The sequence below is a fragment of the Euleptes europaea genome, chromosome 7 (assembly GCF_029931775.1).
Source record: "Euleptes europaea isolate rEulEur1 chromosome 7, rEulEur1.hap1, whole genome shotgun sequence".
NCBI classification, from domain to species: Eukaryota; Metazoa; Chordata; class Lepidosauria; order Squamata; family Sphaerodactylidae; genus Euleptes; species Euleptes europaea.
Window position 1 is genome coordinate 83,371,356 of NC_079318.1, and position 142,361 is coordinate 83,513,716.

The window sequence follows — 142,361 nt, forward strand, 5'->3', positions numbered from 1 at the left end:
GCCAACCTCCAGGTGGTGGCTGGAGATCTCCCGCTATTACAACTGATCTCCAGCCGATAGAGATCAGATCCCCTGGAGAACTGCTTTGGCAATTGGACTCTATGGCATTGAAGTCTCTCCCCTCCCCGAACCCCGCCCTCCTCAGGCTCAACCCCAAAAACCTCCTGCCGGTGGCAAAGAGGGACCTGGCAACCCTATCCTCTGGTTCCTGGATGGGGAAGGTTTGGGACAAGGATGAAATGGTAGCTAAGGAGAAGGTGGGCCCTGCTCCCCCATCTGCTCCCTGAGCTTGTCTAATTATCAAGCCTATGTACACAGATGGGAATTCTGTGCCTCCAAACGCCACCCATATCTTCAGGGGCATTCTCTACTGTGGCACATGCTGCCAACAGCCATGATTCATAGCAAACACCCATGCCCTTTTCCAGAGACAACATCCATCTTCTAGAAGCCGAGTACCGGTTTTGGCAGGAGCAGCGAGCTGTCAACGTCACTATTGCAGGCAAGGAGTACCTCTTGAATCGCTACAACGTCCGAGTAGGGGAGCCCAGGTGAGGTGTGTGTGGGGGAAATTGCTCTCGCGGCCGTTTGACAACCCTGTGCCGTTCTCCAAGCCGGTGCTGATCCCAGCTGCTGGTTCCACGTCCTTGCTGATAAGAACCACGTTCTTCTGTATTTTCTCATTCCTCAGACCAGAATCCTACAGCACAGATGTGGAACTGGCAGAAGGACTGGATGAAGGTAGCTGATGGTATAGATGGTATAAAGACCTGCCACCTAGAACTGAGAATAGAGAGGTTACTACCACTTTGGCACACAGATTGGCCCACCTTTTCTATTTTTTGTGTTTTTAAGTGTCTTTTGCTGGTATAGTATTCCCCCCCCCCCACCCAGTTTTTGAGTTCTGGAACAATCGGTCAGTGAGCAATGAATGTCTTGTTGCAATATTTTGAGTGATGATCCTATATTGTTTCTGACTTTAAAGTTTGTAAGCCGCTTTGAGTCATGCCTTCTAGGAGAAAAGCGGCATATAAATAAGATAAATAAAATACGTGTATGTTAAGTGCCGTCAAGGCGTTTCCAACTCATGGCAACCCTATGAATCAATGTCCTCCAAAGTGTCCTATCCTTAACAGCCTTGCTCAGATCTTGCAAATTGAGGGCTGTGGCTTCCTTTATAGAGTCAATCCATCTCTTGTTCTTGCTGTCCCCACCAGGCATAATTTCATAAATCCTTTCTGTGCCAATCCCTAAGTTTAAACTTAGACGCACCCAATTCCTCGTAGGGAAGTTGCTGCAACCCCCTCGATTATGCCCTTCTCCCTGCCAACAAGCGCCAAGTGATTTACTATGTATTTACCATACCCTGGCATGGGCGGGCACTGCTTACATTTGTTTGCCGGGGAAGGGACGAGCTAAAATCTGGGCTCTGTTTGGGGATGCTGAAGGGTTTCCTCATCCTACCCTCCTTCAACTCTTCCCCTCCCTTCCTGATTTTTCATGTAGAAGCCCAGCAGAATCTTTGGGCAGAGCTGAAGAGTGCAGCTGAGTCTGGCTGGGATTTCTCATCACGCTGGTTCCTCCCAGGGCCGCCTCCCCTGCCAGCCACCCGGAAAGACACCCACACCACTGTGGTGGTACCTGTTGATTTGAACGCCATCCTTTGCAGAGTCGAGCAGGTGCTGGCCTCCTTTTACAAGGCTCTAGGTGAGGAGTCTGTGTGTGGTGGGAAGGGCCATAAAGTCACAGCCGACTTGTGGCGACTCCACAGGGTTTTCAAGGCAAGAGACAAATGGAGGTGGCTTGCCATTGCTTGCCTCTGCTTAGCAACCCTGGACTTCCTTGGTGGTCTCCCATCCAAGTACTAACCAGGGCTGGCCTTGCTTAGCTTCCAAGATTTTAGGACATTGGGCTAGCCTGGGCTAACCGGGTCAGGGCCGGAGTCTGTGTGCTCTGCCTAGAATCATAGAGTTGAAGGGACCACCAGGGTCATCTAGTCCAACCCCCTGCACGATGCAGGAAATTCACAACTACCTTCCCTCCACACCCCCACTGACCCATACTTCATCCCCAGAAGATGGCCTAAAAGCAAGTGAGCTGTTGGTGCCTCTTTCTGATTACTAGCAACCCGTTTCTCTGATCAAAGCTACCCAGAGATGAACTCTGGTGAATGGGATGGAGTTGACAGGCCTATCTGAGGGGGTTACCGCACTTGTATTCCCAGTGATGTATTAAGAGTTTGAAAATGTTATAAAAAATACTGTTCGCACTTTCTGTGTATTACCACTGATGTATTAAGAGTTTGAAAACGTTATAAAAAAATACTGTTCGCACTTTGTTTAGCCCCTTTAGCTGTGAAGACGTCTTCCAACCATTTATAAGCCGTGGTATCCAAAAACCCTTTTAAAGCGATGAAGGTTACTGCACTTTGTATTCCCAGCGATGTATTAAGAGTTTGAAAATCTTATAAAAAACATCGCTTTAAAAGGGTTTTTGGATACCACGGCTTATAAATGGTTGGAAGACGTCTTCACAGTTAAAGGGGCCAAACAAAGTGTGAACAGTATTTTTTATAACGTTTTCAAACTCTTAATACATTGGTGGGAATACACAGAAAGTGCGAACAGTATTTTTTATAACATTTTCAAACTTTTAATACATCGCTGTGAATACAAGTGCGGTAACCCCCTGAATCTGGGGTAGCAAACTAAACTAAAGAACCATCACATCTAGAGCATCATCTGTCTAAATGGTCATTGGGAACCTACAGACAGGACCTGTTCTATTTTTCCCCCCAACAATGCCTCGAGCTGGGGGTCTTCAAAAGGTAGTTTTTGAGCTACTGGTAGCTTGTCAGCTGCTGTAGAGTAGCTCGTGCATTCCCCTAGAAGACCCAGAAAAAGATTACCAAAAAAAATCTTCTCTCAGCTTTTATTTTTCCCCACTGGGCTCCTTAGCTGATACAGCATCTGCTTGGCATGCAGAAGGTCCCAGGTTCAATCCCCAGCATCTCCAGCTAAAGGGTCAGGTGGCAGATGATATGAAAGACCTCTGCCTGAAACCCTGGAGAGTCGTTGCCAGTCTGAGTAGACAATACTGACTTTGATGGACTGATGGTCTGACTCAGCGTAACAACCAAACAAAAAGAACTGAACTCCACTAACTTGCATTAGACACTGACTTTTGTCTCATTATTAAGCTGTAGCCATACTTGCTGTGGTATGTATTTCTTTCTGACTCAGCATAAGGCAGCTTCATGTATTAATGTGATAGGTCCATTTCAGGAGCTCTTCCTCATCCACATTCTGTTTCCAAGACAGACTTGATAACATGTCCATCCCCTGCCCCCCGAGGGGAAGAAGTATCTTAGAATCATAGAGTTGGAAGGGACCACCAGGGTCATCTAGTCCAACCCCCTGCACAATGCAGGAAATTCACAACTACCTCTCCCACACACACCCAATGACTCCTAGTCCATGCCCAGAAGATGGTCAAGATACCCTCCCTCTCATGAACTGCCTACGGTCACGAGACCTTAGTAACTCAGTATATTTTTCATTACTCAGATGTACCTTTCAAAAAGGGGAAATGTTAGTAACCCCTGGCGTTAGAGGTCTTAGGAGCTTCATAAAATAATCATGTCTCCTCTCAAGGGAACAGCGAGAAAGCCAACTGGTTCCAGGCAGCTCATGAGTACCGAGCGGCTGCAGTCCAGGCTGTCCTCTGGGACGATAATGCTGGGGTCTGGTTGGACTACAACCTCGCCCGGCAAAGGCACAACCGGGCCTTTTACCCATCCAACCTCATCCCTCTTTGGGCAGAGTGTAGCGTGGAACCAGCTACTGCCGAAAGGGCCCTTCGCTACCTGGAGGTAAGCAACCCTTGCCCCCGACAGAAGCTTTTCTCCCTCTCTCATAATATCAGAACGCGGGGTCATCTGCTGAAGCTGGAGGGTGATTCAAAAGTGATAAAAGGAAATATTTCTTCACACAACGCCTACTTAAATTGTGGAACTCCCTGCCCCAGGATGTGGTGATGGCTGCCAACTTGGAAGGCTTTAAGAGGGGAGTGGACATGTTCATGGAAGAGAGGAGTATTCATGGCTACTATAAAAATTGATACTAGTCATGATGCATCCCTATTCTCTCCAGGATCAGAGGAACATGCCGAATATATTAGGTGCTGCCTGTGAAACACAGGCAGGATGGTGCTACTGCAGTTGAGTTGTTTCGGGGCTTCCAAGAGGCACCTGGTTGGCCCCTGTGTGAACAGACTGCTGGACTTGATGGGCCTTGGTCTGATCCAGCAGGGCTTTTCTTATGTTCTTATGACACCTGGCCTTTTTCGCTGACTGCTTTCGCTGACTCCCCCAACCTGCAGAGGGTCCACAGGGTGGGTGTCTCTTGGGATGCTGATCACACTTACGTCAGCTTCCCCTTTAGACGGGTGAGTGATTCCTCTCCTTACCCCCTTTTTGGCTGTACTGCTAGAATTCTTAATGGTCTCTTCGCATTTCACACCACTCTGTGTGCCCACAGGAGAGCTCTGCGCTGTCTTATACCAACGGGATACCCACGTCGCTGGCTCGTACGGGGGAACAGTGGGACCTCCCGAACGCTTGGGCTCCCCTCCAGTACATGGTGATTGCAGGTGAGGACTTGCTGCAAAATGGCCCGATGGTGCTACCCCGTCTGTGGCAACCTTAACTTGACCTGTATCAGTTCTGAAGGAAGTACTCCTTAAGTGGAGGAGACGTCCCCCGGCAAATAGAGCCCGGAGAGGGGGATTTCCCTTCCTGCACACCTTCCTTCCTTGCCCCCAACTGCTGAGCTGTAGCTTTTTCTTATACTTATAGAGGCTCCTCACATGGATAGGGTTGCTAGCCTACAGGTATTCAGGGATAAGCTACTAATAATTAAGGTTGCCAACCTCCAGGTATTAGCTGGCGATCTCCTGCTATTACAACTGATCTCCAGCCGATAGAGATCAGTTCACCTGCAGAAAATGGCCGCTTTGGCAATTGGACTATATGGCATTGAAGTTTCTCCCCTCCCCAACCCCCACCCTCCTTAGACTCTACCCCAAAAATCTCAAGCAATTTCCCAACCTGGAGCTGCCAGCCCTACACATGGAAAGGATGGGTGTTCCCTTCCTATGTATGGCTGGAATTCTCACTGACACTCCTTCTTCACACTCACTAGGTCTAGCCAAGTCCTCATCTCCTCAGGCCCGTGACCTGGCTTTTACCTTAGCACAGAACTGGGTGAGAACCAACCTGGCTGTCTATGAGAAGTACCACACCATGTTTGAAAAGGTAATGCCCGCACTGCTGAACTTCTTCCTACCCCTTGAAACCCGCACTGTGTGTGTGTGTGTGTATGTGAGTGTGTGTGTGTCCCAGAGATTTGTCTGTGAGTCCCAGGGTTCAATATGCACAAGGGTAAACTTGACATAGTTGTATGACATACAAGACATAGAATAGTTACTGACCACAGTACTTCTCCATTCATGGATATGGATAAATACCCCCACAATATTGGATGGCTGTGCAGGCAGAAGAGAGATTTTGACCTTTCTCCATCAGTTCAAGGCAAGGCTTCCTAGCTGGCTCAGGAAAACTGTTGGAACACACAGGATACATTCACTCTTGGTTAACTCTCAAGATGAAGTCTTGTCTTCTCCAGACACATGTTGCCACATGTACTGGACATCTCTTGCTTAACTTTGTTTTCCAAAGACTAAATAAATGAAGCCAAATAAGGATGCTTGGCTCCTGAGAAAGCTTTGGGGAATGGGGGAGGAGAGGGATAAAAAAATAAGGCCAAGATAAAAATTCCTTATGTGTTTCTCCCAAGAGGCTTTTTCAGGGGAATCTGTTAGTCTTGCAGTGGTTTTTCAAAGAAGAGTATAAGTTCAGTAGCCAGTAGGGAAGAAAAGTTGCCTCCTTCTTAGGATGTCTGTTGTAGTTCTTGTGCCACACTCCCATGTTTTGTCTGGGCAAAAGCCCCCTTCGTGGGGGCCCTTGATCTGTTGTTGAACAACCCCTCCTCATTAACTCTTTCTCTCTTCCTCCAGTATGATGTAGAAGGAGATGGGAAACCAGGCTCTGGGGGCGAGTATGAAGTACAGGTGAGGCCATTTTCTCTGTCCCCCAAAAAACATCATGGAGGCTTTCCACTCCCACCCCCATGCTGGGTTGAGAGGTGGGTAGGGAGTTATGGGCCTCAAAGCTTGTTTCAGGTAGCGTTCCTTCCTCTGAAGCTGGGGTAAAATTGCAAGATCCAGGTTGGGAAACTCCTGGAGATTTGGGGGTGGAGCCTAGGGAGGATAAGGACCTCAGTGGGGTGCATTGCCATAGACTACACCCTACAAAACAGCCATTTTCTCCAGGGGAACAGATCTCTATAGTCTGGAGATAAGCTGTAATTCCAGGGGATCCCCAGGTCCCACCTGGAGGCTGGCATCCCTAAGGGGAGGTGAGTCCGGTTGCTTGGCCTGATGTTTCTGATGTTTCCTTTACAGGAGGGCTTTGGGTGGACCAACGGTGTGATCTTTCAGCTCCTGGATTTCTTCGGTGACCAACTTAATGTAACAGACTTGTCAGTGTACAGCTCTGGGGTCTGAATCAGGGCCTTCCTCTGATGGTTTGTTGCATAGCATCCATTTTTGGTTTGGGAGGTGGTGGTGGGGTTATCCTGACATCCCTTCCCCGGAACCTTCTCCAAGAAAAAACAACAAAACAGATTTCTCTTTGGCCTCATCTTATGGGTTGAGACATTCTTGAACTCTGGCTTAATGTGAGGGCAGGGACAACAAATAAAGCTTGGTTGCTTCCTTCCTTCTTCAGTGCATTTTATAACCCAGTAAGATAACCAGATAAGAAAAGCACTACTGGATTACAATAAGTGTCCAATCCTGCATCTTTTCCCAAGAGCAGAAGCCCCCCAAGCAAGGCATAAAAGCCTTTTCTGGCTTGTTACTCTTCCAGCAACTTGTATTCAAAGGTATGCTACCTCCGTACATGGAAGTTCTATTGTAGTGGCAGCCACTATTGATTGACCCATCCACACTGAATTTTACATAAACTTCCACAAGAACTGATTTGCTGGAGCAGACTGAAGGCCCCTTGAGTCCAGGATGCCTTCACTAACCTTGGTGGGCCAGATACTTCAAGAAAGTTCACAAGCAGAACATTGAAGGCAACCCTTCCTCACACATAGGATCACAGAGTTGGAAAGGCCCATACAGGCCATCTAGTCCAACCCCCTGCTCAATGCAGGATCAGCCTAGAGCACCTCTGACAAGTGTTCATCCAGCTGCTGCTTGAAGACTTCCGGGGGGGGGGGGGCTCACCACCTCCCTAGGCAGCCAATTCCACTGCTGAACTATTCTTGTGTGTGTGTTAAGTGCCGTCAAGTCGTTTGTGACTCATGGCGACCCTATGAATCAATGTCCTCCAAAGGGTCCTATCCTTAACAGCCTTGCTCGGATCTTGCAAACCGAGGGCCATGGCTTCCTTTATAGAGTCAATCCATCTCTTGTTGGGTCTTCCTCTTTTCCTGCTGCCTTCAACTTTTCCTAGCATGATTGTCTTTTCCAGTGACTCTTGTCTTCTCATAATATGTCCAAAGTACGACAGCCTCAGTCAAGTCATTTTAGCTTCTAGGGTCAGTTCAGGCTTGATTTGTTCTACAACCCACTGATTTGTTTTTTGGCGGTCCAAGGTATCCGTAACACTCTCCTCCAACACCACATTTCAAAGGAATCTACTTTCTTCCTATCAGCTTTCTTCATTGTCCAGCTCTCACACCCATACCTAGTAATAGGGAATACGATGGCATAAATTAACCCAACAAGAGATGGACTGACTCAATATAGGAAGCCACAGCCTTCAATTTGCAAGATCTGAGCAAGGCAGGTAGGACATTTTGGAGGACTTTCATTCATAGGGTCGCCGTGAGTCGGAAGCGACGGCATTTAACACAATACATCTCTATATACAAGCACCGGCCCGCTTGAACACGGAAGGAACCAATAAGGGACTTGTTAGGAGCGCTCCCGTAGAGAGATGGAAAAGTGGACACGGAATAAACTTTGGGAAATATTAAACGCACGGTCGCTTGAGCCTCCTTTCTTCCCTGTTCCAGCCAGGATTCAGCCAGGATCGAACGCACGAACGTTCGAAGAACGTTCAGCCAGGATCGAACGCACGAACGTTCTTCCCTGTTCCAGCCAGGATTCAGCCAGGATTGAACACACGAACGTTCGAAGAACGTTCAGCCAGGATCGAACGCACGAACGTTCTTCCCTGTTCCAGCCAGGATTCAGCCAGGATCGAACACACGAACGTTCGAAGAACGTTCAGCCAGGATCGAACGCACGAACGTTCTTCCCTGTTCCAGCCAGGATTCAGCCAGGATCGAAGAAAGGAGGCTCAAGCGACCGTGCGTTTTCGCCCATTGAGAGCCGAGGGGCGAGTGGTGTCGCTCTATCCCTGGACATCTCTATGGTAAACCCTCTGTCTACGCCGGCGTGTGAGTCTAGTCTTGCTCTCCCTCTATGGTGGTTGTACCACTCGGAAAGAGTGGTGGGCAGGAAGGAAGGCCCTTCCCAACATGGCGGAAACCCCGCCTCTTCCGGGCTCCCCTTCTTCCCAGAAGGCCGTCTGTTCTTTCTCGTCTCCGGCCGCTCCTTCTGCTCCTACTGCGCAGGCGCAGCGTTTCCCGTCGTGCCTCGGGGCTCCGGCTGGTCGTGCTGCGCGGGCCTCTCGTGCTCCCTCCTCGGTCGGGTGGACGTTTTCCGGGCCAACATGGCGGACGTGCTGGACCTCCATGAGGCGGGCGGGGAGGACTTCGCGATGGACGAGGACGGGGATGGTATGCGGCAGGGCTTGTTTGGGGAGGGGGAGGGTTGCCAACTCTGGGCCCAGGCGTTCTTGGAGATATGGGGTGGGGCCTAGGAAGGGCAGGGTTTGGGGAGTGGGGGGACCTCCGCGGGGCCTAATGCCACGGAGTCCAACCTCCAAACCTTCCATTTTCTCCAGGGGAACATGTCGTCTGGCATCAGTTGTGATTATGGGGGAACTCCCTCCCGTCTTAATGTTGGCAACCTGGATTGATAAAGCTTACGAATACATAACAATGGCACAGTTAACTGAAACATTACAAAAGGATATTCAAAAACAAAATAGAGAGATGGAAATCTTTCTATGAATATATTAAAACAGAAAAATAACAATTAAACTCTTATGAGCTACAGCAGGATTAAATTGGAGATCAAATCCACTCTGCTAGTAAGCTAATGTATTACTATATTCTACAGTGGGGTAGTACTAGGCATATCAACGTTGAATAATATTTATGTAATGTTTTCTCCCTTTTCCTTTTTTTCCTTCTGTACCCCTATTTTTTTTATTGAAAATCAATACAAATATTTATTTATTTAAAAAAATGTTGGCAACCATGGGGGTGTTCATGACCCTTGATCTCGCCGCCCCTCTTCTTCGCAGTAATCCTCCACCTATTTTGATTACTATTTTGGCTGAGTTCTCCTCACAGAGGCATGCGGGTGCTTCTGTTTTCCACCACGAGGACTCCCTGCTGTGTCTCTGAAATCTCACGTTATCCTCCCAACAACCCTGTGAGGTAGATAACAGCTGGTGTTTTGCTTAGAGTGTTACACTAGTCTTTTGGAGAGCTGGCTTCAGATGCCCACTCTGCCATCAAGCTTATTGGGTGATCAAGGGCCAGCGATTCTCTCTCAGGCGGTTACCGCACTTGTATTCCCAGTGATGTATTAAGATGCCTGCCACAGCTGCTGGCGAAACATCAGGAAAGGAAATACCAAGACCACGGTCACACAGCCTGGATAACCTACAAGAACCAATGAACTCTGACCGTGAAAGCCTTCGACAATATGATGTATTAAGAGTTTGAAAACGTTATAAAACATAGTGTTCACACTTTGTTTGGCCCCTTTAGCTGTCTTCCAACCATTTATAAGCTGTGGTATCCAAAAACCATTTTAAAGCAATGTTTTTTTTATAACATTTTCAAACTCTTAATACATTGCTGAGAATACAAAGTGCGGTAACTCCCTCAGTCCAACCTGCCTCCCAGGGTGGCAGTGAGAACAAAATTGAGAACCAGCTATACTGCTGTAAGGCCTTTTATGCATGGCTGTTTCCCTCACGGTCACCCCTCTGACGACTTCAGGTCTTTGTTTTGATTGTGCATGCCGTTTCCGACCATCAGAGGTCACCTTGCTGTCCCTCCTGCGTTTCCCTGCATTTTGCCCGTTTCTTCAAGTTCGAGATAAAACAGGTTCCTGAAAACTAGGTATCTGAAATGCAGAGGGAGAGGGAGCAGTCTCTGACGGTCAGAAACACATGCATAATCAAAACGAAGACAAAGTCATCGGAGGGGTGACCGCAAGGGAAACAGCCATGCATAAAAGACCTATGTTTCTTGGAGGAATTGTGAGGTGAAGTGGATTGGTTGACAGTGGGCCAGCCAAATGAGTTATGTAGCTTCATACTGAGTCAGGTCATTGGTCTGGTTCTGAACCAGTTGCAGTTTCCAGACCATTTTTGTAGACAGTCACATGTAAAATATTTTACATGTGATTCCCTCAGTTCGGTGGGCCTTTTCCAGTCCACTGAGCTGAACTTCTGCCTTAACTGGTTGTAATAGTAGTAGTAATAAAATGGTGTAGTAACTCCAGGTATGCCATCCTGAACTTCTTTAGAGATGGTGAGAATGCTGATACAAAACTTCAGACCTCTATATTTCATAGGACCGGATGGTTATCCTCGTCTGTGAACAGAGAAGTTCTGTGGCACTTTAGCATCACGTTTTTGGGGGCTGGATGCCACCCTGTCAGACACAAGTTTTTAAGAAGCTGTTCCTTTAGCCCCCCTTTCAGATTTTTCTTTATTGTCTCTCTTTCCCATTCCTCTAAATACATCATTGTGCTCTGCTTCCATGATTTTGGTTTGGTTCTCCTGGAGGTGGTAAAACTTGCATTTTGACTGTGGTGCTTCATTACATTTAAACTAAAACTTACCTGCATGTATAAAACTAAAATATCAAGGTGAAAACTCGACTAGAAGCTATTTCCTTAACATGCCAGTTTTCTATATCTAGAGATTTTTTTCTTCTTGTGTTGTGTAAACCTCTACTGCATTCTGAAGTGGTAGAGCCCAGATTAGGTTTATCACCTCTGTGAAGAACTCAGCCACTGCTCAGTCTCCTTTCTATTTCCCCCCTTCCTCTTCTTTCCTACCTGTTTCCTATTTTTGTAGTTACCTGAAAGACAAATGACCATGTATGCAAATTTGGGGATTTGGCTACAAAGTTCCCCATGCTTTTCTTCCTGCCCCTGGTCCACCTATCAATTTATAAATCTTTGGTGGCCAGCTGAAATTAGTGGTTGCCAGAATCCTTCCTTGCTTGTGAGTTTGGGCTTTGAAGCACTTTGTGATCCCTCCTTCCTTAGTTCCAGCTTCAGGAGGAAGCTGGGAGGCTTGTGGTGCTAGCAGCCAGTGCCGGGTCAATTCATATTCATTGCTTGTGAGCAAACTTGCTTCTCTTGTGTAATTTGTGTTGATTGGTTGACTAAGCTGAGTTTGTTCTCCTCGCTTTTCTTCTAGAAAGCATTCACAAGCTGAAGGAAAAAGCCAAGAAGAGGAAAGGCAGAGGCTTTGGTTCTGGTAAGGTACTTGCCTTGTCTGCACTGGATTGAGTTAATTTCAGGGGTATTCCGCCCACTGGGATGAATTTGTCCTGTTAAAATATCGGTTTTTTCCTTAACTACCACATGGACTTAGGGAAGTTGAATTTCATATTCAGTTAGTGATACATACTTACTTTAAATATCTACATTTTGCTTTTGGGGCATATTCTGTCTTGTGGCAAGTCAGCTTTCCAGTCTACTTCCACTGCCCTGCTTGTGTGGTGGGAAAGGGATGCATAAGTTTTAGCTGGCCAGAATTCATGCAAGCTGCCGACTCTGCCCCTCCCTAAGGTGGAGAGATAGGCTTTGTCATGCTGAACCTCACATATTTGGAGCAGCTCCCAACTCCAGCACAGTTGTGGGAAGGAGCTCCCTGCCTTCTCTGCCAGTTCCAGCCTAGGGAAGGGGGCTTGTCCTTCTTGCACTCACCAGGAACAGGAAGGACGTTTGCTGTGGTGAGCAAAGAGGGATAGTTAACCTTATCCAAGCTTTGCACAGAAGCCTAATAGACATAACCACTCCCACTCTGTCTATGCGCTACACCACATCTGTGGAACGTTTCTTTTCCTCACGTGTTTTGCCCCTAAAAAAGTAGCTTAGATTTTCCTCAGCTTTTCTCCAGCTTTTACCTTGGGGTAAAAGTGCTCGTAAAAAAGCTGGAGAACAGCTGAGGAAAATCTAATACCAAGGTTTTTTTTTCTTAAGCCAATTCTGAGTTTATTTCACTCAACGTGCAGAAATGCTTAATTCGGGGGGGGGGGTTCCCACCCATTTATGCCCACCCACGCCCATATCCAGCATCCCCAGTTGACTCCACACACCCCTCCTGCAGGGTCGGGAGCCATTTTGTTGAGTGCTCTCTTCTCCGACCATTCCTCATGTGTGCTGATTGTCCTGTCAGTAAACATAAGAGAATTGCCAGTGACTACAGTTTTGATAGAAGAGGAAATGTCTCCGGCGTTCCTGCACAGTAGTGCTAGACTTCATTTGCAAAAAATAAAAAAGGGGGGTTGGTGCTGTGATGCCATCGGAGATGTCATCTATGACACCCAGAACCCTTGTTGGATAATCCTGTTTATTTGGCCATGTGCGAAAGAAATACACCGACTCCACAGCAGAAGGGATTCAGAGGAAAGTGCATGAGTGTGGAATGATTTTCCCAAGCCAATTTAAATGCTTGCGATCGACTGCTGAGAAAATCAGGAGGAAGTTGTGCGTGTGGAATACCCCTTCGTTTCCTGGGCAGGCGGCTAGCTACAAGGCTGAGTAGTTTTTAAAGCTCCTCCCAGTGTATGTAGTTGGGAGAAGATAACTTCTCTGTAGTACCCCTTGCTTAGCCTTCTGTTTGGGGAGTGGAGGAAGTAGGCTCGGAGTAGTTGAGAGAAGAGACGAGCCATAGAGGAAGTTTGAACTGCTGTTTATATGCAGTGAGCCCCCCATCTGAAGACTGTGTCTGTTCATCTACTTGTTCTTTGTGTGTGTGTGTGTGATCAGAGGAGGGCTCCAGAGCCCGAGTTCGGGAGGACTACGACAGCGTGGAGCAGGATGGGGATGAGCCAGGCCCACAGAGATGTGAGTATCCCCAAAGTGCGCATCTGTCTCCCCTCACCCCTTGGCGATTGTCACCTCTCTTTCCAGGGCTTTGTGGAGGGGGGTGGAAGTGGGTCATTTGGCATGGCCACCATTGGGCTGTTTTGTTTGAGCTGACGGCTTCCCGTGCCTTGCATTCCATTGCTATAGCTGTGGAAGGCTGGATTCTCTTTGTTACTGGTGTTCACGAGGAGGCCACGGAAGAGGATATTCATGACAAGTTTGCGGAATTTGGTGAAATCAAGAACCTGCACTTGAACCTTGACCGGCGGACGGGCTACCTGAAGGTAAAGAAGTGTGTTTGGTAATCTTTGCAAGGATCCTCGGAGGCGGGTGTATGAAGGGACTAGAAGATCGCTGATACATACCTCCATTGCCCCAAAACTGTGGGTTAATTCTGCGTGTAATATTGGGTAAACAGCAATAATGGTAATAGCTTCAAGAAGAGGGAGGGTTCATCAGCTGCAGCTGGTGCCCTTCTCTAGCCCCCGCAGAGGCTGGGCTTTGCACCTAAAGCAAAATAGAAAGGCAGCTCAGAGCTGTCATCTTAAGAGGTGTATTACGCAGAAGGAAATGTAGAAGAGGGGAGTCGTTTGTAATTATGCAGAAGTAAGACGGTGAGGTTTTGAATGGTGTTTGAATCCAGTTGTGGCCAGCCTCCTCTCTCCTTTGGTTGCGTTTGTGAGAGAGGAGGTCTAACCTGCCCACAGCCCCTGGCCATTGGCTATGGCTCGATTGCCCATTCCTCCTAACTTCTGCAATCACAAGGCAGCTATATGCCAAGAGGGCACAGAAGGCGACTTCGTACCTGGCTGGGGAGGAGGAAAGCGAGGAGAGTAAACAACTGATTTCTGAAAATGCCTGGTGTTGAGATGAGATCTGGGGAAGTGTTCTTGGGAGACTGGTCCTCCCCCCACATGTCACTTCTCTCCCTCTTCCCTCACAGGGTTATACGTTAGTGGAATACGAGACGTACAAAGAAGCCCAGGCGGCGATGGAGGGTCTCAACGGGCAGGACCTCATGGGGCAGCCGATCAGTGTTGATTGGTGCTTTGTCCGAGGGCCTCCGAAAGGAAAACGAAGGTGAGGTTTTCCCAGAGGTGGGGGTGACGGTGCCCTTCTCTTTGTTTGTTCTCCTGATAGTGAACTAGAAGCTAGTGCTTACAATGAACTGGCACTGCATGACTCAGTTCAGACATGCAAAACTACAGTTGAATTAAACTAACTGTGGTCAGCGTGAGGGACACTCCAGTAGCCATAGGGTACATAGAACCAGAGTGGCATAGTGGTTAAGAGTGCCGGACTCTCATCTGGAGAACTGGGTTTGATTCCCCATTCCTTCACACGAAGCCTCCTGAGTGACCTTGGACCGGTCACAGTTCTCTCTGAACTCTCTCAGCCTGCACAGAGGCAGGCAACAGCAAACCACCTCTGTTCGCCTCTTGCCTAGAAAAATCCCTATGGGGTCGGCATAAGTCAGCTGTGACTTGATGGCACTTTACACACACCCAGTTAGGGTACGTCAAACTAGGATCAGAAACAATGATTTGAATTTTGGTTTGTTTGTTGCAGTCTCAATTATGGCTTTACAGGGTGTGCAGACGGTAATATCATAGCTTGTTCCTGGGGCTGTCCTCGCCACAGTGCAAGCAAAGGATAACAACCAGGTCTTTGCAGAGGAAGTAGGGGAAGAACGAGGACAATGAAGCCAGCATTCGTCAGAGCAGACCAGAATTCGTGCAAGCTGCATTCTGGTCTTGCAAACTAACCATAGTTAAAACAAGCCACGCCTTTCTGTCACAAGTGGGTTGTAACATGGTATTTTGATCGGCCCTCTCCCAAATGATAGGGAATATTTTGTGAGGGAGGAGGAAAAAGCTGTCGGCTGTCTCGCCAAGACATTGAAGAGGTGCAGGTGAAGAGGTGTTATCTTTTAAGATAACAGATTTTGCAAAAACACATAATGAGCCGACCAGGGGAAAAAAGTTCTAACTTTTCTGTTGGTTATACACAGTGTTTGTCTCTAGAGCAACTGCCCTATGAGGAGCGGTTAAAATACTTAAAATACCTATTATATTAGGTGCTTTCAACCACAGGCAGGATAATGCTGCTGCAGTCGTCTTATTTGTGGGCTTCCTAGAGGCACCAGGTCGGCCACTGTGTGAACAGACTTGGACTTTATGGGCCTCGGTGTGATCCAGCTTGGCCTTTCTTATGTGCTTATTTGTTTACTTCCTTTATACCCCACGGCTTACATTGTTCGCCCCCCCCTCCATTTTATCCTCACAACAACCCTGTGAGGTAGGTTAGGCTGAGAGTATGTGACTGGTCCATGGTCATCCGGCGAGCTTCCGTGGCATGAGCGAGGATTCAAACCTGAGTTTCCCGGGTCCAACATGTTTGTCCAACACGCTAACCACGGCACCACACTGGCTCCCCAGCGTGTGAGGCTTGCCAATTGGTTATCTCCACAGGTCGGAAGAGGTACCGAAGCCCAGAATATGGCTTGCTCAAGGCCTCTCAACAAACTGATTCTCAGGCAGTGTGTCACACATCGGAATTACTGTTCAGAGAAACTCAGCAGTGCTTTCTAATCATCTCTGTTTCGTTTCAGGGGCGGCCGTAGGAGGAGTCGAAGTCCTGACAGGAGAAGGCGCTGAGGAGAAACCACCACAGCCACCCCTTTCGTCACCGGTTCATAGTATAAGTTCTTGGTGAACCTGAGGGAGGCACTGGTGTGTACTGGCAGAACTGAGTGCCGGAATTTGTCTCTTGCCTCTATCTCTCCCCAGGGTTTATTTTTTAATTATGCTGTATTTGCCCTACTGAATGGTTTTTTTAATTTGTATTTCAAAGTACATGACACTTCCCTTATTCCTCAGAAACAACCTTGTCCCCGCTTTTCAGTTTGAGAAAGGACTCTGTAAAGCCAACATTCAGAATAAAAAGGCTGGTTTTTTTTTTTTTTAAAGAAAACTCCCAAACTCTGTCTTAAGCCTGTTTCTACGTTACAAAATGGTTGGAGTGTTTAAAACGTGACCCATGGTAATTGACTACCATAACTGTAGTCCAGCAACCTTCCTGTGCTAATTCCATTTTCACTGCCCAGAATGGACAATTGGGGGCAGAGTCTCTGCTTTAACCACAAGGGCCCCTGAACTTGATCTTGCTAGATCTCTCACATATATGAACCATTGATGGGGTAGCAGAAGTCGGTTTCAGGTAGGTGGCTCAAGGTTGACTCAGCCTTCCATCCTTCCGAGGTCGGTAAAATGAGCACCCAGCTTGCTGGGGGTAAAGTGTAGATGATTGGGGAAGGCAATGGCAAACCACCCTGTAAACATAGTCTGCCTAGTAAACGTCGGGATGTGAAGTCACCCCATGGGTCAGGAATGACCCGGTTCTTGCACAGGGGACTACCTTTAGTAGCCTTTGAAGAAAAGAGAAAGTGCGGTTCCTTTCCAGTCCAGATTTTTTTTAGTTAATGTGATCACCTGGAGGTGCTCTTTCCTCACCACCAGCAACCAGGCACGTGACTGTTCCGAAGTCTGCCCTAAGCTAGAGTTGCGTTTTATTTTTCGTGTCTCTGATCGCACCACATGGATTTGTGGCTGGTGTTATATTCCACAGGCAGTAAAAAATGAGCGGGGGGAGGGGGCATCCACTGACATGCAAAAGAAAATACTAACAGCAAAGTTGGCCCACCGCAGTTCAGTATCCTCTCTCTCACCGGAGGGAAGGAGTCTTGGAATGGGCAACTCCTCCCACCCACTCCTGCAGGCAGGGCAGACTGCCAAGATGCCTTCCCTTCGTCCCCGTGGATAGCTTGGAGGAGCCTCCTGCGTCGTGCAAAATCTGCCACGCGAGAGAGCAGAGTGCGCCAGCTCACACACGAAGCTGCTTACTGAACCAGACCATCGGTCCATCAAAGTCAGTATTGTCTACTCAGGCTGGCAGTGGCTTTCCAGGGTCAGAGGTCTTTCACATCACCAACTTCCCCGTCCTTTTAGCTGCAGACACCTGAGATTGGACGTGTAAATTCTGCACCCCAAGCGGGGGCTGTGCCACTTGGCTGCTGCCCATCTCCACTGGGCTGTGGACTGAAGGTCGTCTGGGATGGCTGGGAGCGAACTTCCAGCCCTTAGGCGTGCCCCTCCCCGTTCTTTCCTTCTCTCTCCCCTCCTCACAGCCAGAGTTGAATGAAACTTTGACCAGGCTTGCGAGATGGGGCATGGCGTATCTGGGGCCTAGAGAGCCACAGCCCACGTGAAGCTGCTTTTGCCAGAACCCCCTCCCCAGATGCTGCTCGGCCAGCCCAACCGTGCCCTGGAAACACGCAGCAGGGAAGGAACTTTCCTCTTTGGCCAGAGCCAAGAGCTTGTGCACTGCAGCTCCTCATTCCAGCAGGTTTTTCACACCTTCGCAGGTGTCTGTGCGCCCCTGCTCATGGCTGCCTCTGAGTCTGGAGCCAGTCAGGGTGCGGATGCATGCTTTTCCAGTTATCCCTCTCCAGGCATCACAAGAGGCCAGGAGTATTTTAATGGGGCATTCCCAATGTGTTTTGTAGGGTCATCTTCAGGGAACCTCAAAGAGACCTATACACAGCGGAGCAGATCCCACCAATCTGTTCTGCTCATGGCAGTGCTTCCCCCCAGCACAGGGACCCTTTCTGTGATGTGGGAGGCTCTTCCAAGCCACCCACTTGGACTTTAGACCAGCGGTTCCCAAACTGCTCCATAGAGCACTTGGTGCTCAGCGAAACATCTAGTGCTCCGTGAACAGATTGGAAAGAAAAATACGACTGTTGTTCGGTTTTAGTATATAGGTGCTAGGTGAAAATTAGTGCTCTGATGAATTTCTCTCCTGAAAAGTGCTCCATGACTCAAAAAGTTTGGGAATCGCTGACTCTAGCCTATGAAAGCTGCTGGAATGAAAACTGGTCAGCCTGAGCGACTTAAGGGAAGGGGTTGACGTAAAGTGGTGCGAGGAGTAGCGCTGTCCACTGGGGGGTGCTGTTACTTCACAATGTGGACTGTTCTCTTCCTGTCCAAGATTTCCCACCCACTATTGGCGTTTTTCTCATGTGGGTAGAAGGTTTCAGTTTGAACTGTACAGCAGGCAAGGGATGGCCTGTCTAGACCAGTATTTCTCAGATAGTTGAGCTCAGGCTCTTCCATTTCTAACCTTATTCTCTCCCTCCAGCCCTGCCCTTAAACATCCCTTCCACAGCAGAAATCATAGAGTTGGAAGGGACCACCTGGGTCATCTAGTCCAACCCCCTGCACAATGCAGGAAATTCACAACTACCTCCCCCACACACACACCCAGCGATCCCCTACTCCATGCCCAGAAGATGGCCAAGATACCCTCCCTCTCATCATCCTTGCAACATAGCTGTGAGTATACACAGGATGCTGTTATACGCTGGGACCTCTAGGTTGGAGCACTTATTTAATGCTACTGATAGAAAAGGAGTGGGGGAACATCCCATCTTTAATGCTACTTTACACATCCCAGAACTTCAGCAGGCTTAAAATTCTAACTCTCCATAAAATGCAGTTGATCTGCCCTAGTGAGAACAATTGACTTAGCCCCACCCCCTCCAACTGGCCTCATGAATCCTGAACCCTGCATGACAGTATTACAGAGTACATAGGTGAAGGTGGCTTAGGCCAGTGAGCCCAGCTGCCCAACATGGGAGGCCTAAAACAAGCAGTTGAGGGACAGGGTGGAGGAGACATTTTGGTGGTGGTTCTTGAAGCTGTAGGAACCATCAGCTGCTGGAGGATTCTTAGCATGGGGGCACGTTCTTAACCTCCCCCCTCCAAGTTGGAACGTTATGACTCGTGTTAGATAGTGGTGCCTATAGTTACTCTTTCATCAGCACTCCCCAGTTCATTGGATTAATCTTTCTCATGTAGAGTAACAGTATATGTGAGTAAGTTGTCCGTTTTTACATCAGTGATAACCAACAAAGGGACAATAGGAGCCTCACTGAGAAAATATTCTGTATTTATTGGTTGATGGCATTGATGGTTAGAGTGATTGATGTAGGAACTTTCTGGGTGTACAGCTGGGCAGACTAGAGCCTCCCAGTTACCTGTGCCCAGAAGCAAAGGCAAGATACTCAGGGGTGAGAACGGAGCAGAGGTTCATCTCCTTCCGTCTTTTCAGATGAAGCTCTCTGCCATCTTTCTCCTGTACAATGACAGCTTTGCCCCCGGAGTACCTTCCGCCACCATAAATTCCGCTCTGTACTTTCCCCGGATCTTCTCCGGCCGCCTCAATGGCAGTGCGGTGGCAGCACGGAAGGAGCCGGTCAGCACGGAAGCTGCCCCCGGCTCCTTTTTCCTCTTGCTGCAGCAGCAGCTCCGCTTGCTTTCTGCCTGGAAGTGCATGGCGAAGAGGCCGTAGATGAGGGGGTCAAGGCACGCGTTGAAGAGGCCGAAGAGGAAGAGGATGTGGCTGAGGGAAGGCGGCACCTGCTGTCGGGTCAGCATCTCCGGGGAGAACCAGTACCAGAGGCCGAGCAGGTAGTAAGGTGTCCAGCAGACGACGAAAGTCAAGACGATGATGACGGACATCTTCAGGGAGCGCATGCGCGCCCGGGGAATGTTGTTGTAGGAGCGGCGGAGGTGGAACTCTCTGGACTTGGGGGCCGCTGCAGAAGGAAGTAGGAGATGAATGAGAGAGGAAAGGGGTGGAGGTTCCTAGGAAGAAGGGGAAGAACTGCTGCAGTTGTCTTGTTTGTGGGCTTCCTAGAGGCACCTGGTTGGCCACTGTGTGAACAGACTGCTGGACCTGATGGGCCTTGGTCTGATCCAGCATGGCCCTTTCTTATGTTCTTAAATTGGCTGCCATCTGAACTGCAATGAGTAAATTTTCTAGGTAGCCCACGAGATTCAGTGGAATGTGGAAGTTCCATTTAATCATCCTTTTCCAATAGCTGCTGACATCCCTCTTTCTCTATGAATCTGTTTAATTCCCATGTAAGGACATCTTAGCTATTGATCATCACTGCATCCTAAGGTGACAAACTCCCAGTGTTTTTCTAGCGTGCAAAGTGGTTTTTAAGAACATAAGAAAGGCCCTGTTGCATCAGACCAAGGCCCATCAAGCCCGGCAGTCTGTTCACACAGTGGCCAACCAGGTGCCTCTAGGAAGCCCCCAAACAAGACAAATGCAGCAGCATTGTCCTGCCTGTGTTCCACAGCACCTAATATATTTGGCATGCTCCTCTGATCCTGGAGAGAATAGGTTTGGATCCAGACTAAATTTTTCCACGAATTGAAGGCATTTCTGCCAGTGGAACAGAAATCTCGTTCCTCCTGACCTTCCTCTGCAGTCCACGAATCTCCCTGAAACGCTAATCCTGGGTGATAAGGCACCCTCGGGAATGGCATGAGAGGTAAATGGGGGAGGTCTGCAGCAGGAAGGGAGAACTGGTGGAAGTTATGCAGCCCCTTCCATTAGCGGAAAACTGAGTCTGCATCCGACCTGGTATTTCCTTCTGTTCTGAATTTGCTGCCCATTGATGTCATTAAGTGACTCCTACGTTTGACTATTATCTTCTCTCCCCATTTTGTTTGCGGTTTGTAATTCTACAAGCCTCAAGTGCCCTGCTTCACTGGTTTCTCTGTAAATTAAAAAGCTCTGTTACTCTGGGAAGAGCGCAGAGCATTCTGCATGTGTTCAGAGACATCCCATCTTCAGTGGTACCTCATGCATCCCAGAGTTCAGTTGCTGTGTTGCAAACAGGCCCAGGCCCAGAGAGAACAATTTAGTAATCTCTATCCAACCCTCTTTCTGTATTTTCCCCCATACATGTTTCCATTATTCCCTTACTTGAACTAAGACTGAAGCAGATGTAGTTTTCCCCTTGCCCCAACTCAACTGCCTCCCAAAAGTTTCCTCTGGTTGTCTGGCTGGCCTCTGTCTACCTATTTCCACTCCTTGACTTGTTCTTGTGCCCAAAAGAGTATCTTCTCTCCCGCCCAACTCCATCTTTGGTCATTTATGCATGGGAGTTTTACCTGAGGTTCGTTGCTCGCTGGACCCACACTTTCCTGGTAGGAACCTATGCACCAGCAGTCTCCAAGCTCAAATCAAGTCCTGCCCCTTTAAATGCTGCTTTGTAATTGGCTTAATTTGTAGAGCTTACCGTGAGAGAAAATCCCCCCCAAATCTAATTGCTGCATAAAAAAGCATTTTAAGAACAAAAAAATTAAAAATCTGAAAGGGGAGAGGGAGATAAATCCAAGCCTCAGTTTTAAAAAGCCTTCTGCTCAGAAAGAGCGCCCAGGAAACAGGCAGTATTTGAATCCCTGCCTCTTTACAAACTGCTTTGTAATTGGCTGTGAGATAAACCAAGCTTGCGAGTCCCACGCTTTGCCTTATTCATGGGGATTTCACCTGGGCTGAGCTCGGGGGAGGGAAGAATTGGGTTAACAGAGGGACAGGAAGTCCCGGGGTTTGTGAGGGCTGCCAGCGAGGTCATCTCTAACGGAGGGAAAACTCATGCATAACTCCAAGAAAAAACCGAGACGGACCGGGGGCAAATGTGAGTGAAAGTACCCATGCATGAACGACCTTCGTTAGATTTTTATCCCATTCTTCCAGAGCAGTAGGCGAAGGCTCTCTGCTTTCTCGTGCCCAGCCCACTGCTCTGAAGGGAATCTCCACGTGGCCGTCACCTTCCACATTGACCTCACCGCGAGCTTTCTTCATCTTTCCCGATATCTCGATGAAGATGCGGGAGTAGCAGACAACCATGATCAGCAAGGGCAGCAGGAAGAGGAAACAGAAGGTGAACATGTTGTAGAGGACTTCTTGCCAGTGGGCACGGAAGCTTCCCACGGTGGCACACTGGGTGAAGTAGACGGGCTGGGAGCGGCTGACGGTGTGGAAGACGAACATCTGGAAAGGGCCAAGCGGTGCCCCCAACAAAGAGACAAGTAAGAGCTCAAGATTCTCAAAGAGGCTAGCTTGTTGGAGAAAAAGGTCTTGCTTTTACCCCATAGCAAGCTATTTGGGATTTGGTTTGGACTAATTATTTTAAGTGTTTGGCACGGTACTCTCAAAGTGATCTCGAGAAGTTGCCATAGTGATTGTTTGGTAATTGCAAGGAATCCTAGTTGGCATAAAGCCATGGTTCTGTGAACATGTTTCGAACCAGGGTTTTGAGTTCTGGTTTGCAAGCTGCTTGCCAGCAGTTGCAGTTTCCAGAAATCATGGCAAACTGTAGTTTGTGCAGTAAACCCCAGGGCTGGGTTCTGCAGATGTGCTAATGATAATGCCATGCATCGGTGCAAGATGCCACCATTACTAGAGCAGATCTGTGGGATCCAGCCCGCTCTTTGCAAAGCTGTTTCAAAAGGTGGCTTCTGATTCTTGTATGCTAGCTGGCTGCAAACCGTGGCTTGTCCATTTCAGGCAACACACCAAACCCTAGTTAAGCTGCCTTTATCATGGGTTGGCATGGTGTCTGAACTGAGCATTTAGCTGATGTAAGTTTGGGACTAAATGTAGAGGTACAGCCCACTTAATGACACAGCGTAGAGGTACAGCCCACTTAATGTGCAAGTATTCCACAAAAGTTACCCACCCATATCTAACTACGCCAAGCACATCTGGCCCATTTGAATCCCCACACCACCCTGGAAGCCTGCTGTCACACATTCGCAGCCTAACCTACCTCACAGGTTTCTTGGGGAGAAAGGTGCGGGTTAAAGGAGGTAAATGAATAATAAAAGAGCCCAGGAAGGGAGACTCGGTTTTGGAAAACTTCCTAATCACCAGCTGGCATTCTTTACTACAGCTGGCTAGATGGACCTATTTATAAGGCTGGTGTGGATACAGTTGGTCTTGAAGTAGAACGGAGTTCAAATGTTTCCTTAGACATATTAATCACACACCAGCTCAAAGGCAAGGATACAGTTGGATAACCCTATGTATGTTGCCCTGAGTTATTTGAAAGTCAGGGGAGATGGAAAGCTCATAATAATAATTATATATAAAGTGTACGAAGCGCTAGGCACTATAGAAAAACACACTGCCATTCCTATTAAAAGCCCAGGCAAACCTCGAAGGGCTTTGAACTTTGAAATGGTACAGCCTAGTACATGTGTGTAGTACTTCAAGATTAGGGTTGCCAGCTCCAGGTTGGGAAATACCTGGAGATTTTGGGGGCGGAGCCTGAGGAGGGCAGGGTTTGGGGAGGGGAGGGACTTCATTGCCATAGAGTCCAGTTGCTAAAGTGGCCATTTTCTCTGTCACCTGGAGATCAGTTGTAATAGTGGGAGATCTCCAGCTATTAACCTGGAGGTTGGCAAGTCTATTCAAGATGCAGTCTTGTATTTTCATTAGGTGCTTGTTTTAATAAAGGAGTCACATCCGACAGCCAATCTGAAGGAAAGGAATTTGCTGGCATCCACATCAGTGAAGCCTGGAAGTCAATAGTTGTATGTCTATGTCAAGTGATCAAATTTCAATGCCTTTTAAGGTGGAGGGATGTGGGGAGTATCTCCTTTGCTGCCTCCCCCAATTCAATCCTTCCATTTTGATCACGTATTTGGCCTTTTTTCTCCCATCAAGAATGGAAGAGGAAAGAAGTCAGGATGTGGGAGTGAACCAAAGACACCTTTTTATTTAAAATTTAGAAGGAGAGTTGGCTTTTATACCCCAATTTTCTCTACCTTTTAAGGAGTCTCAAACTGGCTTACAGCCTCCTTCCCTTCCTCTCCCCGCAACAGACACCTTGTGAGGTAGGTGGGGCCGAGAGAGTTCTGAGGGAACTGTGACTTGCCCCAGGCCACCCAGCAGGATTCATGTGGAGGAGTGAGGAAACTAATCTGGTGAGGCCACTGCTCACGTGGAGGAGTGGGGAATCAAACCTGGTTCTCCAGATTAGAGTCCACCACTCTTAACCACTACACCACACTGGCTTAGGGTTGCGAGGTCCCCCCTCTCCTCCAGTGGGAGATTTTGGGAGCGGGGATTGCACGCACGCGGCTGCAAGCGACTATCCTGTCACTTCCGGAAGTGCTGCAGAAGGACAAATTACCACGCGAAACCCCTATTTGAGCGGTAAATCGTCCCGTCGTGCTGCGGCGCTTCCGGAAGTAAACCAGAAGTGATGGGATCATGTTGCTCGCGGCAGCACGCTCGCAATCCTTGTTGTGAGCCCGACGATGGCTTGCTGGGCAATTGCCCGCCATTCCAAGCCACCTGGCCACTCTACGCTGGCTCTCTAGTTTACAGTCTGCTTTTCTCCCCTCTGGAGACCCAAAGTAGCTTACGTTGTTCTCCTGTCTTCCCTTTTATCCTCACAACAACAACCTTGTGAGGTAAGTTAGGCTGAGAGACAGTGACTGGCCCAAGATCACCCAGTGAGCTTCCGTGACAGAATTAGGGATTCAAACCTGGTTCTCCCGGTCCTAGTCCAATACTCTCACGGCTGCACCTCACTTGCTTCAGTCCTAACTTCCTACCAGTTCATCCTCCGTCCCAAACCTATCACTGTTCAGCAACAGGTTTTCCTGGAGGTCCACTTTGAAAATGAAACTGATTGTTTATGAGTCAGTGGCTCAACACTCATGTCGTAAAATGGCAACTACAGGTGCCATTTTGCTTGCATCTTCTTTGTCTTTAGTTATGGCAATTCAGTGGGCCAGAATTAGCCCAAAGACCTCCAGTGGCTGATCCTTGGCACCCACAACATGACTAGAAACCTAATTCACCCCCAGCATTTTTGCAGCCACCTACCTGAGGTAACGCCAGAAGCAAGCTCAAGGCCCAGGCCACGCACAGCATGACTTTGTTCTTCCTCTTGGCCTCACCAACGCTTAGAGGATTCAAGATGGCCGCCCGGCGGTCTAGGCTGATCACCACAGTGACAAAAGCCGAGGCGTACATAGCCACCAGCTTCAGGAACATGAGAAGCCGGCAGGCTAGGTCGCCAGCATACCATTGTACAGTGATGTTCCACACCGCATCCAAAGGCATCACCACAAAGGTTACCAGAAGGTCTGCAGCTGCCAGGTTCATGAGGAGGATTCGAAGGTGGGGTCTCTTCTGGTACTTCTGGGTGATGGTCCAGAGCACAGTAATGTTGAAGAAGGCAGAGGAGAGGAAGAGGGCTATGGTTATAGCCACTCGGACTTTGGCAGCCGTAGAGAAAGTGGGCAACTGGAAGAGCTCCTCTACTGGCAAACTACCATTGGTTGCACTGCCGGCCAAGATCTCCTCTACGCTGTTGAGTTTCCCATGACTTTGGTTGCCTACGATGGCCAGCCCTGATTCCACCATCCTGTGGGCCTTCATTGGAAAGGTGGTGTTCATCCGGCCGGCGTCAAGCCTTCCCCAGACAAAGATAGTGTCCTGCTCCAGACCGGCACAGAGATTCTGCCAAAATTAGGGTTTTCCAATCTGGCTGGTCCCTCGCCAGTCCTTTGGGAAGCCCCACTCTTTCAAAACCCTGGCAGAGCTGACAGATTTTTGGCATGGTTTTTTGCTCAGATAGAGCCACTGCTACACTGGAGCCACCCAGATCCTACTGTGAACTGAGCAGATGACGCCTTTTGCCAGATCAGTGGATTTTGTTCCTTTTTCTGATATAGATGTTAATACCTGCCAAGAAACACTCCTTCCACGTGTGATAAATAGCCCTAAAATGCTTACTTTGCCTCACTTGTAAATATTCTGTTAAAGAGGCTCTCTACCTGGAAAAGGTGATGATATTCAACTTTCTATTCAATTTTGTGGCAGGAGTTAGACAATTCAGTCCAATGCAAGGTTTGCGTCTTCCAAGACCTGAATACACTATTGAGTCTCCAGCACAATCCCTTCCTGGGCAAAAGTTCCACAGTTTCGCCTTCTCTCTGCGGGCTCTGTCTTGCCCGTCAGTGCATTTGTAGCAGGTCCCTCACAACCAGGGCACCAACTCCATTCCAGGAACCTGCAGGAGGAAGAAAATTCAGCTTTGCTTTAAGTTGACTTGCCCCGTTTTCAGGATCCTGCAGTTACGGAAGAGGTGGCAGAGAAGTATGGAAGAAGCAGGGATGTAGCATGCCAGCAGGGGGTACTCTGTTTACGTGTGTGTTTGCAGGCAGGCCATTATGAGCATTCAAAATACATGCTAAACTTTATTTTTTCAAAAAAGTTATTCAACTTCTACCCTGCCCTTTCCCCATAAGGTTGCCAACCTCCAGGTACTAGCTGGAGATCTCCTGCTATTACAACTGATCTCCGGTTGATAAAGATCAGGTCACCTGGAGAAAATGGCCACTTTGGCAATTGGACTCTATGGCATTGAAGTCCCTCCCCTCCCCAAACCCCGCCCTCCTCAGGCTCCATCCCAAAAACCTCCCACTGGTGGCGAAGAGGGACCTGGCAACCCTATTTCCCCAATGTAAACTCAACTAACCAACCAGCTTCAGGTAATTTAGGAATTGCATTATGGGGCATGCATGAAGGCATAAGATTTTTAGTAGGGCTGTCATCCAGTTAAAGATATTTTAGTTAATACTATGAGTTTTAGTGAATTGATTAAATCAGAAGAGGAAGAAGAGTTGGCTTTTATACCCCACTTTTCTCCACCTTAAGGAATCTCAAAGCGGCTTACAATCACAATCCCTTCTCATCCCCACAACAGGCACCTTGTGAGGTAGGTGGTAGCTGAGAGATTTCTGAGAGAGCTGTGAATGGCCCAAGGTCACTCAGCAGGCTTCATATAAAGGAATGGTGAAACAAACCCAGTTCTCCAGATTAGAGTCCGCTGCTCTTAACCACTACACCACACTGGCTCTATCAATTCAATCTGCATACATATGGATGGTGTATGAATATAAATTACTAAATTACTGGAAAACATATTTTACATGATGCCTATACTTAAATGAAATATTTACTATTAACGTCCTATGATGCCTATACGTGTTCTCCCAGAACTCTCTCAGCGCACACAGAGGCAGGTAATGGCAAACTACCTCTGAAAGTCTCTTGCCTTGAAAACCCTCCAGGGTCGCCATAAGTCAGCTGGGACGTGACAGCAGAATGACACACACAGACATGTCGCAGCATCTTAGAGGTATTTCTTCCTCTTTCTGAGTGCGAGAAGGTGGACTGACTCTTCCAAGGTGACATTTGCCATCTAATTATTTTGTGTTAAAAATTTACAGATTTTTTGGGGGGTGGGGGGAGAGAAACTTACCCAGTTTATTAGGGATACCAAAAGTATTTTTAATTGATTACACAGTTGGGTTAGTTAAACGTTGTAGTCCTCTTTTTAAATCCTTAAAATGGGGTAGGCGTGGAAATATTTTTTTAATTGTATTTAAAAATCAAGCTCCTCCACTTGTTTTTTTTTCTTTTCTAATTTAGTTTTTCAGATAAATGCAATCCCTCTCTCCTTGCAGCTAGCTCTGCTGCAGCCGCTTCCCCGGCCTGCCACCCTTTTCACGTTTATTTTTAGCTTGGCTGCTGTTCGGCTCTGCCGGTTAGCTGATTTATTCAGGTGCTACCAGGGGAAGAATGGAAAAGGAATCGGAGATAAGAGGAACAAGAAGGTACAGAGCGATTTCCAGCCGCGGAGACAGCCAGCAGGTAGCCAAGCATACCGAAAGAATGGCAACCCCGAGGTCTATTTTTCTTTGCTTCCTTTCCTCACCAGGGATGTTCCTGGAAAGGATGCCGAGCATGGAAATCCCTCCTCAAACAAAAAACTGAGACCAGCATGAAAAGGGCAGTTGAGGTGGGGGGATTGCATTTAAATAAAAAAACTAAGTCAGGACTCAGGAGCCTTTCCGTCTCCACTGAGTAACCTCCACAAAGGTTTCAACAAATGCAGACAGCGTCTCCTCATTTCACAGCTGAAAACAGGGATGTGCATAGGGTTGCCAACCTCCAGGTAATGAGAGAACAAAGTAGACACCACTGTACAAGTATCAAGGGATTTGGAAATCAGTACAGGAGCGAAGCCAGTTTAAACAAAGTGCAAAATTCTTTATAAGCTACCACAAATAGTTCAAGACAATACAAGACAAAATGTACAACAAAACCCACAAAATTCCATATATACATATGTATAGAAGTTGTTTGACATAGTTGTCTCAATTGTGAGTACAAAATCTTCTTATTGAAGACAAATATCAGGTGATAAGCCAGAGATCATCAATTTGTGGAGGATACGGCCGTTTCAGATTCTTAGCTTATAAGGCAATTCTTCCTCAGTCCTTCACCAATCTCCTGCATACCTTTCTACATATTCCATAGATATAATGTAGGTAACTTTTAATTGTCCCTCAAAGGGTACAAGGCAGACCTCCTCCCACTCAGGGTAAGGATCCAAAGTGTGGCTGTATCCTCCACAAATTGATGATCTCTGGCTTATCACCTGATATTTGTCTTCAATAAGAAGATTTTGTACTCACAATTGAGAACAACTATGTCAAACAAATTCTGTACATAAGTATATATGGAATTTTGTGGGTTTTGTTGTACATTTTGTCTTGTATTGTCTTGAACTATAGGTGGTAGCTTATAAAGAATTTTGCACTTTGTTTAAACTGGCTTCGCTCCTGTACTGATTTCCAAATCTCCAGGTAATAGCAGAAGATATCCTGCTATTACAACTGATCTCCTGCTGATAGAGATCAGCTAGTATCTGGAGGTTGGCAACCCTACTGACAAAGTACAGCCCAAGACAAGCTTTATCTGTTAATTATGTTGCTAGAAGCTAAAATGACTAAACTGAAGCTACTGTAGTCACTGGCAAAGACAATAATGCTAGGAAACGTTGGACATATGGTTGCCAGGTCCCTTTTCACCACCGGCGGGAGGTTTTTGGGGCGGAGCCTAAGAAGAGAGGTTTGAGGAGGGGAGGGACTCCAATGCCATAGAGTCCAATTGCCAAAGCAGCCATTTTCTCCAGATGAACTGATCACTATCGGCTGGAGATCAGTTGTAATAGCAGTAGATCTTCTGCCGCTACCTGGAGGTTTACAGAAATTAGTATAGGATACAACAAAATCACTTATGACATAATGTCGATTATTCAAATTTTTTCAAGTAATATACTATATTTCTAACTATACCAAATGTAACTCAGAAAGGATCCAAGCCAAACTACACAAAAAAGTAAACCTTTCAGTATTATCTATAACATTTAAGCAAGTCCATAAATACTCTTCATTCTTGTATCACAGCTCCTCCTGATAGGTAGCTGACATTCACAGCCTGGTTTGCTGAAACGTGATAATGCAGTCCTTGTAAATTTCATTAATAGACTTAGGCCATTTATGCACGGGAGGTTTTGCCTTGGATTTGCCGCTCTGTAGATGCGCATTTTCCCCATCCGAATTCTCAAAACTCTGCATGGGGGCTTATTGTTGAGTTCTGAGAACTCAGATGGGGAGAAGTTGCATCTACAGAGCGGCAAATCCAAGGCAAAACCTCCCATGCATAAATGGCCTTATAGTCTCTCTTATGCATAGCTGAAATTGCGTTCCACCTTGTAACGAAGCAAAGTAGGCAGCTAACCTATAAGTCTATGTTGCACACTGAAGAAGAGGAGAAATGATACACTACCCGGGATGACCGTTTGTGCATTACTCCGACTACCTTCTTTGTGAAGCTTCACTGTGAAATTTACAAGGACCGCATTATCACGTTTCAGCAAACCAGGCCGTGAATGTCTGCTACCTATCAGGAGGAGCTGTAATACAAGAATGAAGACTGGTTCTTGTAGGTTATCCGGGCTGTGTAACCGTGGTCTTGGTATTTTCTTTCCTGACGTTTCGCCAGCAGCTGTGGTAGGCATCTTCAGAGGAGACAACAAAACGCAGCATACAAACAAGGATAAAAGAACATGAAAGATACTGCAGACTGGGCCAACCTGAGAAATCAGCAGTGGCTGAACATGGACTGACCCAAACAGGACACAGGGTCTTATTCCAAGACACTGAAAGACTGGACAATTCTACCAACTATTTTGTCAGATTGCACAGAGAAGCCATTGAAATTCATAAACATCAGCACAACTTTAACAGAAAAGAAGAGAGTTTAAGAATGAATAAGGCTTCCTGTCCTGAAAACCTCCAGACTAACAAAGACTACAGTCAACAATAGCCACGCAGATTATCTTTGGATTTCACACATTAACAGATCACTTCAGGATACAATGGTTCCATATTAACATACCACACCCTCATTAGCACATTATCTTGATACATACAGGACAATGATTAGCACATTACCTTTGATACTTTTTGCAGGACAATGATTCAGCTCAAACCCAATCCCTTTCTGACTATATATTACTCTTCCTACCATGGTTACACAGCCCGGATAACCTACAAGAACCAATGAACTCTGACCGTGAAAGCCTTCGACAATATTAAGAATGAAGACTATTTATGGACTTGCTTAAATGTTATAGAGAATATTGAAAGGTTTACTTTTTTGTGTAATTTGGTTTGGATCCTTTCTGAGTTACATTTGGTATAGTTAGAAATATATTGTTTTAGACATTACTTGAAAAAATTGTACTAAAAATTTGAATAATCAACATTATGTCAAAAGTGATTTTGTTGTATCCTATACTAATTTCTGTAAACTTGTTAAGGTATAGAGGTATTTTTTTTCTGAATAGCTACCTGGAGGTTGGCAACCCTAGTTGGACAGTAGGAAAAGAGATCAGGAGATCGATTGACTCAATAAAGGAAGCCATGAGCAAGGCTGTTAACGAGGGGATGTTTTGGAGGTCATTGATTCATAAGTCAGAAGAGACTAGATGGCACATAATGCTTGGGAGCAGGCCCTCCGTTCTTGTCCCCCCCACCCCCGCCATTCCCAAGGTATAAAATCAGGCACTTTGGGGAAGGCCAAGCAAGCCTATCAGATGAGGGGGCAGGTCTACTCGTGGCCTTTGGCAAAGCCAAGCATAACACAGCTCCTAGTTTTAAAGCAATGGGGAGGGGGGAGAGAAGAGCCTGTCCTCTTCCCCTCCGCTCCATTGGACTCCAGGCTGCTCCAGGGCTTGCAGCAGAGCACAAGGGGGGCAGGAAAGAGGGGCCCATCAGGCATTCAAAATGGTTAAAAGTCACCAGCCCCCCAAACTCTTCTCCCCTATGTTTAGAATCCAGCTACCACTTGGAGGTTGGCAGCCCTAACTAGTAGTAGGGATGCCAGCTTCGGGTTGAGAAATACTTGGATATTTTGGGGGCGGAGCCTGAGGAGAGCGGGGTTTGGGGAGGGGGAGACTTTATTGGCATAGAGTCCAGTTGCCAAAGCGGCCGTTTTCTCCAGGTGAATGGATCTCTGTCGGCTGGAGTTCAGTTGTAATAGCAGGAGATCTCCAGCCACCACCTGGAGGTTTGGCAAACAACCAGTATAAGGCTCAATAATTCATATCCAAATGCTAATTGGAAAGTCTCAATGTAATTTCAAAATAGTGACAAAGACAATGTGCATCACAAACAATCTAATATACAATACTATATACAAATTATATACAAAAAACCTAATGCTAACTGAGTGTAATCCTTACAGTATTGGTGATTCCTTGACTATACCACCTGGAGGTTGGCATCCCTAACTAGTAGCCACTGATCGATAGGGTTGCCAAGCTCCAGGTAATAGCTGGAGATCTTATGCTATTACAACCGATCTCCAGCCGATAGAGATCAGTTCCCCTGGAGAAAATGGCCGCTTTGGCCATTGGACTCTATGGCATTGAAATCCCTCCTCTCCCCAAACCCCACCCTCCTCATGCTTCACCCCAAAAACCTCCCGCCGGTGGCGAAGAGGGACCTAGCAACCCTAGATGGACCTCTGACATGAATCTATCTAAACCCCTTTTAAAGCTATCTATGTTTATGGCTATCACTATATCCACTGACTGTGAATTGCACAATTTCACTATTTGTTGAAGAAGTATTTCCTGTTGTCTGAGTAGCATGGGTAGCCATCTCTCATGATCCAACTCCCATCTTTATGGCTTGAGATGTTAAAGCTCTGAGTGGAGAATTGTCTCCATCTAGGGTTGCCAACCTCCAGGTAATAGCTGGAGATCCTTCTATTACAACTGATCTCCAGCCAGAGATCAGTTCCCCTGGAGAAAATGGCTGCTTTGGAAATTGGACTCTAAGTCATTGAAGACCCTCTCCTCCCCAAACCCTGCCCCCCTCAGGCTCCACCCCAAAAATCTCCCACCGGTGGCAAAGAGGGACCTGGCAACCCTATCTCCAGCGCACATCAACATTAACAGCCATTGTGGTATAATGGTTAGTGCTTCGGGCTAGGAGGCTTGGGTTCAAATCCTGTCATTCTCTCTCAGCCTAACCTAACTGAGAGGGTTGTGGTCAGGATCGAAGGGAGGCAGGAGAACCAAGGGTGCAGTCTGCTTTTTGCACGCTGGCGGACAGACTCGTTTGACAACAGTAGGACACGTATGGTTTTCTAGCACATTTTAAAAACGTCTTTATGGCTGTCCTGATAGAGCAGGCCCGGCAACTGCTGAGCAATGAAAGAGTCCTAGCTGACAGACCGGCACCCTAAAGCCCTCAGGCTCATCTACAAAGCAGGGCCTCGAAGGCAAAACAAGATGAGATGAGAAATGGACACAACCCCTGAATTGTGCGGGAGAGACAAATTGCAAAACGCCGGGCTGTGCAGACGTGACAGATGACCAGGCTGTCTGGAGAACGACTTCTGCTGAGGCAACAGCAGCCGCACAAGTGGGCCTGGGAGAGTTAAGCAATTGAATAAGTTGCCTTTGCCACATTTGACCTATGCTCCAGCTTCTTAGGTTTGCTGCCCTGTATACCGGCTCTGATGGACAGCGGGGATTCAGAGTCACAGGCATAATGGAAAGAAGGTTGAAATGTTCTTTCTTTATTTGCTTGGTTTATAACCTGCCTTTCTCCCCAATGGGGGACCCAAAGCAGTTTACATAATTCTCCTCCATTTTATTCACACAACAACCTTTATGTGTAGGGTTGCCAGGTCCCTCTTCGCAAGAGGTTTTGGGGGCGGAGCCTGAAGAGGGTGGGGTTTGGGGAGGGGAGGGGCTTCAATGCTATAGAGTTCAGTTGCCAAAGCGGCCATTTTTCTCCAGGTGATATGATCTCTATCGGCTGGAGATCAGTTGAATTAGCAGGAGATCTCCTGCTACTACCTGGCAGTTGGCAACCCTATTTATGTGAGATAGGGTAGGCTGAGAGTAGGGCTGCCAACCTCCAGGTAGTTGACAACAACGACCAGTTTAGTATGGTTCTGTGTGATATTAACACAATTTACTTTACATTTGAATATAGCATAAAACACAATGCACGTTTTGTGAAATTTGTGAATTCATCTGAAAGGATAGCCTACGTGCTGGTCGTTGTTGTTAACTTAGTTAATTCAGCATAGGTAATTGTGTAACCTCCAGGTAGTAGCTGGAGATCTCCTGCTATTACAACTGATCTCCAGCCGATAGAGATCAGTTCACCTGGAGAAAATGGCCGCTTTGGCCATTGGACCCTATGGCGTTGAAGCCCCTCCCCAAACCTGCCCTCTTCAGGCTCCGCCCCAAAAACCTTCTGCAGGTTGTGAAGCGGGACCTGGCAACCCTAGCTGAGAGAGTGAGTGACTGTCCCAAGGTCACCCTGCAAATTTCCATGGCAGAGTGGGGATTCGAACCTGGGTCTCCCAGATCCTTGTGCCACACTCTACCCACTACATCACATTAGCTCTCAAACACTGATATCAAACAGGCCGCTATCATGTGATTGGTGGTCGCTGGGAGGAGAAAGGAGGACGGGTCTCCTCATCTCATGGTAAAATGGTGAAGGAAAATTACTGATTTGGAGGGGGACATGAGTTTTGAAGTATAAAATCTCTAGGGTTACCAACCTGCAGGGAGGGCCTGGAAATCTTTCAGTATTATAACTCCAGGCTAGAGGTCAGTTTTCCTGGAGGAAAATAGCAGCTTTGGAGGATGGGCTCTATGGCATAATACTCCGCTGAGGTCTCTTTCCTCCCCAAATCCCACCCTCCTCAGGCTTCACGCCCCCCCCCCCAAACCTCCAGTTATTTCCCAGCCCACAGCTGGAAACCCTAAACCTTAAAAGGAGACCTTGCAGAACAAGACAAGAAATAGCCAGATTGTGTCCATCACATCCTGTGTGTGTGTGTAAAGTGCCATCAAGTCGCAGCCGACTTATGGCGACCCCTTTTTTGGGGGGGTTTCATGGCAAGAGACTAACAGAGGTGGTTTGCCAGTGCCTTCCTCTGCACAGCAACCCTGGTATTCCTTGGTGGTCTCCCATCCAAATACTAACCAGGGCTGACCCTGATAGCTTCTGAGAACTGACAAGATCAGGCTAGCCTGGGCCATCCAGGTCAGGGCGCCATCACTTCCTGCATACCACCAAATACACCAGGTTGGACATCTCAATGAGTCAGACCCACTCTGCTAACAGCAGGGCTTTCCTCCTGTGCGTAGAGCCCTCTTCTGACGCAAGAGCCATCAGAAGGCTCTGTGAGCTGGAACAAAGCCTGGTAGTCACAGGAACAAGCTTGCATGACCCAACTCAGTATCACTGGTCACATAAAAGGAGATTGCAACCAACCTGTCTTTGTTGAGCTACCTTAGCTTACCTTCTGTTGTGTGGGTTAAGTGCTGTCAAGTCGCTTCTGACTCATGGCGGCCCTATGAATCAATGTCCTCTAAAACATATCCTGAACAGCCTTGCTCAGATCTTGCAAACTGAGGGCTGTGGCTTCCTTTATAGAGCCAACCCATCTCTTGTTGGGTCTTCCTCTTTTCCTGCTGCCTTCTACTTTTCCTAGCATGATTGTCTTTTCCAGTGACTCTAATCTTCTCATAATGTGACCAAAGTACGACAGCCTCAGATTAGTCATTTTAGCTTCTAGGGTCAGTTCAGGCTTGATTTGATCTATAACCCAGTGATTTGGTTTTTTTGGCAGCCCACAGTATCCGTAACACTCTCCTCCAACAACACATTTCGAAGGAATTTACTTTCATCCTATCAGCTTTCTTCATTGTCCATCTTTTGTTAGCAATAGAAATTTTTAAGCCTGCCTTGAATACTGATGCATTCTCTTCCATAGAGAACCCACAGCCTCTTACCAGGACAGCATGTAGAAGTAAATGAAAATAGAATGCAGCCAACAGAGAACCTTCTTGCGTTGTGTGCAGAAGTGATGGTTGATGGTGTGAGAATGGGGGCTGTTAAAGCGTGTAGTTATTTTAATTTGTGAAACATTGGAGGTTAAACCCGAACTCTACTTACAAGCTCAAATGACTAAACTGAGGCGATCGTACTTTGGGGTCACATTATGAGAAGACAAGAGTCACTAGAAAAGATAAGAATGCTAGGAAAAACCGAAGGCAGCAGGAAAAAAAGGAAGATGCGACATGAGATGGATTGACTCCATCAAGGAGGCCACAGCCCTCCGTTCACAAGACCTGAGCAAGGCTGTTAACGATACGATGTTTTGGAGGTTATTAATTCATAAAGGTAAAGGTAGTCCCCTGTGCAAGCACCGGGTGACGTCACATCCCGATGTTTACTAGGCAGACTATGTACGGGGTGGTTTGCTATTGCCTTCCCCACTCGTCTACACTTCTACCCCCAGCAAGCTGGGTGCTCATTTTACTGATTTCAGAAGGATGGAAGGCTGAGTCAACCTTGAGCTGGCTACCTGAACTAGGGTTGCCAACTGCCAGGTAATAGCAGGAGATCTCCTGCTAATTCAACTGATCTCCAGCCGATAGAGATCAGATCACCTGGAGAAAAATGGCCGCTTTAGCAATTGAACTCTATGGCATTGAAGTCCCTCCCCTCTCCAAATCCCACCCTCTTCAGGCTCTGCCTCCAAAATCTCCCACCGGTGGGACCTGGCAACCCTAACCTGAACCCAACTTCCATTGGGATTAAACTCAGGTCGTGAGCAAAGCTTGGACTGCAGTACTGCAGTTTGGTTGCCATAAATCGGAAGCAACTTGACAGCACTTAACACATGGACATGCATTGATTCCAGATTAAGGAGGCTCACTGAGTTTGCCTCGTCTAAGAACCCTGATCTTTTGGAGTCAGCACTGCCAGCTTTTGAGCGTCACAGAACTCTTCCACATGCTGGATGTTTAAAAATGAGCAGAACAGGGAAAGTTTCAGGGTTGGGCCCAGCACAAAACTTGCACTTCCACTGAAGCTCTTGCACAGGAGGAAATGCAAGGGAAAAGCTGTTGTAGCCACATGTACTAAGTTTAGGGTCTCCAACCTCCAGGTGGTGGCTGGAGATCTCCCGCTATTACAACTGATCTCCAGGCGATAGAAATTAGTTACCCTGGAGAAAGTGGTCGCTGTGGCAATTGGTCTCTATGGCATGGAAGTCCCTCCACTCCCCAAATCCCACTGTCCTCTGACTACAACCCCAAAATCTCCAGGTATTTCCCAACCCAGAGCTGGCAACCCTAACTAAGTTGGACTTATTGTATCCCCACTTGCCTTTCCACTTGTGCAACATTTTGCACAACCAGTTTCTGGGTTCTGTATAAGCTAGGCATCACACAAGGTCTTGCGCATACAAAAGTGCACTGTGTCTGCTTTTGTTTCCACTTGTGCACTGATGGATCCAAGCCCTAGTTAGCACCGGATATAGTGAAAGCCCCATCTGCAAACTGGGACAGTCTTAAAATGGAGACTAAGGAAACTCTTTGCAAAAGGTCAACGTTTGTGACCAGGGCTTTCAGAGTGCATCAAAATGCCCGAGGACCAAGAAGCAAAGGCAGGTTGAGATCTTTCGCAATAGGTACAAGTGAGCTTGACCTGCAAATAATTTCTTGCCTCAACATCATAATATGGTCAGGTATTGTAGCTTCTTTATTATTATTATTATTAATATTATTATTATTATTATTATTATTATTGTAGGAGCCCCGTGGAGCAGAGTGGTAAGCTGCAGTATTGCAGTCAAAAGCTCTGCTCCCTGAGTTCCATCTGAGTTCAATCCCGACAGAAGTCGGTTTCAGGTAGCCGGCTCAAGGTTGACTCAGCCTTCCATCCTTCTGAGGTTGGTAAAATGAGGATCCAGCTTGCTGGGGGTAAAAGGAAGGCGACTGCGGAAGGCACTGGCAAACCACCCTGTAAACAAAGTGACATTACCCCATGGGTCAGGAATGACCCGGTGCTTGTACATGGGACCTTTACTTTTACCTTTTTACCAGTGGGTGAGGGAGGGACCAATGCCATAGAGTCTAATTGCCAAAGCAGCCATTTTCTCCAGGTGAACTGATCTCTATTGGCTGGAGATCAGTTGTAATAGCAGGAGATCTCCAGCTAGTACCTGGAGGTTGGCAACCTAGAGATTGTAACCTGGAGATCAGTTCACCTGGAGAAAGTGGCCACTTTGGCAATTGGACTCTATGGCATTGAAGTCCTTCCCCTCCACAAACCCGCCCTCCTCAGGCTCCGCCTCAAAAACCTTCCGCCGGTGGCAAAGAGGAACATGGAAACCCTATCCCTCACATATTTATGAGAGAGAAGATCAGGCATAGCAGCACCTCTCTGTTCTTTCATCAGCTGGCTGCCCTGAACAATGAAAAAGTGGAATCTTCTACTAGGGTTGCCAGCTTGAGGTGAGTTCTGAGCATGTGCAGAATGCCTTCCCTGCCAGGGGGAAGCAAGTTTATTTTCCCAGGCAGAAAAAAAGTGACCTACAGGTGGGGTCTCTGGGCAAATACAGAGTGCTTTCCCTTTTATGATGAAGAGGCACCCAGCTTTTTGGAGTCACCCTCTTCGGAGGTTCGCTGTTGGATATTTCCTGTAAACACCTTGCAGAGTTTCCATTTCAGTTAAGTAGATTCTAAAACTATTTCCCAAGCACTCCAAGGGCGTCTCAGGCTTGGCTTCAGCCACGGGTGCTTCTTTGGCCTAGAGGCCAGCCCCCTACTAGCTATGGTAAGGGAAGCCATCTGGGACAAGCTGAAATTCCACGGGTTTCCCTGGAGGGTCCGGATGCTGAAATAACGGAACTCCAGGATACTCATTAAAGCAAAAAAAGGAAAGTTTTGTAAGCAGTTGTGCGTCAAAAAGGTTGGCACGCACAGCTGGTTTTGGGGAACAGAATGTGTGATGTCTGGGTGAAAAATCTGGGGAGGAGGCCGGGACATGAAGGGGAGGGGGAGACCAGAATGGCAAGTGCTGAAGCCGCGAGGGAGCATCAAGAAGGCTGTAATTACCTCTGTTAGCGCACAGATGTTCAGGTGTGACCATTGCATTTAAAAAAATTGAGAGAAGAGAAATTTGGCCTGTGAGTCCACCCGATGCACACCGCAATCGGAACTGCCACAAGACTCTCGCGTCCCCCCCCCAGATGTTAATTTATTGGCTTGTGACACCAATGCGCATGGTGCTTTCTAATGGAAAGCACTTGCACATGACTATTTAATATTCAGCCTGTCCCTCCCAATGATCTTTGATCTATTGCAAAGGGAAGCCACACGCCTGTCAATTAACTCCCTCCCCGCATCTCAGTGTCCCCCTCTCCCTTCCTGGGCCCAGGTGCAGATGTTGTTCATCCTCGCATCCTCATCATTCCCTCGGCTCGTCTGCTTCAGATGCACAGACGGGACATCCCTGCTACTTACCCATCTCTGCTTTCTTTGCTCTGCAGTCCCGCTGCTGGTGCTGCATGAAAATGGGGAGAGGGAAACCTTCCCAAAGAGAAGGAGGGACGACCGTCTTCCCTCTGCCTTCCTGGGCGCACACTTGCAGTCCCGAGACTGGATCGTTTGCTTTCGAGATTGTGCAAGGGAGCGCTGCGTCCTTGATGCCGTTGTGGGATAGTACGTGCCGGTGGTGAATTTCTCTGGCGCGCTGCAGAACGCTTGGAGGTCACTGCAGAAGCGTTGCCGTTTCCTTCACTGCCCTCCTTGCTCCCCCACCTTTACAATCTATTTAAAGGTGTCTTTTTTGCTCCTTCTAACAATCTAGACACTCCACAGATGGCTGGAAACCCAGAAGGGGACTTTCCCCTTGGTATCATCTGTCTGTTCCTGGCGGGTACCAGATGTCAGCGGCTCGCTTACGGCAGAGCATGCAGGCGGCTCGGTCGCAAGGTCCTTCTAAGTGTCTGACTGGTTTCTAAAGATATATATATATATATATATATATATATATATATATATATATATATACCAAAGTATATATATATTTCTTGGTTAATATATATATTAACCAAAGAATATATATATATTACCCAAAGTATTTGTTAGAAACTTGAGAAATATCAGCTTTCAACTTCCTTACCCCTTGCAGCGTCTTTTGTACTGACACTGAGCTAGGAATTAGGAAGGCTCTTCCATCACTACGGGGGCCACTTTCCATCGCTACGGGGCCACTTTCTCAGCCTCCCTTCTGCAATGTGTGTGTTTTTTTTGGGGGGGGGGGTAATAACGCTGACCCGCCTTGCAGGGTTGTTGGAAGGATTAAAACAAGAACGGTTTGTGAAATGCTTTGGAAAGCACTAGGTATGTGCTGCTATTTTCTCTGCGGATGCTAGAGAGGCATAGTTGTGTATTAATGGCCTGTTCTAATCTTACCGGTAAATGTCAGCACTTTCCAAATTCCTAACATTTAGGGTGATATAACATTCTGTGCAATCCAGCCCCTTTCGTGGGGCTCACCGGGAGAAACTGATAGGCTGAGAGACAGCAGTAGTTTAAGGATGGATAAAAGAAAGTGCTTTTTCACATGAGGTACTATTAACTTACAGAAGTTGTTATCACTTAAGACATATTGGTGGCTGGGGACTAAGTCCTTTTATGCAGGGACGTTTCCCTGTGGTCACCCTGGCTGACTGCTTCGGGGCTTCTTTTTGATTATGCATGCCTTTTCTGCCAGTCAGAGGTCGTCTCGCTCTCCATGCATGTTTTGCTCACATTTTCCAGATTCTGGCTAAAACAGCATCCGGAAAACACGGGCAAAACGCGCGAGGAGAGCGAGGCAACCTCTGACTGTCGGAAAAAGCATGCATAATCAAAAGGAAGCCCCGAAGCAGTCAGCGGGGGAAACGTCCTTGCATAAAAGGCCTACGGTATGTTTAACAGCTACGCGCTACAATGGCGTCCCCATGTCCAGAGGAATGGTACCTCTAGCTAACAGATTCTGAAGACCCACAGTGAGGGAGATCTGTTGTTTGTGGAGTTCCTCAGGGCATGTAGTCATCAGTGTAGGGGAGCGGGTTGCTTCCTGAATGGGCTTTGGCCTGATCTATCATGGCTTTTCTGGAATAATTAGGGTTATCATCTCTGGGTTGGGAAATGCCTGGAGATTTGGGGGTAGAGTTTGGGGAGGCACCTCAGCAGGATATAATGACATAGCATCCACCCTACAAAACATCCAGGGGTACTGACCTTTATAGTCTGGAGAAGAGTTGTAATTCCAAGAGATTTCCAGGCCAGACCTGGAGGTTGGTAAGCCTGTGAAGCTGCCTTTTTTGGAGTCAGAATATTCCCTTCCTGGAGCCGCTTCGGTCAGACAAGCATTACTGTGTGGAAGACGTCTATATCCATGAGGACTATAAATCTGTTTTATTTTTTAAATGTCAAGGTGAAATTTTCCAGGAAGCCCTTTCCTCACAGTATTTCCGTAACTGCAGTCACGGATGCAAACACATACCATCTGACTAGGGTAGGTAGATTTCAATGGGATATTATGCCATAGAGTCCATCTTCCAAAACACCCATTTTCTCCAGGTGAACTGATCTCTTGCCTGTAGATCAGTTGTAATCCCACGAGATATTCTCCAGACACCATCTGGAGGTTGGCAACCCTACTCTTGCAAGATACTTTGACCGTGACTAACCGAGAGGGGATTTGAACCCAGGTCTCCCCATCCTGATATTCTGCCAAATGCCCCACACTGCCCCTTTTAGCTCTCCACCTTCGTTTCCTTGCTAACTCCCCCCTAAAGTTGCCAACCTCCAGGTACTAGCTGGAGATCTCTTGCTATTACAACGGATCTCCAGCCGATAGAGATCAGTTCCCCTGGAGAAAATGGCCGCTTTGGCCATTGGACTCTATGGCATTTAAGTCCCTCCCCTCCCGAAACCCCGCCTTCCTTAGGCTCCTCCCCAAAAACCTCCCACCAGTGGCGAAGAGGGACCTGGCAACCCCACTCCCCCCCATTGCTGACATCAACTAACTGAGCTTCATCCGGCTCCTGCTTCGACTTCCACTTCAGATTGTCTGCTTGTTAAAAACTGCTGTTTAAATATCACTGTCTGCTGCTCTGGCTATATTGACACAATTTAGCTAAGCAGGCACCTAGCTCTCAAACTGCTTTCCAATCTTGCCCAATAGTAAGGATGCTTCAAAAACTCTCCTTTTCTATGTTCCCCCCATTCTGGCTGATCCTGGTCTTGTTCCAAAGCGGAACCAAGGTAGCACGAATGCGTCACCCTTCCCTTCATTTTTTAAAATGAGCTCAGACTAGTGATGGGCAGGTCGTGTTGGTGGCAGCTTCAGTTGTCTTGTGTCTCTCCTCTGTCCCAATGAATAGAAGAAGAAGAAGGGTTGGTTTTTTATATGCCGACTTTCCCTGCCACTTTAGGAAGAATCAAACCAGTTTACAATCACCTTCCCTTCCCCTCCCCACAACAGACACCCTGTGAGGTAGGTGGGGCTGAGAGAGTGTGACTAGCCCAAAGTCACCCAGCTGGCTTCATGTGTGTAGCCATGTGTTCACGTTAGCGTCTGCCGCTCATGTGGAGGAGTGTGGAATCAAACCCGGTTCTCCAGCTCAGACTCCACAGCACCAAACCACCACTCTTAACCACTACACCACGGTGGCTCTTAACAACTACACCAGCTGGTTTTTTGTAAGCAATGTTGTGTTTGGAGCTTGGTTAGTGTGAAAGGGTCTCTTCTATGGGGATGGTTGCCAAGCTGCAGCTGGAGACTGGAGTTCTCCCAGAATTACAGCTGATCTCCAGATTACAGAGATCAGTTCCCCTGGAGAAAATGGCAGCTTCAGAGTGTGGGTTTTATGGCATCAGCATCCCTGATGGGCGCCCTCCCCTCTCCAAACTCTGCCCTTCCTAGGCCCTGCCCCCAAATATCCAGGAATTTCCCAGCCCAGAGCTGGCAACCCTGTGGTCTTGACCTAAAGCGGCAGGCCTTGGAGAAGCCAGAGCCTATGGCAAATGGAATGGTGATGCAGCTCAATGCTTGAAGGTATCTCCACAGTGAGCCTTAATCATTAGTCTATGCAGCCATCAGAGAGCTTGGTGGAGGTAGATTTTATTATACTTGTATCCCGTTGGGAACTTGCTGACAATACTGCTGCAGACTGTCGGATTGAAATGGATTATTTTTCTATGTAAATGATTTACCACAACATGGATGATGTATTTTGGGGCTGAAGAGACTTATGTGAAACGGCCGTCCCCCATATCTTTGGATTTATACCGATATTGGATATCCTGTGGAATTGATTATCTTGAAATCCAGAAGAGGACTGTTACCTTCAGATACATATCAAGGACTGTTTCATACTTACCTGTGAATTTGTATATACTTAGTTGCTTAGTTTTCATGTTCTGCACTTGTCTTGTTTTTCAGCACTTATTACACATTTGTTATTTACTACCTGTTTATGTGCATTTGTGTACCATAACCCCGTGCTAATTTCCAAACCTATTGGTACAGGCACGGAGGTGCCCTATTTTTTGTTGCTTAACCTCCAGGTAATAGCTGGCGATCTCCTGCTATTACAACTGATCTCCAGCTGATAGAGATCAGTTTACCTGGAAAAAATGGCCCCTTTGGCAATTGGACTCTATGGCATTGAAGTCTCTCCCTTCCCCAAACCCCGCCCTCCTCAGGCTCCACCCCCAAAAAACTTCCTGCCGGTGGCAAAGAGGGACCTGGCAACGCTAAGTGGAGGTGACCTGTCTACCTAACTGGAGGAGGAAGGTGTAAGTCAGTGGGCTGTGGTGTTCAGCCTTTCTGGATCTGGGACCCAACTTCAACCCCTCTGCAGCAGCAGGGGTTCCACTCAGGTGCAAACACAACAACAGGAAGTCATGTGACATCACGGTCATGGGACAGGAAGACGGAGGTATGATCGCACTGGTGGCGAAAGCCAGAAGCCTTAGCAGTGGACTGCAAGACCTGGGGACAGGAAGCCCAAGTCACAAACACCGAGAGCTGTACCATAGCAAAGAACAGGCCAAGGGTCAGAGCCATGGAAGAACCTTCTCCAACTGCTCAATGACCTCATTTCACTGTGTCAGCATGTGTGCAGAGAGAGGCAGGAAGCATGCTTTCTATGTTTGTGCACTACGAGCATATCCTTTCAAAAAGAAGCGATATAAATATATACAATACATAGCAGCCCACAATCCACCAGATGAAGTCCCATGACTCCTAAGGGCCCCTTCTCATGGATGGATGATCACCATACATGTGAATGAGCAACAGTTTAGATTCTGACAGACAGAGAAACAGACAGTGCTGTGGACTAGTTGATACCCGAAGGGTGGCAGAATCTCTTTTGCAAGGATCCGATGTGGGATGTCAGATTTCTTGCCCTAAAGAAGTGCTTTTTTGCCACCATCTGGCCTTGACCTATAATATATTTGTCAATAAATCAAATACTACCGAATTGCATAAGTCTCCTGCTCTTTCTCCTACAGAGGAAACCAACAGTCCCTGGAACACCTGTCTGCTTGGAGAAATTGGGACTCCCTAACAGGCTTTTATTTGACGTTTACTTGGTGGCTTGGTGCTAAATTGCTGAGTAATTGTTTGATTGTATCTTTTACGATAACGTGAGCCTCCTTCAGTGGAAAGAAAGGCAAGATACAAACTCTTGAATAAATACACATAAAAAATAAACCATTTTCCATGATGCACAGGTATAACAGAAAGTGGGAGGGCAAGAATGAAAGAGGATCGCAGCAAAGAAACCCAGAGCAAGCGTTCTGCTGGGGGCAAGGAGCCTTCCCCTGATGCAAGAGATTCAGGCCTTTTGCATTGGGGAAGGACTCCTTGAGCTAAGGAAACCTCCGTTGTCATCAGCAAAATGGATCGATGGGACACAACTCAAACAACGACGTTTGAGTTTTGCAGTCTGGTGGTTTAACGTGACAAAATTCAACAGCTGGGTTTCAGAACCGAAATTGTTAACGGGGCACCAAACTGAACGGGTTCAGGGATCTGAGCACTGGATAATATAGTGGTGGTGTAAACAAGCATCCAGTCACAGCCAACCTAGGGTTACCCCATCAGGTTTTCAAGGCAAGAGACATTCGGAGGTGGTGTGCCATGGCCTGCCTCTGTGTAGCCACCCTAGATTTCCTAGCTGGTTGCCCATCCAAGTACTAACCAGGGCCAACCCTGCTTAGCTTCCGGGATCCGACGAGATCGAGCTAGCCTGGGCCGTCCAAGTCAGGGTACTAGATAAGAAGACAGCCAAGGAAATCAAAACATAACCAGCCTCATCAGCAGCCACTGTTGCTGGGAATCGGGTGTGACTGAAAGCTGGAAAGCTGAGCTAGACACTAAAAATGCACACTGCTCTGCAGGCATCTAGCCTATCATGAGTTTTCCTCACACAGTTTGTGCATCCCCATGCATCCCTGTGTGTGTGCGAGCCCGAAAAGACACTCTCAGACGAGGCAGCGCAACGGACTTTTTGGACTCTGGAGCTTATGCCAGTTTTGCTGTGAGTGTGGCACTGTTGATGCGTAAATGTGAAAACAACCAAAACCCCAGAGATTCTATAGCAGGGGTGTCAAATCCAGCCTCTTGAGAGCTCTTATCCAGCCCACAAGCCAGCCAAGGCAGCGTGGTGTAGTGGTTAAGAGCAGTGGCTTGGAGCGGTGGACTCTAATCTGGAGAACTGGGTTTGATTCCTCACTGCTCCACATGAGCAGTGGACGCTAATCTGGTGGACCTGGTTGGTTCCCCCACTCCTATACATGAAGCCAGCTGGGTGACCTTGGGCTAGTCACAGCTCTCTTGGAGCTCTCTCAGCCCCACCTACCTCACAGGGTGTCTGTTGTGGGGAGGGGAAAGGAAGGTGACCGTAAACCGGTTTGATTCTTCCTTAAGTGGTAGAGAAAGTCGGCATATAAAGACAACAGCAACAACCAGCTCTCGACCTGGGCTGGAGAGTTCACTGTAGGCTCACCAGCCCCCCGTCCCCCATTCCTGATCTGGGCTGGCAAGGCATGGCCTGATCCCGACCAAGTGACATTTATGTCATATCCAGCCCTCGTAACAAATGAGTTTGACACCCCTGTTCTGTAGCAACCTTCCTTCCAGGTGGCCTTGAACAAAAATGGGAACGGACACAACTTACTCAGAGCTGCATTTAAGGGGAGTGGAACAGAACACTCCGGGATGTATCCTCCTCCACTCGCATATGCACACACACACACTGACACAAGTACAGAAATACATTTGAGCTATTTACACAGTATTATTTAGATATAATTTAATATTGATCTATCTATATCTATTGGTCCATACAGGACTTACCACAGAAAAAGCTCTAAACGGTCGGAAATCACCTCCCGACAATTTGTGCGTTTGGCCACAGGGGGCGACATTGTGCTTATACCACAATTGGAAGAGAAACACAAGTGCATAAGGAATTAGAAATTTAAAAATAGTGTGAATGCTGTGGGAACAACATCACTTTAGAATGTGGAAGGTTGTCTAGCAGCGGCTTGTGCAGAAAAGGAGGCGGCATTTATGGGGGGAAGGGCTCAGGAAAGCAGGACTAGAAGAAAAGTAGGTGGGGAGTCAAAGCAGCAAATGCCCCCAAGGGGCTGATGCTGTTCTCACAACCCAGGTCCAAAATTAGTAGATGGCCACTAACTTCAGATTTAAATTAAGTCTTGACCCCATCCCCCCCCCCATCCTCTCTGGTCGTTTATGCATGGGGACTTTCACTCACATTTGCCCCCGGTCTGTCTTGGTTGTTCCTTGGAGTTATGCGTGAGTTTTCCCTCCATTAGAGATGACCTCGCTGCCAGCCCTCACAAATCCCAGGGCTTCCCGTTCCTCTGTTAACCCGATTGTTCCATCTCCCCTGAGCTCAGCCAGGGTGAAATACCCATGCATAAGGCAAAGCGCAGGACATGCAAGCTTGGTTTTTCCCACAGCCAATTACAAAGCAGAGTGTAAAGAGGCAGGGATTCAAATGCTTCCTGCTTCCTTGGAGCTCTTTCTGAGCAGAAGACAGGCTTTTTAAAACCGAGGCTTGGATTTCTCTCCCCCTTCCTTTCAGGTTGCTCCGTTTTTTTTTTGTTTTTAAAATGCTTTTTTATGCAGCAATTGGGTTTTTTTGGGGGGGGGTATTTTCTCACACAGTAAGCTTTACAAAGTAAGCCAATTACAAAGCAGCATTTAAAGGGGCGGGGACTTGATTTGAGCTTGGAGACTGCTGGTGCATAGGTCCCCAACAGGAAAGTGTGGGTCCAGTGAGCAACGAACCTCAGGTCAGATTCCCACGCAAAAACGACCTCCGTTTCTACTGCTGGCTGAAATGATGTGAATGTTCATAACCATCCCAACCAAATGGTGAGCAAATGATAGCCCTTCGACCAAAGCCCCCTCCCCGAGTTGTCAAGCCAAAAGCCAAAGACATTTATGGAATGTGGACTGTGGAAACATTTGCTGGCAAATGGGTTTAGGAGATGTGGTGTCTTGGCCCATGACCTGCCTTTCTTACCTCCTCCTTAAGAGAACCTGTGACAAAACTGCTGTCCAGGGAACCACAAAGACATAGAATGTTAAGAAAGAATGCAACGTCTGTAAGGGAAGTGAGAGGTCGGTTTGCTTGGTAAGGGCCTAACACAGGCTTTGAGAGAAGCTGTGTACAATTGATGGGATGGGGGGTTGAGATGATTAGCTAAAGAAAAGGGTGAGGTTGAAAAATCACAGGCAAAGGAGGCCGAATAGGGCTGGGAGGATGAGGGCCATCAGCACAACCATTTTGATGGGCGAGAATTGCGGGATAGGGAAAGAAAAGTCACCAGTGCCACAAATTAGGCATGGGCGATGATGGCATGCACTCTTACGGGAGCTGCGATTGGAGTGTCCATGCAGCAAATATGACACAAACTCTCCTGGAAAAAATACTGAGCATACGCCTGATTGGCCCGGAAGTCTTCTTTCGGCCTTAATGCGGTCCACCTTCCTGCTGTCACTCTGCGCCAAGAGAGCCGGTTCGTTCAGCACCTTGGAGAGCGTTGGGAAGAGGCTGAGGGTTGGAAGGGGTTAACTTCAAGTGTTGTCCAAGTTCTATTGCTTTGTCTAGACTACTCAGCCCGGGAAGGAACAGAAAGTACATTCATAATCAACACTCTGACAGCTTTCGCCGTCCTGTCCCTTGAGAGATCAAAGTCGTTTACAGACACAAGTCGGTATCAAGAGCCACGTTTGGCAGAATGGAGGAACCGAGGCACATGGAAACAGGGGAAGGGAAGATCCAGGGGTGCTTCTAGTGCCCGTGTTAGCATATCCCAAACTCCCCCCCTGTATCTATACTAGAAAGGTAAATCAATTTCAGGCCAGGCGAACTGTTGCGGCTTCCTTTCAAAGAGCCTGAAGTTTGGGGAGGATGCAGGGAATTCTCCGTCGCCCCAGAAAATTCTCCCAACGATGTGCAAATTTTGTGCTCTTGAAAAGGTCTGAACTGTGCCCAGATGTATCTATGCCCCTCGGAGTAACAAAGCCAGGTGTAGGAGTGATTACCCCTGGACCAAAATATGAGCAATGGCGTCACCCGGGAAAGGTGCAGGACCCAACGTCATGCTCTGATATCGCTTGTGGTGTGGGTGACAGGAGCGAGGAAATCCCAGCAAGCATCCCCACACTGGAGTTCGTTTGTCCAACCCACAGCCAAACACATTCTGTGCACTGAGAAAAAAGAATATGGGTGTGGTGGGGACTATGCAGTAGTGAAGCTGGGCCTATAGGGTTTCATAAGGAGCTCCCCACAAATAAAGCCTAGGTAGGAAAAACAGAGTTAGCACTTTCACAAAACTCAGAATCCTGAGACTTCCTTGACTGGGAGCCATGACAGTTGCAGAAGGCTAGGGTATGTTTTGAAATGTGTGCTGCAGGCCACGAGAATGCTTACAATTCGGGATCTGTGCCTGACCTGGGAATCAATCCAAGTAGACTCATTTCATCCAGAGAGGGATTAGCAATCCAAGGTTACAGCTCCCCTTTAGCTGTTCCATCCCCTCCCTGGAGATCTAAACAGAACCTAGGAATCTTGGTTTTTCAGATTCCTAGAGTTGTTGGCTGCCAAGATGCATGCCCACACATGTTCCCCTCCCTGATCTGGGCATACAACCCAGAAGTCTTGGTTCCAGTACTCTATCCCCCTTCCCCAAACAAGAGCAAGCAGAAGAACTCAACACCAACACAATCCATAGAAATAAATATAGTGATGACTGAAGCAGGAGCAGATGTAGCTCAAGGCGTTCTTTCTTCTAGGAGTGGGTTTTTCTAGCAGCTCAGGTCCAGACCCTGGCAACAGACATCAGTCCCCAAATGCTTCTTTCCAGAGGTGAAATTCAGATTCCCTCTTGGTCCAGTCGGCTTTGAGGCTACTCCACTCAAAGCTCAGAGTTACCCTCACGTCCCCATCAGCGTCTTCAGTTCTTTGGCCGTGCCTGTTGTGGGCAGTGATGTTGGGAGAGGATGGGTGTCAACTCTCCCATAGGCCTTTTGGGTCAACTGGAGAAGCCAACATCCTACTTTGATGTGGCCTGTCAAAAGGATTTAAGTCAATGCTGTTCAAGTTCAAGTACATAGTAGACATGGACAGACTTTCCCGAAGCGCTGCAGGTCCCTCATCCCTGCCGACAACATGGACTTAAAGATCTGTTCCTTCCACCCTGATGTTGGTGGTGGTTGGCTCCAACTTTGTGTCCAAGCTCCGGTAGGATCATAAATATGGTGGCTACGAGATGGGACACCAAAGAGAGAAAAGAGGAGGAAGACAACGGAAACCCAACTACGAAGACATGATGGGCTCAGAGGCCAAAAGAGAGCAGGAACAGCATCGTGAAAGGCTCTCCAAGTCCCAGTGAGGCGAGGACAAAGACACCTAAGTTTCGCTATGTATTTATTTTTGGCGATTCTATCCTTTTTAACTGGCCACGGAGTCCCCGGGTGTGATCAGGCTCTGAAAACTGACCAACTGCTTCATCTGTTCCGGTTGCATCGAGTGTCTCCTCAGAAGCCGCTTGGCCTTTGGAGAAGTGGGGGCTACTGGGACCAGCCCCTTGTGGGCCGGCGAGGGAGGCTTGCCATTGGGACGGATGTCACGGAGGGGAGGGTGGGGGTTGAAGTTGAGCGGGGGCAGGAAGCCGGGACGGGTGTGGGCGATGTGATCCAGCAGCAGGGTCCCAGAGCCCCTCCTCTCGAGGAGGCCTGGGGTCCTGCGCCGTATCATGTTGGGAGAGACGGCGTTGGGGATGCTTTCCAGACTCTCTCGGGAGGAGCTGGCAGGCAGAGTCAGCGGGGAGGCGTTGTACTTCCTCCGCTCCACGGAGACACGGCCTGACTCTGGCGAGCCGGGGATGGAGTCTGGGCAGAGGGAATCAGATTCATAATGCTCCATGCAGTTCAGCTTGTGGTGGGCCGTGCCCCGTGGGCCAGGAGCCGGCCCGCCCTCTGGGGTTTCCGGAGCCGTGTTGTGCCGGGAGACAGGTTGGTGGAGGTGGCCGAAATGGACTCTCTCTGCCCATGCTGCTGCCGGGCTGGGGGTGTCTTCTCCCATTACATGGTGGGAAGCCATTTTGAAGCAGGACGACTCTTGGCCTTCCATGCTGTGTCTCCGGGACAGGGGCGGCCTCTTGGAGAGACTCAGCCCATTCATCTCGGCAGTCACCCTCTCCTCTGGGGTCCGAGCCTTTTCCTGATGAGAAGCCGACAAAACGGAGGGTGCCACCAAGCCCCAGGGTTCTGAGTTCAGCCTCTTCAGCTGCTTGGGCCTACCTTTGGGTGGGAGCGCTGAGGGCTTTTCCTCACCTTCCTTCCCTTTGCCATGTGGGAGGGGGTTACAGCTGAGCCTGGTGGCCATGGTGAAGTTGAAAACGTCCCTCTCCTCTTCCTTCTCGCTGCCTCCTGGCGACTGGGCGGTCCTCACCTCGATGTCCGAGGGCGACATACACAGAGCCGGCGAATGCTTATCTTCGATACCTGGCGATGGCGGCGAATTTAGGTACTGCTTGGTCTTCTTGGTCCCCGAGGGGGACGTGTCGGTGGTGATAATGATGACTTCCTTCCCCTTGGCCTTGCAGGCATCCAGCAGCACCTGTAAGGTTGCCCGGTCCCCCTTATTGATGGCGTAGACCAAAGCCGATGCCCCCGAATAATCCTTGGCGCTGGGATCTGCCCCGTGATCCAGTAAGATGGTGGCGACCTTCGCCCCGGCTCCGTCGGCACAGGCGTGCATCAGCGCAGACTTCCCCGTCTTGTCGGGAATGTTTGGGTCGGCCCCGTTTTCCAGGAGGTACCTCACCATGCGGGGCTTGTTCTGAGGGTCCTCGTAGGGGGCTATGCAGGCGGCAATGAGGGGGGTCTCCCCCTGGGTGTTGCCCTCGTTGATGTAGGCCCCTCCCTCCAGCAGCAAGCGGGTAAGCCGGAATTTGCCTTGCCAGACGGCTTTCAGCAGAGCGTTGCCTTCGGTATGAACCATGGTGGCAGGGGGTCTCTTGGCTGGGGTGGGGGGACGGAAAGGTCACAGGGCAGAGTTAGGAGAGGAACCAGGCATTTCAGAGCCTGCAGCAACCTGGAAAGAGAGAGAAAGGGGGAGGATGAAACACGCAGATTATACTTCCTTTGTTTATTACATTGGGGTCACCAGCTCCGGGTTGGGAAACACCTGGAGATTTTGGGGGTGGAGCCTGAGGAGGACGGGGTTGGGAGAGGGGCGGGACTTCAATGCCATAGAGTCCAATTGCCAAAGCGGCCATTTTCTCCAGGGGAACTGATCTCTATCAGCTGGGGGTCAGTTGTAATAGCAGGAGATCTCCACCTAGTACCTGGAGGCTACAACAAAAAGAAATCTCTAGCTGCTAACTAGTATGCAAATACGTAGCTATGATGGCCGGAATTATTTACTAATAATAAATGCAATTTACTCCATAAGCTCCTTCAGGATTGCCAACTCCAGGTTAGGAAATTCCTGGAGATTTTGGGGATGGAGCCTGGGCAGGGCAGGGTTTGGGGAGAGACCTCAGCTGGCAAAATGCCATAGAGTCCACTCTCCAAAGCAGCCATTTTGCCCAGGAGAACTGATCTCTCTAATCAGGAGATCTAGTCTGGAGATCTTTCTAGTCAGGAACTGGATGTTTTCAACCCTATCATTTTTGTCTTCTTTTTGGGGTGGGGGAGGGGAAGCCAAGACATGGTTGGCACAGCAGGATCAGAAGGAAAACAAACAGGCAAGAAGAAGCCAAGAGACTGGGCAGGATTTGGCGAGACAACCTCTGGGGGGCAAGGCAAGTGCAAAAAAGGAGGAACCTCTGGCCATCAGCCTCTTCCTGCTTCTTGTTATATGGGGTGCTATGAGGCTGGAGCCAACATATTGGGAAATAGGCCCTGGGAGAGGGCTAACAACAACTTACATTTTGCTTAGGTACTTCCCTTGGTCAGATCATGAACTGTTCTGGGAGTTCTATGTTTCCAAGGTGTGCCCAATTTGGATCAGTACCTAGGGGTGCCAATCTCCAGGTACCAGCTGGAGATCTCCTGCTATTACAACTGATCTCCAGCCGATAGAGATCAGTTCACCTGGAGAAAATGTCCATTTTGGTAATTGGTCTCTATGGCATTGAAGTTCCTCCCCTCCCCAAACCCCGCCCTCCTCAGGCTCCGCCCCAAAACCTCCCACCGGTGGCAAAGAGGGACCTGGCAACTCTATCGGTACCACAGTTTGCGAGGAGAAGGAGCTTAGACCTTTCCATCCCCCATGCTGTTTTCCTCCTGATCTGAAATAGGAACCGCTGTTTGCTCTGTTGGGAAACTGGCACGTCACCATATCAGTCCGTGTGTAGCCCCAACAGGCAAAAACAGTAGCTCTGCAGGGACATTTCAGGCTGGGAAAATGTTGTAGTAAGGTGTGTGTGTGTGTGGGTAAGCTTCTTCTCTTCATGCACCATGGTCCCGAATCAGGACCCTCCTGAACATCTGGAAAACACAGAGCATATCTGTGACCCAATCTGAAGATGTACCTGGAAAACATGTACAGCTAAACCTGCATGAAGACTACAATTGCCAACCTCCAGGTACTAGCTGGAGATCTCCTGCTATCACAATGGATCTCCAGCCGATAAAGATCAGTTCCCTTGGAGAAAATGGCCGTTTTGGCAATTGGACTCTATGGCATTAAAGTCCCCTCCCCAAACCCCACCCTCCTCAGGCTCTGCCCCCCAAAATCTCCCGCTGGTGGCGAAGAGGGACCTGGCAACCCTAATGAAGACAGCCAGCTGCGAAGGGACTACTCAGTATAAGGCAAACTCACACATTCAATTAGTTATTCTCAGAGAAAAAACTGATCCCATCTAACTTTCCTTTGCCTTTCTGTTAGTCACCACTGACGCCAAATCAGGAGTAGATCACCCCCACCCCCACCCCGCTACCTGGATCTTTCATTCACTTGAGTTCTTTTAAGAAGAAATAAAATATTTCTTGAATAAAACAAGGTCTGATTACATTATCGTAGATACAAATGAGTACAATTTAATTCCCATCCAGCAAATGAGCAAAGAATATCCAGCAGTTATTTTACAGAATATTATAAATACTGGGTCTGGGATTCAATCACATAATCTGCTCCAAGAGGATACTCCCTCCATCCAAGCCTGAGAAAATATTGACAAACCATTCACTGTTTCATTCATGCAAGCCCATCTGATATATGTTAATTTCTCCATTTCAGCTACATAGAGAATTGTTCATAAAATCTTTTTCATTCTGGTATGCTATTCATCCTCCAGAGCCTGAAACACACCATTCCGGTGGCTGCTAATAACCTTTATTTGATTTCATTCTGTATTATTTTGTGCTCTGCACAGAACGGTATCACACCCACTGGTCTCTCCTGCATAGCTTAGCCCTTTGACCTCACTCTGTGTGGGTATGCATGTGTGCATCTCTCCCCTTTGTCTCTGCGCTCAGGATTTATTTACCAGCTGACTTAATTTAGTCATCAATAACTCTTCCCCACAGAAGATTATAAATGGTTCCATCTTCCAGATGACACAATATTCTCACTTAGTTTCACTTGCATGGTAGTTTCCCTTCTGTATTGTCATGTAATAAGGGGCGGGCAGGGACAATGAATGCAGGGGTTGCATGCAGAAAAACTATGCGTTCGCACAACATAAATTGTGGAACTCCCTGCCCCAGGATGTGGTGATGGCTGCCAACCTGGAAGGCTTTAAGAGGGGAATGGACATGTTCATGGGGCTATTCATGGCTCCTAATCAAAATGGATACCAGTCATGATGCGTACCTATTCTCTCCAGTATCAGAGGCGCATGCCTAGTATATTAGGTGCTGTGGAACCCAGGCAGGGTAACGCTGCTGCAGTTGTCTTGTTTGTGGGCTTCCTAGAAGCACCTGGTTGGCCACTGTGTAACAGACTGCTGAACTTGATGGACCTTGATCTGGTCTAGCGTGGCTTCTCTTATGTTCCTATGTACTTAAGGTCCCATGTCTTTCCTTTGGCATCTTCCAAATCAAGTAGCATTGCTGAGAAAATCCACTGCCTGATATCCGCGGAGTGGTACAGGTAAACCTGGGTGAGACAGACCACAAGTTTGTATCTGTGGAGCTGGCTGCCAGATAATAAGCCAGCCTGCCATGAATCTTTGGTAGCAGAGCTGATAAAGCGGACTCTGTCTTAAACCTTAGGAGCCCTAACACATGTATACATGCAGCCGCCATATACCGAATCAAATCATTGGTCCATTGCGGTTAGTACTGTCTACTTAGACAGGCAGCAGCTCTCCAAGGTCTCAGATAGAAGTCTTTCACGTCACCTACTACCTGATCTTTTTAACTGGAGATGCTGGGCATCTCCAGTTAAAGGGACTAGGCAGGTAGGTGATGTGAAAGATCCCTGCCTGAGACCCTGGAGAGCCCCTGCCGGTCTGATTAGACAGTACTGAGTTTGATGGACCAAGGGTCTGATTCAGTAGAAGGCAGTTTCATGTGTTTGAGGGACTTCAATGCCACAGAGTCCAATGGCCAAAGCGGCCATTTTCTCCAGGGGAACTGATCTCTATCGGCTGGAGATCAGTTGTAATAGCAGGAGATCTCCAGCCACCACCTGGAAGGTGGCAACTCTAGTGAGGAAGGATAAAGGAAATTGAAGAGAAAAGCAATCAGGAGGGATTTGAAATTACCTCTTGCTCCGTGACATTACCAGCAATTAAGATACGCTTTTCTGGAGTTCGAGTCTGGTGGATCCACAGCAAGCATTTCGCAAGGAGGGGTAGCTCCTCTGCCAGGCTTGCAAGAGACCTCAGCTCTTTGGTAAGCTTCCTTACGTTACGTTCCTTACGTTCCTTACGTGGTTAGATTTGCACTTCTTGGCAGCTCAGCCTCTGATCCCACACGGACAGCTTTTGACCTTTGATCTGGCCAATACAGCAATCGTCCTGCTTCTGAGTCTCTTTTCCAGAGTGGGAGCTTGTCCTCCCATCTCTTCCCGGGGTTGCTAATTTAGCTACCCCCACTGAGGCATGGCGCCTGCCAGAGTTGGCAGGCAAAGTGTTCAATTCGCATGCTGTTATGCGGGTGCAACTGGCAGATCTTTCTGTATTCTGTGTCCAAAGCAGCCTGCTTTGACTCATAATCCCATCAGTCAGAGCCAGAACGGAAAAGGGTAATTAATTCATATTCTGGAGATTGGCTTCCCTGTTCCTTGAACACTTGTTAAATTGGGGAAGGGAGCATTTTTTATTTATTTTACTTATTTAGTTAGTTTTATTCCCCTTTCTCATCCCTGGCCAAGTCGGGCTCAACCTTGTTTCCTTCACAGGAAGGAGTTCTGAAGAATTGAACACAGGAACACATGAAGCTGCCTTATGCTGAATCAGACCCTCGGTCCATCAAAGTCAGTATTGTCTAGTCAGACCGGCAGTGGCTCTCCAGAGTCTCAGGCTGAGGTCTTTCCCATCACCTACTTGCCTGGTCCCTTGAACTGGAGATGACAGGGATTGAACCTGGGACCTTCTGCATGCCAAGCAGAGGCTCTACAACTGAGCCACGGCCCCTCCCACCAGGGAGTGCAGCTATTTTCCTTGTGCGAGTAGGTTCCAGCATGGAACCAGCGTGGTGTAGTGGTTAAGAGTGGTGGTTTGGAGTGGTGGACTCTAATCTGGAGAACTGGGTTTGATTCTCCACTCCTCCACGTGAGTGGTGGACGCTAATTTGGTGAACTGTGTTGGTCTCCCTGCTCCTCCACATGAAGCCAGCTGGGTGACCTTGGGCTAGTCACAGTTCTCTTAGAGCTCATAGGATAGAATCATAGAGTTGGAAGGGACCACCAGGATCATCTATTCCAACCCCCTGCACAATGCAGGAAATTTACAACTACCCTCCCCCCACATCCCCAGTGACCCCCACTACATGCCGAGAAGAGGACCAAGATGCGTTCCCTCTCATAATCTGCTTAAGGTTATAGAATCAGCTCTCTCAGCCTCACCTACCTCACAGGGTGTCTGTTGTGGGGAGGGGAAGGGAAGGTGATTGTAAGCCGGTTTGATTTTCCCTTAAGTGGTAGAGAAAGTCAGCATATAAAAACCAACTCTTCTTCTTCCTTGTGCAAACTGCACGTGCCAGCTGCAGCCTAATCTCTTTACCTACAAAGTAAAACAAGTGAAGATCACAAGAAGTGCAATTGAGAACTGATGGTGACAGCCTTCCAGGTGTCATTTGGGCATAATAAATGTAACATTGTTCCTGGGTCCGTCCCCAGGATCTGTCAAGCAAATGCATGATGGGGGTGTTCCAAGGCGAAACTAGTCCCCCAAGTGCATGGGGGTCCAATTTGGATTGGGACCATAGCATGCCAACAGGAGGGGAGTAAGCCTTTTCCCCTGGACCATTTTCCCAGCCTGAAGCCACGTGGGGCAAATAGTGGCTCCCTGGGGCCATTTTAGGTTTGGCAAATGGCACAGCGGGGAAGGCTTATGCCCCTGCTTCCTGAGCAGCTCAGTTAGGGTTGCCAGCTCTGGGTTGGGAAATTGCTGAAGATTTGGGGGTGGAACATAAGAAAAGCCCTGCTGGATCAGACCAAGGCCCATCAAGTCCAGCAGTCTGTCCACACAGTGGCCAACCAGGTGAACAATAGGAAGCCCACAAACAAGACAACTGCAGCAGCATTGTCCTGTCTGTGTTCCAAAGCACCTAATATAATAGGCATGCTCCTCTGATACTGTAGAGGACAGGTATGCATCATGACAGCCAGCATGGTGTAGTGGTTAATAGCGGTGGCTTGGAGCGGTGGAGTCTGATCTGGAGAACCTGGTTTGATTCCCCACTCCTCCACATGAGCAGCGGACACTAATCTGGTGAACTGGATTTGTTTTCCCACTCTTACACACGAAGCCTGCTGGGTGACCTTGGGCTAGTCACAGTTCTCTTAGAGCTCTCTCATCCCCACCTACCTCACAGGATGTCTGTTGTGGGGAGGGGAAGGGAAGGTGATTGTAAGCTGGTTTGATTCTTCCTTAAATGGTAGAGAAAGTCGGCATATAAAAACCAACTCTTATTATTATTATTCATTTTGACTAATAGCCATGGATAGCCCTATCCTCCAGGAACATGTCCACTCCCCTCTTAAAGCCTTCCAAGTTGGCAGCCATCACCACATCCTGGGGCAGGGAGTTCCACAATTTAACTATGCCCGGAGTGGGTATGGTTGGGAGAGGAGAAGGGCCTCAGTGATATATAATGCCATATAACAACACCCTCCAAAGCAGCCGTTTTCTCCAGGGCAACTGATCTCTGTCATCTGAAGATGAGTTGTACTTCTGGGAGATCTCCAGGCCCCACCTGGACATTGGATCAGTCCCAATCCAAATCAGCCCCTCAACACACGCACCTGAGGACCAACTTGCACCCAGGAACTCCCACAACACATCTGCCTGATTGGACCTGGGCAAACCCAGGGCCAGACCTTAGGAAGGGCAAGACAGGAGCTTACAAGAGAATATGGCTGGGCTATTTCAACTCTAAACTGTGATAACATGGCTGGGCTATTTCAACTCTAAACTGCTTGAGAGGACTTGCCTTCTTTTAATAACAGAGTGTAGGGAGAGATTCAATGGGATTGCTGTGGAGTCTAATTTCTAGAAGGCTGAGCTAATTTGCACCCTCGCTCATAAATTCTATTCCGGACTACCATCCATGGCTAACTTAGTAAGAATAGTCTCCTGTCCACCAATCATCACAGGACATGTGCAGTGCTACCAATTGACCCCAAAATTAGGATGGATTGAACCATGGAGCTTGGAAACCAGCAGATGAAATTCCACCTTACAAAGGCATTTGCTTGGTATTTTCCCCAGCCCCGAGTTTGTTCCTCACGTTATACTTCTCCAAAGCATAAGGTACTTCAGAGTATGAAATAAAATGCAACCCACAAAGCAGTTTATCATGTGTGAGTCATTGGTCTCAGAATCGTCGGCTCTGCCTGGTAGAGTCTCGCCAGGATGACAGGTTAAGGAGATTCTTTAACTGGAGATGCCGGGGATTCTGCCTGACACCTTCTGCATGCAAAGCAAGTGCTTTCCCACAGAGCCATGATTTTGAATGGTCCTAGTGGAAGGGCACATAGTGGAACATAAACATGGGGGATGGATGTGAGTGAAAATCTATGTGCTTGCCACATGGGATTTCAGACACAGAAATGCTTCTCACTCAGGAGAGATGCAAAATACCCAGCAAATATCTTCATGATGTTCACATCTGTTTTAACCGGGCCTCTGTTTTCTGGGCCTTTTATGCAGGGTCACCCCCACCGACTGCCTCAGGGCTCCCTTTTGATTATGCATGCCTTTTCCAACAGTCAGAGGTCGCCTCGCTCTCCCCACGGGTTTTGCCCATGTTTTCCAGGTGCTGTTTTAGCCAGAATCTGGAAAATGCGGGCAAAACACACACAGGGAGAGCGAGGCAACCTCTGATGGGCCGAAAAGGCATGCATAATCAAAAGGAAGCCCCAAAGTAGTCAGCAGGGGTTACTGCGGGGAAACGTCCCAGCATTAAAGGCCCTGATCTAACCTGTGGAAAGCTGCACATGCAGAAGGCATGGGGAAGGAGGCTCAGGACTAGATCCCCTCACATTCCCAGACTGGTAGCTGCACATGAACAAGAATATAATTCTGGGCACAGAATCCAGCTACCTGAGAGCCCCGGCTTGCTCGCTTTTTAAAAATAAAGTTTCTAGTCCTTGTGACTACAGAGGTAGGCTTGATGACACCTCCTGATGAATCCCAGAAGCTGAAGAGTTTGTTGAATTTCCAGTACATAATAGGTGCAGCCCTTCTGCCTTTCATAGTTACTTCCTCCCCCTCCCACACATTCAAACACAGTTAGCAGAGTAAAATAAGCAAATGCATTGAAGTCTGATCAGGTTACATCAGTGGTACTCACTCCGTGGCTCACGAAGGGCCACGATCCTAACTACCATCAGAGCTACATTGACTTCCATCCCTAGTAGGCGACAGAGATCAGTTCACCTTAGGGTTGCCAACCCTAGTTCACCTGGAGAAAATGGCATTTTTGGAAGATGGACTCTATGGCATTATACCCTGCTGAGGTCCCTCTCCAAGGCCCGCCCCCTCCTCAGGCTCCACCCCCAAAATCTCTAGGTATTTCCCAACCTGGAGCTGGCAACCCCATCTGGATCCCTTACCTTGTTTGTGAGCTGGCCTTTCCTCAAGACTAGACCACTATTCAGAAAGACAGGGCCACCCAGAGGGTTTAAGGGGGTCTGGGGCAGTGATATTGGGGTCCTGACTGCTACCCTCTACAAGAAGTCACGCCCTTCCTGGAGAAGCTCCGGAAACCAGCTCAGTGGCATTGTTTTTCTCACCTGAGACTGGGTGCTCTTCATAGGGTTGCCAGGTCCCACTTCGCTACCGGCGGGAGGTTTTTGGGGTGGAGCCTGAGGAGGGCACGGTTTGGAGAGGGGAGTGATTTCAATGCCATAGAGTCCAATGGCCAAGGCGGCCATTTTCTCCAGGGGGACTGATCTCTATTGGCTGGAGATCAGTTGTAATAGGAGGAGATCTCCAGCTGGTGCCTGGAAGGTGGCAACCTTACCTCTTCAGCTTGCACCGCCAAACCAAACACATTTTCACATTCCCCAGTGACATCGTCGCCGCTTGCTGCCTTTGCGACATTTTCATAATCCCCTGCGAGTGACGCTCCACCTGCTTCGTCTGCTCAACATCCCTTTATTCCTCCATCCATCCACCCGAGTTGAGGCAGCGTCTGATGGATGCACTTTGTATTTTTTCTGACAAGGGGATACACAGAATGGGATGGTGCTTCTTCTCTTGAGCACCTGTTCCAAATGCCAAGCACCCCTTGCCCAAGATTTCTGCTGCAGCCAGCTTCTGGGACTCAGTCTCACAGTCACAGGTCTTCTGGGTGTGGTCTGTGGGCCTTCTCCACAAGTCACTCAGAAAGGATCCCTCCCTTACGGTCTGGCATCACGCCACTGCTAGGCCTTTAAAGGTAAAGGTCCCCTGTGCAAGCACCGGGTCATTCCTGACCCATGGGGTGACGTCACATCCTGACTAGGCAGACTGTGTTTATGGGGTGGTTTGCCAGTGCCTTCCCCAGTCCTCTTCCCTTTACCCCCAGCAAGCTGGGTCCTCATTTGACCGACCTTGGAAGGATGGAAGGCTGAGTCAACCTTGAGCCGGCTACCTGAAACCGACTTCCGTCGGGATTTAACTCAGGTCGTGAGCAGAGCTTGGACTGCAGTACTGCAGTTTACCACTCTGCACCACGTTAGGCCTTTACCCTGGAGTAATTGCCACGGAACACTGTTCTCCTGTGTAGGGTTGCCAACCTCCAGGTGGTGGCCAGAGATCTCCAGCTATTACAACTGATCTCCAGCCGATAGAGATCTGTCCACCTGGAGAAAATGCCCGCTTTGGAAGATGGACTCTATGGCACTGAAGTCCCTCCCCTCCCCAAACCCCACCCTCCTCAGGCTCTTCCCCAAAAACCTCCCGCCGGTGGCAAAGAGGGACCTGGCAACCCTAGGTGCAGGCTTAGTGATTGGCCACAAGCCTCCCATTCAGTCTCCTGAGAACACGTTTTAAAGCCTGTTTAAATCATTCGTTTGACCTGTTCCAGACTCTTTCTCCATCAAATTCGCAATTATTCCGTTTCACAAAAATGTATACTATTTACTTCATTGTTTATTTAATTTGTTTATACCCTGCCTTTCTCGGCAAAGGGGACTGAAAGCAGCTTACATCGTTCTCCTCTCCTCCATTTATCCTCGTAACAACAACCTAGTGAGGGAGATTAGGCGAAGAGTGTCACCCACCAAGCTTCCATGGCAGAGCGGGGATTCGAACCTGGGTCTCCCAGATCCTAGAGTAGCACTCTGAACAGTACACCACACTGGCTTGGTTGGGGAAGGGCCCCATTCTGTGACAAATACATGTTTTGATTCTGTGTCATCTCCCACCCTAGAGTAAGATTCGAGTCCAGTAGCATCTTAATCCTAATCTGGAGAACCGGGTTTGATTCCCCCACTCCTCCACATGAGTGGCAGACGCTAATCTGGTGAACCGGATTGGTTTCCCCACTCCTACACATGAAGCCAGCTGGGTGACCTTGGGCTAGTCACAGCTCTCTTAGAGCTCTCTCAGCCCCACCTACCTCACAGGGGTCTGTTGTTGGGAGGTGAAGGTGATTATAAGCCAGTTTGATTCTTCCTTAAGTGGTAGAGAAAGTCGGCATATAAAAAAACAACTCTTCTTCTTCTTCTCAGGTCAAAGCTGCCTTACCAGGACAAATCTTATTCGTCCCAGCTTGGCTGGCCACACAGGGGATTCGAGCGCACACAGCCAGGTGAACAATTCCTCCATCATATCTCTCTACGCCCTCCTTTCTCCATCTTCTTCTTCCTCCCTCCCTCCGGAGACTCTGCTTCTATATCTGGCAACTTCTGCAAGACACGGTTGCCTCCAATACCTCATTTATACAGGTTGCAGAATATGGCTATTCTTAGCAGAGAATCTGGGTTACCTTGGCACAATGTGTTGATTCGGGGGGGGGGGGGTTAACTGCAGATGGGCCCACCAGTCTGTCCCTCCTCTTTTCTGGCTTAACTGCAGTTCACATTGCCAATATGGCCTCTATTCTTACTTTACATGCACCAAAGCAGACTCTTAATTTGGTTACTGCTGAGGCTCTGAAGGTTGCTTTCAGGCACAGTCCCTGTCGTGGGCCAGACATGCAAGAGAGGATGTGCTTATCCAGAGGGGAAACTTTGCATGTGCACAGAGGCATTTCGCCTACGCCAGGGTTTAGCCAAGATCCAAACAGTGGCGGAGGCTCCAACAAAGCTATGTCACAAGGAAACAGATGAACTTCCATGTGCATTTCTAGGCCTTAAGAATGAATGAACCAATGATTGAATGAAGAATTACTTCTCTCATCCTTGCGGGCTTTTCCCCCCTTTTCTTCCTGATCCCTCTAGGGGCACTCGAATGAAAACTGAGAGAGCCATATATCAAATATCAGCAAAATCCATATGTCATGCTGGGGGTGTAATAAGCCATACAGTTTCATCCGTACTGGGATTCCCAACAAACTGTATAATTTATTTACAGTGAGCAGAGCAATAATTTTAGTGATATTGTGCTTGTGGATCCTTTGGCTTCTATCCCTACCCCCACCTGCGTGCATTCACCTGCCCCCAGGGGACTGGAAAGTATTTTAAAAGCTGCTTTGTAATGGCTGTTGACTGGGCTGGTACAACCACAGAAAATGCAGATCTCTTTTAAATTCTTTTACCCACATCCCCCTCCCCAGCTAAATAATTGACTTCTGTTTCTATTTCTTTGAAGCAGAGCAGGAAAAATAAGGTGACATTAGCATCAAACAATTGCAAAAAAAGAAGAAGAATACAACCCCTCTTTTAGTTTTTACCTTCTCAGTTGCAGGGGAGGGGGCTATATATTTAGGACCTAGGGTTCCCAACCTCCAGGTACTAGCTGGAGATCTCCTGCTGTTACAACTGATCTCCAGCCGACAGAGATCAGTTCACCTGGAGAAAATGGCCACTTTGGCAATTGGACTCTATGGCATTGTAGCCCCTCCCCAAACCCCGCCCTCCTCAGGCTCCTCCCCCAAAATCTCCCGCCGGTGGCGAAGAGGGACCTGGCAACCCTATTAGGACCTGTTTGGAAGATTGCTACCAAACTGAACATTTAGATTCCCTAGCAAGAGAGACCCTCTCTGACATTCGCGGTAAAAACCATTCCAAACTGTGTTCATCTGAGGTTTGTTTCCATCTAGGATTTTAGGCCTTCTGGCGCTGGATGTTTGGAGATGTACAGATAGAACACAGCAGTTTAAAAAGGTGTATACGTGGAGGGTGGGGTCCACCTCCGTTTAAGTTATAGTTACATAACTATACAAAAGTGAACCAAAAAAGGGGGGCATTTCGTTCAGTGAATTATGCAGAATTTGTTTTACTTTTCTGAAGAGAGGCGAACTCATGCATTTCAACAAGCCAGAAATCAACAGCATTTCGAGCCTTCCTGAACAGGTGTTGTGGGGGTGGTTTAAAACGGAACAGGGTATGATGCACGGCTGTATTGGAATACTTTCGAAAACACCAGAAATAGACCCCCGTCTGGATCGGCAAATTGAAAGAGAGGTGGGTGAAGCCAGGCACAGCTTCTCAATTTAGGCAGACAATAAATACACACACACACACACACACACACACACACACACACACACACACACACACACACACACAAAGTGAAAGCAGAATGGATTAAATCGCCCCAGAAAGACCGTGCCAAATTTGGAGAGCACCGGAACACTGCAGGTGCAGGGTCCAAAATGAAATAATCTGGCAATGGGGAAATAGATATATATGAAATTTAGCTATTTGACATAGCTGGTAGGGCAAGCAAGAAGGGTTTTATCCAGCTGATTTTGGCACGAATTATGTCCAAAGAATTAGGGAGGTTCCTTCAAATCTCTTGCCCCCAGTTGCTTTACAGGATTTATCTCTAAAACCAAAACAGGTAACACCTGCACCCCTGGCATAAGACCCCTGTATGGTTTTTCTTCTCAGTTAATTGTCGCTGTCCCCCCACCCCACCCCCTCCGTTGCCACCTGGTTGGAAAGAGCACAACTGATCTGCACATGCATGCATTGCTACATGGCTTTATACATTAAAAAAAATCCTTTGCTCTTTTATTTGACAAAACGATCAAAGTTGACCATGCAGACTGTTGGCCTGAACAATTCATCACAGTAACAGCTGTTAGCTCACGCCACCATCAATCAAGGCATGCATTTTCTTTTCAACAGTACCTGGCTTCATCTTCCGATCGTCTTCGGGATCTCTTGGCGTGGGCTGACGCGGTGCAGCGGCTCACCCGGGCTGCATGCTTCTATGCTCTTGGAGAAAGCCAGAGAGGCTCTGGCGATATCGCATGCCTTGCCGTCTCCTTGGCGCACCAAACACGTGTCTTCCTCTTGCACGGAGTTATTTTTGTGTTTTGGAATGATAACATTCTCTGCCACTTTAGGAACGTGGGGGAAGCAAGACAAGGTTTAGCTCGGACCAGCCATTATAAAGCAGTCTCTTAAGAAAATAGAATTCCTTTAAGCACTGGTTCTATCGATCGATCTATCTATCTATCTATCTATCTATCTATCTATCTATCTATCTATCTATCTATCTATCTATCTATCTATCTATCTATCACCTCTTTTTAGTTCACAGTCACTGACGATAGGATATTCCTGCCTCTCTTCTATTTTTAGCTCCCTCACCCATCGAAGGCAAGCGAGATATGCCATCAAAATACACTGCACCAATATACACATTCGGGGTGGGGGGAAGGACTGCCCCTTTTCTCTCCCCCCCCCCGCCTGGTCTTCCAGCAGTTATGAATTCTGCACCCCCACCTTCCACGGCAATTTAGTGGCTGTCCCTCCAGAGGATCATGCAAATTATCTTCGTCTCAATTCAATCTTTAGACCAGCTGTATGAATTCAATGGCTCTCCTCTTCCATTGTCCTCTCTTTCATGTCGGTTCTGGGGTTAATGATTGTAACACATGAAGGACTTCTGGAAAAAACAAACAAACATTTTTTACCCTGTGAATCCTTTTGTTCAATTCCTTAGCCCTCACCCCAAATGGAAACAAAGCCTGCACGAACAACTGCATTGGGCGACCCTATTCATACTCTTCAGCCCCTCTTTCCTGTCTTTCCTGACCCGCACTGTCATCTCACAAATTAAGATTGGAAACTCTTTGGGGCAGGGACTGGTTTTGTTTTGGGGTGGTTTTTCTTGCTTAAAGCACGCTGTCATATTCCGCAAATGGCTCTGAATTGAACAGCCGCAGCAACAACCACACTCTTTATTTTCTTTAAAACATTTCTATGCCGCCTTTCCACCCAAATAGGGTCCCCAAGGCGGCAACCATCAAACATTCCTACAGTAAAACATTTAAGACATCAAAATAGCATTTAAAATAGAGTATTCATAAAATGTCTGAACAAGTCAATAAGAATGTATAAAGTAGGGTTGCCAACTTTCAGGTACTAGCTGCTATTACAACTCATTTCCAGCTGATAGAGGTCAGTTCCCCTGGAGAAAATGGCCGCTTTGGCAATTGGACTCTATGGCATTGAAGTCCCTCCTCTTCCCAAATCCTGCACTCCTTAGGCTCCACCCCAAAATCTCCAGGTATTTCCCAACCTGGAGCTGGCAACCCTATCTACAGGGTCTCAGGCAGAGAGGTCTTTCATATCACCTCCTGGCAGATCGTTTAACTGAAAATGCTGGGGTTGAACCTGGGACCTTTGGCATGCCAAGCAGATGCTCAGCCCCTTTCAGCTGTCAAATGGGAAGACACCATAACATTGGCCTTGCTGACCTAGTTCCAGGACTCACATGCTACCAGAACAGCACCGGGGCCTTTGATTGGCTCTAGTTGTCGGCAATGTTAGTTGTGGTTCCAGATTTATTAATGTGGAGCAGTGAGAGTGGTGTGTGTGGCCTACCAGGACTTCTGATTTTTCTTTTCAATTGGAGGAGTTGTAAGGAATCCGTACCAGGCTCTCCACTAGAGTTGCTAACCTCCAGGTACTAGCTGAAGATCTCCTGCTATTACAAGTGATCTCCAGCCAATAGAGATCAGCTCACCTGGAGAAAATGGCCACTGTGGCAATTGGACTCTATGGCATTGAAGTCCCTCCAGTCCCCAAGCCCCACCCTCCTCAGACTCTGCCCCCCAAATCTCCAGGTATTAAGCAACCCGGAGCTGGCAACTCTATTCTGTTATATTCATTGGGCCTGACTGGGGTCCCCAGCCCTGCAGGAACAATGGGAGTTTTCAGAAATGATAGGGGAGCCACTAGGGTGGCCAGGGTCCCTCTTGGCCACCGGTGGGAGGTTTTTGGGGCGAAGCCTGAGGAGGGCAGGGTTTGGGGAGGGACTTCAATGCCATAGAGTCCAATTGTCAAAGTGCCCATTTTCTCCAGGTGAACGGATCTCTATTGACTGGAGATCAGTTGTAATAACAGGCGATCTCCTGCTACTACCTGGAGGTTGACAATCCTAGGCGCCACCCCTATCAAATTGGCTGCCGTGGGGAACAGGCAGGGCCCATCACAAAGTGTCTGCAGTTGGGGTGGCCGCCACTGGGATTGGGATCAGCACTCTGCTTTCAGTCCCCCCCCCCCCAAAAAAGGCAGCGTTTGCAGCATGAGCAACCAGAGAGAAAGGATGGCAAGTTCAGAGACCTAAGGAAGTGTCTGTAGGCAAGTTGTGATGCACCAGCCCTTGATGAGCACAATGGTTTGCTAGTCAGTCACCTTGTAGGGAGGAACCTGAAGAGTCCTGGATCTCCCCCACACACACACCTGTTCCAGTCAAACCTCTTTGGGTTTCCCCCACCCAAGACTCAAGAAGCAAGTGGATACCAGGAGAAACATCAGGGGATGCCATGTTGAGAACTGCTAGGGTAGACCATTGAACATAGACACATGAAGCTGCCTTGTATTGAATCAGACCACTGGTCTATTAAGGTCAGTGTGTGTGTGTGTAAAGTGCCGTCAAGTCGCAGCTGACTTATGGCAACCCCTTTTGGGGGTTTTCATGGCAAGAGACTAACAGAGGTGGCTTGCCAGTGCCTTCCTCTGCACAGCAACCCTGGTATTCCTTGGTGGTCTCCCATCCAAATACTAACCAGGGCTGACCCTGCTTAGCTTCTGAGATCTGATGAGATCAGGCTAGCCTGGGCCATCCAGGTCAGGGCATTAAGGTCAGTACTGGTCTTTTATGCATGATTGTTTCACTCACCATCACCCCTCTGATGACTTTGGGACTTTGTTTGGATTATGCATGCGGTTTCTGACCATCATAGGTCACTTCACTCTCTCCCTGTGTTTCCCCGCCTTTTGCTCGTGTTTTGCGGGACCTGTTTTATCTTGAATTAGAAAACGCGGGCAAAATGTGGGGAAACACAGGAGGAGAGCGAGGCGACCTCTGAGCATGGAAAAAAGGCATGCATAATCCAAACAAAATCCCAAAGTTGTTGGAGGGGTGACGGCAAGTGAAACAGCCCTGCGTAAAAGACCACTGTCTACTCTGATTGGCAGCACCCCTCCAGGGGTTCCGGTCTTTCACATCAGCTGATCTTTTTAAATTGGAGACTGCAGGGTTTGAACCTGGGACCTTCTGCTTGGAAGGTGGTTGCTCTACCACTGAGCCAGAGCTCTGCCCCATTAGCCTGGGTATCAGTCAGGGACTGGTCCTGGAACGCCAGCTGATGCTATAGAAGAAGAAGAGGTGTAAAATGGGAAGGGAACAGCGGGGGTCCAAGGAGCGGCAGTGGAACAAGAGAGAACATCAGAATGGCCATGCTGGATCAAGTCCAGCAGTCTGTTCACACAGAGGCCAACCAGGTGCCTCTAGGAAGCCCACAAGGAAGATCACTGCAGCAGCATCGTCCTGCCTGTGTTCCAAAGCACCTAATATAATAGGCATGCTCCTCTGACCCTGCAGAGAATAGGTATGCATCATGACTGGTATCCATTTTGACTAGAAGCCATAAATTCCCCTCTCCTCCATGAACATCTCCACTTCCCTCTTAAAGCCTTCCAAGCTGGCAGCCATCACCACGTCCTGGGGCAGGGAGTTCCACAATTTAACTATGCGTCGTGTGAAGGAATACTTCCTTTTATCTGTTTTGAATCTCTCACCCTCCAGCTTCAGCAGGTGACCCTGCATCCTAGTATTATGAGAGAGGGAGAAGGAGCAAGAGAAGGAAGTGGAGCAAGAGAAGAAGGAGGGTTGCCACACTCTGTGGGTTGTAGGTGTTGTCTGGCAAGTCAGGGGGTGGACCCTGATAGGAGAGGAGCATCACTTAGTGGAGTAGGGGGTCACTGGGTTTGTGTGGGGGGGAGGTAGTTGTGAATTTCCTGCATTGGGCAGGGGGTTGGACTAGATGACCCTGGTGGTCCCTTCCAACTCTATGATTTACTGCTAAGTGCATGGCTCTGGGCCACAGTGCAATTATCTTTGCTATGAACATTTGGAATTTTCTCCTGTAGTTACTAAGGCAACATGGACTGCCCAGGGCTCAGGATGTAGCAGATCAGGTGAGTGGGTATAGAAAGGGGTGGGGGGAATACCTCTGTAACATTTAAACTTCAGAAAAACTATTTCTCTTAACATCAAACTCCATGTGCTCTTATTAATACAAGGGCAGGATTTCCCCCCCCTAGCTACTTTTTACATTGTCAGTTATGGAAGAGGTTAAAGACAACATAAAATAGTATTCAGCGGCTTCCAATAATATCCTTTAAGAGCCTTGTTAAAGATAAATGTTTGGACATGGCACCTAAATGTCACTAAGGCGAGTGCCAGGGATTCCAAAGGCAAAGTGCCACCACAGAAAAGGCCCCGTTTCTGGTTGCCACCTGCCTCACCTCTTTAGGCGGGGGCACAGAGGTCAGGAGTTGAGAAAAGGATGTGAACAGGAGGGCCAGACGGTACAAGAAGTGGTGGTCCTTCAGTAGGGTTTCCAGCCTCCAGGTACTAGCTGGAGATCTCCTGCTATTACAACCGATCTCCAGCCGATAGAGATCAGTTCACCTGGAGAAAACGGCTGCTTTGGCCATTGGACTCTACGGCATTGAAGTCCCTCCCCTCCCCAAACCCCGCCCTCCTCAGGCTCCATCCCAAAAACCTTCCACCGGTGGCAGAGAGGGACCTGGCAACCCTATCCCTCAGTTACCCTGGCCCCAAGCCATGTAGGGACTTACAGGTAAGAACCAACCCTTTGAATGATGCCTGAAGACAGACCAGCAACCAGTGTTGATCTGTCAGCAAAATAGGGTTGCTAGTTCCAGGTTGGGAAATACCTGGAGATTTTTTGGGGTGGAGCCTGTGGAGGGCGGGATTTGGGGAGGGGAGGGACTTCAATGCCGTAGAATCCACCTTCCAAAGCAGCCATTTTCTCCAGGTGAACTGATCTCTATCAGCTGGAGGTCAGTTGTAATCCCAGAAGATCTCCAGCTAGTACCTGGAGGTTGGCAACCCTATAGCACAGAGATAACACAGTCCCTGTATCCTATTTCTGACAGTGGGCTGGCTGCCAGATTTTGGACCAGCTGAAGTTTCCAAAGGCACATAAAGCACATTACAGTAATCTAACCTGGATGGGACCAGAAAGCATGGATCACCGTGGCCAAATGACACTTGCTGAGGTTCTCTCTGTTTTAGTCATCTCCTTGTCTGTCCGCTGCTCTTTTTCTCCTTCTGTTTTTCTCCCACCCCTTGACTTTTTCCTCTTTTCTTCTCTCTCTGCTTCTTTTTTTAAAATAAATCTTAATAACACAAAACATGGTGGTGGATGGACCCTGTTGCTATGACCCAATTTTTGGTCAAGTCACAACACAGTTTTGGTTCCTGATCAACCAGCTAAAAACCATAGGTTCACATGCGGGCGTGTGCGTGTGTGCTAAGGTTCATTCTGCCACATCAGTTAAAGTCTACCATTTCCCACACATACTGGATTTCTGCTTTTCTTTACAGATGCAGTTTTCAATTTTTATAACACTAAGAACGCATCAGGAGCTGTACAAAACCGATGAGGGCCTAGCCCAGAGGGCTTCCGATTGAGGAAGAGTTGTTTTTTATATGCTAACTTTCTCTACCACTTAAGGAAGAATCAAACTTTCCACCTGAGAAGGAAAGTTTGCTCTAATTCGAAGGAGGAGGAGGGTTGGTTGTTATATGCCAACTTTCTTTACCACTTAATGGAGAATCAAACCGGCTTACAATCACCTTCCCTTCCTCTCCCCACAACAGACACCCTGTGAGCTAGGTGGGGCTGAGAGAGCTCTAAGAGAACCGTGACTAGCCCAAGGTCACCCAGCTGGCTTCATGTGTAGGAGTGGGGAAACCAATCCGGTTCACCAGATTAGACTCCACCGCTCCAAACCACCGCTCTTAACCACTACACCGCACTTGCTCACTGATTAATGTTGGACAGACGCAATGAAGATGTGGGGCAAAGGCTAATGTGTGTGTGTGTATCTGAATCAGCAGACCTACTGAGACCGCTTCACCTGAATCAGAGGTTGTTCAGAATATCAGCCCTGGAACGCGCGAAGTAACAGCAACCATAAAAGCACGGGGCGTCTTTTGAGTGTTAAAAGTCTTTCACACACATTACCACCGCATGTATTTATTTACGTTATTTATAGTCTGCCTTTCTCACACTGAGACTCAAGACAGGTTACACAATGTAAATCAACTGGATGATGCGTCAGATAAAGAGTGGGGCAGTCCGTCCTCACCAAGTTAAAGGATGAATGGCGGGATTGTTACAAGGACTAGCAGATATTCAGTGAAACAAAGAGACACATCTTGAAGGTAAAAAACAACAACACAGCAAAACCAATTGGAGGAATTTTCTATTAAGTAGTTCTGAATCTTATTGAGTTTGCCTTTACTGGGTACACCACCTCCCCGTTTTTGGTAATGAATACGATATCCATACAGAATCCTGTAATGTAGGTTAATATTATCACGCTGTAAAATACCAGGGTTGCTGTGCAGAGGAAGGCACTGGCAAACCACCTCTGTTAGTCTCTTGCCATGAAAACCCCAAAAGGGGTCACCATAGGTCGGCTGCGACTTGACGGCAATTTACACACACACAATTGATTGCCTAAGTCTGTCTGCTGACTTTGTAGTCTGTCTGTCTATCGTTTGCTGGTCCACAATCAAACCTGTTGGCCACTATGCCAGGGGTTTCTCTCAACAGCACAGATAAAGGTACCTCGGAGCATGTGCAAAAGTACATTTCCCTTCTACTTTGATGGTCACCCCAGACATGATGCTGGAAACCACAGGATGGGTCTCCAGCATGTTTTTCTAGCCAAATAACAAGGGCCCAACTCAGACTGGGTCTACTATGCAGAGGGAGGCAGTTTAATTGCGAATTTCCTGCATTATGCAGGGGGTTGGACTAGATGACCCCAGTGATCCCTTCCAACTCTATGATTATTCTTTCTCCTCTGCACCACTATCCTCACCTCAAACATCTCCCAAGAGGTGCTGTTTGCCCCACCAGAGATAACATACAAATTGCTTTGTGTTTTCGGCGTGTTTTCCTCCCAAGAAACGAAATAGGAAGGGCAAAATTGAGGTCTGGAAAATGACTGGGGAGATGGACTTAATACTCCCCTCACTCCACTGAGGCTCTGATCTGATTCTGCTCCCTCCTCCCCAGTTGCTATTTACCCAGAAAACCCATGCTGGAGATTCATTTGTGCATCTTCCATGATCAGGCTTGCTTTGATTGTAACTTGAAGTTTGGGTGGTTCTGCAGAATGCAAAAGGATGTGTTAAGAAACAGGCAAAGAAGAGAGACTGGAAACCCCAAGCAACACTAAAAAAAAATTTTTTTGGTTAATTGCTGCTCCTCCCCTCCCCCTGCCAGTCCCTTTCCATTTTTTCGTGGTCCACCTCTTTCCATCTCCCTGCTCCTCCGCATCCCCCACTCTGTTGCCATGGCAACTTCCCAGCTGGGCACAAAGGACTAGGTATCCCAGGGTGATGAGTTTCCGAGACTCCTTGCAGATGAAGAAGAGAAAAAGAGAATTCAATATTTGGGTCTCTCTTGTTCCTTTGCCCTACCCCCTACCCCAGCGGAATAATTCCACGTGCTCATGCCACAGCTATTAATATTGTTCGGAGGTTTGAGGAAATGGTTATTTTAAGTCAGTACCATTTTAAGGCCTCTCTGAGCAGGGAAGAGAAGGGTGAGTCACTTCAGCACAACACAGACCTTAGTGGGGTGTGGGGGTGGGGGAGAAGTAACCCACAAAATCTGGAGTCTGTGTCAGAAATGGTTGGGATACTTTTTATCGAAAGAGTTTCCGTCTAGACATTAGGAAGAATTTTCTAACAGTTAGAGTGGTTCCTCAGTGGAACAGGCTTCCTTGGGAGGTGGTAAACTCTCCTTCCGTGGAGGTTTTTAAGCAGAGGCTAGATGGCCATCTGTCAGCAATGCTGATTCTATGACTTTAGGCAAATCATGAGAGGGAGGGCATCTTGGCCATCTTCTGGGCATGTAGGAGTCACTGGGTGTGTGTGGGGGGAGATAGTTGTGGATTTTTTGCATTGTGCAGGGGGTTGGACTAGATGACCCTGGTGGTCCCTTCCAACTCTATGATTCTATGATTCCACCATTGTTGTTCTGCTACCATAGGGTTGCCAGCCTCCAGATGGTGCCTGGAGATCTCCCAGAATTTCAACTGAGGGGAGGTAATACAACGGGCACTTCAAGCTTTCTTTTCTGCCAACCTTACACTGTTGATTGATTCTGGGGTTCCTTCAGCAACCTGGTCCGGCCAAATCAAGCATGAAGTTAGCACAGGCCAAGAATCTCCCTCTCCCCCATCCCAGACGCTGGTTTCCATCTGTCCAAAGGGAACGTAGGGTTGCCAGCTCTCAGTGGGGAAATATCTGGAGATTTTGCGGGTGCAGCCAGGGGAGAGATCTCAGCAGGGTACAATGCCATAGAGTCCACCTTCCAAAGCAGCCATTTTCTCCAAGGGAGCTTATCTTTGTCGCCTGGAGATCAGTTGTAATAGGGGGAGATCTCCAGGCCCCACCTGGAGGTTGTCAATCCTATCTGTAGTGCCAGGTTAGTGAACAAGGAATTAGACACGGAAAAGAGAATAAAACTGCTGCTATCATACAGCCCTTGTACAAATCTATGGTGAGACCGCACTTGGAATATTGCATACAGTTCTGGTCACCACACCTAAAAAAGCATATTGCAGAGCTTGAGAAGGTGCAGAAAAGAGCAACCAGAATGATCCGGGGACTAGAGCAACTGCCCTATGAGGAACGGTTAAAACGTTTAGGGCTGTTTAGCTTAGAAAGAATGCGGTTAAGGGGCGATATGGTAAAGGTCTATAAAATTATGCATGGTATAGTGTTTTCTGCATTGTTTGATGTATTATATCTGCTACTTTTTTGCACTGTTTCTAGTTTCTGTACTCCTGGTCCTATTGTATTACCGGTTACAGGCCTGATCCTACTGACTGCATTGACCTACACTGTGTAATCTGCCTTGAAGGTATACTATAAATTGATAAAATAAAAACAGAATTGAACATACTGTTGTATAACCTTGTATGCATGTGTTCTTTTATATACGTATATCTATTATACATATATATTAAATATTTATACCTATTTTATACATGCAACTTGATATCATGGCATTCACACACTGCAATCCTACCCACACATCATGCTTTAGAGCTTCTATTTTTCTTTGAATTTTCTGATTACTGCTGTTTTTAACTCCATTTTACATGATCTAATACTGAGCCGCGTTTTGTAATCTTAGCCTGCATTCATACTGGATTCAATGGGATGCATCTTAATTTCATGACATACCTACATTACATACCGACTAATACAGAGTTGTACGGCCCAATATTATACTTCTTTTAATCATTTAATTATTATACTTCTTTTAATTACAGATGCATCCCATTGACTCAAACGGGGGTTACAAAATTGCACGCACAGGACTGCAACCGTCACCCTTTTCAGCGGACATAAAAAACGCCCCCGTGTAAAGCACACAGATTTCACTAAACTGAAGATCCGCCTCTTTTCTCGCTAACCTTACAAAGATCTCCTCTGCTTCCTGTCGCTCCGCCCACCCCGTTCTCTCCACGCCCCACGCCTAACATTCCTTTCTCTCTATTGGCTGCGAGGCTACCGGCTCCGCCCCTTTAGAATGTTGTGTATCCGATTTTGGAACCCCGGGAGCTGCGCGGCGTCCCCGTCCCACGTGCGTTTGCCAAGGAAACGGAGCGCGGGCTAAGGTAAAGCCTGCGGGGGGTGTGTGCGTGTAATTGATTGATTGACTGGTTGGTTCCGTCCAGTTCGTTTCTTTCACCCAATAAGAGGCCTGGGAAGGAAGAAGGCTGGCGGAGCTCCGCCCACTTGGGGGGGGGAGAGGAAATGGAGGAATGGCTGGGGAGTGACGGTGTGGAGGCTTAAATGGCGAAATGTGCGCCTTGGTGGTTTAGTAGTCGTTAGCTTGGCCATGTGTTGCATATTACGGGCTATATGTACGTACGCAGCAGGACGAGGTGATGGTATGGAGTATGATTACAGCTAGGGAGGTCCGGTTTTTGAACACATGAAGCTGCCTTATATTGATTCAGACCCTTGGTCCATCAAAGCCAGTATTGTCTACTCAGGGTCTCAGGCAGGGGTCTTTCACATCATCTCCTCGCCTAGCCCCTTTAACTCAGTGGTTCCCAACCTTTTTTTGACCAGGGACCGCTAGGACTTTTTTTTCGGTGCAGGGTCCCCAAGGTTCACAATAAAAAATCTGAGAATTTGAAAATAAACTTTAATCATAACTGTTAGTTAAACATTAAACTTAGAATAATATTTGAATATATATTTTTATAATAGAGAACTTTTAATTGAAAATATTAATGTATTATGGGTTTATAACTTTGTTTCACGGACCTTAATTTAGTTCTCGCGGACCCCCAGTTGGGAACCAGTGCTTTAACTGGAGATGCCGGGGATTGAACCTGGGACCTTCTGCATGCCAAGCAGATGCTCTGCCACTGAGCCATGCTCCTTTCACTTTCAAAACTAGAACTCCCTGTGTGTAGAAAAGAAACACAACGGGTGTGTGTGTGTGTGTGTGATGGGTCAGAAGCTTTGTTTTTGGTGTGCCAGGTTTGTTCTTGGATAGAGCTAAAAATATATAACGGGGGAGCCATTAAAGCATTAAAATGGCCTTAAATGCACACACACAAACTCAGCAATGCTGTCAGTAGAAAAAAAATTGAGCCATAACTTTACTGGGGTGGAATCTTTCTCCATGATGTGTCAGATTTCTACTTGTATGAAGGAGAGGTTTTAAAAAATCAATACAGTGAGTATGTGAATGTTCCTTTAAAAAAAAAAAAAGGCCTCAGTGCATGTGTAAAGATAGAGATTTTCCTTCTGCAGTCGGAGGAGATTCAATTTTTTGTTCACATGGGGATTCCACTGTCTCATTCTGCAGTGTGGGTTACTCTGGCCCTAAGGACTGGGTCATGCTGCATAGTGTAGTGTTGCTTCGTACGTAGGATTGCCTTCTTGGATGGGAATAAAGGCCTGTTCAGTCCAGCATCATTTTTCTTCTGGAAATCTCAAAGAGGCCATGTTGTTTGTCCCCAGTATCCTGGTATATTACCTCTGAGCCTACCTGGGACTTCTATAATCTTTTCAAAAAGCCATCTGAGCTAGGGGCTATCACTGCATCTTGTGGAGGCGAATTGCACCCGTTTTAATTATGTGTTGTTTCTTTTATCCGGACTGCTTGTCTACCTCTGGTGTGTGACCCCCCTCCCTCTGAGGGGGGATTTTTCTTTAGCTTCCCCCTCTGTGTTTCTCAGAATGTTGCAAACTTAATAGGATTATCTTTTGGGAGAATTGTGAGCCCTTCATATTTAGGGCATTTGGTGGTGACAGTGAGATGGAGAATGAGATTCTTTAATCGGGCTTTAGAAATGCTGATTATGTAGATGCCTCACAAATATTTTTTTTTTGAAAAAGGAACATCTGAATTCTGTAACATTTTTATCCCCCCTTTCTGCCAAAGAGTTCAAGGCACTGTACATAATTCTCTCCTATTTTATCGTCATAATAGACTACTTTATAGTAGCTAGGATATTTGAACCCGGGCCTTCCAAATTCTCGCTAGTCCGAAATCCGGGTTAGCCGCTAAACTACACTGTGTGAATAAGGCATGTTTGCAAATATTTGCCATAACGTGTAGCCAAATGTTATGCATGTTTACTCAGAACTAAGGACCACTGTGTTATGTACAGTGATACTTAAGTCCCAAGTAAGCATGCAGTCTTCTTCTGCGCTTCTGTTTATGGAGAAGGTCAAACAACTGTATGGGTTTCTCTGCATCTTTACAGGTATCAAGGAATTATGCTGCTATGAGGGTTAGAAACTTACCTTAAAATACAAAACCAAGCCGAACAGTCACTAGGGAGTATGATTTTAACAACTGCAGCTAAATGCAGATCAAGAAAAAAAAATCTTCGAGAACACAGGGGTGTCAAACAGCATGGCAAACAGCTAAATTAATTGGAATTTACAGCTGTAGGAAGCCACAGAAATGATCCATTATGAAGAAGTAAATTTTGTGATAATTTTGGGGTGGAATATGCAATCAGCCCTGACTGAACTGGATAGCCCAGGCTAGCCCAGTTTTATCTGATCTTGGAAACCAAGCAGGGTCGGCCTTTGTTAGTACTGGGATAGAAGACTAACAAGGAAGTCTGGGGTTGCCACACAGAGGTGGGCAACGGCAACCTGGAAGGCTTTAAGAGGGGAGTGGACATATTCATGGAGGAGAGGGCTGTTCATGGCTACTAGTAAAAATGGATACTAGTCATTATGCATGCCTATTCTCTCCAGGATCAGAGGAGCATGTCCATTATATTGGGTGCGGTGGAACACAGGCAGGATAATGCTGCTGCAGTCATTGTCTTGGTTGTGGGCTTCCTAGAGGCACCTGGTTGGCCACTGAGTGAACAGACAGCTGGACTTGATGGGCCTCGGTCTGATCTTATGTTCTTATGTCTCTTGCCTTGAAAACCCTGTGAGATGCCACCATAAATTGGCTGTGACTTGATGGCAAAAAAGTAGTCTAGCTTTTGTAAAAAAAAAAGTAGTCTAACTATTGTAAAATATACTTGATGTAAAGATAATTATGGGATGGAAGGTGGCATGGTATAGCCCAGTCTTACCAGATGTCGGAAGCTAAGCAGGGTTGGTACTTGGTAGGGAGAATACCTAGGAAGACTGCTGAGGAAGGCCCTGGCAAACCACTTCTGCTTCTCGCTCGCCTTAAAAGCACCTTGCTGGGGTAGCCATAAGTCGGCTGCAACTTGATGGCAATATATACACACAAAGATAATTATAGGTAGATTGTTCTGGATTGTTTTGGTGTTTGGAAATGGTGTCCATGTACTAACTGTTGTTTAAAAGTTCAATTTTTATTGATATGATTTACTGTTTTTCTGTGTGACTTTTCCTTTAATGAAAACAAGACAAAGATGTGAAACTCTTGTGTGTGTTTGGTGCGATAGCAGAAAACATTCAATTCAGTATTTAATGGGAGAGGCAGTGTTCTGTAGTAGTTAGAGTGGCACGCTAGTTCTGGGCAATATTTTCAGTGTGAGTTTTGGGGTGGAGGAGTACACACACAGTGTTCACCTCTGAAGAAACTGGTGTGCCTGCAAACAAACAGAAGGAGAAACAGGGAAGAAGAAGAAGAGTTGGTTTTTATATGCCGACTTTCTCTACAGCTTAAGGAAGAATCAAACCGGCTAACGATCACCTTCCCTTCCCCACAACAGACACCCTGTGAGGTAGGTGGGGCTGAGAGAGCTGTGACTAGCCCAAGGTCACCCAGTTGGCTTCGTGTGTAGGAGTGGGGAAACAAATCCAGTTTGCCAGATTAGCCTCTGCCGCTCATGTGGAGGAGTGGGGAATCAAACCCGGTTCTCCAGATCAGAGTCCACCGCTCTTGACCACCGCTCTTGACCACTACACCACGCTGGGGTTGTACTTGGACAGACACACTGGGAGCAAGCTGACCCTGTCAGCGCTTCCAGCATCTCTGGGGTTCATTTAGGATTGGGCTGGTGGTGTGCAGGTCTGGGAGCCAATGATGGGCTTAAGCCATGCTTTTGCCAGTCCACCAGCCCCAGGGGCACAACTGGCGCCTCATTGGTTGCTTTGGTAGAGAACCAGCCTTGCATGCCAAGCAAAATGATCTGGCATGCCACTGTTTGGCCCACGTGCAGGGGATTTCCTGCCCCTGATGCGGGAGGCCTGGGTTCATATCCCCATTCTGGCACGAACTTTGCCAGGTGCTGTTGGGTCAGCCACACTCTTTCCGCTTAATCTACCTCACAGGGTTGTTGTGAGGATAAAATGGGAAAGGGAGAACTGTGCACTCCCATCCCCCCAGTCCATTGGAGGAAGGACAGGGTAGTAGGGATGAATATATTTATTTGTATAGCCACAGGCCATTACAAAGTGTCCTTATAGTTATACCTAATTCCATTAATCAAAGTTAAAAGTTAAATTCAAAAAAAGATAAAAACAATAATTAACACAGAATTACCTTACAGTGTAAATCCATTTAAACTAAAAATTATCCCCTCTCAAAATTTCCTAACAGTTGCTGTCTTTAAAACCTCATTGGCTCAAATTGTGACATTCTATAGGACACACATGAGTTAGTGTCAGATGATATTTGGGGAGGGGCTGTGGCTCAGTGGCTCTGCTTGGCATGCAGAAGGTCCCAGGTTCAATCCCCGGCATCTCCAGTTAAAAGGGACTAGGCAGGTAGGTGATGTGAAAGACCTCTGCCTGAGACCCTGGAGAGCCGCTGCCGGTCTGAGTAGACAATACTGACTTTGATGGACCAAGGGTCTGATTCAGTAGAAGGCAGCTTCATGTGTTCAATAGGAAAATGAGTTTTTCAGTTTCAGAGCTAAAATTTACTCCTTTCAATAATCCAGCTAAAAATTTGGCTCTCGGTTCCACATACAATGGGCATCCCATGGAGTTGGGATTCCACATATGCATAGGTGTTGTTCCTTTGGCGTTTGACTGTAACGTCCAGTCAAAAAAGCCAACGGCACAGTCTGGAAACGTAAGACCGTGAAGGCCACAGGGCAGGGTAGCAACGTACTCGATGGATTAATTGTGGCTTTGAGGAGTAGGATGCAATAGCAAATGATCCCTTTTATCCTTTGCTGCCACAGGTTTCGCCTTGCAGCGGAAATCGCCCCAAGGCCTATGCTCGTTTCTTCGCAGAGGGCAACTCATGGCTGGAAGAGGCGGCAGAGGGAGGGGCCGGGGCGGCCACATGACCTTCAACGTTGAAGCCGTGGGCATCGGAAAGGGCGAAGCCCTGCCCCCGCCCACTCTCCAGCCCTCGCCGTTGTTTCCTGTGAGTCCCGTTTCCCCCCCCCCCCATTTGATCCTTCATGCAGTGGCTTTTCAGGATTCGTCCAGCTGATTTGAAATACTGATTTGTTATCGTCGTCAAAAAGGGCAAGAGTCCAGTAGCACCTTAAAGACTAACAAAAATATTTTCTGGTAGGGTATGAGCTTTCGTGAGCCACAGCTCACTTCTTCAGATACAGCTAGAATGTGAATCCATCGGTCTTTAAGTAGAGGAACAGTATGTAAATGTGAATAGCAGGCTTGATGGGATTAGGTGTGATATGCAGAAGAGTCTGTGATGTCCAGGGGAGAGATGGGTGTGGAGAAATCAGCATTGGTAATGGGCCATGAATGCAAGGTCTTTATTCAGCCCAGGTAAATGCATTGACTTTAGTTTGAATATCAACTGTAATTCAGCAGTTTCTCTTTCCAATCTCCCTTTAAAATTCCTTTGTAAGAGAACTGCTACTCTTAAATCTGCAACAGAATGTCCTGGGTGAACATTTCAACCTTCCAGGACATTCTGTTGCAGATTTAAGAGTAGCATTCACATTCTAGCTGTATCTGAAGAAGTGAGCTGTGGCTCACGAAAGCTCATACCCTACCAGAAAATATTTTTGTTAGTCTTTAAGGTGCTACTGGACTTTTGCCCTTTTTGACTACTGCAAACAGACTAACACGGCTACCCACTGTGATTTGTTATCAAATAAGTTCTTCATTTACTGACCCCCGGGCATGTGGCTGTAGTTTTCTCCTACAAGATTTGCAAGCTTTCATCTTTCTCCTTGCCCGTTTCCCCTAGCCCTTGGAATATAAACCAGTTCCCTTGCTAACTGGCGAAGAGGTAGAATATATGTTGGCCTTAAAGCAAGAACTCAGGGGAGCGATGAAGAACCTGCCGTACTTCATCAAACCGTCTGCTCCTAAGAAAGGTAAGAAGGACTGAGGAGAGCTCAGAAATACCCAGAATGGGCTTCTGTACAGGAGGCCGGAGCCAGACATTTTTAAATTTTATATTAGGTGAAAGACAGGCTGTCCCTGCAAATCCTACCACTGCCAGTGATTGGTTGAGCTGGTGTGATGTCACAGAATGTCCACAGCTGGTTTTGAATTTCTGTGCTCAACTTGGCTGTTTAAAGCACAGGGTTCTGCCAGAAGAGAAAACTGGTTTCTCTGTTCAGAAGGCAATAGTTTTCTTCGTGCTGCGTCAGTACTGGGACAAAATATCAGTCTTGGATGCTGGAGAACTGAGTTCAAATTTACCTGCAACCATGAAGCAATTGGGGAGGGTGTCTTGAGGCCAATCACTCCCTCTCGGTGTAGCTGTTCTGACAGGATTCCTGAGTAAATATTTGGGAGTTGTAAAGCAGAACATTACAGGGCAGAACTAGGTGTTATAAAGGGGCAGCCAAAGAATATGGCAGCTACATGTGGCACTTCCCCTTCCTAACATCTGCCAGAATGTCCCTCATTGCCTGGCTGAAACACTCAGCATAAGGATGCCCAGGAGGTGAAGCGTAGATGAATACGGCAATGCAGTAGAATTTTCAGCCACTGGTAGTAGCAGAGGATTTGCAGAAGTGCTAAACCAGTGATCTGTGGCATAAGAATTCGCTTGTTACCGGCTTGTCCCATTTACCAAGAGTGAAATGTCGGGGAGTATCACTGTAAAGGTCGTCCCCCGTGCAAGCACTGGGTCATTACTGACCCGTGGCGTGACATCGCATCACGACATTTACTAGGCAGACTATGTTTACGGGGTGGTTTGCCGTTGCCTTCCCCTGTCGTCTACACTTTACCCCCAGCAAGCTGGGTACTCATTTTACCGACCTCGGAAGGATGGAAGGCTGAGTCAACCTTGGACCGGCTACCTGAAACCGACTTCCGTCAGGATCCAAAGGTCCTGAGCAGAGCTTTTGATACTGCAGCTTACCACTCTCTGCCACATATCACTGTATCTAATAGTAAACTGGCTGGCTCCTTTGTGGATGTTCAAAGCAGCAGAATGGGGTCAGATACGGGCAAAGTACCGGGTCGGTACATACTCCAGGGACTCTCCATGTAGAGAAATGGGATGTAAATAACCCAAATTAAAATGGTTTGATAAGGACTGAGCGTGTTCCCGGAGGCCTAGAATCTTGACAGGAGCTGAGAGTCGGGTAAAGGGAAAATGGTTAGTGGGTGGAGAGGAGGAGATAAATTAGCTCGGGAGACTTTTGAGGGTGGGAGAAGATTTCCAGATCATTCTTCCTCCTGGGGTTTCTGCCAGGGCTCCCTTAGGTATTAGTTAAGGCTTAATCTGCATGGGGGTGTGGGTTGGGGAGAGGGAAGGTATTTCTTTCCCTAAATTTTCCAGTTTGTTTAACGCTAGTTTATATGCTGTTTCCTCCCCAGACGTGGAGCGTTACTCTGACAAATACCAGATGTCCGGTCCTATCGATAACACTATCGAGTGGAGCCCAGGTGCGTCTGGAAATAGTTTTGTCTTTCATATTTTAATATCCCAGAGGGATCGACACGCTGGTTTGTTGCTACAGAAACAAAGGATCTCATGCCACCTGGAAAAAAAATATTGAATAGTTTTTAGTACAGCAACATCTTTCCTGGATTAGAGCTTTATCAAGTCAGAAGCATTAAGGGTTATTCTCGGTTGTCAGGTACGCACTTGGGTATCCAGAGAAGCCACTGTAAACAGCTGGGGTAAAAGGCCACGAAATGCAACCGGGGCCAAACTGTGACATTTATTTGCGAAGCTGACGCGTATGCAAGTTAAACTTTTTGCAGAGAGATACCTATAATTTCATCCCCTCTTTTTTTGGTCTTAAGACTGCCATCCTAAACACACTTAGTGCAGAGTAATTTCCCTGGAATATAATGGGATTTACTTCTGAGTGTATATGCTTAGGAGTGCACTGTGAATCTCTGAGATGTAACCTGATCTGTTTCTGTTGAACGGCTTTCATACATCAGATTACTTTGTGCTTTTGTTTTGCCCTCTTCTTGCCAGATTGGTTTGCGTTTTTCCAGTCAGGCAGTGGAACATCAGAGAACAGGTTTGCCAACAGGCCTGGAGAAAAATGTCCTGTCCTTTGCATGGAAATGAGCAGTTGAAGTTTTTCATGGCATGGGGGTCAATCGCATCCCATTAAGCCTCAGTTAAAGGGACAGGACTCCCCCCTCCCGGGCAATTGGCAGTTCTACCAGAGAAAGCTGAGATTAACTCCAAAATGAGTTTTATACTCATTAACACATGAAGCTGCCTTCTACTGAATCAGACCCTTGCTCCATCAAAGTCAATATTGTCTACTCAGACCGGCAGCAGCTCTCCAGGGTCTCAGGCAGGGGTCTTTCACATCACATACTTACCTAGTCCCTTTAACTGGAGATGCTGGGACCTTCTGCATGCCAAGCAGAGGCTCTCCCACTGAGCCACGGCCTCTCCTTCCATACTCAATACTCAACAAGTATTAAAAAAATAAACAAGCATAGACGTAGCCTTTGGAACTTACCACTTCATGATTTATAAGGAACTCTTTAAAAGCATTAGTTGTATGGAATAGGTTTATTTACAGGATTGGTTGCCTCTCGGGCCCACAGAACAGGCACATGAAAGGGGAATTCAGTGTATATCCCCCCCCCCTCACCACAACCATATAGCAGAGTTGACAAGTTAGATCAAGACCAGTGGAGACTGTATAGCTAGTTTCAGCTCTGGAGCATGAGTGTCTGGTGCGAAACAATGCCTACCATTTCCCGGGCATTTCCCCACACCATTGCCATTTGATAACTTACAAAAAATAAAAAACCCTCTGTCTAAAGGCCCTAAAATATTGCTAATGGCCCTAAAATATGTTTTTTAAAAAAACTTTACACACTCATATTTTGCACATGTACCTAACTGGTTACATTTGTCCCCACAGACTGGAGACGGCTCCCTCAAGAATTAAAAATCCGGGTGCGGAAGATTAGAAAACAAAGTAAGTGCTTTTTAAAAATGCGATTTAAAATAACGAAAGAAGAGTTTTATTTTCTTCGTGCTTTTGTGAGATGCTTTCAAAATACGTTACGGTTGAGGAAGAGAGGTCAAGAAGAAGTGAAGTATCTAGCCCTCCCTTTTAACCTCTTCCCCCAATTCTATAACCTCCCTTGCCTCTCTGTAGTGGCTGTGTTCCCTTTGCCCACCATTACCATTTCTACATACCTTGGCTCTAATCTTCCCTTCGTTACTAGTCACGCTGTCCATCAACTTGTATCCTGTCCTTCCTTCAGGGCACCGAGGGTGGTGGCCTACAGAGCCCTTCCCCCATTTTATGCACACAGCAATCTTGTGAGGTAAGTGAAACTGAGAAAGTGACTGGCCTAAGACATCCTTCTTGGTAGAATGGGGTAGCTACTGGAGGGGACGTGCATGTAGACGTGCCCATGGCACAGTATCTGTGCTGGAAATCACCAGACCCTGGCGTTTTGCTAGGGTCATCAGTTTGCATGTCTTGGCTTTCGAGATTGGCCTCGCCATTGCCGAGATCTTGATCACCTTTGTTGTCAGAAGGCTCAGCATATTCTTCCTGACATCTGTCAGAACCCCGAGATTAGTCATTTGCTGAGTCGGCACGAGGTGACTCTTTTGTCTGTCGGCCAGATATCCGTGCTGTTCTAACGTGCGCAACACCAACAGGCGATTCTTCAAAGAAAGGACAGGAGTATCCTAGTCTCTCATACCACCCAAAAGAACCTTTCTTGGTGGATCAGAACGAACAGTTGAAACCAGGGGAAAACATACCTCCTAGACCTGACAGTACAAGTATTCACGGATGCCAGCCTAGAAGGCTGGGGAGCCAAATGCGAATCTCTCCTGGCCCAGGGAGTCTGGACAACTCCAGAGAAACTGCTACACATGAAGCCAGCTGGGTAACCTTGGGCTAGTCACACACTCTCAGCCCCACCTACCTCACAGGGTGTCTGTTGTGGGGAGGGGAAGGGAAGGTGATTGTGAGCTGGTTTGAGTCTTCCTTAAGTGGTAGACAAAGTCAGCATATAAAAACCAACTCTTCTTCTAAGTTGCGTCTAGCACCATAAATTGTGGCTAGAAAATGCCCTGACCTGGATGGCCCAGGCTAGCCCAGTCTCAGACCTCAGGAGCTAGGCAGGGTCAGCCCTGATTAGTAATTGGATGGGAGACCACCAAGGAACTCCAGGGTCGTGAGGCAGAGGCAGACTATGGCAGCTATGTCTCTTAGTCTCTTGCCTTGAAAACCCTGTGAGGTTGCCATAAGTCGGCTGCAACTTGATGGCACTTCATACACACATGCACAGAGCGATTGTGGCTCAGCTGTACAACATGTGCTTTGCATCTAGTGCCATTTTCAATCTCACCATCTCCAGTTACAAGGATCAGGTACATAAGAAAGGCCCTGCTGGATCAGGCCAAGGCCCATCAAGTCCAGCAGTCTGCTCCCACAGTGGCCAACCAGGTGCCTCTAGGAAGCCCACAAACAAGACAACTGCAGGAGCACCATCCTGCCTGTGTTTCGCAGCACCTAATATAATAGGCATGCTCCTCTGATAATAGAATAGGTATGCAGCATGACTAGTATCCATTTTAACTAATAGCCATGAATAGCCTTTCCTCCATGAATATGTCCACTCCCCTCTTAAAGCCTTCCAAGTTGGCAGCCATCACCACATCCTGGGGCAGGGAGTTCCACAATTTAACTATGCGTTGTGTGAAAAAATACTTCCTTTTATCTGTTTTCAATCTGTCACCCTCCAGCTTCAGCAGATGACCTTGCGTTCTAGTATTATGGGAGAGGGAGAAAAACTTCTCCCTGTCTACTCTCTCCATACCATGCATAATTTTATAGACCTCTATCAGGAGGTGATGTGAAAATCTTCTGCCTGGAGAGCAGCTGTCAGTCAGAGTAGACAGTACTGAGCCTTGCTGACAAATTGTCTGACTCGGTACGAAACAGCTTCACACGTTCAACCAGTAGCCAACGCAAGCATTTGGGGCACCAGCGTAACGGGCTTCTCGTGCTCTGGCTCATTGCTGTAATCTTCCTCTTTTTGGTACAGGAGTGACCATCCTTCCCCCCAAGCGCAAAACTCATCTGCCGGTAGACAAGGAAGAAGCCATCAAGAAACTGGAGGTAGGCACCAACGTTGATGTTAGACCCTTCGGGTGGTGCTTTCTGGGCAGCCTCGAAGGCTGCCATATTTCCCTTCCTGGAATTCCCACCGAGTTTGGCTGGTTGTCTTCATATGAGCTGCTTTCCCCACTGCTCTTAAAAATGTCCCCCTCAGGCTGATTTTAGCTCACAGGGCTTTTTTAAAAAACAAAACATTCCCTGCTTCTGTGTTCTGAGGCACAGCCTGATGGTCCAAAATTTGCCCACTGCTTGATTTCTATGTCAAGAAATCTTCACTGGTAAATTTGTGTAGGGGCAACATCAGTGAAAACAGTGCAACCGTAATCCCCCATCCTTTCCCTTCTCTCTCCAGAACCAGTGGGTTGAAATTAACCCCAAAAGTGTTTTCGGCTAAACACTAGGAAGAATTTCCTGACAGTGAAAGCGGTTCCTTGGTGGAGCAGGCTACCTTGAGAGGTGGCGGGCTCTCCTTCCCTGGAGGTTTTTAAGCAGAGGCTGGATGGCCACCTGACAGCAATGCGGATTCTGTGAACTTAGGCAGTTCTTGAAAGGGAGGGCAGGAAGGGTTGCGTCAGTGCTTGGCTCTCGTGGCCCTTTCTTACATGCCCAGAGTAAAGCCAGTCGCCATTTTGGGATCAGGAAGGAATTTTCTTCCCGGCCAGATTGGCCAGGGATCCTGGAGGTTTTTTGCCTTCCTCTGAGCGTAGAGCAGGGGTCACAGTGGGGTGGGGGAAGTAGCTGTGAATTTACTGCATTGTGCAGGGGGCTGGACTAGATGAACCTTGAGGTACCTTCCAGCTCTGTTTCTACGTTTCTTTGTCAAGTGAGTGTGGAAGTTGCCGCGCAAGCGGTTCTACACTAATGTTTTGCAGACAAAAACAGGGACACACTTTTTAACACCCCCTATTCTTGTGCCCAGGCTTACTTCCTGCAGAGTCTCTTCACATATGGATGAAAGCTCCATCTGCCGCACACTGATTCCTTTATTCTGCGGTGGTTCGTCCTCTATTTGGAAAGTCGCGTCTTGTTCTTCATATTAGAGACATGTGCCAGAGAAACCATAATTATCCTACAATCTGTAGTGACAGTTCAGAGTATACCTCAGCCACTGGATGGTGTGAAATGGTTGACTGTGTGCTGCATGGCACCTTGGGGCTCGTGCACATATGCGCTAGTGATAAAAGATTCCCCGCCCCCATCTTCCCCCACTCTGAGATTTATCTTCTAGGGACCCATTGTGGCATACAGATTGGAGTCCTAGACAAGAACCTGGGTGACCTCAGTTAAAATGCCCTCGGGGCCGGTTCTTCCTCTCCGCTTGACCTGTCTCAGAGGGTTGTTGTGAGGATAAGATGGGGGGAGGGAAGAGAAGACGACGACGAAGAGTTGGTTTTTATATGCCGACTTTCTCTACCACTTAAGGAAGAATCAAACTGGCTCACAATCACCGTCCCTCCCCCTCTCCACAACGGACACCTTGTGGGGTAGGGGCTGAGACTAGCCCAAGGTCACCCAAGCTGGCTTCGTGTGTAGTTGTGGGGAAACAAATCCAGTTCACCAGATTAGCCTCCGATGCTCACGTGGAGGAGTGGGGAATCAAACCCGGTTCTCCAGATCAGAGTCCACTGCTCCAAACCACCGCTCTTAACCACTACACCACGATGGCTCAAACCATGAAGAACCATGAAGGCTGTTCTTGGCTGTTTGGAAGCGGAAAGATAGGGTACAAAGTATGCTCAATAAACAAATAGGCTTTTCTGAAGTGTACAGACTGCAAGGTGGTGGCTGACATATTTAAATGCTCCTTTGCCAACACCCCCAACCCTCTTTGTATGCAGACCTTTAGTACATCGAGGAGAAGTGTTTCTAGCCTGTTTTTCACAGGCTTAGAATTGCATGTAAGCTGTGCTTCAGATCATGTGAAGTGGCTACAGGTGAAGCTGCCTTAGGTTGAGTCAGGCCACTGACCCATCAAGGGCAGCACTTACTCATACTGGCAGCAGCTCTCTTCAGTCTCAGGTAGAGGTCTTCCACATCACCTACTACCTGCACCTTCTAACTGGAGATGCTGGGGATTGAACCCGGGACCTTCTGCACGCACAGCAGATGCTGTGTCCCCTGAGCCACGCAGCCTCTCCCCAAGCGCTGAGTTTGCAGGCCAAAAAATCTGTCATCTTTGCAGTCAGAGTGCTAACTGAGCACTTTGCAAATGCTACAATCCCTTTTAGTCACAATAAAAGCCTGTGCAAAAATCTCACGGGGAATCCTTTTTTCCCTTACCAGCTTCATGTGGAAATTGAGCTTTAGTGAAGACATGTAAAAAACGACACACCATTGTCCCCGTCTCCTGATCTCTGTTCTTAGTAAACTACGAGCCCTTTTCTGTCTTCTGGGGGTCCCCCCTGGGGTTCAAGTGTTGGGAGTGGGAGCTGCTAGCATCACTGATCTTCTTCCCTCCCCCACCCCTTGATCTCTAGATCCCGTTTTCAGGGTCAGGAGCCATCCCTGAAAGGTGTGACACAATAAGAAAGAAGGTCTGGTTTGAAAATATATATGTATGTCTGTGTTCCGTTCCTTAGACTCTGGAAAAAAAGGAGGAGGAGGTGACATCCGAAGAGGAAGAGGAGAAAGAAGAGGGTGAGGAAGGGAAAGAGGAGGAAGAAGAAGAATACGACGAGGAGGAGTATGAAGAGGTGTGGTGTTTTGTTCGTGAGCCCTTGTCAAGAGAAGGGGATTTTGAGGCATTCAGGGGTTTGCCCAGGGAAGATTATTGCTCCCTACTTTATTTAGGTTTGTCATATCCAAGGCCCTCTCCTGAATATTTAAAATAATACTAATATAATAAACTTTTATTTATACCCCGCCCTCCCCAAGCCAGGCTGGAATCAGGGCACCTACCGACATAGTTAATGTACATAGACGTTTGATTACAAAAATTAAAATATTTAACTGTTGGGCTGGTCACAATTCTCTCCGAACTCTCTCAGCCCCACCTACTTCACGAGGTGCCTGTTGTAGGGAGAGGAAGGGAAGGAGATTGTAAGCCGCTTTGAGACTCCTTAACGGAAGAGAAAAGCGGGGTATAAAAACCAACTCTTCTTCTTCTTCCACAATATAGAAGAGCGTTTATGGTAGCCAAACGCGAACAGATTAGGTTTGTGTCGAATTGATACAAGGGGCGTTTTCTTTTGGAATGTGTGTTTCGCTCAGATATGAGAGAATTATGAATTTTGCTGCTTCAGAGGAGAGCAGATATCCCTATTGGAGAGAAATTGAGAGTGCAGGGATACTTTGGCTGTTTCCCCCTCCCCCAAGTTATAGCAAGATATAATAATATGAATAAATAAATGAGCCCGAGTCCAAAGTCGGGCTATTAGCCTTGTTTTTAACATTATTAGTGTGATGCTGCTTAAGGCCCTTAGGTCGAATGAGTACTTTCATTTAAGAAGTAGGGAGGATGATGGAATTCAACCTATAGTTCGTAGGATTTGGGGCTACAGCTTTGCATTTTATTTATTTACATTATTTATAGTCTGCCTTTCTCATTAAGCAGTGCAAAAATGACCTAATAGGATCTTACTTACAGTAAGCTATACACAGAGTAGAGACCACAGTCCCATATCATTTGTCCAAGTAAGTTTTGTTTGTTTGCACCTTGTACAGGCCTTCAGGATAGAACTGTCTTGACAAATAATTAATAATTGGCAGCTACTATCCCCAAACTACCTTTGAAGAATTCATGGTGATAAAGGGCAGGGTAGCGCTTTCACACATGCCGAATAATTCCGAATAGGGGAAAGGCCGTAGCTCAGTGGCAGAGCATCTGCTTGGCATGCAGAAGGTCCCAGGTTCAATCCCCGGCGTCTCCAGTTAAAGGGACTAGGCAAGTTGGTGATGTGAAAGACCTCCGCCTGAGACCCTGGAGAGCCGCTGCCGGTCTAAGTAGACTATACTGACTTTGATGGACCGAGGGTCTGATTCAGTATAAGGCAGCTTCATGTGTTCATGTGCTCACTCTCAATCCACTACAGCAATTGTTTGCAAGTAAAATCCACTTGTGATGTCCATTGTGAGTGGATTTAAAGTGCGTTATTCAGCATGGGTGAAAGGCCCCCTCGAGTACAGAGAATGAACCAGCAGCCTACTCACAGTCTTGGTAAGATGCGAGACTCCAGGATCAGAGGAGCATGCTGAATATATTAGGTGCTGTAGAACACAGGCAGGATGGTACTGCTGCAGTTGTCTTGTATGGGAGCTTCCTAGAGACACCTGGTTGGCCACTGTGTGAACAGACTGCTGGACTTGATGGACCTCGGTCTGATCCAGCAGGGCTTTTCTTATGTTCTTAACTTCAGGGCTGTCAAGAGCCACCATGGGTCAACAGATAAAGATTCCTTTGGCCCCAACCCATGCATCATATGAAAACAAAACACATGAATTATCTGTGTTGGTGAGGACCCAGGATGACCAGGTCACCTGGAATTTTGTCCCAGGCAATTATGCAGGGATGTTTCCCCACCGTCTCCCCCGCCAACTGCTTCGGGGCTTCCTTTTGATTATTCATGGCTTTTCTGCCCGTCATAGGTCGCCTTGCTCTCCCCACGTGATTTGCCCACATTTTCCAGATTCTGGCAAAAGCAGCATCTGGAAAACACGGGGGGGGGGGGCAAAATACACAAGGAGAGCGAGGCAACCTCTGATGGGCGGAAAAGGCATGCATAATCGAAAGGAAGCCCCGAAGCAGTCGGCGGGGGTGACTGCGGGGAAACGTCCCTGCAAAAAAGGCCCCAGAGTTTCACTGTCAGCAGCCCGGATTAATTTCTCTTCCAGGAGAAATGATTATGTAAACAAGACTAGGGTCATTCCTGGCAAGTGGAGTCCCTCTGGAAATATGGGGAATGCCTGCATAAAGTGCCATGAATTAAGGTCTGTATGCCTTCTCCCCCACGTACAAAAATTCCTGCACATCAGGGGAAAAGGTTCTAGCCCAGGTCTTCGCAAGCAGCACTGTTTTTCCACAGATAGGCTTTTATAACTGATGGGGAACTGTGAAAAACGTAGCCTAGAGTGGTATGGCCATTCTTATCACCTCAGCAGCCTGCCACTTCCCTCCATTACACGTCTAAGCCGTGTCAAACAGAGCTGGTTACTGCCAGCTAACAAACTCCAGCGTAGCTCTCTGAATCGTCTCTGTGGAAACCAGCCATCCATCTTCGTCCTCGCTAGCTATTTTTGTCTTAACACCTCATCTAACATCTGTGGGGAAACCGAAAGAGGAGCAGCTGTGGCAGCAGCCAGGTCAACGGGAGGCTCGGGGAGAGGTCTTTAGTCACTGTTCCCCCCCTTCCCTCGCTGGCATCTTTTCTTTTGTTGGAAAGGAAAGGGACTGGGGGAGAGACGAGAGAAAGCCAGAGTGATGAAGTCCAGCTCTGCTCCCTCCTACCAACAACTGTAGGAAAGCAGAAACAACGGTAGCCAGGAAAACTTGGGGAGAGGGTGAGAATAGAGCACTTCTAGATTGGAACAAAGGCAGAAACACCAGTTTTTAACTCAGGACTGGATCCAAGTTTTGGGGGGGGGGCATCTCTGCCTTTCACCAGACCCCACTGGTTGCACCTCCCTTTCCAGCCCCACCCATGTCCTTCCCTTGCTCGAAAGCCTTAAGAACATAAGAGCCCTGCTGGATCAGAGCAGAGCCCATCAAGTCCAGCAGTCTGTTCACACAGTGGCCAACCAGGGGCCTCTAGGAAGCCCACAAACAAGATGACTGCAGCAGCACCATCCTGCCTGTGTTCCACAGCACCTAATATAAGAGGCATGCTCATCTGGTACTGGAGAGAATAGGTATGCATCATGACTAGTATCCATTTTGATCAGTAGCCATGGATAGCCTTCCTACCCCATGAGCTCCCAGATGTCCACACTTCCTGCTATGATTTTGACTGATAGCTCTAGGCAGCTGCCACCACAATAGCTGCCTGGGGCACTGTTGCCATACGCAATCTGCACATTCTTCTCCAGCAATGCTGGGCAGCATGTTTAGCTGGGAGCGTGAGTAGGGGAGCACTTGTGAGCAGGTGGGGGAAGGGGAGGTGGTAGGCAAGGTGTGTGGATGGGGAATTGATGGGAGGAACTTCAGTGGCATAGAGTCCAATGGCCAAAGCGGCCATTTTCTCCAGGTGAAGTGATCTCTTATCGGCTGGAGGTCAGTCGTAATAGTGGGAGATCTCAAGCTACTACCTGGAGGTTAGGTAAAGGTAGTCCCCTGTGCAAGCACCGGGTCATTCCTGACCCATGGGGTGACGTCACATCCTGACGTTTACTAGGCAGACTATGTTTATGGGGTGGTTTGCCAGTGCCTTCCCCAGTCGTCTACACGTAACTCCCAGCAAGCTGGGTACTCGTTTTACTGACCTCGGAAGGGTGGAAGGCTGAGTCAACCTTGAGCCGGCTGCCTGAAACTGCCTCCTGTCGGGATCGAACTCAGGTCGTGAGCAGAGCTTTTGACTGCAGTACTGCAGCTTCCCACTCTGCGCCACAGGCCTCTTGACCTGGAGGTTGGCAACCCTAATTATATATGAGTTGTGTGTTATCAGGGATTTGAATTGTAGTCTGCTTTGGACGCCAGCCTGGCAGAAAAGCAGCATATAAATGTAGTAAAATAGCTTTCTCTTTTTCTTCTGTCTGTACAGGAGACAGATTATATCATGTCCTACTTCGACAACGGGGAAGATTTTGGGGGCGACAGTGACGACAACATGGACGAGGCCGTATACTGAACTGTGACGGTACCGTAGGGTTGCGGATAAAAGACCTTCCCATCACATACCCCAAATGGCTCCTTTGCTGTGGATCTTTTCTGCCACCTCTGGGAGGCACCTGGAGGATCCTCCTGGCTCGCTTTGGGGGAAGCAGAAGATCCTTTTCCACTGAGTTACTTTGCAAGGGTTTTCCTTGACCTCCTGGTGTGCAAGTGTCCTCCAGGTGGCGCCATCGAGCCGTCCTTCTGTTGGACGTATGTGTGTCTCAGGGATTGCAACTGGCCCAGATGGGAGCCCCTGAGAATAACCAGCACACAATAGTGGTATCTCCTCCTCCTCCCTCTTGTCTTCGGTCAAAGAAAGTGCACTAGATCCAGTAGAAATCCGGGTTTTCTTTCAGTGCTGCCTTTTGGAATGGAGGAGAAGATTCCAGAAAGGAAACGGCAGTCTTCTGGAAGCCTGAAGACACTAACGCTTAGGGGAAACGGACTCCAATCAGTATTTCCTTTGGGAACCAGGGATCATCACTTGATAACTTAATTTGCTGCAAAACGTCTCTCTTTACCCTCTCCGGCTTCAAGTGCAGTGATTTCTCCAGTCTATTTTCCACTAATGCAGTTGGGGCGGGGGGTGCTGAGGAGGAGAAAAGAGGTCCTTTAATACAGCCGTTTTGAAAACCGAGTCCCTTTCCCATGTTTCAGCATTGTGAATATGTGGGGGTGGAAAGGGTTACCAGCATTTTTCAAGAATTGGAAAGCATCTCCTACCATCCTCCAGGGTCTGTTTGTTGTACTGTTAATGAGTAGACCATTCTGCTGTAAAATGTGACTGTGTGAGTTTTAATTAGCAGTGGATCTTGGTTTTTTTTTAAACATTTAAAAAAAAATGTTAGGGTAATGTGGATTTTTACTTTCTCCCCCCCCCCCCAAAAAAACCCCCAAGTTGTCCAAAGCAGCTTATGAGAAACGAATTCTGGGACACATTACAATGTTAAAATCACTTTGCCAGACAAATAATAAAGCAGCAACAGGATATAAACAAATTAAAGACTTATTTTCCGTATCTAGCCTCCTTGTGTGAGTTCATTCTCTTTGCTGTTCTAAGAAGGTCACTGTTTAAGTGACATCTGTTTTAAAATTTTACTTTGAGGTTTGGTTAAGCTACCATTTTGCTACAAACGACATTCGCACTGCAGCCATTTTAGGCGTTTAGACTGTCACAGGACTAAGAATCCTTTCCTCCTCTTGTTAATTTGTAATCCTGGTACATATTTTAAAAATCCCTTTCTTTGTCTAAGAAACTCATAGTGACATACGTGAGTCTCCTCCTCTCCTGTGTTTTCTGTTTACCATAACTCTGAGGAGAAGAAGAATTGGTTTTTATATGCTGACTTTCTCTACCACTTAAGGGAGAATCAAACCGGCTTACAGTCACCTCCCCTTCCCCACAACAGACACGCTGTGAGGTAGGTGGGGCTGAGAGAGCTCTAAGAGAACGGTGACTGGCCCAAGGTCACTCAGCTGGCTTCATGTGTAGGAGTGGGGGAAACCAACCCGGTTCTCCAGATTAGCCTCCGCCGCTCATGTGGAGGAGTGGGGAATCAAACCTGTTTCTCCAGATAAGAGTCCACTGCTCCAAACCACTGCTCTTAACCACTACACCACGCTGGCTCTCAGAATCTCAGGAGGGTTAGGCCAAGAGAGAATGATTGGCCCACGGTTACCCAGTGAACATTGGTTTGGAGCAGTGGAGTCTGATCTGGAGAACTGGGTTTGATTCCCCACTCCTACACATAAGCAGCGGACGCTAATCTGGTGAACTGGATTTGTTTCCCCACTCCTACACACGAAGCCAGCTGGGTGACCTTGGGCTAGTCACAGCTCTCTTAGAGCTCTCTCAGCCCCACCTACCTCACAGGGTGTGTGTTGTGGGGAGGGGAAGGTGATTGTAAGCCGGTTCGATTCGGTCTTAAGTGGCAGAGAAAGTCGGCATATAAAAACTAATTGTTCTTGAGTAGGAACCCTGGTTTCCCCATGCCTAAACCAACCCTCTGTCTTTTCACACTCAACATGGGCTTGTTGCATTTGAAGCAAGCCAGGTGATGGCCCTCTTTGTACCTTCAACAGACTCAACTGGATTAGTCGGTTATCTCTCAACCTAAGCTCAGATTGCTATCTCCAGTGTAGGACATTCCTGGAGATTTTGGGGTAGTGCCGGAGGAGGAGAGGGAACTCAACAGGGATGTGATGCCATAGAGTCTGCCCTCCGAAGCCAACCTTTTCCTCCAGGGGATCTTAGCTCTGTAGTGCAGAGATCAGTTGTAATTACTAGAGAACTCTGGGCCTCTCTTAGAGACTGGTAACCCTACCATAAACCTATGTCACAGGGTTGCTATGGGGCAGGAGGGGGACGTAGCAAATATGCTGTTCTGAGGTAACTCAAGAAAGGACAGGATTTAAAATAAACTCAAATAGGTGGTAAAGGTTTTCCCGGACTCGGCTTCTATTGAAGAAGAAGAGTTGGTTTTTATACCCTGATTTTCTCTACCCTTTAAGGAATCTCAAACTGGCGTACAATCACACTCCCTCTCCCCACAACAGGAACCTCGTGAGGTAGGTGGGGCTGAGAGAGTTTGGAGAGAACAGTGACTGGCCCAAGGTCACCCAGCAGGCTTCATGTGGAGGAATCAAACCCAGTTCTGCAGATTAGATCCCACCACTCTTAACCACTACACCACGCTGGCTCTCATTTGGGGGGCAGGGGAATGATCTTTGAATGCTCACCCAGCTAAAAAGGATTGCTGCATGGCGGGGGGGATGCCTGTCAAGAAGGCTTCAGCAACTAACAAAAAGATTCTTCCTATTTTGCTGGGAGCTATTTTCACAGGAGAGCATTTAAGCATCTGTTGAATTTCTGCCTATTGCACAAACCAAGGAAGGGAAAAAAGGTGGTAGTGCTAATAGTTTCTCTGTGGGAAGTTGGAGTTCTTCCTTTAAAAGGCTGTGATGGGTGTCTTAAACTCGAAGGTTGCCGGGTTCTGTTGCAAGGGTCCCCAAACATTTTGAGTCTACAGGCACATTTGGAATTCTGATATGGCATGGTGGGCGCAGCAACAAAATGGCTCGCCAGAAAAGGTGTCAGGCGCCACAGCACCCGTGGACACCAGGTTGGGGACCCCTGGTCTATTGGTTAAATGACTGCTGTTTGTAGCAGCAATCAAACAAAATGCACCCTTTTCTAACTTTGCCTTACACGGTAGAAAAGTTTCAGTGGTTCCGAAGCTGTTCCTCAAGCTGCCCCTAAAGGCAGAAGAAGCAGAGTTGGTTTTTATACCCCTCTTTTTCTCCACCTTTAAAGAGTCTCAAAGTGGCTTACAATCGCAAGGCTGGTTAAAAAAGGAGGCATCCTTGACTTCCCAGTTGGATATTTTGAAGTGCAGTTGGTTCTATATTAATGTTTCTTGGAAACAAGGATAAGAAAGAGATGTGTATGGTATGTTGGAGGCGTGGGGGATTTACATAAACTCACCCTTTGGAAATTGGACTCTGCTCAGAAAATCTATTCTTGATCTTACTGGCAAAGGGTATCTTTGTGATTACACAATGTTAAAGTAGAGGCATTCTACACATTCTCAGAAACACTCTTGTTCTAGGAGTGTTTCCAATGGAAACCCCCTACCAAGTACTTTTTTCTGGTGGGGGGAATAACCCCTTCAAGGAAGCTTGCTTGTTCACCCTACTGTTAGACAAGTTGACTCATCTGATCCTTTACTTTTCCAGAAGCTGATTGTGCTGTTGTGGCATTCTACAAAAACCCACAACAGGGGTCATGAACTAAACCTGAATTTGGAAAGAGAGAGACATGTCAGATGGTTTCCCTTTTGGAATTTGACCGTCTTCTTTTTCTCAGCTCTTGGCAGTTTTTTAAACACTTCCCTGTTTTACTAAGCGTATATGGATACAGATTTGCAATAAAAGATTTTTGTCTTTTTCCGTGTGTCTTGTTTTGAATTCTTCAGTTTTGCCTGTTTGCCACTTTAATATTACTTGGTTCTTTAGCTTCAAAAACAAGTCTTAGGACGTTCCACAGCTGCTTAACTGCTCCAGGAGGAACTAGAACTTTGACAAGTGTGATTTGTGGGAGTAGATCTCCACCAGACAGGGTTCATGTGGCAGAGACCCCAGACCCAACCTGTGAACTCCAGCATAGTCATACCTTAAGAACATAAGAAAGGCTCTGCTGGATCAGACCAAGGCCCATCAAGTCCAGCAGTCTGTTCACACAGTGGCCAACCAGGGGCCTCTAGGAAGCCCACAAACAAGATGACTGCAGCTGCATTATCCTTCCTGGGTTCCAAAGCACCTAATATAATAGGCGTGCTTCTCTGATCCTGGAGAGAATAGATATGCATCATGACTAGTATCCATTTTGACTAGTTGCCATGGATAGCCCTCTCCTCCATGAACATGTCCATGCCCCTCTTAAAGCCGTCTAAGGTGGCAGCCATCACCACATCCTGGGACAGGGAGTTCCACAATTTGACTATGCGTTAAATCACATGTTTTTCTTGTTGCCCTCTCTTAGAATCATAGAATCATAGAGTTGGAAGGGACCACCAGGGTCATCTAGTCCAACACCCTGCACAATGCAGGAAATTCTGAACTACCTGCCCCCCCCACCCCCGTGACCCATACTTCATGCCCAGAAGATGGCCAAAGTGCCCTGCTTCTCATGATCTGCCTAAGGTTATAGAATCTCACATATGCTGTTCTCTCTCCAGATCAGGACCATGGCATGGTGCAGAATTAAATTCAGTTATTACCCAACCAGAAACCGTCTATGGGGGGGTATTTAACCCACTACAGACCATATGGGCATGTGTTCTTCCGTAATGTGTCAAATAGTGCCATTCCCCATTTATGTTCAGAGTAATAGCATGGGGTGGGGTGGGGGGAGCTGAAGCTCCTTCTCAACCTGTGGTCCTGATCCAGAGCTCTGTCTATTAAATTTGTAACCCATCCTTCCTCAAAGGACCTGGGGGCAGCATGCGTGGTTCACCCTTCCTCATTTTATCCTCACAACAGCCCTGTTGGATAGATTTGTGCTGACCAAAGTCACCCAGTGAGCTTCATGGCCAAGTGAGGATTCGAACCCACCTCTCCCATGGGCTAGTCTGGCACTCTAACCACTATAATACATTGCTGAGTGAGAAGATACAGACTAATCTGACCTCCCAAACATCGGGTTGCCAGATCCCTCTTCGCCACTGGCGGGAGGTTTTAGGGGCGGAGCCTGAGGAGGGCGGGGTTTGGGATTTCAGTGCCATAGAGTCCAATTGCCAAAGGGGCCGTTTTCTCCAGGTGATCTGATCTCTATCAGCTGGAGATCAGTTGTAATAGCAGGAGATCTGCTACTACCTGGAGGTTGCTAGCAGAACAAGGCAACGTGTTGATATGGAAGTAAGCAAAAGAAGAAAAAAACAGCAATGTGAACCACCAATATAATTAATGCAATACAACAAATAGAATTACTAGCAACCCACAGTTGTTTAATGCAGACTCTAAGTCCCTATTGACTCTTTATATTGGTAAACTATTCCACAAACACTTGTCAATTAAGTACAACAATGTATGAGATAGAAAACATCTATATGCCACATGAACAACACCCGAACGGTTCTGAGTAACCAAAAATGTTTCTCTACAGAAAGATTTTACAACACATGGAAACAAGCACAATGAACAGCATATGCAAACTGAAAGGTTAAGGGAGCATTTATATTAGTGGAGGGAATACTCATTCCCCCACATTGCTAGGTGGATATGAAGCTCCGTAGGATCAATAAGAAGCAGTTGCGTTCAAGAGTTAAAAAGAAGCCATTTCTTCTTTTTCTTGCTACCTGGAGGTTGGCAACCCTACCCAAACACACCATTTTTGGAAAGCTGAGCACCTTAGAAACAGGCAGAAAGAGGAGACGGAGATGCCGAAGGCCCTATGCCAGGAAGTTTTGCAATTCCATACAGTAAACAAGCTGCCTTTCTTGGCGCGGTTCTTTTTCCAAAGAGCATCACACTTGACAATGGCCACCGGACATGTGAGTCCCACTTGGCTGACCCCCTTGGAGGATTTCATGTTCTTACCTTGTCAGGGGAGGCAACATGGATAGATTTCAGGCAAACAACTGAACAGGTGCTTTGGAGACTGAAGGCCAGGTGTGAGGTTTGGGATCCTGGGGAACCGACTCCTTTGTGCATGTGATGTGACAAAGTTTAGTGTCTTTCTCCTGTGGTTGACTGTAATCAAATCTGCGCATCATACAACCTTGCCATTAGGGTTGCCAACCTCCAGGTACTAGCTGGAGATCTCCTGCTATTACAACTGATCTCCAGTTCACCTCATGCACTGCTCAACTACTGAGAGGCGTGGCCAGTGAAGGCGGTGAATCCCAGAGCCAGTGTGGTGTAGTGGTTAAGAGCGGTGGAGGCTAATCTGGTGAACTGGATTGGTTTCCCCACTCCTATACATGAAGCCAGCTTGGCATATAAAAACCAACTCTTCTTCTTCTTCTTCTTCTTCATCATCATCATCATCATCATCCCACATTAGTTGTGGCAAATGAATCTGTGAGCAAAGTTCAGGTTTCACGAACAAATGGTTCTAAGAACATTTTCAGGGGGGCAGGTCTAAAAATGCCCAGAATCGAGTGGCAAAACTTACCCAGTATTATTTCAGACTGAGGATGGGGGGAATTTTCATGGTTTGAATACTCTGCCATCTTGTGCAAGTCCCAGCAAATAGAACACAAGTGGTTCAGGCAGGTTAAGTCACAGCCTTCTGTCTGACTAGGATTGCCAACCTCCAGTACTAGCTGGAGATCTCCTGCTATTACAACTGATCTCCAGCCGATAGAGATCAGTTCACTTGGAGAAAAAGGCCGCTTTGGCAATTGGACTCTATGGCATTGAAGCCCCTCCCCTCCCCAAACCCCGCCCTCCTCAGGCTCCACCCAAAAAACCTCCTGCCGGCAACCCTGTGTCTGACATACTAGATCTATCTGTGCATGGAGTTGGAGGCCTCAATAATTTAACCCCTCCCCACCAGCAACTTGGAAAGGTACAATCCCAAGAACAGTATCCCCAGTGGATTCTGCCAGCCATAATAAACTGACCCCTTCCCCGCCTGATCTCTGCCCCTTCTGGTCGTTCTTAATGTCAGACAAGAAATGCATTCTAATTCCTCCAGCAGCATCACGAAACACAAAAACCCATTTTAAGTGTCAGCTTGTAGAAACCGCTCTTAGAAGTCACCCTGCGAAGTCAAGACGGGACCCAGGTGTCCTGTCCTGCGGCCCTCTTTTGGTTCCTTGTCTTTCCACATGGGATGCCGCACTTGCTTCTCTCCCTGACAAGTTCTCCAAAACATTCTTCTCCGACATTTCATGGAAATCGAACGGGATGCCTTGTGTCGGAGGGCTCCTGTCGTCTCCAGGGTCCCTGCACGCAGAAGCCAGATCTTCTATTTGGAGCTCTCGATGCTTATAAACAAAGCTGGGAGGGAGTTGGAAAGAAGGATCAAGGTGGGTGTGCAGAGGGCCGAGGATTGACGGAGTACATAGCGGAGCTTTGCATGGAATTTTCCACTGGCTGCCTTACAGAGACTAATAACTCTTTCCAAGAATACCTAGAGGCTAGAATTCTTCGCTGACCACTTACGCAGGGAGCTGGCTGGGTTTTTTTCCAACTGGCAGAAGAGGGGAGGACATAATCAGAGCTCTGCCCTGGAACCTAATTTCATTGCCAGCCTTTGGCTACTGTGTAAAACATTGCATTGATAGCGTGCCTCTGAGCACGTGCAGAATGCTCTTGCTTCCTAGTACTACCTTCCACTTCTAGGGTTTGAAGGAAAGGGTTTCCCGGTCCAAGGGGCCGCGCAGAGGGCCAGCGCCTCCCATTTTAAGAAATGTTGGTCAGCTTCTCAAATATGCAATGAACCCCAATTTGGCCAGACTCAGATATGGCATGGTTTTGTAGGGTTACAGAAAAGACACAGTATATGGTGTATTGGAGTGCAGGATTACTTGAGAACGTTGGCTTTCACTTTTAAAAGTCACGTTTCTAGCCTTTATGACTTTGAGGTGAATATAGAGTTGCCAGGTCCCTCTTCGCCACTGGTGGGAGGTTTTTGGGGTGGAGCCTGAGGAGGGCAGGGTATGGGGAGGGGAGGGACTTCAATGCCATAGAGTCCAATTGCCAAAGTGGCCATTTTCTCCAGGTGAAATGATCTCTATCGACTGGAGATCAGTGGTAATAGTGGGAGATCTCCAGCTAGTACCTGGAGGTTGGCAACTAGGGTTACCAGGTCCTTCTTCGCCACCAGTGGGAGGTTTTTGTGGTGGAGCCTGAGGAGGGCGGGGTTTGGGGACAGGAGGGACTTCAGTGCCATAGAGTCCAATTGCCAAAGTGGCCATTTTCTCCAGGTGAACTGATCTCTGTCGGCAGGAGATCAGTCGTAATAGCAGGAGATCTCCAGCTAGTACCTGGAGGTTGGCAACCCTACTGGCAGCCCTAGGTGAATGTCTGCAGAAATCTCTGATGCTGCCTGAGAGGGAGCTGAAATAAAAAATTTTTTATTGCCCCACATGTAGAGAAGAAACAGTTAAAATGATGAAAAAGAGCCTTGGCCGTGTCCATTCGGCAAAATAAGACACCAGGCGTGGAAATGTACTTAATTAACTCGATTTAGGCAGACAACAAAGTCCAGTTTTTCTGTGCATCTCGTTTTGATGTAGTCCCTTAATGAACAGAGCACATAGGCTTTGGTGTTTACACCCCAGCGTGGCTTTTTCCATCTAGGGCGGGGTGACCAGCCCAATTGCAGCTGAAGCCAGATAGGGAAAGCTGCACAGGCTGCTGGTACCTGTGAAGGCTGGATGGGGCCCTGGCGGCCTCCGCCCCTCTCATGTTTTCCTTCCCCAAGGCCTACGTGCGAAATGCGTCTCGCCCAGCCCAGCTTGGTCTTGTGACACTGCTCTGATAGGAGGCAGGGGAGGGATCGAGAGAGGGAGAGAGAACAGGATCCCAGGACTCTTTTATCAGTCCACACCACGCAAGGCCTGGCTGAGCTCTGAATCCGTCACAGATGGGTTTATCTCCACACGGCGGCTGTCGTTCCTTTTACTCGATCCTTTTATCTCACCCGTGTCCCCTTCGACTTGAACCCAGCCTAGGGCTGCCAGCCTCCAGGTGGTGGCTGGAGACCGGCTATTACAACTGATCTCCAGCCGATAGAGATCAATTCCCCTGGAGAAAATGGCCTCTGTGGCCATTGGACTCTATGGCATTGAAGTGAAGTCCCTCCCCTCCCCAAACCCTGTCCTCCTCAGGCTCTGCCCCAGAAATCTCCAGGTATTTCCCAACCAGGAACTGGCAATTGTAACACAACTTGTCCAAGCAAGGCTTCTGTCCTCCACAGCCTTTTCTGTGACTCACTGGCAGAGTCTCTGCTTTGTACACAGAAGGTACCAAGTTTCAGTCCCTGGTAGCTTTACTTTAAAAGATCTCCAGGAGTTGGAGAAGACCTTTGCCTGCTTGAGAACTGCAGATAGAGCAGATGACACTATGCTGGAATGGACAAATGTTCTGGCTCAAAACCGGTACAGTGCCATAGGTTTATAATTCTTGCAATCCAATGGTTCTCCATTTGCCAATTTCTAGCATCCCATTGGTCAATTTTGCTTTCGGGGGATTCTTTTATAAAATTATGCCTATGAGTTTCGTCAGGTTTCACACCCTGCACATTGGGTTCCTAAATAAGTCTCTGAGCATGGGAAGGATGCATCTAGTCTGCAGAACACATGCATGTCGAAGTCCATGCGTGGACACTAAGGAACACTCAGGGAACATCAATGCACAGCCTGTTACTCAACATTTATTTTTGAACTGTTCTGAGAACAGAGTACAGGACCACGGTGTTTTTTCAGCCGAAAGAACATATGTTTGCTTTTCAAACGCATGATTGTGCCCGAGCTGATTGTCAAGAGCCATCCGTCCCTTGCGGAGGCTTGAGGTTGCTGCGGCTTCACCGTTTCAATCATATTTTATTACTGCTGGATTTACTTCAGATTTTATCTCTGGCAGTTATTAAGTTTTATTGGCTTGCTTTATGGTGCTTTTCAAGTTGCATTTTATCATTGCTGTATATTTTATAATGGAGGAGTACAGTTTGTGTGCGTGCACGGATATGAAAAAGCGCCAGACCATAATATTATTGCACAGTGGGAAAAGAACCCAGAAATATGTAATTGTGGATGTGGGGAATGCCAGTCAAAAAGGCCAACTCCATGCTTGGGATTATTAGGAAAGGGACTAAAAATAAAACTGCCAATATGAGAGCCGGTGTAGCGTAGTGGTTAAGAGCGGTGATTTGGAGAGGGGGAGTCTGATCTCTATGGCATTGAAGTCTCTCCCCTCCCCAAACCCCGCCCTCCTCAGGCGCTGTCCCAAAAACCTCCCGCCAGTGGCGAAGAGGAACCTGGCAACCCTAGATGGGGTGGTAGGGTTGCCAGATCCAGGGTGGGAAACTCCTGGACATTTGGGGATGGAGCCGGGGGAGGACAGGGATCTCAGTGGGGTACAATGCCACAGAGTCCATTTTCTCCAAGGGAACTGATCCCTCTGGTCTGGAGATGAGCTCTAATTCTGGGGAGGGGGGTTTCCCTAGGTCCCACCTGGAGGCTGGGAATCCCTATTTCGCACCTTTGCAGGCTTGAGCCCTGGAACCAGAAACAAGATTGAAATCTTGGAGCAAAACTGAAGTCTTCGTTGGAAGGCCAGAGAGCAGATGGTTCTAGTCTTATCTCTGTCTGCTGACAAGGACACCCTTCTAATTACCCTGATCTGGTTCCTGTTTTCATTTGAATGCTATATGGCAGGAAGTTTGTCGCAGAGAGGCAATGTACAAGAAATAGGCCACTGTTGGAATGAGTGAAACAAAAAATATGAGGGTAACAAAACTTGGCCTAGATTGGAACCACAGTCTCATCCCGCAAGACCACTCTTACATTCGCAGATCAAAATAAGGAAACACTCTTTGTGTCCAATGCTTCCATTTTTATCTCAAAGATGGACTAACCCCAGCTGCTTTAAACATTACTGAAATCTCATATCTGCCCACTGCTTGGAAACTGACTACAACAATGTCATTTTTTTTTTTTAAGAACAGATGGAAATCAATTATACCTAGCTAGGTCACTGGTCCATCTAGCTTGGTATTGTCTTCTCTGAGTGGCAGCTGCTCTTCAGGGCGGAATAAGAACAAAGGTCTTCCCAACATCTGTCGTCTGAGATCCTTTAATGGGAAGCCCTGGGGATTTCAGTGGGGAAATCCTGTGCCTTTAGTGATGATTGGGCAGGCAGAAAGCCAACAGGTGAAGCTCTCTCCATCACTGTACCTCCGCACCAGGAATTTATTCCTGTCTCCATCAAAATCACAGGAATTTTTTTAGAAGGTGGCAAATATAACCTCCCCAATAACTGACCCAAACTTCTGCCACCCTCTTTCACAGGAGCCCCCTTCCCCTATCTGCCCCGTCTCTCCCTTGGCTCCGTTTCTTACCTGCCTACTTTCACTGAGACCCTCCTCTGAAACCCGTCAAAACACTAAAAATTCAGAGCACAGAATGTGAAGAACCCCGATTTTATACCCTGATTTTCTCTACCTTTAAGGAGTCTCAAACTGGCTTACAATCGCTTTCCCTTCCTCTCCCCACAACAGACACCTTGTGAGGTAGGTGGGGCTGAGAGAACTGCAACTAGCCCAAGGTCACCCGGCAGGCTTCATGAGTAGGAGTGGGGAAACCAACCCGGTTCACCAAATTAGAGTCCACTGCTCAAGTGTGACCGTAAGGAATCAAACCCGGTTCTCTGGATTAGAGTGCACTGCTCCTAACCACTACACCACACTGGCTCACTTGGTCATCTGGGTGCAGAGTACTGGGATTTCAATTCAGATACAGAAAACCAAGCCTGGTTTCCTGGTCTGATGCAGTTCTGTGAGCCAGTGTGGTGTAGTGGTTAAAAGCGGTGGTTTGGAGCAGTGGAGTCTGATCTGGAGAACCGGGTTTGATTCCCCACTCCCCCACATGAGTGGAGGAGGCTATTCTGGTAAACCGGGTTGGTTTCCCCACTCCTACACATGAAGGCAGCTGGGTGACTTTGGGCTAGTCACAGCTCTCTTAGAGCTCTCTCAGCCCCACCTACGTCACAGGGTGTCTGTTGTGGGAAGGGGAAGGGAAGGTGAGTGTAAGCCGGTTTGATTCTTCCTTAAGTGGTTGAGAAAGTCGGCATATAAAAACCAACTCTTCTTCTTCTTCTTCTTCTTCTTCTTCTTCTTCTTCTTCTTCTTCTTCTTCTTCTTCTTCTTCTTCTTCCATCGTTACCACTCGAAACAGGATTCTGGACTGGATGGATGTCATCCATCTTACACCTTTCAGCTAATCAGAAACGTCTCTTGACAGGGCAGTTCGTCTTCTTTTTTCAAAGTCTGGGATGACGCAGAAGGTGCGAAGATCAGCTGCCCTTGTTCTTTCTCACACCCTGTGCTGCTGTACCAGGCACGCCCTCCCAACTTCTAATTCAAGTGAGTACCTGTGAGCGACCCCTCCCATCTGCCTTCCATGCCCAGGAGTCCCACCTGCCCAGCCATAGTTTGCTGACCCCGAGGAAATTTCTTTTTTGTTTCTATTCAGATTTAAACAACACAAAACTGTCCAGGTGCCTGAATACCTCAGCAAGCCAATTCTTTCTTTCTTTCTTTCTTTCTTTCTTTCTTTCTTTCTTTCTTTCTTTCTTTCTTTCTTTCTTTCTTTCTTTCTTTCCACTTACAATACACTTTTTATTATTGGTCACAATACACTGCTCATGCTGGAAAAGAATCCAGCATTTAAGGACAAGGAGCCTTCAGTAGATGGGATCTCTGCTCTTCGTGCTGCCAGACTGGGGCTGCCTGTGTTCTTCTGGTGCCTTCAGTCTCAGTGATATTTCCTCCAGTGGTCATGCTTAATATGGTCATCACTCTAGATATAGCTGATCACCACGTAGCTTGTAAGGATAATCACAATACCCCCGATGTAGGGTTGCCACAGGCACTAGCTGAAGATCTCCTGCTATTACAACTGATCTCCAGCCAATAGAGATCAGCTCACCTGGAGGAAACAGCCACTTTGGCAATTGGACTCTACGTATTTCTTACCCTTCGTGGGAAGCAGTATGTAACCTACATGGTGTAAAAATTTAAGAAGAATACCAATTGTAAGCACGTCTAGGAAGGATGATGAAGAATTTACATACAAGAATTTGAAACTGCCATCTCCTCGTTGGATACTTTATTTCTTCTACATAAGAACTTATTCATAACAACTAGACAACTGCCTATATACTCCACTGGAGATTTTACAGCACTTATGAACTGTTTCATTATAAATGTGTATTTTTTATGTGAATTTGTAGGTCCACCTGTTGCTGTTGGTTGTTAGCTTTGTATAACTATGTTATTAGAGTAGTTGTTAGCATATTAAATATTTTGCACTTTGTTATTCCCCTGTTCGCTCCTGTATTGATTTCCTAACCTCCAGGTACTAGCTGGAGATCTCCTGCTATTGCAACTGATCTCCAGGAAGGGGAAGGGAAGGTGATTGTAAGCTGGTTTGATTCTTCCTTAAGTGGTAGAGAAAGTCAGCATATAAAAACCAACTCCTCCTCCTCCTCCTCCTCCTCCTCCTCCTCCTCCTCCTCTTCTTCTTCTTCTTCTTCTTCTTCTTCTTCTTCTTCTTCTTCTTCTTCTTCTTCTTCTTCTTCTTCTTCTTCTTCTTCTTCTTCTGCTTCTTCTGAAAATGTCTGCTTTGGAAGGTGGACTGCATGGCATTATACCCTACTGAGGCCTCTCCTCTCCCTAAACCCCACCACCAAATCTCCAGGTATTTCCAAACCTGGAGTTGGCAACCCTAGTGTGTATATGAGCACATGTGTATGTACATGTGGGGCCCTCTGGTGGTCATTTTGCCCAGGGTCCCTAAAACCTGAGAGAGGAAATGATAGTGACCTTGGTCTACTGGTGGCTCCTTTTGTTGGGGTCTGTTTTCGCTGCCGCAACAAACTCTACCGAAGAACTTCTGCGGGCAGGAAATGCAAAGGGGAACATAATGTTCCGGATGGAGGGGAGGAACTCTGTGTGTTAGCTTTCTGCAGACAGCTGCTGCTGGTGGTGAAACCCAGAAGTGGTAGATTTGAAGCAAACCTACTAAACTTGCAAGCCACAAAAAAGGCTGACGCAGCCCACACAACATTTTGCCGGATGTCGTGTTTTGTGTTGCTGATCACCTGGTAAGCCGCAATAGGCAAATGGTGTGCTATACAGGTCCCGAGTTATTATCACTTTCAAATATTTCTACCCCAGCCATTCTTCAAAGAGCTCAGCATTCCCTCCTTCCATTTTATCCTCATAACCAAAGCTGATTCGCTGGAACAAAGTGGTGGCATCAATCCTTCGCAGGGGGTTGGTTTATTCTTGGCCATTGATTGTATGGGAGGTGATGGATAATGCCTTCTCAATCCACCTATGTGCAGCACAGGAGGTAGGGTTGCCAACTGCCTGGAGAAAACGCCCTGTCTCTTTAATAGAGGTTTAAAGCTGGGTTGCCACCTTTGGGTTGGGAAATTCCTGGAGATTTGGGGGGTGGAGCCTAGGGATGGCAGGAGTTGGGGAGGGGGCCCTTGGTGGTGTATAATACTGTGGAGTCTGTCCTTGGAACTAGCCATTTTCCCCACGGGAAGTGATCTCTGTCATCTGGAGATCAGTTGTAAATCCAAGAGATCTCCGGGCCCTGCATGGAGGGTGGCAACCATAGCTCAATTGAATGTTCTTTACCAGGCGATGTTAGTACCTCCATGCAGTTAAAAGATTCAACCACCCCTTCCCACAAATGAAGCCTCTATCAAAAGGATGGCAGTTTCCCCCCAGGTCAGCTGTTGGCAATCCTATGTCACATTTAAAATCTCATGGAGGAAAAAACTGGTCAGAAAAGGGACAGCTGATTTGCAGCAGGGAATTTGAAACCAGGGGTGGGAGACATTTCCCCCATTCCCACAGACCCCTCCAATTCTGCTGCCCACATCCCCAATCAGATTTCCCCTCATAAAGGAGCCATTTTGCTACAGTTATTAGGGTTGCCAACCTCCAGGTACTAGCTGGAGATCTCCTGCTATTACAACTCATCTCCAGCTGATAGAGATCAGTTCACCTGGAGAAAATGACCGCTTTGCCAGTTGAATATGGTAATGAAATCCCTCCTCTCCCCAAACCCACCCTCCTCAGTAGGGTTGCCAGGTCCCTCTTTTCCTCCGGCGGGAGGCTTTCGCGTTTAAGTGTGTGCGCGCACGCACCGACGCATGGCACTTCCAGCCCTTTACCACTCAAACTAAGAGGTAAAGGCCCCTCATGAGGCGAAACGTCCGGTTCTAGACCCGAAGTGCCACGCGCATTTGCCCGCCGCCCCTCAGGTGGTTGGCGGGCAGAGGGGGCAATTGCCAGGGGCTTTGCCCGCCACTAGCGGGCACCTGACAACCCTACTCCTCAGGCTCCGTCCCCAAAATCTCCAGGTATTTCCCAACCGGGAGCTGGCAACCCTAACTGTGATGTATCTTTGCCCGTAATGGGTCATTTGGGTCTCCTCAACCGCCAGAATGAGACTGGCACGGCATTATTTCCTGGTGGATCGTCCCCCGCCCCGTCGTCGCCCCCCTTAACTATTGTGTGTCTGCAGAAGAGAAGGGCATGTTATTATGATTTCTGGCCTTTGGGGTCAGCGCCGCAGAAACACCATTGCTTTCTCTGCGCAAGCAGGCCTGGAGGGACTCCTCACTCCACCAGCTATTACGCCGCCATTTGACCGATGACAAGTGGTGGTTTCTCACCAGCGCCAGGCAGATGAGACGGGAGCCGCTGGAGTGCCGCTCCCTGATAATGCCTATCAGGCAAATGACGCCACTCCTGGAGAGGACGGCCGCAGGTGGCTTTTCAATTTGGAGGCGCGCTGAAGTGCGCGCACCCACTCCAGAGGAAAGCGGGCTCTCCTGCCGCGACGAGGCCTCTCTCCACGCCGACTTATCAGCACAGCACATTGGTTGTTTTCGCCTGTTGAAAGGCTGCCTGAGCGGAGAGAGGGCTGTGGGCATGTAGATAGCCGTAGCTGGCTCTGTGTTTTTCTGTAATACTCCCAAAGGAGGACCAGGTCCGGGTAGTCTTAGTGATTCTCCAGCTCTCGTGGGGTTGCCAACCTCCAGGTGGGGTCTGGAAGTCTCCCGGTATTACAACTGATTTCCGGACGACAGAGGTCAGGTCCCCTAGAGAAAATGTCTGCTTTGGAGGGTGGGCTGTATGGCAGAATACTCCGATGAGGACCCTCTTCTACCCAAACCCTGCCAGCTCCACGCTCCATCCTTAGGGTTGCCAACCTCCAGGTACTAGCTGGAGATCTCCTGCTATTACAACTGATCTCCAGCCGATAGCGATCAGTTCCCCTGGAGAAAACGGGCGCTTTGGCAATTGGACTCTATGGCATCGAAGTCCCTCCCCTCCCCAAACCCACCCTCCTCAGGCTCTGCCCCCAAAACCTCCCACCGGTTGCGATGAGGAACCTGGCAACCCTAGCGGGAGGGGAACAAAAAACACTTTAAGTGGAATGTGTGAATTCACTCTGAGATGCTTAGGATGTTGTACACCCTGTACTAATTCTTGACAAAGGCCATATTATCTGTGCTTAGGGTTGCTAAACCTCCAAGTGGGGCTTGAATTTCTCCTGGAATTAAAACTCCAGACAACAGAGATCAGCTCCCTGGAGAAAATGGCTGCTTTGGAGGATGGTCTCTATGTAGGGTTGCCAGCTACAGGTTGGGAAATACCTGGAGATTTTTGGGGCAGAGCCTGAGGAGGCTGGGGTTTGGGGAGGGGAGGGACTTCAGTGCCATAGAGTCCAATTGCCAAAGTGGCCATTTTCTCTAGGTGAACTGATCTCTATCGGCTGGAGATCAATTGTAATAGTGGGAGATCTCCAGCTACTATCTGGAGGTTGGCAATCCTAACCCTTGTGAAAGTCCCTCCCCTCTCCTAACCCCCAAATCTCCAGGAATTTTTCAAGTTGGAGTCAGCAACTCTGACATCACTGGGGATAGTCTACAAATTTTGGGGACAGAACTTAGGAGGGAGGGCAATTGTTCTATGGCTCTCTCCACACCATTGGGAACATGACTTGTTACGGTTTCTTGATCACAACAAGAAAACCATATGTGCATTTGTGTAAACAAGCATAGGTTCAATAATACTCCAAATATAATGTGTTTGGGACTGTGGGTCAGGATTGGAGCTTGTTCGATCATGATCATTCTACCCCTTGGTAACACTTGAAAGAGACTGTTTTCTGTTGCCCCAGAATGCTGGACCATAACCCATTGGGTTGAAATTAAATCAAAAGAGTTTTTGGCTAAACATTAGGAAGAACTTCCTGACAGTAAGAGCAGTTTTTAAGCAGAGGCTAGATGGCCATCTTTCAGCAATGCTGATTCTGTGAATTTAGGCAGATCATGAGAAGGAGGGCAGGGGTTGCAGTAGTGCTCGGCTCTCGTGGTCCTTTCTTACATGCTCAGGATAATGCCGATCACTACTTTGTGGTCAGAAAGGAATTTTCCTCTGAGCCAAATTGGCCAGGTATCCTGGAGGTATTTTGCCTTCCTCTGGCCATAGAGAAAGGGTCACTGGAGGAGTGGGGGGTACTTGTGAATTTCCTGCATTATGCAGGGGGTTGGACAATACAACCCTTGATGTCCTTTTCAGCTCTATGTTTCTAATATCTTCATAAGCCTTTATGGACTGGTCTTCTTTACCCCACCCAAAAGTGTGGGCCATTTTCAAGATGACCTCTCTCCAATCACGTAACCCCCACAATCAGACGCCTGTTGTCAAAGCCTGCTAGTAAAACACATAAACAAGAGGCATTTTTAGCATGCAGTTGACACCCAGGGTATGGAATTCTTTGCAAAAGCAACCCAGGAGGAATCTACGCAACGTCCTGTTTCCTCATCAGCTGATTCCCCCCCATACCATTCAATTCTCAGTAGCTCTTGGCCCAAATTCAAAAACAACAAAATTCAGCTAAGCAGAACTTGTTCCTTGTATTCCAGAATCTTCTGGTAAAGTAAAGCCCGCAGCAAAGAGGCAAAGTTTTTGCAAGCACGTAGCCAGGATAATATGTGGACATGTGATGGATCTAATGGTTACCCAGATGGAGTCATTACGTGGTGATTTCTAAAGGTAAAGGAAATGCTGCTCAATGGGGGTCCCTCCTTAGCCGTGACTGTCAAGAAAGTAGCTCGATGAAGGGCAATGGTGTGGCCAAAGGAAATGCTTCTAGGGTTGCCAGCGAGTTTGGGAAGGGGAGGGAGCTCAGCAGAAATGATGCTGTACAGACCATTCTCCAAAGCTGCCATTTTCTTCAGGGGAACTGATCTCTGTAGTCTGGAGATGTATAATATTTCTGGGTGATCTCTGGATGGCAACTTCAGTAACATCACTGCTGCACACCAATAGCCCCATGAATTTCCTGAAAGACCAAAAGCAGTGATTCCTAAAGCCCCCATAATGCCTGCTAATGTGTTTCCTGGCAACAACTTAATTCTTGAGTCTTGGGATAAAATGCAAGCGGTTTGGGGTTGCCAACTCCAGCTTGGGAAATTCCTGGAGATATGGGGCAGTGCCTAGGAAAGGCAGGGTTTGGGTAGTGGAGGGAGCTTAGCAAGGATGTGATGTCACTCTAGGACTTTGGTTTCTCCTCGTATACCATAGTGTCTACCCCCAGAAGCTGCCAATACCTTCAGAAACGTACCTGTTTCAGAAAACCACAATAGACTAGAGATCAGTTGTAATTCTGGGGAAGACTCCAGGCTAGGGTTGCCAACCTCCAGGTACTAGCTGGAGATCTCCTGCTGTTACAACTGATCTCCAGTCGATAGAGATCAGTTCACCTGGAGAAAAATGGCCGCTTTGGCCATTGGACTCTATGGCATTGAAGTCCCTCCCCTCCCCAAACCCCGCCCTCCTCAGGCTCTGCCCCTAAAACCTCCTGCCCGTGGCGAAGAGGGACCTGGCAGCCCTACTCCAGGCCCCACCTTGAGGTTGGAAACTGAATACAAACAGCCTCTCATCTCTTCAGCAGAAAGCTGAAGAGCCATTTTTAATGGCCCTACCCCCAAATCATTAGGGTTGCCAAGTCCTTCTTTGCCACCGGCAGGGGATTTTGGGGGCAGAGCCTGAGGAGGGCGGGGTTTGGGGAGGGACTTCAATGCCATAGAGTCCAATTGCCAAAGCGGCCATTTTCTCCAGGTGAACTGATCTCTATTGGCTGGAGATCAGTTGAATTAGCAGGAGATCTCCAGCTAGTACTTGGAGGTTGGCAACCCTACAAGTCATCCATTTTGTGGTGGCAACCTCTACCCTTTTTCAAAATTCCAAAAGTCCCCTCAGGTCCAAAAAAGTTGGGGAACCCTGAAGAGGCACCCCAATCTGCTCTCTTTACAGTTGTAATGCCCTGGCATGCTGGCATCCAGATTACTGTTTTCGAAGGCCCAGTAAGGCACTAGATGAATAATCTGGATTCAGTAAATTGTTGTGAGAGACAGAGTCCTAATTTTTAAAATGCCAATAATTCCATGGCTATCAAGTGACCAAATTCAAATTCTTTTGCGTTCCAGCCAACCCCTCCTCAAAAAATTCCTGAATCTGGTTGTGAAATCCTCCCTACATTTTTAAATAGTGTATCCTTATTTGACATCCTGTGTATGATTTTCAGTATTTGACAAGAGATATTTAAAAGCACTTGACATTTGTTGTCAGAACATTAGCTGTATTTGAGAGGGGTCAGCATCTCTGGGAACCCCAGAAACAAATAAAGAGTATAAAGAGGACCAGTGTTTCTAACAGTGGGACTTTGGCAATCATCCATTTGTTGGTCCGCTCTCGCTCGCACGCATGCACGCCGGTGGGAGCACCTGTGCATCCTGGGTGGGTGCCGTGCGCTCGGAACGGCGCATCTGTCGGGCAGCCGGCTGCTTCGGAGACATTCACTATCTGGAATTAGACCTTGATCATCAAACATCATGAACAAATACAGCATTTCTTTGGTGGGGCCAGCCCCTTGGGGTTTCAGACTTCAAAGTGGCAAAGACTTCAATATGCCTCTGACCATCTCTCAAGCGACTGTGCTCTTTGCACACTGAAACTTTTGACCGCCCCCCCCCCCCCCCGCAGTACTCACCAAATGGCAACTGGTTGAAAAGACACTCAGGAATTTTAAATTTTAAAATTTAAAATTTTAACTATGGACTGTGATGAATTGCTGTTTTGGGGAGTGCTAAACAAATAAAGAAATGCTTCAGAATCTGGACGTTTTTTGCATATGAAGTGAATTTTGGGACTGCAGGTAAAGTCCCATCTAGGGTTGCCAGGTCCCTCTTCGCGGGAGATTTTTGGGGTGGAGCGGAGGAGGGCGGGGTTTGGGGAGGGGAGGGGCTTCAGTGCCATAGAGTTCAATTGCCAAAGCGGACCTTTTTCTCCAGGTGATCTGTTCTCTATCTGCTGGAGATCAGCTGAATTAGCAGATTTCCTGCTACTACCTGGCAGTTGGCAACCCTAGTCCCATCACTTCTCTCTGAAACGTCATATTCAAGAGTTGGTACTTCAGACAACGGAACAGAGAGTCTTCCAGAAATGCCATTGCTACATGTGGATGGGCCGTGGCTCAGTGGTAGAGTCTCTGCTTGGCATGCAGATGGTCCCAGGTTTGATCCCCAGCATCTCCAGTTAAAGGGACTAGGCAAGTAGGTGATGTGAAAGACCTCCATCTGAGACCCTGGAGAGCTGCTGTCGGTCTACTGATTTTGATGGACCAAAGGTCTGATTTGGTGTAAGGCAGCTTCATGTGTAGGGTCCTGACCCACTGTTCTTCACTGTTTTGTCAAAACGATTCTCTGTCAAAAGTAGGTGCCAGCCAGGGGTTTATGGCTTTGGGTGTTGCATTTGATATTTAACTTTTAAATCTTCACTACCTCATCGTGTCTTATTATTCAGTGTTTTATACTAATTGTGTGACAGTCGAGTCTGTTTTTTAAGAGACAGATGTGTGGGATTAGTGTGCCCTTTTGTGCTGTGAACTGGAAGGCCAAACTCTTATGAATTTATTATCCTTTTTAATTATGTTTATTCTCCAGTCTTCCTTGAAGAACGATGCAAGGGACATGCAGTAAAATCCTAGGCATGTCTACTTAAGTCCCACTGTCTGCAGTGGGATTTACTTCCATGTAAATGTAAAATTGCTCAGCCCGTGTTCCCAGAAGGTCTCTTCACCAGGCAGTTTATGAAACGATAACCGCTGGATTCCAACAGTAGACCTTAATTTTATGGCTTCTGACTATTTTCTTGGTATTCCATTTGATATTTCTATTTAGAATCAGACCGCCATTGTAAATGTGAGAACCTATTCTTAATTATTATTTTTAAACTCAGCTGTTTTAACAAAAACTGAAACAGGAACTGTTGCCTTGGAAACTAAGGCCTTAAGCTAGCAAGGAGACAATTTATCCTGATGCCCTGAATCTTCCCTCTGAAATGAAGCACTCCCATTTTTAGTTTTCGAGGTCAAAGGGAAAGCCCACAGTTTGAAATGTAAAAGGCCAAAACTTGAAACAATGGAGCTGACTCCCAAGTCAAATCACTTGTCCCTTTGTAGCAGCAATGGAAGGTATTTTAAGAAGAGTCTTTCTTCCCTCGGGGATGGATCAATAACAAAGGGAATGATCATATACTTTAATGATGGCAAATAACCCTTGAGGGTTTGTTCAAATGCCCATCTGGGTTTGGAAGAGATGAGAGTATGAGACCCCCCTAGGGTTGCCAGCCTTGTTCTCTCTCAAGACTATAAAGCAAAGAACTGACTACAATCAAATTTAAGAAGTTGTCGCTTTGGTGTAGTGTCAGACTAAGATCTGGGAAACCCAGGTTCGAATCCCCACTCTGCCGTGACCTTGGTCCAGCCACACACTCTCAGCCTCAACTCTGGCAAGTATTTGGATGGGAGACTTCCAAGGAATACCAGGGTTGTGATGCGGAGGCAGGCAATGGCAAACCACCCCTGAAAGTCTCTTGCCTTGAAAACCCTGTGGGGTCACCATAAGTCAGCTTTGACTTGATGGGAAAAAAAGTTACCACATTTTTATCCTTTCCTGCAAGGAATTGATGGTGACATATATGGTCCTCCCCTCCATTGATCCTCACATCTGGTGAGGTAAGTTAGGCTGAGAGAAAGTGACTGGTCCATGATTGCCTAGCTGAGTGCCTTCAGTACTCCCCATGCAAAAACTCTCACCACTATCCCATATTGTCTTGCCACGGTTCACTTTATGAAATTTGGCAGTTCGAACTAGAGAGTGCATAACTTCCACCATTTCACAGACAAATATAGGGGCATGTTTTATGCATTGTTAAAGACTGTTCACAGCTTGCTGTAGGCTGCATTTGTTTACTCTACAGCAGCTTCCCCTTTTCTGATTTTTAAAGCAAAGTAGGTATTAAAGATATACCGGTAGTAGGGAGATTGCAGTAGCCTCCAGCAGTAGATTCACAGTTCTATATATACCTCAGCATCTGTAATGGCAGGTTATGCCCTGCATGGTACTTTACTGTTCGTGTGCAGGCATTCACATTAGTGTTGCCAGGTCCCTCTTGGAAACCGGCAGGAGGTTTTAGGGGTGGAGCTTGAGGAGGGCGGGGTTTGGGGAGGGGAGGGACTTCAATGCCATAAAGCCCAATTGATCTCTATCGGCTGGAGATCAGTTATAATAGCAGGAGATCTCCAGCTAGTACCTGGAGGTTAGTAAGCCAAAATAGACACCTCTGTGTATAAATGTAGTTACTCCAAATCCTGCTTAGCTTCCGAGACCTGAGAAGATCAGGCTAAGCCTGGACGATCCATACCAGGGCAGGCATGTAAACAAGCCAGGGACAGGGATTTTCCAGGGATATTTCACACACACAACCAGGGATGTTTATAACACATCCATTCGCATAGCAGGAACCTCCGTCCAAATGCTGCACCCTCCTTTAAGCCCTGCTGAAAGTTGTGTTCTCATGTATTGTGTGCTGTATTTATTCGTTCTGCAACAGCCTGTCCTCCGCTGAGTTAAAAACAAAGCTGCTGTTTGTTCTTTTGATTAAAGACACTAGTTAAAAATGAAATGTTACCACCAACAGTTCGAAACACTCCTTGTGGTTCGAAGAAAAGACTAAAAGGGGAAACTGCTGATTTTAGAGGTTGGGAAGCTCTCCACAGAAGACCAAAACCGATCCTTTCCGAAGAAGCTTTGCAGGACTTGCTGAATCCCTTAAAGCCGTGGATCAGTGAAGCGGGGAGCCTTCTGGTCTGTTCCTCTGCAGAAGGCCAAAAGGCTAATGGGAGAGGACATGAGCGGTCAGGTTAAACTTGCAGGGAGAAGGGCTGAACGCCACACTTGAACATCCTAGGCCATTTCTGGGATAATATTTGGGTTAAAATTTGGAATCAAAAGTGGAATTTGGGATTAAAAAATTGAAATCTTTTCAATTTCTTCTACTTTGAAAACAAAAAGACTTCACAGTACCTTCCAATAATAATAAATTAAATAAATTAAAATAACCCCCCCCCCAAAACTTGGCTGGTGCAGAACGTCAAAACAATCGCAAATCTTCTCGAGAAGCTATGAACATTCAAAGGGGAAAGAGAGACCGCAGGGCCAGTCAAAAAGAAGCCATCTCTGGGCCTACCCCTGTAGCAAGGGTGCAGTAGCCAGAAGTGGCAACCAAAATAATCTGGAAGATGTATTTATGTATTTCATTCATTTATATCTCACCCTTCTCCCCATTGGGGACTCAAAGCAGTTTACATCATTTTCCTCTCCTCCATTTTATCCTCCCAACTACCCTGTGAGGAAGGTTAGGCTAAGAGAGTGTGACTGGTAGGATTACCAGGTCCCTCTTTGCCACCGGCGGGAGATTTTTGGGGTGGAGCCTGGGGAAGGCGGGGTTTGGGGAGGGGAGGGACTTCAATGCCATAGAGTCCAATTGCCAAAGTGGCTATTTTCTCCAGGGGAACTGATCTCTATCGGCTGGGGATCATTTGTAATAGCAGGAGATCTCCAGCTAGTACCTGGAGGTTGGCAACCCTAGTGACTGGCCCAAGGTCACCCAGCGAGCTTCCATGGCACAAGTGGAGATTCAAACCCAGATCTTCCAGATACTAGTCCAACACTCTTAACCACTAGCTCTCAGAGACTTTTCCCTCAGGATTAGAGCTGGGGAGTGGGTCTATGTAGGGCAGCGAACCTCCAAGCAGAGCCCGGAGATCTCCCAGAATTACAATTGATTTTCATACTACTGAGATCAATTCCCCTAGAGAAAATGGCTGCTTTGGAGAGTGGACTGTATGGTTTATATCACCCTCTGCTCCAGTTTTTTCTGTTTTTTTCCCCCTCTAGCTCATCCTAGGGGTGCTTTAGGGTTGCCAGGCCTGTGTCTGCAAACGTAGTAGATTTTTTGGGGAGGATGTGACCCTGGAAGTGATGTCACTTCCAGTTAATGCTCTAGGGACTCCCAAATCTCTATGGTAAAAAGCCTTCGAGGTTTGGGAAGATTCCTAGAGCGTAGCCCAAACCTGATATCACATCTGGGGTTTGGATGCCATCCCTGCCCCCTTTTCTCCCACCACAACCATCAGCGGTGAATGCAATGTCAGGTAAACACTCACTGGGGAAGGGCAGGTGGCAAGCGTAAGATGCAGGGCCGGATTTAGGTTTGATGAGGCCCTAAGCTATTGAAGGTAATGGTGCCCTTTATATGTCCAGCTGTCCTTTGTCAACAACAAATTGTCGCTGTTTTTTGTGTTGAATATATGCTACATGGTAATTTACAACAACAACAACAATAATAATATATAATATAATAATAATATAGGCCTACATAATAAAGATGAATGTTTTTCTAAAATAATTTTATAATGGGATCAAAATAAATAAATTATGTATTACATGAAATCAATCAGTAGGCATAAGACTTATACCTTTCGTCGATGCTGCCTGATCATCAGTCTACAAGCACGCTTTAATATTAGATAACAGGTACAACAGCTTGACCTACATTCAACTGTGCTGCACTGAAGTCTGCAGCTGCATGCTACATGTTGCCATGCAACCAGTCCATGCAGAATGTAGGCACCCTATATATAGAAATGAGCAAACCAGTGATATTTTAGGGAGCAGGTGAGCAGGCGGGGCCCATTACTTACATCATAGGAGCCTACACAACACAAAACACTGTTGCTGTATGTAGGTTTTATTTTATTTGTTTTTTATCATATATTTTGGAAATGTACATCCAGTTTTTTGTTCCTTTAATTTTTTTTTTAATTTGTGTTTTATATCCAACCTGTACCTTTCCACCCATAATTTAAAGCCATTATTGCAAATCCTGTGAGTATAGGGTTGCCAACCTCCAGGTAGTAGCTGGAGATCTCCTGCTATTACAAGTGATCTCCAGTCGATAGAGATCCGTTCACCTGGAGAAAATGGCCACTTTGGCAATTGGATTCTATGGCATTGAAGTCCCTCCCCTCCCCAACCCCCCTCCTCAGGCTTCACCCCCAAAACCTCCTGCCGATAGCGAAGACAGACCTGGCAACCCAATGTGAGTAGTGTAACAAGATGGTTGTGTAATTTAGGATTCTTTTCTGCGTAAGAAAAGGACTGATAAAGGGTAACTGTTTCTTTCGGGTGTTTTGGAAGCTCATCGCAGGAGATCCAGAACAGATCCCTCTGGAATTAAGAGTATAAATACTGTTTGGGGAGCTTTCCTACCTTCCCAAGTGAGGAAATGGAAAAGATTTCACAGCACCTCCAAACATTTCATACTGATAATGGGGTGCCCAAACCCTTAGGACAAGTTAAGCCAATATCCGTTTCCAAGAGTGGGTGGGGGAGGTTTAACCACATCTCGGGAAATACTGCATAAGTGTAACCCATTCTGCACCTCAAAGGCCATTGCTTGCTGCCTTTGGTGGCCTCTTTTGGGTTATCCGCCTAATTTAGATCTGAGGTATTTTTAGGACCTGCTGTTCCCCAGCCAACCCAACCCTAACTCTAGCCAGAGCGGGCTGTAGACTGAGGCCCTCTCAATAGCGTCTGGATTTCCCAGCCATTTATGACACAGAAGTTAAAATCAGTGATATCAGGCTGCCGGTGATATCTCATAAAACGCAGGCAGTGACAGGTACCTGTAATTCCTGTCTTTCTCTGGACTGTTTTATTGCTAAATGTTTGACAGGAACCATTTTGTAGCATCAACAGCACATTTATTTTAGTCACATGCAATTCTTTTTATACAAAATTCAATAAACAGACGAGCATGTGTGTATGTGAGGGGAAGATATGCGTTATTTGTCTTCCCTCTGTATAATTCAAAAGAGCCAAAACGGGATCTGAGGCAGCCCTATATCCTATTATTGAACGCAGTGACACTGAAATAGCATTCTGATGCATTTGAACTTTCAGATTTGGCCGCCATAAATGAGCCCACTTGACAAATAAATTTTGCAGCCCTCCTTATTGTAACCATCGTGAAAATGTAAGTGTCCCACATCTCTATGTCATTGTCTTAAACGTATACATAAGGAAAAATAATTAACTTATACTGACTCAGACCCTTGGTCCATCAAGATGAATATTGTCTACTCAGACTGGCAGCAGCTCTCCGGTGTCTTCGGCAGAGGTCTTTCACATCACCTACTACCTGGTCCTTTTACCTAGAGATGCCAGGGATTGAACCTGGGACTTTCTGCATACCGATCAGATGCTCTCCCATTGAACCACATGCCCACCCTAAATAGAAATATCCCCTTTTTGCCCTCAGGTGGCGCACAGGAGAAGCAATGCTTCTTACACATCGTGTCCCCGGAGGTGTTGACTTCTCCAAGGCCTCATTGTTTTCACAAGGTTACATAACCGTACTGAGTACTTCTTAGAATCTCCTGGCTGCATCCCAGCTGTTTGGCTTCACTGGGAAAAATGCCAGCCTCTGGCTTCCAGCACTCTGTCCCATTGATGTGGCTATGGGAAAACAAATGAAGAAGGAGAACCGGACAGGACATCTTAGGTGTGTGCACAAGATCGGGCACGAGGGCATTTGTACCGTAGGATCTGAAACGAGAGGAGACTTGGAAGAATACACAAAATTTGCCGGAAGCTGTCGGGCCATTAGAAACCCACTTCCCAATGTAACAGTAATATTTACTTTTTATTAGGACCAGCTCAAACGTCACCAAGTAGTGTGCAGTCTTTGGAGTTCACCGACGCTCTTCATCAGGCTAGGCTTTAAAACATTCATTGGAGAGAGGTGAGAAAAAGTAGCTTCTGGACAGGATGAAAACGTCCAGTTTGTAATTTTAATCATGGAAAAAAGGGGCAGAGGAGGTGTTAGCCAGACTGGTCTAGGGATATGCCACTGCTGACTCTACAGAAGGGGTCTCCAACCTAGGGCGGCCAAACTCCAGGTACCAGCTGGAGATCTCCCGCTATTATAGGGTTGCCAACCTCCATGTAATAGCAGAAGATCTCCTGCTATTACAACTGATCTCCAGCCGATAGAAATCAGTTCACCTGGAGAAAATGGCCGCTTTGGCAATTGGACTCTATGGCATTTAAGTCCCTCCCCTCCCAAACCCCGCCCTCCTCAAGCTCTGCCCCAAAAATCTCCCGCCGATAGCGCAGAGGGACCTGGCAACCCTACGCTATTACCACTGATCTCCAGCCTACAAAGATCAGTTCCCCTGGAGAAAATGGCCGCTTTGGCAATTGGACTCTATGGCATTGAAGTCCCTCCCCTCCCCAAACCCCGCCCTCCTCAGGCTCTGCCCCAGAAACCTCCCGCCAGTGGCAAAGAGGGACCTGGCAACCCTACTCCAACCTTTTTGAACCCGTAGACATGTTTGGAATTCTGACACAGGGTGGTTGGCTCGACAAGAAAAGGGCTGCCTCAGGAGGTGGCACCAACCTCAAAATGTCAGGAAGTGAAGTTATACATAACTCTCATATTAACTCTTCAACATTTCAGGCAGAAGCTCTGTTTAACAGGATGCCCTATATTGTTTAAAAATATTTTGTTGCATACATACAGCTTACCTTCGATCATGCAGTGAAGATCCTTGTGCTGTTGTAGCAGCTGCTGCCAACACAACTTTGTAAAAAATTCCCATAGCCAATCAGATTTCCAGTGGCGAAGAAGAAGAAGATGAAGAAGACAAAGAAGACGAAGACGATGACGACAAGCTGGTTTCTATATGCCGACTTTCTCTACCACTTAAGGGAGACTCAAACCAGCTTACAATTACCTTCCCTCCCCCTCCCCACAACTGACACCCTGTGAGGTAGGTGGGGCTGAGAGAGCTCTAACAGAGCCGTGACTTCCCCAAGGTCACCCAACTGGCTTCGTGTGTAGGAGTGGGGAAACAAATCCAGTTCACCAGGTTAGCCTCCACCACTCATGTGGAGGAGTGGGGAATCGAACCCGGTTCTCCAGATCAGACTCCACCGCTCCAAACCACTGCTCTTAACCACTACACCACACTGGCTCTCAAAAAGACCTGCTGGGCAAAAGCTCCATCTGGTTCTCTGTGTGTAAAGTGCCGTCAAGTCGCAGCCGACTTATGGCGACCCCTTTTTTGGGGGGGTTTCATGGTAAGAGACTAACAGAGGTGGTTGGCCAGTGCCTTCCTCTACACAGCAACCCTGGTTTTCCTTGGTGGTCTCCCATCCAAATACTAACCAGGGCTGACCGTGCTTAGCTTCTGAGATCTGACGAGATCAAGCTAGCCCGGGCCATCCAGGTCAGGGCCCACCTGGTTCTACCACTTTCTAAAAACACTTGGCAGGCACCATGGCACACATGGGCACAATGTTGGGGACCCCTGCTCTAGAGCCAAATATGGCCCTTAGAGAGTACTATCCAGTCACCAGCCATGGGACTAGCTAGTAGTCCCTTTTCAGGTGTGAAAATCCACAGGTGTGTTAGGACCTGCTGTTACTGGAACTCAGAATCTTTTCAGTGCCTTGTCTCAGTCCATGAGTGTCGGGGGAAACAGCCACAAACACCCCTCCCCGCTATGGAAGGGACACTGTTCTTTTGTTGTTGTTTTTAACAGCCCTGTCCTAAAGTAATATAAGTAGTGAATATTTACGAAGAAAAGGGTAGCAACATATTTGCAAAAGCAAAGCAGTTGCATAGTTAAAAAGTGAGAACATTTTATTTTATACATGTGTCAACCGGTTATATCAAATTTCAGCTTTAGTTATTAGTTTCCATTCGATTTCATATATTAAATTTTTTTACATTTTTGGGTCTTGATAGTAGGAGTGGAAAGCTTTTCCCAGTTTCATTTACCCCCGTGTTCTTCTCAATGGGGAACCGAAACAATGTACAACATTATTCTCCCTGCCTCCATTTTATCATTGCAACAACATCACTTGAGATAAGGTAGGGTTGCCAGGTCTCTCTCCGCCACCAGCAGGAGGTTTTGGGGGCGGAGCCAGAGGTGTGGGGGGGGTTTGGGGAGGGGATTTTGAACAAATGTTCGATGGATTTAATGTTATTAGTTATTGAGCAAGCACGGGTCGAGATGGACTTGGTCACACAGGACATTAACGCGGTTAAGATAGAATTAAAAGACTCGTTGCCGGAAGATGCATTTAACAAGCAGCTCAGCAATTTCGAGCAGGAAGTGAACAATTATGTAGCTAACATCAAGTCCTATAAGGTTCGTAAATTTAATAGGGACCATGATGATTATGCCAAATATAGGGTCTATTATTGGGAATATGAGCCTCGCTGGACCATTAAACCACAATCGTTAGAAGGAGGCGAGACTGCTGATGCAACCTCCTCTGATCCGGACAGCATTAGTACATCTAGTACTAGTTCTTTTTCCACAAGACCCTATCATTTATGCTCGGCAGGATGGAATAGAAATTTCCCCCATGCTTCCCGTCCCCACAGAGCGTTCTGGAAGAAAAGAACTTAGTTGTCAACCTGTCCTCTAGGATATTTTCCTCCAAGGAGACCTGGCTGCTTAACCATGGGCTGAGTTTTGTTCCCACCCCAAAGTATTCCCTGTTTCAATCCCATGTTGATTGATTTAAATTCTTTAGACAGATAAAATTACGTGATCATTTCCTAGATACCATCTATTCCCCACCCACCTTTGGGGCCAAATCAACTTTCATTCCCAACGCTTCCAATCATTTTATCAGTTCTTTTCAGCATTTAGTTTTGCACGATTTGGAGAAGCTTGAAAAACGCAAGTTTGTTACCACACCTAACATGATCCCTTCACAAATGGAGATCCTGAATGACTTATCTAAGGATCGCTCTATTACGATCAAGCCCGCGGATAAGGGCAGAGCGATCATGATTATGAATACGTGTGATTATGACAGAGAAAATTTAAGACAATTAAATGACAAGAACTTTTACAAACCTTTAAATACTAATCCTTCTAAAGCCGTTTCTCTGATCATTCGCACAGTAGTTTATGAAAGATTATCTTTAGGTTATATCGACCAACACACTGTTGATTTTTTGTTAGTTTCTCATCCTACCTGTTTACTATTCTGTGCCTAAGATTCACAAATGTCTGGATTTTCCACCTGGGCGTCCAGTCATCTCCGCCACTGGGTCGTTACTTGAACCTCTGGCCAAATACCGGTATTACGATATTTTTCTTGCAACCCTTTGTTAGACTTACTGATTCCTTTGTTTTAGATTCCAGGAATTTCATTGAACAATTAGAAAGCTTACAGATACCTACAGGTGGGGTTCTTGCCACCTTGGATGTAGCTGCCTTATACACTAATGTGCCACTGCCTGATGCCCGGGACATCTTGTTACAGCATTTTGACTCCCGTTATTCACACAATCCGCCCACTAATTTTCTTTTCGATCTCGTTGACATATTATTTGAACATACAGATTACAGGTATGCTACATAGCATGTTTGTTTATGTTTGTTTATGTAAATTTATGTTCTTATAGTTCCTTTAGTAAGATATTGGTATATGGAATCCGTAACAGTCCTTACGTTGATTACAGGCTGATGAAGCTATTATTGGCGAAAACGTGCAGCTCGTTCCAGAAGGCACGTTTCCTTCCTTCCTTCCTTCCTTCCTTCCTTCCTTCCTTCCTTCCTTCCTTCCTTCCTTCCTTCCTTCCTTCCTTCCTTCCTTCCTTCCTTCCTTCCTCCCTCCCTCCCTCCCTCCCTCCCTCCCTCCCTCCCTCCCTTCCTTCCTTGTCTGGTTTGATTATTGTTCCATTCAAACAAGTGATATTTTCTGAAAGAAGATGGGTTTTCGTCAAGGCTACCATCTCAAAAAGCTTGTGGAACCTTGTAAAACCAGTTTGAACTATGTTGGACTTTTCACTCTTGTATTTTGTATTGTTTTGATGTATCGGTATGGTATATTGTACACTGTATCTGGTGATTGTCCACTGTGTTCTAAAATTTGTGATTATATTATTTATTAGAATTTTATGTTTATTGGATGTACATTGAGCTTTTCGTGCTGTTTTCTTCCAGTAGTATTCTCTTATATACAGCATAGGTAATTTTCTATTTAGGTAGTACCTGGAGGTTGGCAACCCTAAGATAAGGTTAGGCTGAAAGTGACAAACCTATGGTCATCCAGCAAGCTTCCATGGCAGAGTGGTGATTTGAACCCAGGACTCTGATATTCTTGTCCAGCACGCTAACTACGACATCGTGCTGCCTGTCATTGTTTAGCACACACCAGACATTCTGCAGTTTCCCCACCCCTGAGATAAGGGAGACTTTTTTTTTTGCAGGGTTCGGCTTGGCTCCTTCCCCCCTTTTAAAATTCTGTGTTGCTTTGACCTAGTGGGCACAGCCCAGGCGACTGTTTACCAAACGGCACAGTTGGGGTGGGGCGATTGTTGAATCACAAGGAAGGAATTGTTCTGGAATAGCTTCCAGAACATCCAGGCTTGGGACAGCTTCAAAAGAAAGAAACCTGAAGCTCTGTTTAAGATTAGTTTTCTGTTTTAACCAAGGCTATTTACATGCAGAAGAGGCAGTGGCAATGAAAGCAAAAGGGTACAGATCATTACGACCAAGGAACAAACTACACGTTCCATGCAGCTCCAAAATAAGTCAAAGAACTCCCTCTCCCCCTGCCTAGGGTTGCCAACCTCCAGGCACTAGCTGGAGATCTCCTGCTATTACAACTGATCTCCAGCCGATAGAGATCAGTTGACTTGGAGAAAACGGCCGCTTTGGCAATTGGACTCTATGGCATTGACGTCCCTCCCCTCCCCAAACCCCACCCTCCTCAGGCTCCGCCCCAAAAATCTTCAGGTATTTTCCAACCCGGAGCTGGCAACCCTACCCCTGCTGCCTGGCTGTGGGGAAAGCAAATCAGGTTTGGGAAACCTGACTCATTACAAAGCATTAACATGTAGTTTGGCCCTCTTTTAAAAAAAGGAGACAAACTAACCAAGCCAGATAGTTTTGTTGATCTTTTTGGGTCCATTCTTGGAAAGTGGAGCCTCCATGTATAGAAGCACTCTACCTCAGACTAATAGATGCAGGGAACAAACAGCCCAATTACTTTTAATGCCCTACTTGTGAGCTTACAGGAGGCGTTTGGCTATTCCCCACACACGCACTCCTGGGCTGAGGCCAGGCACTGGAAAAAGGTCCTGAGTCTCAAAAACAGCAGGCCATAACACAAAGCAACTTAATTTTAATTTTGCTTCCGTACACAGCTGTATCCCGCTCCCTATAGCTTCTGTTTTCTTGCCTTTATATGAGATAGTCCCTCCTAAATAAACTATTGCTATCCTGGAGCATGGAAGGGAAATGAATCCTCACCGATTCCATGAATTTGTCTGATCAACATTTAAATCTCTCTAATGGCTTAACTACATATTATATTTTTCATGACTTGTCCAGGTTCAACACAAGGGAAGTGTCAGGGAAAGGGGGAGCTCAGGGCAAAATCGCTGTAATGGATGCACTTTTGCGCAGACTAAAGTTGCCAACTCTGTGCTGGGAAATTCCTGGAGATTTAGGGTTGGTGGTGCCAGCGGAGGGGGAGAGTTAGAGAGGTCCGCAGGAATGTGATGTCACTCTAGGGGCTTTCATTTCTATGAGACTCTATGGTGCATAGGATTGGGAGGGTTGGGGGCAGGGACATGGTGGTGTGATGTTGCCTTTCTATGTCCCTTCTGGGGGAAACCTGGAAGTGATGTAGGGTAGCTTTAGGAGTTGCTGGAAACTCAGTGGTAAAACCAAAGAGCTACCCAATGTCATTTCTGGGTTTTCTTTGAAAGAAACATAGTGACAGAGCAGATTTTTTTTTTTTAATCTACCACCTTCCTGCCATAGCAGGAGACTTGGCAGCCCCAAGTATAGCTTGGTTTGCCAGAACGGGGTTGACATCCAGCAACAGACTCACCAGTGGGAGGTGGGGCCTCTTTGCTGGCAACATATCAAAACAGATGAACATGATGGTGTCATTTCTGATGTCACTGGAAGCGACATCATCATGTTGCCAGTGATGCTTTAGCATTCAGCCCAAACTCGATGGTTTAACCATAGATTTTTGTCTAAAGCTGCCAGCCCACAGACTGTAACCCCCTGGGAGCATTTTAGGGGTGAGGAGTGGGGTAAAACTGTAGCATTTTTACAAATCCTTGAGCACCCCCCAATGTCATGATATCACTTCTGGTTTTCACTTGGGGTTGCCAGGTCCCCCCCCCCACTCCTCTGGCGGGAGAGTTTTGGGTTGGGGATCGCATGCGCGCAGCTGCGAGTGACGTGATCCTGTCGCTTCCCGTTTACTTCTGGAAGCGCCACAGTACAACAGGGCAATTTAATGCTCAAACCCCCATTTGAGTGGTAATTCGTTCTGTCGCAGTGTAGCGCTTCCAGAAGTAAACCGGAAGTGATGGGAGCACGTTGTTCGCAGCCGCACCCATGCACAATCCTTGCTGTGAGCCAGTCAATGGATTAATTGGTAATTGCCCACCATTCCAAGCCACCTGGCAACCCTATTTTCGCTGGATGTGATGTCAGAGTGCCGGCGTGATACTGGCTTGTGGCTCCCATTCCCCCCCACCCCGGTTCCTACTGCCAGCTCCAGGTGAGGAAACTCCTGGAGATTTAGGGGGATGAGGATTTGGGACTCTCCAAGAATTACCGGCGATCTCCAGACTACAGAGATCAGTTCCCCTGGAGGTAGTGGGTGCTTCAAAGGGTGGACTCTATGGCATTATACCTAGGCTTGCCTGGCCTCCTGCTGGCAAGCATCAGCACCACCTAGGGGTGCCAGCTCCAGGTTGGGGGCAGAGCCTGAAGGGGCGGGGTTTGGAGAGGGGAGGGACTTTAATGCCATAGAGTCAAATTGCCAAAGTGGCCATTTTCTCCAGGGGAACTGATTTCTGTTGCCTGGAGATCAGTTGTAATGGGAGATCTCCAGCCACTACCTGGAGATTGGCAACCTTAGCACCATCCCATCAATTCTGCAAGAATCCATACTGTTACAAACTGCAGCTTTGGGGGCTTTTGCATCATGCCCTGAAACATGTTTCCCTCTCCCCTCTAGGAGGCTGAAATTGGTTCCCAGGTCCCAGTTCATTCCCAGTTCCCAGTTCCTTATTCACATTTCCAAGTTCCTGAACGATATTGAGGACACTTTAACAGCTCTGCACCCCAAAAGAAAGTTTGGACCACTACATGTCATACACCCCCATATTCAGGGTACTGTGCCCTCTGAGGGGGCACATGCTGGGTCCAGGTCTGAATGGGGAACTGGGAACGAACTGGGAACCGGGAACCAACTTCAGCCTCCTCTCCCCTCTCCCTTTTGGTTTGCTACCCGAGAAGGGTCCCGAGGAATTCGAAAGCTTGCAATGACTGTATCTTGTTGGCTGTTCCCAATCAGCGAGTTTGCACTCCAGGTGCTAGTTCGTCTGGCTGGCTTTTCTGAGAAAACCAAAGTAAATATTTTGTTCCCATTTCCCGATTTCAAAACCTTTTCCGCCGAGAGGCAGGCGCACCACAACTCATGATTAGGCAACCTTTTCCTTGTGAGGAATGAACAAGCAAGCAGGAGTCAAGGAAGGGGGAGAGAGAGAGAGAAGGGTGTTGATGCAGTAAAACAAGAACATTTTGTTTATGCGGGCAACCCAGCAGGTTTGGACAGGTCTCTCTCCCTCCCGTTGTACACAGGGGTAATGCAAGGAGCTGCTGTGGCTCATAGCCTGCAAATGATACCTTCTGTCCCAGAAGCCTTTATCTCTCCCCTGAGGCACCTTCCGACTGTACCTGAATTTTTTTTTTTTATGACTGTCAGTTTGCCTCCAAGGTCCTGTGGCCCTAACATGAGCAAAAGGTTTAACAGTTCCAATAAGTCAGCGCTCCCTTTTTAATCTTTGGGGAATGCCAGGTTCAAGGTCAAATTTTCTAGTGGTATTCATTTTCAGGATTCAATTCCTTCCTTGGGATCTCTGGACATTAATTCTCTGGAAGGGCCAGCCTACACAAAACACATCCCTCTGTAGGTTGGGCTGACAGAAACGTGGTGTGTTGGGAATTCAGTTCCCGGTAGGGTGGCCACTGCCAGGTAGTAGCAGATCTCCTGCTAATTCAACTGATCTCCAGCCGATACGGATCAGATCACCTGGAGAAAAATGGCCGCTTTGGCAATTGAACTTATGGCATTGAAGCCCCTCTCCGCCCCAAAAATCTCCCGCTGGTGGTGAAGAGGGACCTGGCAACCCTAGTTCCCAGGCATATTGCCATGGGAGCCTGATTTGAATTGGTATTGTGGGGAGAGGGAGTTTAAGCCTCTCAAAAAGGCTGTTGGCTGTTGGCATGATGTCTAGGGTTGCCAGATCCCTCTTCACCACCGGCAGGAGGTTTTTGGGGCAGAGCCTAAGGAAGTTGGGATTTGGGGAGGGGAGCGACTTCTATGCAAAAGAGTCCAATTGCTAAAGTGGCTATTTTCTCCAGGTGAACTGATCTCTATCGGCAGGAGATCAGTTGTAATAGCAGGAGATCTACCCAAGTGCAGTTTTAAAAACCAATTGAGCTCTTTAAAAGGAAGGGGGCGGGGGAGAAACACAAGCGTCATTTTAAAACTAATTGTTAAGTGACAATGTCTGCTCAGAAAATAGAACTCTGTGCGGAAGTCAAAAAGCAGGAAGCATTTGAGTCCCTGCCCCTTGAAACACTGCTTTGCAATTGGCTGTAGTGCTTGTGTGTGTGTGTAAAGTGCCATCAAGTCGCAGCCGACTTATGGCGACCTCTTTTTGGGGGTTTTCATGGCAAGAGACTAACAGAGATGGTTTGCCAGTGCCTTCCTCTGCACAGCAACCCTGGCATTCCTTGGTGGTCTCTCATCCAAATACTAACCAGGGCTGACCCTGCTTAGCTTCTGAGATCTGACAAGATCAGGCTAGTCTGGGCCATCCAGGTCAAAGCATAGTGCTTGCTGAGAGAAAAATGTCACATACCCCAGCTCCCCTGTCATGTGATTTGGTTTTTGCATGGTGATTTCACCTGGGCTGCTCTCAGGGGAGATCGAAGACTTGGGTTATAACAGGAAGACCCAGGATTTGTGGGGGCTGGGTGTGAAGTCATCTCTAATGGACGGAAAACTCATACATAACTCCAAGGAACAACCGAGTCCGTCCAGGGGCGAAAGTGAGTGAAAGTACCCATGCATAAAGGACCGTAGAGTTCACCCTCCAAAGCACCCATTTTCTCCAGGGGAACTGATCTCTGTAGTCTGGAGATGACCTGTAATTCCAGAGAATCCCCACGTCCCACCCGGAGGCTGGGATCCCTACTCCAGAGCCATTTCAGAAGAAAACGGGTTACAATCACCTTCCCTAATTGCTTTGGCAATTAGACTCTATGGCATTGAAATCCCTCCCCTCTCCAAACCCCTGCCTTCCTCAGGCTCCGCCCCCCAAATATCCAGGTATTTCCCATCCCAGAGCTGGCAACTCTACTGAACAGGCTACATCCTGCTCACTCAACCAACTGAAATGACATCTAACTTCCATATCTTTGTCTGCCTTCCTTCCTGCTTGTCTAATCAATAAAGAAAGCATGTACTCCAATTATCTCTATTTATAGAGATAGCTCTTATATTCTCTGGTCCCAGAAACAGGAACAGGATCAGAGGTAAGCAATGAAGGATTGGGATTCTGGAAAACAAGTCCTATTGAAATGAAGCTAAATGAATTGGGCATGTTTCACCTTCAGAAGGTTGAAATGGGGACACAATTATGCTTTGTGCTTTTACAATACTTGAACACCAGGGTCATCTAGTCCACCCCTACACAATGCAGGAATTTCACTACTACCTCCCCCCCCCAACACACACACCCAGTGACCCCTACTCCATGCCCAGAAGATGGGGTAACCCCCTCCAGGATCTCTGGCCAATGTGGCCTGGAGGAAAATTGCTTCCTGACCCCTGACTTCTGTAACATTTCTTTGCTGCTCCAAAGGACAAGGCTAGATCTAAAGGGCTTATGTTACAGGAGGGTAGGTTAGGGTAGCCAGGCAGGGCCTGACAACTGGTGTGTGTGTGTGTGTGTGGGACATACTTGTGGCGGAGGCCCTCGCTGGGGATGTAATGTTCCCTGTTTCCTGCCATTCCCCCCCCACTGGTAGGGTTGCCAGGTCCCTCTTCGCCACTGGTGAGAGGTTTTTGGGGTGGAGCCTGAGGAGGGTGGGATTTGGGAGGGGAGGGACTTCAATGCCATAGAGTCTAATTGCCAAAGCGGCCATTTTCTCCAGGGGAACTGATCTTTATCGGCTGGAGATCAGTCATAATTGTGGGAGATCTCCAGCCACCCCCTGGAGGTTGGCAACCCTACCCACTTGCCAGCTGAGTGACAGCGAGAAAGTGCCTACTGGAGGCAGGGAATCCCTCCACTCTCAGAAGGGGAATGGCAAGCCTAGTTAGCCCAGGACAACTGGAGTAACTTCCTAACAATAAGAACCAATTACCTTATGGGAGTAGGGTTGCCAGGTCTCCCTGGACACCAGCAGAGGATTTGGGGGGGGGGGGTAGGGTTGCCAGAATAGGTTTGGAAACTCATGGAGATTTGGGGATGGAGCCCAGGGAGGACAAGGACCTCAGTGAGGTACAATGACATCAAGTCCACCCTCCAAAGCATCCATTTTCTCCAGGGGAACTGATCTCCATAGTCTGAAGATGAGCTGTAATTCCGGAGGATCCCCACGTCCCACCTGAAGGCTGGTATTCCTAGGTGGGGGGCTCTTCTTCGCTGGAGGTCTTCAACCGTCTATTAGAAATGTTCTTGTTTGCAGTTCTTGTAGTAGATGGAGGGTTTAGACATGCTGCCTTCCCCTCCATCTCAAGATTGTTCTGAATAGAGCCTTGAGCAACGTGGAAGAGTGTGAGGTAGGGGGAATTGAGGTTGTGCAGTGATTCATCAGAGTAGGGTTGTTGCATGTATGACCCTATTGAAAAGGGTCAGTTGTTGGAGGAGATGAAACAACAGCATGAGGCAAACATTCCACACATGAAAATAAAGTGCATGGCCATAATTTCACAATGCTTGAGATCATTCTGCGGAGCATGCACTCCATCCTTGAGTTTCAGAATCGAGTCTTCAACTCAAAAACAGACTTGAGCTGCTTCCTAACGACAGGAGGCCATGGTGCTTCAGATCTCGCATGTTGGAGTCTTCAGAAAGGACAATAAGCTCATACTGATCATGACACCCACTCCAACTTTTAGAAAGAGGTGTGGAGACTCTGTCGCACGCAGAGTTAAAACACAACTGCAATGGTAGCTGTTTCCACACAGGTGTTTGCTGCCACCCTGGCTCTGAAACTGGAGCATCCACACCATGTCACCTTGCGGTCAGTTTCCTGCCTCATATAAACACTGATGGCTGGGTATGACATAAATGTCACTTGGTTGGGCTGGGTCATGCCTTGTCAGCCCAGATTGGGGGGGGGGGCTGCCTTGGCTGGCTTGTGGGCTGGATAACAGCTCTCAAAGGGGCCGGATCCAGCCCGCGGGCCTTATGTTTGACACTCCTGTTGTAGTCTAAGCAGGTTTGCCCTCTGTGTGGTTGTAAAGGTGTGGATTTCAACCCCCCTGCCTGCATTTCCTTTCTGTATCCCTCCATACCTGCTATTCCCCCACTATATCTGGCAGGCTTTTGTCAGATTAAAAACAAAACAAAACTGGTCGTTGTTATATTGCTATAGCATTACCTGACAACTGAACCAGACCCTTGGTCCATCAAAGTCAGTATTGTCTACTCAGACCGGCAGTGGCTCTCCAGGGTCTCAGGTAGAGGTCTTTCCCATCACCTACCTGCCTAGTCCCTTTAACTGGAGATGCCGGGGATTGAACCTGGGGCCTTCTGCATGCCAAGCAGAGGCTCTGCCACTGAGCCACAGCCCCTCCCCATGGGAGAGAGTAGACGAGGGGATACAGAGGAGAGCATAGAGCATACCCCTATGTGGATGCTCAGTTTCCATTGTGAGGTGCCTTTGCATTTGCAGCAGCAATGAGTGCAGGACAGGGAATTGTCGCCATGTGGAAGCAGCCAGTATCTGTTTTCTCCCTCCTCACTCCATTCTTCTTTCACATTCCAACTACATTTCACAGTTTGTTAACATTTTGTCACTGTGCTTCAGCTCTTCCCAGTTCTGAAAGTTCAGTTTATGATGTGAGTTGTCTCCAACCCACATGCATGCCAGCATTGGGCGGGGAGGGAGCTCAGCAGGGTATAATACGTAGGGTTTCCAAGCAAGGCATGGCAACCAGTGGGAGAACGGGGGTGGGTGGGTAGACATGAAGGTGGTTGCTGGTGAAAGTGACTTCACTTCTAAGAAAAACCCAGAAGTGACATCGTGCCTCTATAGGAATCGCTGGAATCTCTATGGTAAAACCATAGTTTTCGGCAAGTCCTAGAGAGTGATGACATCACTTCCAGAATGTTCCCAGAAGTGATGTCACGCCATCAACCCGATGCCTATTTTTTCAAACATTTGCTCCTGCTGCCATTCCAAGAGTTGGTAGAAATCAGAGGCAGGGTAACCCTTGTGGGAGGACTGGCAAACCTAGAACTTAGGCATCCCCCAGCCCAGGTGAGAAAATGGCAGCCCTGGTATAATGCCATAGACTCCACCCTCCAAAGTAGTCATTTTCTTCAGGGGAACTGATTTCTGTGCTCTGGAGATCAGTTGCAAATCCATGAGATTTCCAGGCCCCACTTGAAGTCGGCCGCCCTAGAAGGACTGGCAATGAAAAAGTTGACAACCGCCACATGCATTTGTAGGGTTGCCAACCTCCAGTTCACCTGGAGAAATGGCCACTTTGGCAATCGGACTCTTTGGCATTGAAGTCCCTCCCCTCCCCAAACCCCGCCTTCCCCAGGCTCCGCCCCAAAAACCTCCCGCCAGTGGCGAAGAGGGATCTGGCAACCCTAATCACAGGCATTTGTCTGTCACACTGAACAAGGGAAGACATTAGATTCAGGGGAATTCGGGAATTCCTTTTGCAATTTGTTTCTAGGAAAAAGCTTTGGTAACAGTCTTGACTTCTTGCCCATGGTTTATGAGGCTAACAGTACATTTTGGGGGGAAAATATTGGTGTTTTTCATAGCAGATCAACAGGTTGCCAACTTTTCAAGCAGCCTCTGTTCCTGCTAGGGTTCTCGAGTTCCCCTTGGCCATTGGCAGGGAATGGGGGGCAGGGTTGCCAGATCCAGGCTGGAAAACCCCTGGAGATTTGGGAATGGAGCCTGGGGAGGACCTCAGTGGGATACAATGCCATAGAGTCCATCCTCCAAAGCATCCATTTTCTCTAGGAGAACTGATCTCTGTAGTTTGGATATGAGCTGTAATTCCAGGGGATCCCCCGGTCGTCGTCCCCCCCCGAGGCCGTCATCCCTATTTCCTGCAATTTTCACAGTGCTTTCATGTGCCAATATTACGAAGTCTTAATGTTCATCTCTGTGCCATTAAAAGTTTCACCTGCATGTTTTTACTGTTTGAGCTATGCACAAGAGCAGCAGGGAAGGCATTTCATTCTGGTCAGCTGGCAGCCCACAGATGTCCATCCACTTTAGCTCAACATAGGCACTAGAATTTGCAATGCTATTTGATGGGGAATAGATACAATCCATTGCTTCAGCTCAAATACTGGCCTTGGAGAAAGGAGGACACTACAGGGAAGCATTCATCGCTGCCCTCAGAAGATAGGGCATAAACTCTGCCTCAGTACCTGCTTTGAACAAATATACTATCCTAGTACATGGAGGTTCCATTTTAATAGGGTTGCCAACCTCCAGGTAGTAGCTGGAGATCTCCTGCTATTACAACTGATCTCCAGCTGTTAGTGATCAGTTCCCCTGGAGAAAATGGCCACTTTGGCAACTGGACTCTATGGCGTTGAAGTCCCTCCCCTCCCCAAACCCTGCCCTCCTCAGGCTCCGCCCCAAAAACCTCTCTCCGGTGGTAAACAGGGACCTGGCAACCCTACATTTTAAGCTTTCCTGCCTGGTTGATAAACTTTCTCCATGAAGTCTTTTAAAAAACCCTCTTGGCTAGATGGCCATTGCTACATCAACTGAGCATGACCTGAGCACCTTGATTATGCATGGCATATACAATTCATAAAACTCCAATGGCATGATGTTGGGAAGTCAGTTTTCCCATACCTGCATCTTTATATCTGTAATTGTAAAATTAAGGACTGTTTTCATTGTTTTTAATTAAAAGACGCGAAAAAAAATGGTCCTTCGGAAATTTAGCCCTTTCTTTCTTAAGAAAGAATTGCTGGCCTGAACGATCTTGCCGGATGTTTGTTGAAAGAGAGGTTATTAACCCGGGGGGCATGTTATTTTTAAACTGCAACTCAGCTGTTTCTGAACAGGGTAGTTAGGGGGTGACTCACTGCCGGCAACCAAACCACAGAGGCTCTCCAGAGGCCTCCGAGTCTGCAGAATATTCTCCAGCCCCCGAGTAAGAACCAGAATTCAAGGAGGAACGTTTTGTCCTGTCCCGATCAGGTCTGACTGCAGAACTGCTGGATCAGCCCAAGGCAATAAAACAAGATGCGGGGCTGTTAATATATCTGACAGGGCATTTCATTAGGGTTGCCAACCTCCAGGTAATCAACAAAAACAAACATCTCTGCACTGTTACCATAGGTTAGGAAATTAGTACAAGAATATGCTGAGATATTGGCGAAGGCTTTCACGGCCAGAGTTCATTGGTTCTTGTAGGTTATCCGGGCTGTGTGACCACGGTCACACAGCCCGGATAACCAACAAGAACCAATATGCTGAGATATCTGCAAAAACAGTTTGTATTGGAAAACCAAACAAACAATAACAGCAAAGGGCTATATACAGAAGTGACAAATCACATCAGTGAAGTGCTATGTACATAAATTGCTATAAGCATATACAGCAATCTAGGCATATATTTTTCGTATCCTAAATGCAGGTAGATGTTCAATGGATGTTCATATTACTGAAGAACAAGATGGAATGCTGGGATATGATAGTTTCGGAGTCTTCTTCAGTCCCATGTCTACACATAAATACTTCGGAGCTTTCCTGTGATAATGCTTGCATCTTCCAACCATCAGAGGTCACCTCGCTCTTCCTGCGCATTTCGCTATTTCTGGATGCTGGCTAAACATGAATCCAGAAAACACGGGCAAACTTGGAAACGCACGAAGAGAGCAAGGCGACCTCTGTCCGTCGGAAAATGCAAGCATGATCACAGCAAAGCCCCGAAGTAGTCGGCAGGGTGACAGTAGGGTTGCCAACCTCCAGGTAGTAGCTGGAGATCTCCTGCTATTTCAACTGATCTCCAGCCGATAGAGATCAGTTCCCCTGGAGAAAATGGCCGCTTTGGCAATTGGGCTCTATGGCATTGAAGTCCCTCCCCAAACCCCGCCCTCCTCAGGCTCCACCCCAAAAACCTCCCACCGGTGGCGAAGAGGGACTTGGCAACCCTAGGTGACCGCGAGGGAACAGCCATGCATAAATGACCAGTGTTTGTAAGGTCAGATTGTAATATCTCGTCCTAAAAAATCTGCTCCTTGCCACCTTTCCATCTTTTTTAGTTGTGGTTAATGTCCAGCCTGATGAAGAATTATGTTGAGCCCAAAAGTTTGCACAATGCTTTGTGACAATTTGGTTGGCCCCCATTAAAGATATTACACAGATTTAGTCCTTGAGAATTTTTGACTTTCTGGTTAATTCTGGGCTGAGCCTTCTGGGGGCGCTTCCATGCCGAATTACAGCTCCCGTCTCTCATTGTGTCCTTATCGGCAGCCCAGTCGCTTCCTGCCTTGTCTTGGCCTCCCTTTCCTTTTCCCTACCCAGCGATTTCCAGGCTACGTGCCTGTTGGTGGGGCTGGGGTTTGCCCTTTATCCCCAGCCATTTCCTGTGCTGGCCCGCTACAAACTAAAATTTAGCTTCCACCCCACCCCGTCTTATTGTGTGCTGCGTAGCTTAATGATAGGACTTCCATGTTCACGAGTTGTCTCGAACTCTCCTTTCATTTTAGAGCATCTTTTCCTTCTTTGTTTGTTCCCCTATTCAACAGTGCTTATGCCCTGGGTAATCGATCATGTTTTATACTGTGGTTTGTATTCGTAAGCCGCCTTGAGCTGGACTGTAGGGTTGCCAACCTCCAGGTCCTAGCTGGAGATCACCTGCTACTACAACTGATCTCCAGCCGATAGAGATCAGTTCACCTGGAGAAAAGGGCCGCTTTGGCAATTGGACTCTATGGCATTGAAGTCCCTCCCCTCCCCAAACCCCCCCTTCTCAGGCTCTGCCCCCAAAACCTCCCTCCAGTGGCAAAGAGGGACCTTACAACCCTGTGGATCTGCAGGGTAATGCCAGCCCAGTATCTTTGGGCTCAAGGGTTGGACTATTCCCTGATGGTGGAAAGCGACATCAATTCATACCTGACTTCTGGCAACACCTGAGGGATTTCAAGGCAACAGAGGTGGCTTGCCATTGCTTGCCTCTGCGTAGCAAACAGCTTCCTTGGTGGTCTCTCATCCATCTAGCCACCCTGCTTAGCTTCCCAGACCTGATGAGATCAGTCTTGCCTGGGCCATCCTGAACTTCCTTGGTGATCTCCCATCTAAGTACTAACCAGGACCAGTGTGGTGTAGTGGTTAAGAGCAGAGAACTCTAATCTGGAGAACTGGGTTTGATACCCCACTCCTCCACATGAAGCCTGCTGGGCGACCTTGGGCCAGTCACAGTTCTCTGAGAACTCTCTCAGCCCCACATACCTCACAAGGTGTCTGCTGTGGGGAGATGAAATGAAGGTGATTGTAAGACGGTTTGATTCTCCTTAAAAGGCAGAGAAAGTCAGCATATAAAAACTCAACTCTTCTTCTTAATCATCATCCCATCAAACCTTTATTAAAGGGGCAGGACATTTTTCTCCTGGCCAGGTGGCAGCCCTGTTTGTCTCCATGGGCTTATTGTAGGGTTGCCAAAATGGCCAGAAAATAAACCCTGCTCTTGGGGACTTTTGACAAAGGTTAGAAAGCAGCAGAGGATGCCTTCACCTGGAGAGAAACATGACCACTTGCTAATGGCTGCATGTCAAACAGGCAGTGAAAGGCCCAGCAAAAGGCATGTGTTCCCGCTGTCCCTCCTTACCAGCGACAGTTTCTGTTTTCCAGTTCCTTGTCCTGAACCCCACCCCACCCGCCGCTGTGCCTAATATTGCCCTTGTTTTGGACTTTTGGGGATTCTTTGTTAGTACAAATTCATAGCAAAAGCTGCTGGTGTTATTCTGGAGGTTTCCATTTCCTCCCTAGGTTGCTAGAATCTCTGTCTCTAAGGCACATAGATGTGTGTGCATGCTAGGGTTGCCCACTCCAGGTTGGGAAATCCCTGGAGATTTGGGTGTGGAGTAGGGTTGTCAGCTCCGGGTTGGGAAATATCTGGAGATTTTGTGGGAGGAGGGGGACTTCAATGTCATAGACTTAGAGCAATTGCCCAAGCGGCCATTTGCTCAAGGTGAACTGATCTCTATCGGCTGGACATCAGTTGTAATAGCAGGAGATCTCCAGCTAGTATTTGGAGGTTGGCAACCCTAGTGTGGAGCCGGGGGAGGTTGGCATTTGGAAGGGGAAGGACCTCGGCAGCGTATAATAATGCCATGCAGTCCATCCTCTGGAGTATCCCTTTTTTCCAGGGGAACTGGTCTGGCAATCCAAATTGTACTCTAAGGCACCATGTAATGCACAGCTTGCCATTTCACAAACCACCCTCCTCTCCACCCCACCATTTTTACCCTATCAGAACACTCCCTTCCTCCCCCATGGGGCTGTGTGTAGTTAGAAAAGGCAAGGTGGGTAACTCCAGGGCTTTTCTGTGTCTAGCATGCATGGCATAGTGGTTAAGAGCGGCGGACTCCCATCTGGAGAACCGGGTTCGATTCCCTGCTCCACCACATGAAGCCTGCTGGGTGACCATGGGCTAGTCACAGTTCTCTCAGAACTCTCTCAGCCCCACCTGCCTCACACGGTGTCTGTTGTGGGGAAGGTGATTGTAACCCACTTTGAGACTCCTTAAAAGGTAGGGGAAAGTGGGGTATAAAAACCAACTCTACTTCTACTTCAAGGCTTGTGATAGGCACAGCTTCAAGGGACACGTTCAAAAGATGGCAAACCTTGAGGCAACCATGAATAAGATGGGGGGGGGCGTTAGAGTAGATCACCAGTCATGAAAACCTGAGCACTCTCATGTAGGTAAATTTCTGGATGGCCACCTCTCGGTGCTGTAACCTTTTGCCTTCTCTTGCTTCTGCTGTTACAGGAATGAAGGGCTCAACCGATACCCCTGGAGGGCGGAACGCCTGAGCCGCTCTCAGCACGTTGCAGGGCTGGACACGCTCTCCACCAGACATGGGGACGGATTGAGTTCCTCTGGCTTCCCCATATCATGTTTCTAATGGGAATCCAGTGCCCTCTTGCCAGAGGGGTGCCTGCCTGTCGGTGTTTTTACCAGTCATTCCTATAACCACAGTTGACCCACAGCCGTTGTGCCTGGGGGGTGGGATGATGCTGGATTTTATCTCCCTGCCATGGAAAGCTTCACCTCTTCCCTTCCTCAGGGCTGCCTACAATGCCCTTCCTTTGTCTGTTTTACCCAACAGTCCTGTGAGGTAGGTTAGGCTGAAAGAGTGCGACTGCCCTAGGTCACCCAGTGATACATGGTAGAGTGGGGATTTGACCCCAGGTGTCCCCTGCCCTAGACAAGCTCTCGTGCTACTACACCACACTGACTCATGCACATGCTTTTCCCTATGTGTGTCCTAAGGATGATGCCTATAAAGATAAAGATAGTCCCCTGTGCAAGCACCGGGTAATTCCTGACCCATGGGGTGATGTCACAGCCCGATGTTTACTAGGCAGGCTATGTTTATGGGGTGGTTTGCCAGTGTCTTCCCCAGTTGTATACACTATACCCCCAGCAAGCTGGGTCCTCATTTTACTGACCTCGGAAGGATGGAAGGCTGGGTCAACCTCGAGCCGGCTACCTGAAACCGACTTCCGTCGCGATCGAACTCAGGTCGTGAGCAGAGCTTTGGACTTCAGTACTGCAGCTTACCATTCTGTGCCACGGGCGCCTATACCCATCCAGAAATTTAATTTTCTCCTCCTCACTTGTTTCAGCAGCAACCACTGGCTGAATGTGGCAAAGAACAGGAAATAATTGAGATGTGTGTATGCAAAACAAACCCATTGGAACGAGCCTATAGAAGGTACTGCAAAGATTTATAAGATTAACAAAGTAGGGGGATGGCCATTAGTATTTTGCCCTGCCTGTTAGATACCTTAAGGCATGTGCCTGGCGACTCTCAGTAAACAGTGCTAAACTGCACTTAACCAGCACTGCAATCCTTAGGGTAAGATACGCTTTGCAAGAGGTCAGCTGCTAGCTAAAAGCAAGAGGTCATTTCCAGAGCTGATGGCCTCTCCTCTTAATTGATTCCTTTATGTTACGTACCACATTAGAACAGAAACAAACCCCTACTGTGTTTGAGTATTTACTGTGTTAGGCTGCAGGCACAGCACCAGCAAGAAACTGCGAGTTTACCAATAGCTTGGCTTGCTGCCCTCACTAAGCCTCTGAGGTATATTCTGGCTTTTCATCAACCAGCTTGAAAACACGTTTAATTTTTCCAATCACCATCACATCATTTCCACTTCTTCAACAACCAGCAATATATTATATGATCTTTGATTCTCAGTTTATGCACTGTTTGTGAGATACACATGTCAATTACCCAACTTGTATCTATTCTATTTCTCATTATTTTATAAACCTTCGTGGTAGGACTGTCACATGAACACATGAAGCTGCCTTATACTGAATCAGACCATCGGTCCATCAAAGTCAGTATTGTCTACTCAGATGGGCAGCTGCTCTCCAGGGTCTCAGGCAGGGGTCTTTCACATCACCTACCTGCCTAGTCCCTGTAACTGGAGATGCTGGGGATGGAACCTGGGACCTTCCGCATATCAATGCAGATGCTCTACCACTGAGCCACCCCCTGGCCACCAGCAGTGGGTAGAGTTGCCAGATCCAGGTTGGGAAACCCCTGGAGATTTGGGGATGGAACCTGGGGAGGACAGGGACCTCAGTGGGTTACAATGCCCCAGAGTCCACCCTCCAAAGCATCCCTTTTCGCCAGGGGAACTGATCTCTCTAGTCTGGAGATGAGCTGTAATTCCGGGAGATCCCCAGGTCCCACCTGGAGGCCGGCATCCTTACTTCGTGGTGTCTCTCCACCCAGCTCTGGCAGTTGTCTAAGCCAGGGCCTCTTAAACTTTTTCCACTCGCAACCCCTTTTCGCCCGAGAAATTCTTACGCTACCCCGGGTATATAGGTATATAAAATAGGTATACAAATCAAACATTTACTGATAATAAATCATAAAGAAATTTATTTTTAAACAATTCTTTGGTATACATATAATGTTACCATTAAAGACGAAAGCAAATTTGCACACTAACGAGATGGGATGCGCTTGTCTCACGAACCCCTCATTCAGTTACACAACCCCACAGTTAAAGAAGCTTTGGTCTAAGCCGCCAAAATCCCGGTATCCCTTTTCTTAAAAAATATGTTTTGTTTGCAAATCTCAAATTGCCTCTTAACACCCAGTTTCTCGGCTCTTGGTGGGAGAACGAGAAACTGGGGTGGGGGGGAATGGATACAAATTCATCAAGAAATGCAGGAAGTTTTAGGAATCAAATTCCCTCTGAACCCAGAAGCTATGCTATTAGGAATTGAACCTGATAACTTGGATAGAAATCATGAACAATTATTCGGCTATTTGACAACTGCGGCCAGATTAATACTGGCAGATAAATACTGGAAGTCCGGGGATGGGTCACTTTTTCTTGGTGGGTGGTGGGTCAAAAGTATAATCTGTATTATGTAATTTTTAAAATTTGAATATATTAAGTAGATCATATAATAAATATTCTTTTCTATTTTTGTGTTTATTATTATTATTACTATTGTATTTGTATTTGTTTTGTTTTACATGTTTATGTTATAAAAATAAAGAAATTATATATATAAAAAAAGATTAATACTGGCAGCATCCTGGAAACAGGATGACATCCCAGACTTGGAAAAATGGCATCAAAAAATGGATGAATTTGCGGTGATGGCCAGACTGACCAGTTTGATAACAGAGAAGACAACTGAAGACTTCCAAAAAAAAAAAAAAAAAAATTGGCAATGCTTTTTCGAATATGTTAAACAGAAAAGATCGATTGTTGGAGATAAAGATTAGTTTATAAAACTTACTATATAGGATAGAAGGAGCTTATTTAAAAAACAAACGTTGACTGTAAGAATAATGTATAGGATATTAGAAATGAAGAGACAGACTCCCCGAAGGAGTACAAACCGTGTGAATGTGTGCATATGTAATTTGTGTGTTTTCTTTTTGAAAATAAAATAATATAATTAATTATATTATTATTATTATATATAATTTATATATATATATATATATATATATATATATATATATATATATATATATATATATATATATATATATATATATATATATAATTATTATATATAATTAATATAATATATTATATATTATATTAATTGGATTAATAAGATATCTTTTTTTTTAAAAGAGAGAGAAACTGGGGGGGGGGGGATATGGTTTTCCTGCATGCTGCTGAGCTCTCATCTCGAATGACAAAGGCAGGAAGGGCGGCCAGATCAAGGGAAGACGAGCTCAGCCTTATACTTGACCGCGGCCCAAAGAATCACGCGCTCTCCGAGTGGCTGTACATGTGAACCGGTCTCAGTAGCCTATCAGGAGAGGCCTGAGTTTATCTCTGACCAATGGGGGCGCAGGGACGCTGCATGGGGGGTTTTTTTTGGGAGGCGAGGCTTGGACGCCTTCTGCAGGCTTCTAAGACAGATGTTGAGACTGGTGTTTTCTAGCCGCAGACGGCGCTCGGTTGCAATGAGCGACCTTTGCTCCAGATCCACCTATGCGTCGCCGAGCCTTGGTTCCCACGTTACATTAGAAACAAACAAGGGCGACATTTTTTCAGTCTGAATCACGATGGATATGAAGTGCCTTAAAAAGCTTAAAGGGGGAAGCGGTGCGCGTGCAGAGAAACAGATGTCGTGGGAACGGGATGGAGAAGCGTGGGGATGTGCGATGTGGGGCGGTCCAAAGATTGTTTTGGGGTGCAGCTGGGCCCCAGTGTCTGTATGTGCATTGGGCCTTGGGGGCTCCCCACTTGGGAGCAGCTGGCACAAGAACTGGTCTTTGGACCAGGACCCAGCATGCGCCCTCTCGGAGGGCACAGTCCCCTGAATGTGAGGATGCAGCTGGCACAAGAATTGGACATTGGACCGGGACCCAGCATGCGCCCTCTCGGAGGGCACAGTAACCTGAATGGGGGGGATGTATGATATGCGGTGGTCCAAACTTTCTTTTGGGGTGCAGAGCTTTTAA

At 47.4% G+C, this 142,361-nt stretch overlaps 5 protein-coding genes across 5 annotated transcripts in view; 3 read left to right on the forward strand and 2 right to left on the reverse strand.

The window, feature by feature from the left end:
- LOC130480823 (trehalase-like) overlaps window positions 1–6,624 on the forward strand; it is a 17,524-nt gene extending 10,900 nt beyond the window's left edge. Inside the window, exons 8-15 of the mRNA XM_056853447.1 lie at window positions 429–551; window positions 692–741; window positions 1,507–1,707; window positions 3,654–3,871; window positions 4,539–4,650; window positions 5,202–5,314; window positions 6,076–6,129; window positions 6,523–6,624. Coding sequence (XP_056709425.1) covers window positions 429–551; window positions 692–741; window positions 1,507–1,707; window positions 3,654–3,871; window positions 4,539–4,650; window positions 5,202–5,314; window positions 6,076–6,129; window positions 6,523–6,624 — 973 coding nt within the window. The remainder of the gene's footprint in view (window positions 1–428; window positions 552–691; window positions 742–1,506; window positions 1,708–3,653; window positions 3,872–4,538; window positions 4,651–5,201; window positions 5,315–6,075; window positions 6,130–6,522) is intronic.
- A 2,165-nt stretch (window positions 6,625–8,789) lies between these two features.
- RBM8A (RNA binding motif protein 8A) lies at window positions 8,790–15,997 on the forward strand. The gene is made up of 6 exons (XM_056853146.1): window positions 8,790–8,876; window positions 11,651–11,710; window positions 13,228–13,305; window positions 13,474–13,610; window positions 14,270–14,406; window positions 15,938–15,997. Exons 1-6 carry the CDS (start codon window positions 8,810–8,812, stop codon window positions 15,981–15,983), a joined length of 525 nt encoding a protein of 174 aa, XP_056709124.1. The 5' UTR covers window positions 8,790–8,809; the 3' UTR covers window positions 15,984–15,997.
- A 3,496-nt stretch (window positions 15,998–19,493) lies between these two features.
- Window positions 19,494–25,699, reverse strand: LOC130480621 (gonadotropin-releasing hormone II receptor-like). Its single transcript, XM_056853228.1, has 3 exons — window positions 25,087–25,699; window positions 22,035–22,239; window positions 19,494–19,984 (listed from the first exon to the last, which is right to left on the reverse strand). Exons 1-3 carry the CDS (start codon window positions 25,660–25,662, stop codon window positions 19,494–19,496), a joined length of 1,272 nt encoding a protein of 423 aa, XP_056709206.1. The 5' UTR covers window positions 25,663–25,699.
- Window positions 25,700–49,509: 23,810 nt separating this feature from the next.
- ANKRD34A (ankyrin repeat domain 34A) lies at window positions 49,510–51,063 on the reverse strand. Its single transcript, XM_056853596.1, has one exon. It carries the CDS (start codon window positions 51,061–51,063, stop codon window positions 49,510–49,512), a length of 1,554 nt encoding a protein of 517 aa, XP_056709574.1.
- Window positions 51,064–79,069: 28,006 nt separating this feature from the next.
- On the forward strand, window positions 79,070–92,140 carry POLR3GL (RNA polymerase III subunit GL). The gene is made up of 7 exons (XM_056853605.1): window positions 79,070–79,202; window positions 80,001–80,130; window positions 81,593–81,661; window positions 83,119–83,175; window positions 85,271–85,344; window positions 87,924–88,037; window positions 92,037–92,140. The coding sequence occupies exons 1-7, from the start codon at window positions 79,077–79,079 to the stop codon at window positions 92,121–92,123; spliced, it is 657 nt and encodes a 218-aa protein (XP_056709583.1). The 5' UTR covers window positions 79,070–79,076; the 3' UTR covers window positions 92,124–92,140.
- Window positions 92,141–142,361: the final 50,221 nt, after the last annotated feature.

What these genes read in the sequence shown, in the direction of transcription:
- RBM8A (XM_056853146.1), top strand. Translation starts at nt 8,810, where the DNA reads ATGGCGGACGTGCTGGACCTCCATGAGGCGGGCGGGGAGGACTTCGCG. An exon ending in GGCGGACGGGCTACCTGAAG is followed by an intron (nt 13,611 to 14,269) that starts GTAAAGAAGTGT and finishes CTTCCCTCACAG; the next exon opens with GGTTATACGTTAGTGGAATA. An exon ending in CCTCCGAAAGGAAAACGAAG is followed by an intron (nt 14,407 to 15,937) that starts GTGAGGTTTTCC and finishes GTTTCGTTTCAG; the next exon opens with GGGCGGCCGTAGGAGGAGTC.
- LOC130480621 (XM_056853228.1), bottom strand. Translation starts at nt 25,662, where the DNA reads ATGAACACCACCTTTCCAATGAAGGCCCACAGGATGGTGGAATCAGGG. An exon ending in TGCTTCTGGCGTTACCTCAG is followed by an intron (nt 22,240 to 25,086) that starts GTAGGTGGCTGC and finishes GGCCCTTTCCAG; the next exon opens with ATGTTCGTCTTCCACACCGT. An exon ending in AAAGATGAAGAAAGCTCGCG is followed by an intron (nt 19,985 to 22,034) that starts GTGAGGTCAATG and finishes TTCCTTCTGCAG; the next exon opens with CGGCCCCCAAGTCCAGAGAG.
- ANKRD34A (XM_056853596.1), bottom strand. Translation starts at nt 51,063, where the DNA reads ATGGTTCATACCGAAGGCAACGCTCTGCTGAAAGCCGTCTGGCAAGGC.
- POLR3GL (XM_056853605.1), top strand. Translation starts at nt 79,077, where the DNA reads ATGGCTGGAAGAGGCGGCAGAGGGAGGGGCCGGGGCGGCCACATGACC. An exon ending in ACCGTCTGCTCCTAAGAAAG is followed by an intron (nt 80,131 to 81,592) that starts GTAAGAAGGACT and finishes TTTCCTCCCCAG; the next exon opens with ACGTGGAGCGTTACTCTGAC. An exon ending in CACTATCGAGTGGAGCCCAG is followed by an intron (nt 81,662 to 83,118) that starts GTGCGTCTGGAA and finishes TTGTCCCCACAG; the next exon opens with ACTGGAGACGGCTCCCTCAA.